This window comes from Panicum hallii, chromosome 1, assembly GCF_002211085.1.
Source record: "Panicum hallii strain FIL2 chromosome 1, PHallii_v3.1, whole genome shotgun sequence".
Taxonomy (NCBI): Eukaryota; Viridiplantae; Streptophyta; class Magnoliopsida; order Poales; family Poaceae; genus Panicum; species Panicum hallii.
Window position 1 is genome coordinate 2,670,054 of NC_038042.1, and position 137,830 is coordinate 2,807,883.

General features: G+C 45.6%; 19 protein-coding genes and 3 pseudogenes across 23 annotated transcripts; 4 read left to right on the forward strand and 18 right to left on the reverse strand.

Moving 5' to 3' along the window:
• The first annotated feature begins 13,022 nt into the window (after positions 1 to 13,022).
• On the forward strand, positions 13,023 to 13,756 carry LOC112879437. Its single transcript, XM_025943719.1, has 2 exons — positions 13,023 to 13,637; positions 13,715 to 13,756. The coding sequence occupies exon 1, from the start codon at positions 13,023 to 13,025 to the stop codon at positions 13,596 to 13,598; it is 576 nt and encodes a 191-aa protein (XP_025799504.1). The 3' UTR covers positions 13,599 to 13,637; positions 13,715 to 13,756.
• Positions 13,757 to 16,943: 3,187 nt separating this feature from the next.
• On the reverse strand, positions 16,944 to 25,197 carry LOC112879521 (annotated as a pseudogene).
• Positions 25,198 to 26,397: 1,200 nt separating this feature from the next.
• Positions 26,398 to 42,069, reverse strand: LOC112884354 (annotated as a pseudogene).
• On the reverse strand, positions 34,190 to 36,078 carry LOC112877991 (cytochrome P450 76M5-like). The gene is made up of 2 exons (XM_025942370.1): positions 35,133 to 36,078; positions 34,190 to 35,049 (listed from the first exon to the last, which is right to left on the reverse strand). Exons 1-2 carry the CDS (start codon positions 36,024 to 36,026, stop codon positions 34,420 to 34,422), a joined length of 1,524 nt encoding a protein of 507 aa, XP_025798155.1. The 5' UTR covers positions 36,027 to 36,078; the 3' UTR covers positions 34,190 to 34,419.
• Positions 42,070 to 45,190: 3,121 nt separating the features above from the next.
• Positions 45,191 to 46,010, reverse strand: LOC112878769. Its single transcript, XM_025942986.1, has one exon. It carries the CDS (start codon positions 46,008 to 46,010, stop codon positions 45,303 to 45,305), a length of 708 nt encoding a protein of 235 aa, XP_025798771.1. The 3' UTR covers positions 45,191 to 45,302.
• Positions 46,011 to 46,787: 777 nt separating this feature from the next.
• Positions 46,788 to 47,636, reverse strand: LOC112878613. The gene has a single exon (XM_025942861.1). The coding sequence runs from the start codon at positions 47,602 to 47,604 to the stop codon at positions 46,879 to 46,881; it is 726 nt and encodes a 241-aa protein (XP_025798646.1). The 5' UTR covers positions 47,605 to 47,636; the 3' UTR covers positions 46,788 to 46,878.
• Positions 47,637 to 49,034: 1,398 nt separating this feature from the next.
• LOC112878770 lies at positions 49,035 to 49,791 on the reverse strand. Its single transcript, XM_025942987.1, has one exon. The coding sequence runs from the start codon at positions 49,789 to 49,791 to the stop codon at positions 49,132 to 49,134; it is 660 nt and encodes a 219-aa protein (XP_025798772.1). The 3' UTR covers positions 49,035 to 49,131.
• A 7,532-nt stretch (positions 49,792 to 57,323) lies between these two features.
• LOC112878820 lies at positions 57,324 to 58,134 on the reverse strand. The gene has a single exon (XM_025943048.1). The coding sequence runs from the start codon at positions 58,132 to 58,134 to the stop codon at positions 57,427 to 57,429; it is 708 nt and encodes a 235-aa protein (XP_025798833.1). The 3' UTR covers positions 57,324 to 57,426.
• Positions 58,135 to 59,026: 892 nt separating this feature from the next.
• Positions 59,027 to 59,752, reverse strand: LOC112879017. The gene has a single exon (XM_025943334.1). It carries the CDS (start codon positions 59,750 to 59,752, stop codon positions 59,027 to 59,029), a length of 726 nt encoding a protein of 241 aa, XP_025799119.1.
• A 1,417-nt stretch (positions 59,753 to 61,169) lies between these two features.
• LOC112880487 lies at positions 61,170 to 61,898 on the reverse strand. Its single transcript, XM_025945126.1, has one exon. The coding sequence runs from the start codon at positions 61,887 to 61,889 to the stop codon at positions 61,170 to 61,172; it is 720 nt and encodes a 239-aa protein (XP_025800911.1). The 5' UTR covers positions 61,890 to 61,898.
• A 947-nt stretch (positions 61,899 to 62,845) lies between these two features.
• On the reverse strand, positions 62,846 to 65,206 carry LOC112880495. Its single transcript, XM_025945139.1, has 3 exons — positions 65,051 to 65,206; positions 64,788 to 64,944; positions 62,846 to 64,099 (listed from the first exon to the last, which is right to left on the reverse strand). Exon 3 carries the CDS (start codon positions 63,592 to 63,594, stop codon positions 62,881 to 62,883), a length of 714 nt encoding a protein of 237 aa, XP_025800924.1. The 5' UTR covers positions 63,595 to 64,099; positions 64,788 to 64,944; positions 65,051 to 65,206; the 3' UTR covers positions 62,846 to 62,880.
• Positions 65,207 to 66,793: 1,587 nt separating this feature from the next.
• LOC112880513 lies at positions 66,794 to 68,055 on the reverse strand. Its single transcript, XM_025945162.1, has one exon. It carries the CDS (start codon positions 67,607 to 67,609, stop codon positions 66,896 to 66,898), a length of 714 nt encoding a protein of 237 aa, XP_025800947.1. The 5' UTR covers positions 67,610 to 68,055; the 3' UTR covers positions 66,794 to 66,895.
• A 1,437-nt stretch (positions 68,056 to 69,492) lies between these two features.
• Positions 69,493 to 70,790, reverse strand: LOC112880504. The gene is made up of 2 exons (XM_025945151.1): positions 70,676 to 70,790; positions 69,493 to 70,562 (listed from the first exon to the last, which is right to left on the reverse strand). Exon 2 carries the CDS (start codon positions 70,290 to 70,292, stop codon positions 69,579 to 69,581), a length of 714 nt encoding a protein of 237 aa, XP_025800936.1. The 5' UTR covers positions 70,293 to 70,562; positions 70,676 to 70,790; the 3' UTR covers positions 69,493 to 69,578.
• Positions 70,791 to 73,724: 2,934 nt separating this feature from the next.
• Positions 73,725 to 74,910, reverse strand: LOC112875863. Its single transcript, XM_025939867.1, has one exon. It carries the CDS (start codon positions 74,524 to 74,526, stop codon positions 73,813 to 73,815), a length of 714 nt encoding a protein of 237 aa, XP_025795652.1. The 5' UTR covers positions 74,527 to 74,910; the 3' UTR covers positions 73,725 to 73,812.
• A 3,199-nt stretch (positions 74,911 to 78,109) lies between these two features.
• Positions 78,110 to 80,218, reverse strand: LOC112874177 (receptor-like protein 2). The gene is made up of 2 exons (XM_025937373.1): positions 79,000 to 80,218; positions 78,110 to 78,732 (listed from the first exon to the last, which is right to left on the reverse strand). The coding sequence occupies exons 1-2, from the start codon at positions 80,216 to 80,218 to the stop codon at positions 78,110 to 78,112; spliced, it is 1,842 nt and encodes a 613-aa protein (XP_025793158.1).
• Positions 80,219 to 92,159: 11,941 nt separating this feature from the next.
• On the forward strand, positions 92,160 to 95,252 carry LOC112873925 (polyubiquitin). Its single transcript, XM_025937070.1, has 2 exons — positions 92,160 to 92,361; positions 93,634 to 95,252. Exon 2 carries the CDS (start codon positions 93,634 to 93,636, stop codon positions 95,005 to 95,007), a length of 1,374 nt encoding a protein of 457 aa, XP_025792855.1. The 5' UTR covers positions 92,160 to 92,361; the 3' UTR covers positions 95,008 to 95,252.
• A 762-nt stretch (positions 95,253 to 96,014) lies between these two features.
• LOC112879823 lies at positions 96,015 to 103,913 on the reverse strand (annotated as a pseudogene).
• A 10,351-nt stretch (positions 103,914 to 114,264) lies between these two features.
• LOC112881995 lies at positions 114,265 to 116,637 on the reverse strand. 2 transcript variants are annotated; one of them, XM_025946940.1, is made up of 5 exons: positions 116,033 to 116,637; positions 115,792 to 115,958; positions 115,117 to 115,239; positions 114,795 to 114,897; positions 114,265 to 114,636 (listed from the first exon to the last, which is right to left on the reverse strand). In XM_025946940.1, the coding sequence occupies exons 1-5, from the start codon at positions 116,492 to 116,494 to the stop codon at positions 114,391 to 114,393; spliced, it is 1,101 nt and encodes a 366-aa protein (XP_025802725.1). In that variant the 5' UTR covers positions 116,495 to 116,637; the 3' UTR covers positions 114,265 to 114,390. The 2 variants fall into 2 exon arrangements, with proteins under 2 accessions (XP_025802725.1, XP_025802734.1); XM_025946949.1 differs by having other exon boundaries at positions 115,792 to 116,298.
• A 974-nt stretch (positions 116,638 to 117,611) lies between these two features.
• Positions 117,612 to 119,265, forward strand: LOC112882008 (thiosulfate sulfurtransferase 16, chloroplastic-like). Its single transcript, XM_025946959.1, has 6 exons — positions 117,612 to 117,790; positions 117,988 to 118,071; positions 118,178 to 118,254; positions 118,508 to 118,578; positions 118,773 to 118,826; positions 118,914 to 119,265. The coding sequence occupies exons 1-6, from the start codon at positions 117,765 to 117,767 to the stop codon at positions 118,995 to 118,997; spliced, it is 396 nt and encodes a 131-aa protein (XP_025802744.1). The 5' UTR covers positions 117,612 to 117,764; the 3' UTR covers positions 118,998 to 119,265.
• Positions 119,266 to 119,289: 24 nt separating this feature from the next.
• Positions 119,290 to 127,783, reverse strand: LOC112881985 (translation factor GUF1 homolog, chloroplastic). The gene is made up of 22 exons (XM_025946928.1): positions 127,512 to 127,783; positions 127,202 to 127,378; positions 126,855 to 126,941; positions 126,649 to 126,705; positions 126,437 to 126,502; positions 125,958 to 126,020; positions 125,783 to 125,827; positions 125,558 to 125,658; positions 125,320 to 125,416; positions 124,945 to 125,016; positions 124,312 to 124,466; positions 124,172 to 124,229; positions 123,526 to 123,606; positions 123,364 to 123,450; positions 122,600 to 122,671; positions 122,368 to 122,502; positions 121,526 to 121,599; positions 121,340 to 121,427; positions 120,741 to 120,818; positions 120,072 to 120,147; positions 119,838 to 119,878; positions 119,290 to 119,642 (listed from the first exon to the last, which is right to left on the reverse strand). Exons 1-22 carry the CDS (start codon positions 127,728 to 127,730, stop codon positions 119,547 to 119,549), a joined length of 2,025 nt encoding a protein of 674 aa, XP_025802713.1. The 5' UTR covers positions 127,731 to 127,783; the 3' UTR covers positions 119,290 to 119,546.
• On the forward strand, positions 127,729 to 130,147 carry LOC112884363. The gene is made up of 5 exons (XM_025949744.1): positions 127,729 to 127,848; positions 127,948 to 128,174; positions 128,301 to 128,556; positions 128,817 to 129,068; positions 129,720 to 130,147. The coding sequence occupies exons 1-5, from the start codon at positions 127,729 to 127,731 to the stop codon at positions 129,753 to 129,755; spliced, it is 891 nt and encodes a 296-aa protein (XP_025805529.1). The 3' UTR covers positions 129,756 to 130,147.
• Positions 130,148 to 133,225: 3,078 nt separating this feature from the next.
• LOC112877318 (vacuolar protein-sorting-associated protein 37 homolog 1-like) lies at positions 133,226 to 137,145 on the reverse strand. Of its 4 annotated transcripts, none has more exons than XM_025941601.1 (8): positions 136,936 to 137,145; positions 136,283 to 136,321; positions 135,622 to 135,840; positions 134,923 to 135,010; positions 134,337 to 134,376; positions 134,155 to 134,201; positions 133,807 to 133,927; positions 133,226 to 133,625 (listed from the first exon to the last, which is right to left on the reverse strand). In XM_025941601.1, the coding sequence occupies exons 2-8, from the start codon at positions 136,306 to 136,308 to the stop codon at positions 133,465 to 133,467; spliced, it is 702 nt and encodes a 233-aa protein (XP_025797386.1). In that variant the 5' UTR covers positions 136,309 to 136,321; positions 136,936 to 137,145; the 3' UTR covers positions 133,226 to 133,464. The 4 variants fall into 4 exon arrangements, with proteins under 4 accessions (XP_025797386.1, XP_025797412.1, XP_025797394.1 ...); XM_025941627.1 differs by having other exon boundaries at positions 135,622 to 135,837; positions 136,283 to 136,326; XM_025941609.1 differs by having other exon boundaries at positions 136,283 to 136,326; positions 136,936 to 137,142.
• Between the last annotated feature and the right edge of the window lie 685 nt (positions 137,146 to 137,830).

Consider the following 137,830-nt stretch of genomic DNA (forward strand, 5'->3'; position numbering starts at 1 on the left):
GGTCCTTAAGTAAGCATAAAATTACTTTTACCCCTTACTTTTTGCACAAAAGACCCTGTAATCCTGCATTTTTACACATAGGCCCTTGCTATTACTTAAGAGCTTATTTCACCTTATGGCCATACCTAAAGCACACACCTTGCACAAAAAGACTTGTAAGGCATGAAAATTTTCAAATACACCCTTAACATCTATGTCTATTATATCCAGGGTTTAATTTGTATGAATCTTATTACCTGGATGTCACAACATCCCTAGTCAATAATCGTATTTAATTACTTGATAAAAGTGTACAAATGATAAAATCATGCTAATGGATCCCGACTCGGGAACCCAATCGACCGAAGTTTGAAGGCTAGTTCACGAAGGACTCAAGGCCGCCTTGCGTCAAAAAAAGCTAGGGGAGAAAACGCATATGAGCCCCAGCGGCTCTCGCCCGACCTGCTCAGACAGCGATTCGGGTCATCTCAACCTTCTCGTCCGATCCGGACCTCGAGCCATGCTCACAGAATCTCCATCGAGGAGAGGCCAGCGGGCCACCTGAGTCGGCCGGACGACTCGTGCATCTGCCGAGAGGCGGGTCGTGGAGTAGTTGAATGCCACCTATGGGCTATGCCGACCATGTCATGAACAATGAACCCGGATTCCACTCAGACGCCCGAAATTTTGCCCGGGCACACCCGTTAGGAGCTCACCGAGCTCGTCACTCGAGCCATCGAGGCAAGTGACGCCGGCTCAACCCCTCCGATCACGGAGACTGCGGATGGGGTCACCTCCACGCATGTACGCACACAACACCGTCGATCCGACCGCCCTTTTTTGTGGCAGGGTCGCGGCAAGTCGGGGAACCGCATTCCCACTCGAGAAGGATGGCAAAATTCCAGCCCCCGACCGGACTCACGGACGGCCGTGGCAAATACAATACACCCCGGGTGTCGATCGGGAATCCGGCAAGTCCACCCGGGGTATGCCCAAGTAGTAGATTTGTAGGTGAGATAGATCACAGAGCCAAGAACTTGATAGTAACACAAAGACGCAAGGGTTTTAGATAGGTTTGGGCTGCCGAGAGCGTAACACCCTACTTCCTGTGTTCTGGTTTGTATTGACTGGTTTAGGGTTTGTGGAATGAGTAGGCTAGTTGCGTTGTGTTTGATGGGTACCCCACGGCTCCCTTATATAGCCGAGTAGTCGTGGGTTACAAGTTAGGTCAAAATCTACTCAGTTTGCTTACAAGGAAATAGATCGGTTAAGATACATGATATCGCAGCTACCGAGTCGGCCCAGATCCTGATCCCAAAGGACCCTGCCCGTCGTTCAACCGAGTGCCTGTACACCGTGTCATTTTCTCGCAGAGTCGTTCCCTAAAGAACAGGACCCCACTCGGCAAGGAGGTATCTGGGTCTACCTCCGTCAAGTCCTCGAGCGCCGAGTTGTTGAATGGATTCCTGCCGAAGCCATGAAGCCGATCGGTGTTCATTATGGCAAAAAGGCACCTCTTCAAACCTTCAAGCTCCGGCAACAGTCTTGATGTCAGTAGACTCCTACCTGTTCCTTTATTTTTCAATGGGATGCACCTCTGGGAGCACCCATTAGGTGTAGCCCCCGAGTCTCGAAAGGGCTCGCAGAGGCGTTTCAAGCATCAATAGAACAAATCTATCTCCCTTCTTTTAGATCGCTTAACATTCTCAAGATCTTGTAGCGCCCAGCCCCCGATCAAGGTTGCTGGCGGAGTCGCGGAGACACGACGAGTCAAATAGGCGGCGCCTAGCTCCCGAGCAGGGTTGCTGGCGGAGTCGTGGAGACACGCCGAGTCGATAAGTGGCGCCCAGCCCCCGAGCAGGGTCGCTGGCGGAGTCGCGGAGACACGTCGAGTCAAATAGGCAGCGCCCAGCCCCCGAGCGGGGCCGCTGGCAGAGTCACGGAGACACGCCGAGTCAATAGGCGGCGCCTAGCCCTGAGCGGGGTCGCTGGCGGAGTCGTAGAGACACGTCGAGTAAAATAGGCAGCGCCCAGCCCCCGAGCGGGGCTGCTGGTGGAGTCGCGGAGACATGCCGAGTCAAATAGGTGGCGCCCAGCCCCCGAGCGGGGTCACTGGCGGAGTCGCGGAGACACCGCGCCCAGCCCCTGAGCAGGGTCGTTGGCGGAGTCGCGGAGACACGCCGAGTCAATAGGCGGCACCCAGCCCCCGAGCAGGGTTGCTGGCAGAGTCCTTTCTCGCGGCCATCCCCCAAGCATGGGAGCTAGACGAGTCACACGAGGTACGCCGAGTTGTTTCATACGCCCAGCCCCGAACGTGGGAGCCAGACAAGTCGCCGAAAGCACGCCGAGTGCCCTGTCACGCTCAGCCCCCGAGTACAGGAGCTAGACGAGCCACCGGAAGCACGCCGAGTAGTTGGTGCTGTAGAGAACAATACAAATATTATGTAGCATAATGGGAAATATTAAACCATTGAAGGTGTCAGAATCGATCTGATGTAATAAGGTTGTTTTTGCATCGTTGCTCCCATTAGGTCATGTAATTTCCCCGAGTAATTAGTCTATTATGTTTAAGCACCTGGCCCTGCACGACCTCAATTCATTGTGGTGAGAGCGGGTCATCGGACACGTGATGAGAGAGTTGCAAGGGAAGTCGAGGTTTCACGAGTTAAGGCGTGTGCTACCCAAGTAGTTTAGTAACCGTTGGGGGAAACATAAAGCAGTCTGCGATGTGCCAGAGAAGAGATCGCGCGTAGAGCGCACTCGTAGGGTGTAGCCCGACTGCCCGTGCAGCGGACGAACCGTGTAGGTCATCAGGAAAATATGTGATATGGTTGGCGATAGTCACAGAGAATAGAAAATATTTAATTGATAAATATTTACTTAAATATGACTTAGCTTGATTCATGGCTGAGCAACGGCAGTCGAAGTAGTCGGCGTGGCCGAGCAGAAGTCGAGATAGTCGGCGTGGCTGAGCGGGCGGCTGTCGATATAGTCGGTGAGCATCGCGCAACAGTGCGGCCTTGCTCTTGGCAGCAGCCGATGAATCCATACGTGCAGTCCAGGTACATAGTTTGAGACGAAGAATTTTATGGAAGAAATCTTAGCATGAGTCAGCAAATTGCAATGAAAACGGCAACTAAAACAGTAAAAGGAAGGGGTAGGCAGTAGGTTCCCTGTTGACGCGGACGTGGAGCACGTGCAATGGCTTGTTTTCTTGTCTTGCCTTGAGTCGATGCATGCACGCATGCGTAGGAAGGCTACCCTAGGGCGATTAAATCACGATGGTTGCCTGCTTGTGCAGTTGTGTGCGTTGCGGCGGCCGGTTGGATAGATGTTCAATTGTTCATAATGCCTGCCATCAAGGTTGCAGCGTCGATTGTGGAGCCGCCGCCTCGTAGGTTTGGAACCGGAAAAACAAACCAATATGTGATTATGAAATTCAAGAAACAGATTGATTTGAGAGCGATGTTAAAAACCACTCACCCGATTGTTGATGAATGCTGCCATCAAACTCGCCATTAGGACCCTGGAGATCCCCTACGTGACGCGCCAACTGTCGGATTGGGATTCCGGCAAGTCCACCGGGGTATGCCCAAATAGTAGATTCGTAGGTGAGGTAGATCAAGAGCTAAGAACTTGATGGTAATACAAAGACGCAAGGGTTTTAGACAGGTTTAGGCTGCCGAGAGCGTAACACCCTATGTCTTGTGTTCTAGTCTGTATTGACTAGTTTAGAATTTGTAGAATGAGTAGGCTAGTTGCGTTGTGTTTGATGGGTACCCCCACGGCTTCCTAAAATAGCCGAGTAGTCGTGGGTTACAAGTTAGGTCAAAATCTACTCGGGTTGTTTACAAGAAAACGGGTTGGTTAAGATACATGATATTGCAGCTATCCGAGTCAGCTCAGATCCTGATCCCGAAGGATCCTGCCCGCCGTTCAGCTGAGTGCCTGTATGCCGGGTCGTTTCCCGCGGAGTCGTTCCCTGAAGAACCGGATCCCACTCGGCAGGGAGGTACCTAGGTTTACCTCCGTCATCGGGATAAACGCGCTTTAATCCTGGCGACTAAATATTGCAATGTATAGTCGGCCCATGACCGTTACAAAGTACGATACCACCACTAAGGTGGTAATGCTGGTAACCTTGGAGGCTGCTCCAAGAGTAGGAAGACCGGAAGGAACAACTTCCTCGCAAGTCTCTTTCTTGCATCCCCTCCCAAGGACACCGACCGAACGAACACTTCGCCTCGGGCAGGCCTCGAGATTCTTCACCAAGAGCAGACAACTGGAGCCACTGCAGCGCCTTCATCATGCAGATGAGAATAGCGCCTTCCTACGACTTGGATAGCACGATGCGACTTCTCACCCTGGGCAAAAGTATGACGCAATGAGAATAGCGCCTTCATGATTAAACAAATAGCAAAACCGATCGGGAGCCTCCGACGGGTCTACCTAGGGTCCTCGGAGGGCTCACTTCTCGTTGACCAGCCCAAGGCCACGCCTGGAATAAACATCCATCTACATGAGGTGACAACTTTATCTGGACCGCCTCGGCCCACAACCCCGACTGACAGCTCGGTCAGGATGACCAAGGCCCATATCCCTGACTGTGGGAACGATCGGAGGCCGGGTTCGGACCAAGGCTCCATCCGAGGACTCCAACTGGGTTCCGCCTTGCACGTGCCCACCTCCCCAACTGGCAAGCTGGTCGGGAGGTCAGGCCCGGCGTACCACCTGACCCCAAAAGTAGGTGCGGAGGATAATGATGAGCATCGGGGTCAACTTATCATACACGGCCAACCACTTCTTCCACAGGGGGTCACGGTCCCCTCTGTTATGGCAGCAGGCCGCCACTATTCTACCTACATGTCCTCGCGAAGGGATGGGGCGTACGTCATAATGATACAGCCGGCACGCTGTCACACCCGATTTATAAGAATATAAATCGAGCAATCATATATGCGCCAGGATCAAGTCACGCATATATACAACAGATTATCAAGATATCACAACACATGTCACGAATAAGAGCGTATAAATTATAAAATAAATATCTTTATTACAACTGAATCAAGAATCAGTTCAAGCAATGCGGAAGCGTAAAATGAATACATGAAGAGCTGGGCGCCACAGGGACGTCGACTGGGAGACAAACGCCTAGAAGTCGTCGAAGCCGCTGACGTAGTCCTCCACGTTGCCGGGCACTGAGCAGCAGTCGAAGATATCCAAAATAGAACAGAAGAGTGGAGAGGCAAGTGTGAGTACAAACTAGTACTCAACAAGTATAACACAGACTATGAGGCTCTAGGCTAGCTTTTAGCTTTTAGTACTGCATTAGCTTTTAGTACTGCATTAGCTTTTAGTCTTGGCAAATTTTATTAAAACTAATTACTACAAGTGGATGAATTACCATAACCCAATTACATAAGAAATTAATCAGTATTAATTAAAAACTACTGAGAATTATCCAAACCACAACCACCCGGGGAATCTCCCTAGTCAAAGGTTGATAACCCCACTAATCAAAAGGAGGATCTGGGCCGCTCATGACTGTGACCACAGCTGATATATCAGTTTTACACTCTCGAGAGGTTGCACAACTTTACCCACAAGTCGTGGGCTACGCTAGTTGTTCATCACACTTCCTTAGGTGAGATGGCTAGCAAGCACACTACGAGACCGTTACAAAGGATCACGTTGGTAAGGTGTAACCGCTAAGGATTCTGGATCAGCGACGATGGGGCCCACCTCTAGGGGTACAAGACACACAACACAGACCAAGCCGGAGGAGCAGGGACCATTGAAGCTTACCACCCCTCTTGTCCACGTAGGTAAGTTACTCCCAAACCAAAATGACCTAATTAGTAAGTCAAGACCGTCCCATTCCAGTCTTGTGGTTGCTCGGTTGTCCCAGGTTGTCGCTCTATGAACCGGTCCTTATGGAGAGTGGCCAACCAAGCACTAAGCACCGTGCTGGCCCCCTAAACCATGTTTCTATTAAAAACATCTTTTATCGAGATGTGAGCCGCTCAAGCACACAGCACAGAGGGCCACTCTCAGAATTAAGTTGCATATACCATTAATCAAATTTAATTAAAAAGGACCAAGTGTGTTATAGCGCAGCAACCTAGCACAACTAACCTAAATGCAACCCAAAGGATATATAAAGGATATAAAGTGGCTAGGAAAGTCCTTATAAGTATACAATATTAAAATGCAATATGAAATTGTAATTAAAGTGATAGGATGTTCATGTTATACTTGCCTTCCTCGTACTCTCCCGGCTGCTGCTCGAACTGCTCGGAAGATGGCTGCTTCTGGTACTGGTCCAAAGGCTCCGCGTCTACTCATGATCATCAAGCATAGTCCACACATACACACATGCACAAACGATAGCAAACTATAAGAAAACAGTACAAAATTCATAGAAACAGCATACAAACTAGTCTAAAGCTATTCTACGTGTTACAACGATCGCGTGGATATAAAGAACACCTAAAACGGAGTTAAAACACGAAAACTACGCTTAAAACAAGGTCCAGGGACCTATTTGCGAGAAAAACAGAACTTCCAGGGGCTTCTGGACAAAAACTAGGGACCTAAACGTGATTAAAGGGTAGACACAGGGGCTAGATGGCTAAAAACCCTAGGGCTGGACTGCGGGCATGAAAACTGGAAAGCTCAGGGGGTCAAACGGAAAGAAAAGGACCTGATCGTAATTATTTTTAAACTACAGGGGACCGCGGGTTGATTTCTCCAAAAGGCAGGGGCTCTTTAGCAAAACTAATGGGCTAAAACGGTATCTTCTGTTCTGGATCGTCAGATCCAATCCCAACGGCCCTGATTAGATCCAACCCGCGAAGGGGTACGCGCGCTCGGTGACCGTCGGATCTGGATCCAACGCTCCTGACCTATACTTAAACGGATCTAATCTCGATCGCCCGTTCTACATCTGACAGTCCTGCATCTCCCTCAACCCGAACCGGTATCTTCTAATTGGGACGGTTGGATCTAGATCCTGCGGTCCTGAACTACTCCCAGCGCGATCTAATCTTGCCCGTTCACCACCGATCGGACGGCTCAGGGAAAAGGGGGAGCCTAGGGGCGGCGATTGCTCGCCGGCGACCACCCCCGCGGCGGCGCTTCACCGGAGGTGACCGATCTCGGCCATCTGGCCCCCATTTTGAACAACATCAAGTCCTGGAGGTAGAGCACGATGCGCTGAACACACCTAGACGCTCAGGAAAACAATTTAGGGCTCGGGTTGGGGCTTCCCACGACGGAGGCGGCACGGGATCACGGTGGCACGGGGGACGGCCATGCGCAGAGGGAAATAGGGAGGGAAGAAGGGCTCGGCGCGTTCCTTACCTCCCCTGGAAACTAAGACGGTGACTAGCGGTCGGGGACTGGTGGCGCCGGGGAGAATTGCGACAGCGCGGGCCCGGTCGACGGCGGCATTGCCCCCGGGTCAAACGGCGGAGCGGCGCTGCGAGACTTGAGGAAAACTGGTGAAGGCAAAAGCGGCTGAGAGGGAACATGAGGAAGATGTCGCGGCTAAGAAGGGGGGGGCGGTCCTCGGCGTGCGGGCCACCGATCCAACGGGTGCCGCGCATCCCGCGGGCGGTTGCCGCTTGAGCCTCATCCGAGCTCGGGTAGCTTCCAGATGCATCTAGACGGGCGCGGTGCGGAGAAGTGGGCCAGGGGGCAGCGGGGCGGGGCCACGCCCAGGGACGGGTGCGCCGGGTCGGCGTGGAGAGAACGGGGGAGAGAACAGGGGAGAGATGCGAGGGAGAAGAGGAGTCTGACCGGTGGGGACCGCTGGTCAGAGGGAGAGAGAAGGAAAGGGAGACGCGTTCTGGCTGGGAAGAAGAGAGGCGCCGACATGTGGGACCGAGCTGGCAGCAAGGGAAAAGGAAGAGGGGTGTGACCAGGAGCTGGGCCGGCTGCTGGGCCGTGCGGGGAGGGGAGAGGGGAAAGCCCGAGGGGAAGAGAGAGGGGAGTGGGAACTGGGCCGGGCTGGGAGAGAGGGTTTGGGCTGGCTTCTTCTATTCCTTCTCTTTTTTTTTCCTTCACTCAATCTATTCAAACAAACCTATTGGAATTCAAATGAATTTGAATCCAACTCTATAAGTTCAACACAAGGAAAATAATGCTGCAGCATGAATGCACAAACAATTTGATCCTATAATAAATTTTAATTACTTGCGTTATAAAATTACTTTAAATGCGAGATAAATTAGGGAAAACCCTGGAAAATTTATTTAAGCCCAAATAAATTCCTTAAAATTAGGGCAAATTACCTTAGGGTGTTACACACGCCCCCATCACAATGGAGTGGCCGGGCGTGGCGCTAGGGACGGGGCGTGACAGCCGTACCGTACCTGTTAACATCCCCATGACCTCCAACCAACGAAGCATGACAGGTAGGGACAAGTCAAGATGCTCGCACCACGACGCATGACTTGGACGGTGGTCACTAGAAGATTCCTACTGACGGGATGGGTAGTCCCGACTGACAAAGCTGACGACGCCCACCGGCAGGGTTAAGAATTCTCTCTTTCTAAAGAAGACACTCTTTGGACTATAAAAAGGAGGGCCCTTCGTCTAGGACACGAGAGACCATGGACTCTCAAATCTCACAACTTTGGCTCGAAAGTTTGTAACTCCCCAACTCATACGAGTACCTGGGCTCAAGCAATACATCCGACTGGATGTAGGGCATGATTGTCTGAACCAGTATAAATCTTAAGTCATTATGTGTTAGGCCACGTCCAATCACGACGCACGATGCACACTTGGAGTAAGTTTAGATCATTTTCGAAATTGATACCCTACCTCCCACCTGCTCCGACAGCGAGTCGCCGCCACGGCCGCCACTAATCTTGCTGCACGCTCGGCTAGCTCGTCGGGGTGTCGCCATCTCGCGAGCTCTCGAGGAAGAGAGGCAAGAAACAGAAACGGCATGGGGAGGAAGACGTGCGGCAGGAGAAAGATAAGGCTGGGCATCGGTGCCGGCCGTTTTTAAATTATTATTTTTTCTTAATTTGGAAGAAACAATTGTTCAGATAAATCTATCATTCTTTTCTCGTACCAGCCTAATATGATATTTATGTTTGTATATGCTGCAAGTGGGAGAACCTGGGATTGGACAAGATCTGAGAAACCCATGCAAGAACGTGGGAGAACCCTTTTAAAAAAAGAAAGAAAGAAAGGCTGTTCTTGCCTTCTTGGTCGTGTGGGCTGTTGCACACGGTCCACACACAACAAGTGAAACCATTCTACGGCCCAGCTAGACATGGAGCCCATGGTGGAGTTGCTGCAGCTCGCCGTCCCCCAGCCAGCTGTTTACATTTCTTTTGTTCCATTACATATGGCCCAACTAGGTTTTTCTGCTTGTCTGCGGCCCAAATTCACCTTGGAAACAACGGGCTGGCCGGCGACGGCGCACGAGGGACGGACGGTTCGGTTACGGCGCCGTTGGCAAGGGAGGCGGCCGGAGGCGGCTGTTTGGTTCGACGCCTAACTTGCCGCAGCCTAACGTTAGGCGTGCCACACCTCGTTAGGCACCCGTTTGTTTCGCAGCTAACCGTAGGCACGCCGCAGAAGTTAGGCAGGCCGGCACCCCTTCGCCTCACAAAAAAAACGCCTAACGTTCGGCGATCGAAACGAGCGCCGCACTCCCCGCTTTTCCACTGTGTCGCGCCGCACTCCCCATCTCCCTGCCGTCGCCGGAGCTCCTCCAGGTACGATCCCGTCGCGCCTCACCTCGTTGGGGAAAAGATGGGGGTAGGGGACGGCGCAGCCGGTCGACGGTCGCGGATCCGTGGCGGCGGCGGCACCACGGCACGAGCTGCAGCGGGGAGATAGCGGGCGCCGCCATGGCGCGAGGCTCCGGCCAGAGGGCCGCCGCCATCGCGCGGGGCTGCGGCCAAAGGGGTGCGGGCAGAGGGTCGCCGTGGGCAGCGGCGAGGGGCGCCGCGGGCGGCGACCAGGGGGGCGCCGCCACCGCATGGGCTGCGGCCAGGGGCGCCGCCACAGGAAGGGCTGCGGCCAGGGGCGCCGTGGGCGGCTGACAGGGGTGCCGCGGGACTCGGCCACGGCGTGGGCTGCGGCCAGAGGCGCCGCGGGGAGAGAGAGAGAGAGCGCGCAAAGTGGATCTGGAGGCGGAGCATGCAGCAGCGGCAGGATTGCAGAGCCCTGGCGCTACGGAGGCCGGTGGTTTGGCCGTTCCCCCCGCCCCCCGGCTCGCCGGCCTCGTTTCTCGCTTGCCTTTACTTGCCCCCGGCCCCGCGCCCCGCCCCCTGATCCCCGTCACTCCTCCTGCCCGGTGGCGCCTGACCCCGGCTGCCGCAGGCTTTGCCGAGCGCGCTGCCGCATGCCCGAGTCGCACGCACTCACGGCAGCCTGCAGCGCGCAGCCATGCACTCGATTGATGCGTGTGCGCTCGCCGCGGGCACGCATCCATGCATCATCCTACCCACGCGATCCAGAGGGAGCACCGGAGCAGGCAGGCGGGTGTGGGCGGCGGCCAGGGGCGCCGCCACGGCATGGGCTGCGGCTAGGGGCGCCGTGGGCGGCTGACAGGGGCGCCGCGGGGCTCGGCCACGGCGTGGGCTGCGGCCAGAGGCGCCGCGGGGCTCGGCCATGGCGTGGGCTGCGGCCAGAGGGGCCGCTGCCAGGGGCGGCGGCGGCAGGCAGGGGCGCCGCGTGCAGGCAGGGGCTCTGCCATGGCCGGGGCCGCCCAGCTCTGTGCGCCGCCGTGCAGTACCTCCATGGATTTGCTCCAAATTGCTTCACTAATTTTGTGGCTTTTACCTTTTTTTAGGGATTACTGAGCAGGGATTATTGAGCAGGACAATCTATTAGAACTTCTCCAAGGTATATTTTCGTTCCTCTACTTGTATAAGCATGAGTTGTATGCATTCTAATTAGTTTATAATTTGTATAGATGGGTGAAAAAATGCTGTATCTTGAGTATTGCCATTATTATGAAATTCGAAGAAGAAGGATTCTTATTTGCATGGCAATCTGCGTTGTTATGTTATGGTACAAGTTGCAAGAAAATAGATTGTCCAGGAGGTACATCAAATATGGTTCTTTGCTAGAAAGAGATTTAGAAAGGGAAAGGCGTCTCAATCGTTTGTATAATGGGACCGAGGCTAATTGTATTAGTGAGTTGCGAATGCTAGAGCCGTTTTTCATAGGATATGTGACCATTTAAGGTCTCGTGGGTTGTTACAAGACAGTATGCACGTCTCTATTGAAGAGCAGCTTGCTATGTTCATGAAGTTTGTTGGCCATAGATGGACAAATAGGTCGGTTGCCTTTGAATTTTTGCGTTCCGGAGAGAAAGTTAGTAGATACTTCAATGCTGTTCTAGATGCTCTATGCATTCTGTCCCGTGACGTCATTACCATGAGAACCACCGAGACACATCCAAAAATATCCAACAGCCCAGGAAGATTTCACCCATAATTTAAGGTAACATATACATATGTAATTAGAATTTAATCTTATATTCGTTAATTTGTAGTACCTACTAATAGAATAACTTTTTTTATTTTTCCTAGAAATGTATAGGGGCTCTGGATGGCACTCATATCCCAGCATCGGTTCCTCTATATATGCAGGATAGGTTTAGAGGTAGAAAACACTATCCAACACAAAATGTGTTAGCTGTCGTGGACTTTGATCTTAGGTTCACATATGTCTTGGCTGGATGCGAAGGATCAGCTCATGATTCCTATGTGCTACAAGATGCATTGTCACGCCCCTCAGGATTAAAAATTCCAGAAGGTATTTAGTAAAGTCATAAGTGATGCCTAGTGTTTTGCCTTAAAAAAATATTACCTAACTTTAGCTAAATCCAATTGTAGGTCACTATTTTCTAGCTGATGCTGGTTACGCTGCTAGACCTGGTATATTACCTCCGTATCGAGGTGTTCAGTACCATCTTAAGGAGTTTCGGGGGACTAGGCGACCAGAGAATCCAAGGGAATTGTTCAATCTTCGTCACTCCTCCCTTAGGACAACTGTTGAGCGGTCATTTGGCACACTCAAAAACAGATTTAAGATACTAACAAGTCAGCCATTTTTTCCTCTTAAAACTCAAGTAAAGATAGTATTAGCTTGCTGCACTTTGCATAACCTTATAATAGACGAGGGTCCTGATATTTATGTCTATGATGATGAGACATGGTTTGCAACTCTTCCAAGGAGCAACCGTTCCTATGGTGATATGAATATAGACAACCAGCTGTGGGCAAATATGCGCGATCAGTTAGCCCAACAAATGTGGGATGAATGGGATCGAAATTGATGTATTTGAGCCCAACAAATGTGCGCTTGTATTCGGATCTATGTACTTGTATTGTGTGTTTGTATTTGGACGTGTGTGGTTGCATGCAGACCTATTTTCTTGTATTGGATGGTGTATTCAGACCCTGTGTACTTGTATTTGATGGTTGCATTTAGTTGCTATTGATTAGCTATATAAAGCGGCTTTATTCAGATCTTGTTTCGTTGCATTGCTATATTTTTATTTGTTGATCTTGAGTACAGATATGGTTAAAGGAAAAGAGAAAGAAAAGGTTGAAGGTGATGGCTCCGCTTGTGAGAGGACCATCACTTGGGATGATGATCAAACCAAGTTTATGTTTGGTTGGTTCATTGAGTTCATAAAGGATCAACATGCTGGTTTCAAGCTTAAAAAACAGCACCACTTCAAGTGTGCAGAAGCATTGAATAGACAATTCAATATGGGGGTAAGTGCTACCCAAGTTGAGAGACATCTGAGACACTACAAGAAAAATTGGAAGTTTGTTGCATCAGCCTTAGCTAAGAGTGGTAACACTTTTGATGCAACAAGGTCTATGGTAATTATCTCTGAATCAGACAAGGCAAAACTACAGGTGCTCTCTATTTTTCAATGTATTTTTGTTAATATTTTACTGTTTTAATGTAATTTAGACAACTAAGTAATATGTTACTTTGTGCAGGTTAGAGTAAGAAGGCTCCTTTCTAAGCCTATCAAATTCTACAATGAAATGCAAGAATTGTTCCGTAACAGCAATGCAGACGGTTCTCTTGCTATGGATGCCGCTAATTGCATGAATGACACACAAGATGATGAAGACAATGACTTGAATGATGACATATGCAATGACTTTTCAAATTATGCTCAACCTCAAGATGATCTAGGTGATGATTCTGACACTTTGCCTTCTCCTACAAATGAGCAAACTAGCTTTTTATCCCAAACTGGCGATGGTAGTTCATCTAGCTCTGGAATGAAGCGTCCTAGAGCTGAGGGTAAACCAGCCAAGAGAGATGTGAGACCGAAAAGTCGGTTGTCAAAAATAGGGGATACAATTGCAACTACTTTGGTGACCCTTCAACAAGAACTCAAGAAGCCGGCACCGGCTCTACCACATATGCCTAATTCTGATGCTATCTTGTGGCAACGGATTGAAAATATGACATTAACTACCGATCAAAAGCTGATGGTGGGAACTTTTCTAGCACATAAGGATCAAAAGGGTATGCGTGGTTTTCTATCCGGTTCAGCTGAGATGACATTTCAATCATGGGTATTCAAATTTCTCAGTGATTCGGGGCTGTAATTCCCTATGTGCTTGACTGCTATTTTGTTTAAGTGCCAGGTGATATATGTTTCAGTTCATACATTATTACTTTCATTGTTTGCACTTTGCTAAAATGAGCTGTTTTGCATTTGTAGACTCATTCAAGAATTAACTGAAGGTGGATGGTGTCAATGACGGCACTTCTTTTGATTTTCTTTTAGGCTGATATATGACAGCTAATGAAGATATATGGTGATGCTCACATATAGTTTCTGTAGCACTAAAATGATGGTAGTATGGTGCTGCTCATGTTTCTGTAGAACTAAGAAGATGATAGTATGGTGGTGCTCACGTACTTTTGCTAATGGTACGATCTTTCGTGGACAGTGCTACATTAGTATTGCTCTAGAAAATTGGCATGATTGTTTATGAAAAAAAGATCACTGCATGATGTAATGGATTGTACGAAGTTCAGATTACTGCATTTTATAAGCTATACGTGTAGTTAAGCATAGCTGCTGTTCTGATCATTGGTTCCTCCATGAGTCAGATAATTGTTAACTGTTTTCTTCTTACAGTTTAAATGTTGTCCATTGTAGCTATGACACAGCCCTTTTTTTTATCATTGATGTCAATTTTCAGAAGATCACGGTTAAGTGGCTTTTAGGTGTGGTAGCAAAACAAACAGTTACCACACATTGGTGGCAGCCATCCAAACTGCTACCACATTTTTTTTCTAAATGCCTAACTTTAGATGTGGTTATGAACCAAACACGTACCTTTAGACGTGCTACAGCTTAGACAATAGGCTAACCTTAGTCTAGTCGAGTGAGGCGTCGAACCAAACAGTGCGAAAAGGTGCTCGTTGGCGCCGACCCCGACCCCGCATTTGAGCTGCCCGCCCGCCAAAGCGGACGACCGTCGTGCCCGCGTGGCTGCGGCGCCACTCCCAGTCCCCGGCACCGGCGAGACGGTTCGCGGTTCGTACCCGCGCGGCGCGGCGGCGGTTCTAGCGCACCCCTAGTACGCGTCCGCGCGAGTGCTCTGTTCCTGGCTTCCCACCGTACAGCGTTAAAATAAGTCAAATCCGTATTCCCCTGGTCAAAAAACGAGTAATTTTATCCCCTCCGTTGGATCACCTTTGGACGCTGGATAAGCCCGCCAGTCACGCCGTGTCACTAAATCCATCTCCGAACGAGAGGGACTTCAGATTTCCTAAGAATCTGAATATGTGCTTATTTGTTGTTTCCTTTTGTTACCCTTTTCTTTTGATTCGTTGGTTTGGAGTTCTTGTTCTTACTGGATGTTGCACAATAAGGAAGAAAGAAGAACTAAGCTTGGTTAGTGTGTCAACACGCGCGCTCTCCTCACGGGAAAGATTTCTCTCGGCTCTGATCTCATTTTTTTCCCTTCCTCCAAAAGTGCATGCGTTGCTGCTTTTCCTATGGAAAGTTTCTCACCATTTCCTCCGTTCCAAACGCTTCCGTAGCTTTCCTTTCCTCCGGAACGAAAAGCTCCCATCTTTCTGTGTTTTTCCTCCTTTCCAAACAGAGCCTTAGAACTTCCAACCAACGATTTGGTGAGCTTTGTTAGATAACTAGGCAATTTTCGGTATATTTTAATTCTAAATATTAATATCAATTTCATGATATAGATGAGTGATAATGTGTGTACAATATATGTGCTAGTGTTCATGTTATTCTCACTAATAAGCATGAACAAAGAATTAAACCAGAGTAGGTTTAGTAAGTACCCCAAGGCGGGACCAGTGCCGAAGGCACCGGTTGCGCCGTTACCAGCTGGAATAGACATGCTATTCGACTGGCCTTACTCGAAGTAGCCGAACTATGTCGATGCAGGAAGATGTTCGCAGTGCAGTCCCACAAACGGTCACGCCGGGAAGTAGTCGTTCGCACGAGCGGTTACGCCGGGAAGTAGACGAAGTAGTCGTTCAGGGAGCGAGCAGTCGCGTCAAGACGCTCCCCAAAAACCTAATTGCCCGCGTCCCGTGCAGGACCTTCAGCGAGCAGAGGTTCCGGAGGCCCTGCTCTCGCTAGACCTGTGCGCGCAGTGCTAGCGGTGGGGAAGGCAGAAAGCAGCTGAGGGAGAAGGGAGAGGTCTCCTGAAGAGGAGTACCTGGATGAGTGCTTGAGATGAGTGAGGATGGGAGGAGAGGGTGCTGGCTTATATAGGCACGAGATGCCTCAGGTTCAACGAACCTGGACGTCATGAATGGTTTTGATGAGCGGCAGTTAATGTGCCTCAGGTTCAACGAACCTGGACGTCATAAAGAGCCTTCAATGTCTGGTCATTAGAATCGACAACGTCACGTCCGGCCGCGCACCGCACCGCCCGGCCGGCCTCGCCTCGCCTCGCCACGGCCACGGCCCGGCGAGGCGAGCGAGCGCGCGCGCGCGTGGTTCACCGTCCTCCTCTTACCGGCTTCTCAAGTGGTGTACACGAAGTCCACCTTTTAAGTCGGTTGAGATCCTCCTCAATTCCCGGTACGGAATTAAGCATTGATTCCCTAGCATTAATAGTGGGCTTTAAATTCTTTTAATGCAATGGAATGAATGGGCCAAGCCCATTACTCCAACAAGCTTTTGAGTTTTGAGCCAGGTATCAGCTTTTAAGAGGGCTTTGAGCCAACAAATTGGGCAGCCCAATTTTTCAACACGATAATAATCAAGAAACCGACCCAAATCTTACTATTCCATTCCTATACGGTCGAACTGGAGCCCAACCCCATCAATGCAAAGGATGACCATTCCTCACAAAAAAAGAAAAGAAAAGAAAGACAGACGGGCTCAGCACAAGGAGGCGATGCGCGGCGATGCGGCGCGGCGGCCGGCTGTGGCAGGCATTTGGAGTACGACGGAGGACGGAGGATGGGGCAGCAGGTCCAGCACTAGGCGCTTCCTAGGTACACCGTAGATTAGGGACGCGGAACCAGCGAGCCTCTAGTTGCTCAAACTTTCGGTGAGATGCTCTCTTGTAAGATCTTTCGAATTATTTTATCTCCTTATGACCCTAAAACATCATATTCCCTACGAATTTTTGTGCGAAAAATGATGATTTTGTTTGTCTAGGATTTTCGCTCCCTGTATTGTATTTCTGTACGCTTAAGTGCGTTATTTGATCCGCAATGCAACATAATGAAAAGATTAGAGTAGCACATGATCATCACAGATTTATACAACTTTAGCATAAAATTTATAAGTTTCACTTGGTAGTGACCATTTAGACTGCTTCATTCTAATCCTCTCACACATTTAGTGCATAATTTTACATCTCCACCGAAGGGAACATTCTTCAGTGTTTATCCATGAATCACTTCAGGTTACATTTTTCTAGACCTGAATCTGATCTAAATATGATGGATTGTGAGTCGCTGCTGAACCTGAATAGCTAAAATCATAATAAACCAATATAAGTAGGACTAGCAAAAAGCTTTTGATAACACTATCTGATCATAGAGCACCCCTACAATAAAGAATGCTCCAAAGGCAGTCACAAAGGTGACTTTCCCGTCGGTTTGCTTTGTCACATCTGTTGAGAACATTGTTTCTTTTGAACCACAGTGGTGAGCAATCATAGGACCACACAACTTTGGGTTTCCATCAAAGCTAGAATTTGGAAACGTGCTGAGCTGGCCGTTGATTGGAATAGGTCTTTCTAGGTCGTTATTGGAAATATTGAATTTAGAAAGGAAATGCAGAGTGTTTAAGCCAATCGGGATTGTACCTGTTAGATGGTTGCCAGACAAGTCCAGCGCCTCAAGGTTTGAGAGGTTACAAATCGATTGTGGGATCTCTCCAGTTAATTTGTTGGAGCGCAAATCCATTGAAACTAGTGCTTTCAGCTGACCAATCTCTTCAGAGATGACACCTGTGAGGTTATTTCTGCCTAGGTGCAGCATTGTGGAGAAAGAAATGGCCATGCGGTATTGACGTGATCGAGTGTAAATAGGCAGCTCAAAGGCCTTTGGGGCAACCTTGCCTTTTTCTAGCATTGGCATGCTCATTAAGGCTGTTGGAAGTTCCCCTGTAAGGCTGTTGTTAATTGTTATACATGTTTATATGGAAGAGGAAATTTAGGCTGTTGATCCAGTCTGGTATTGATCCGGTTAGTTCATTGTTGTACAATAGTAGCATCTCCAAATTTGTGGGCTTCGATAACCAAAGAGGTATTTTCCCAGATAATGAACAATCATTTAAGAAAAGAACCCGAAGATTCCTAAAACCATCAATTGCATCATCCTTTGGCATCGCCTCATTCTTGAAGTTCTTCCCTATTAGCAAGGTGGTCAGGTTCCTGCAGCTGCTAAGGGTCTGAAGTGCACTTGTGATATTTGTAAGGGAATTGTTAACAAGCGATAAGAATGCTAGGGACTTCAAATTGCCTATTCTTTCTGACAACGGGCCTTGGAACTTATTTGAAGATAGCCGCAATGCAGTTAGATTGGTGCATGAGTAGATGCTTTCTGGAATTGTGCCACTGAAGTTGTTTAGCATAAGATCTATGGTTTTAAGATTGGGTAAGTTGGAGAAATTAACCTTTGTGAGTCCACTGAAATTGTTGCTGCTGAAGTCAATGGTTATGAGACTCGTACAGTTGCTCAAAGTTGATGGAAGCTCCCCGTGTTAGTTTGATCTCAAACCCCGGATCGGTCCAACGACCGATCCGGAGTCCGTTACGCGCCCCGATCGGGGGCGCACAGCCAACCCAATGGCGTGTGGGCCCCCGTCGCGCAGCGCCAAAATAAATAGGAGGTGGGGGCCGGGGCACGCGAGACGAGGTTCGCCGCCGTGCCCACAGCCCACCTGAAAACCCTAGCTCGACCCGATCTTAGAGCGGCGCTGAAGCGACGGGAAGCGCCGCCGTCGCCTCTACACCGAGCTCTGCCGCCGCCTCTGCCCCACACGCCCTCGACTCCGGCTCGGCTTCCTCGACACCATGGCAAGCAATGGAGAAGCTGGGTCTTCAACCGGTGGTACGGCCTCTCCAATCCTTCTCTCTTTTCTCTCTGTTACTCTCTAGATCACCCGCAAATGCTATCTTGTTCAGCTAATTACTGAGTTAATTATTGCTTAGTCGATCACTAAGACTTTTCAATGGTATCAGTTAGCCTAACTAAGCGTAGTTAGCCTCGGGTAAGAAATCCACAGCAATTAGAAGGAGGGGATTTGCATTAATCCGAGAGAAATTGCAAGGCAAGACAAAAGAGATCGAATCAACCCTTCAGGGTGAAAGAACACACGCACCCCGAGCCAACCCGTGCACCAACCCGTGCACTAACCCGAACCCTAACCCTAACCCTAACCCTAACCCTAACCCTAACCGGCCAACACAGGAGGACACTTACCTCAACATCGGGAGCTCCTTGCTCCACGGGATAGCGCCGCCGCGACCCAGGTACTCCGGCGCACCATCATCGTCGATGGGCGCGGCGAGCGTGCCATCGCTCGGGGATTCCCACCGCGCCTCGCGCGCGGGCTAGCTCACCACCGCGAGCCCACTCGACGGCGGCGCACTCACGCACAGGCGAGCGCGCTCGCCGGCGAGGAGGCCCGTGGCGGCGCCGTCACCTTTGGTCGCCGTCACGCGGAGAAAGAGGAAAGGCCGGGGAGGAGCGGGCGAGGGAGAAAGACAGAATGGCTAGGGTTTCGGGGGAGAGGCGCCGCGCGGGGGTTTTGTTCGGGCCGCAACGCCCGGACAGCCGCCCGATGCGATCCGACGGCCAGCGGTCGATCGCAGGCGCGCGGGCCGCTTATGGCCCAGGCGGGGAGCGACTTTCCCGGCCCAGGCCCAGGTTGCGGCCTGGTGCGCGGGTCAGCCCTCCCACGCGCGCGATTGCGCGTTGGGCCGGGCCGTTTTGGGCCGTTCTGGGCCGGTTTTTGAGCCAGAAAACAGTGAATCTTGTCAAGTATTTTTCAGAAATTCTCTTTTGGACATTTCATGTATGTTTTCTTCTCTATTTTATTTTGCACCAACATGACAAATTCTATAGAGAGATCATGACTAAGAAAGTTTCTGAAAGTAAGTATAATTTTAAAGTTTCCGCTGCAAATTTAATTAAGTTATATCCTTTAATTATTTTAGATCCAACGAGATATTATAATTAAAGGAGTCAGTTTTCAGTTTTTTTTTCTTCCGTTATAATATTGTTATTTTCTGACCAACGTTGATAATAGCAGTATTATAATTTTTTAATTAAGTTTCCATGCATTTACCCTAATTCTGCCCAACGGTGTTTTAGAATTAATGCAGCTAGTTAATTGTATATCTTAAATATTGACCAACGTTAAATTGAGATATGCAATTATTGTTTTATAAAAGCAGTTCTCACCCTTCTTGATTTAAATTTCAGGATCTAATGTAATGACTTTTATTAATGCTATACCGCCGTTGGATGGTTCCAACTACGGGATATGGGCACAGAAGCTAGAAGTGGCTCTCGCACTGTCAGATATTGATTTCGCCATCACCTCACCGTTTCCCGTTTGTCCCGAGGAACTGGTGAGGGATCCGGAAGAGACCTCTGCCGCTTGGCAAGCTCGTCAGAGAGAACATGCAAATGTTCAAATGAAGTTTGATCTTGAGAAACCAAAATAGATCTCTTCCAACAGGAAGTGCTTGATGGTCATCAAGAGTTCCATTATAGACAGTATCAGGGGAGCAATCCCAGAATGCGCCACTGCAGTTGAGTACTTAAAGAAAGTTGAGAGTCAATTTGTTGGCTCTTCAAAAGCGTATGCACAAACTCTGATTCAGAGGTTAGTAAATGATAAGTACACTGGCGGTGGTGTGAGAGAGCACATACTGAAAATGAGCAATATGGTATCTAAGCTCAAACCTATGGACATGGAGCTTCCTCATGCTTTTGTTGTCCATTTGGTTATGGCTTCTCTGCCGACGTTGAAGCAGTTTGTTAACTCACGTTAGAATTAGAGAATGGCTTTAAACTCCAGTTACATAATGTTCTTTATGTACCCTCTTTGTCTAGAAATTTAATTTCAGTATCATGTTTGGCAGATGATGGTTATAAGTGCCATTTTAGCAAAGAACAATGTGAGATTTTATTTGAAAGTCAGTGTGTTGGTCTTGCCATCCGACAAGACAAACTTTATATGTTGCCTATGCATGAGACTGTAAATTCTGTTAGCAATACTACGAGTATTGAACGTACGTCTAACGACGCAAGTCATAAGCGCAAACGATGCGACAATGAAAATTCAGCGAAATTATGGCACTGTCGTTTAGGCCATATTTCGAGGGGGAGAATTGAGAGATTAATTAAAGAAAATATTCTCCATCCGTTAGATTTTTCAAATGAAGAATATTGCATCGATTGCGTTAAAGGAAAGTACGTTAAGAAAATAAAGAAAGAAGCTAAACGCAGTTCAGGGGTTTTGGAGATAGTGCACACAGATATCTGTGGACCATTTCCCATAAAGTCTGTAGATGGTTATGATTCGTTCATAACGTTTACGGATGATTATTCGCGTTATGGATACATTTATCCAATTAAAGAAAGATCAGAAGCGTTAGATAAATTTAAGATTTTTAAGGCTGAAGTAGAAAATCAGCAAAATCGTAAAATAAAAATAGTAAGATCTGACCGTGGAGGTGAGTACTACGGTCGTCACACCCCGTACGGCCAAATTCCTGGACCTTTTGCAAGGTTTCTACAGGAAAATGGAATAGTAGCTCAGTATTCTACACCGGGTGAGCCTCAGCAAAATGGAGTCGCTGAAAGACGTAACCGTACCCTAATGGATATGGTGAGAAGTATGCTAAGCTACTCCACGTTACCGATTAATTTGTGGATGGAGGCGTTAAAAACCGCTATTCATATTCTTAATCGCGTACCGAGTAAGTCGGTGCCTAAAACACCGTACGAGTTATGGACAGGGAGAAAACCTACACTAAACTATTTACATGTGTGGGGCTGTCCAGCTGAGGCGAAAGTATTTAATCCAAATATCGGAAAGTTAGACCCTAAGACAGTAAGTTGCCATTTTATTGGCTATCCAGAAAAGTCGAAGGGTTATCGTTTCTACTGTCCTAACGGATATACAAAGTTCGTAGAAACAAGACACGCTGTCTTTTTGGAGGATCAGATGATGAGGGGGAGCACGGTAGCTCGAAAGATTGATCTTGAGGAGAAGCGGGTTTTCGTACCTACTCCGATGATCCAAGATCCATTTTTCATGCTGCCTGTTGCTGCTTCACCTACGGTGTCAGCACCTGTTGCTAGTTTTTCACCAGTTGCTGCGTCACCTACGGTGCCAGCACCTGCTGTTAGGTCTCCAGCTGCGGCGATGAGTCAGAACCAGGAACCTGTCCTTCAGGATCCGACAGAACCGATAGCCGCACATCAGGGGGAGCAACAGCAACCCCAAGTGGAAGAAGTGCCGATAGCTGAGGCACCGAGAAGATCTCAAAGAACAAGAAAGCCCGCTATTTCGAGTGATTATCAAATCTATAATAGCGAGGAAATTCAGATGGAGGGTGACCCCACTTCGTTTGAAGAAGCCATGAGAAGCGTTCATTCGTCTGAGTGGTTGGAAGCCATGAAAGACGAAATAAAATCGATGAGCACCAACGATGTTTGGGATCTAGAAGAAATTCCTAAAGGAGGCAAAACAATAGGCTGTAAATGGGTCTACAAGACAAAATGTGACTCCAAAGGGAATATAGAAAGATATAAAGCGTGACTCGTGGCGAAAGGTTTCACGCAAAGAGAAGGGATAGACTATAATGAAACATTTTCTCCTGTTTCATGCAAGGATTCCTTCAGGATTATAATGGCGTTAGTGGCACATTATAATTTAGAATTACATCAGATGGATGTAAAGACGGCGTTCCTCAACGGGGATCTTTATGAGAACGTTTATATGGCACAGCCGAAAGGTTTTGTCGTGGAAGGAAAAGAAAAGATGGGATGTCGTCTAAAGAAATCCATTTATGGATTAAAGCAAGCCTCCAGACAGTGGTATTTGAAATTCGATGAAACCGTAAGAAAGTTTGGTTTCAAAGAAAATGAGGAGGACAACTGCATTTATGCAAAATTTAAGAATGAAAAATTCGTTTTCCTTATTTTATATGTGGATGATATTCTGCTTGCTAGCAGCGATATTGATCTGCTGTTAGAGACAAAGAAATTCTTGTCCTCAAAGTTTGATATGAAAGATTTAGCGGAAGCCTCATTCGTTTTAGGAATTGAGATTCACCGAGACAGAAACAAGGGGATTTTAGGATTATCGCAGAAAGCATATCTAGAAAAGGTACTAAAGAAGTACGGTATGCATTCGAGTAAGCCAACACCTGCTCCTATAGTCAAGGGCGACAGTTATGGGAAATTTCAGTGTCCCAGAAATCAGTACGAAATCGATCAGATGAAAGCGGTACCATATGCTTCAGCTGTCGGAAGCCTACAGTATGCTCAAGTATGTACGCGCCCTGACTTAGCTTTTGTCACCGGGATACTTGGCAGATTCCAGAGTAATCCAGGGATAGAACACTGGAAAATGGTTAAGAAAGCTTTGCGTTATGTGCAAGGAACGAAAGACCTCATGCTAACATACAGGAGAACTGAATCTCTAGTGATAGAGGGTTATTCAGACTCAGACTTTGTGGGAGATAAGGATGACAGAAAATCCACGTCAGGCTATGTGTTTACTCTCGCAGGTGGAGCTATATCGTGGAAAAGCTCCAAACAGACAGGTGTATGCAGAATTTATAGCTTGTTACGAGGCATCGGGGCAGGTTAAATGGCTAAAGAAATTTATACCCGGATTAAGAGTGGTTGACAGCATAGAAAAACCACTAAAGATGTACTGCGACAATGAGCTTGCAGTGTTTTACGCTCACAACAACAAGTCGAGTGGAGCTGCCAAACACATCGACATAAAGTTTTATGTTGTTAAAGAGCAAATCCAGGATCATACAATCAGTCTTCAGTATTTGAGCACAAAGAAAATGTTAGCGGATCCGCTCACAAAAGGCTTACCGCCCAATGTGTTCAGAGAACACTTAGCCGGCATAGGTTTACGGGAAAGCCTATGATTCCTGGACAGTAAGGGCCCAAAATTATGGTTCTGTTTCAAACAGAAAAGTGTGTTGTGGCTGTTAATCCAGCGGTAATAACTGTTGAGACGAGGCATGCTCGATGCACTGACCTGAATGAAATCGGACGTAAGAAGTGAGTAAATAAGTTGAGATCAAAGAGGAGAATGTTAGTTTGATCTCAAACCCCGGATCGGTCCAACGACCGATCCGGAGTCCGTTACGCGCCCCGATCGGGGGCGCACAGCCAACCCAATGGCGTGTGGGCCCCCGTCGCGCAGCGCCAAAATAAATAGGAGGTGGGGGCCGGGGCACGCGAGACGAGGTTCGCCGCCGTGCCCACAGCCCACCTGAAAACCCTAGCTCGACCCGATCTTAGAGCGGCGCTGAAGCGACGGGAAGCGCCGCCGTCGCCTCTACATCGAGCTCTGCCGCCGCCTCTGCCCCACACGCCCTCGACTCCGGCTCGGCTTCCTCGACACCATGGCAAGCAATGGAGAAGCTGGGTCTTCAACCGGTGGTACGGCCTCTCCAATCCTTCTCTCTTTTCTCTCTGTTACTCTCTAGATCACCCGCAAATGCTATCTTGTTCAGCTAATTACCGAGTTAATTATTGCTTAGTCGATCACTAAGACTTTTCACCCCGGACATGCTGTTGTGGTCCAAATGGATCGTCACCAGTTTCTTAAGCTCACCTATTGCAGATGGGATATTGCCACTGAACATATTCCCTCCAAGATTAAGGGTCGCCAGATTCTTTAGCCTGCTAATGCCGCTGAGTGTTCGTTCTAACTGATTATCATGAAGAGAGAGGTGCTCCATCGAGGTAATACTGAAGAGCTCATCTGGAAGAGTCCCACTGATGTTGTGCCCAGCGTTAAGAGATGTCAGCATGGAGCAATTACCGAGCTCTTGAGGGATTCTTCCACTAAATTGGTTGTAACTGAGTTCAAGAACAGCAAAGGATGGTGCACTGACACAAAACACAGTTGGTATCTGCCCGATAAAGCTATTATTGCTGGCGTTGAAAGCGATCAAACTCTTCATCGCCTTCCATGTGGGAGATGGAAAATGTCCTGTAAAAAAGTTGCTCGATATGTTCAGTACCTGCAAAGGCCGAAGGGTTGACTTTCTAGCTCTTGTAAATCTCCATTGAGTAGGTTGAAGCTAACATCAAGGATAACAATGCTCTTGGAAGACAATAATTCCATCGGCAGGTCACCATACAAGGAATTGTGGGACAGATTGAGGCACGCCAGGCCAGTGAGGTTGCCCAGGGACGCTGAGATGTGCCCCTGAAGGCTTTCAGAAGCTAGAAAGACATCAGTGACTGCTCTACTATCTGAACTGCAGGTGATCCCTTCCCATCTGCAGCAATCCGTGCTATTCTCCCATGAATTGGTGAGGCCACCGTCCTGGGAGAGCTCAGCGGCGAACTGAAGCAAGGAGCTCCTCTCCTTCTCAGTGCAAGAGGTGGCAAGAGATGCCAAGGAGAGAAGCATCACAAGGGCAGGATGAACCAGTGACATGGCTAACTTAGCTTGCTGGTGGAACTGTTGCAGGCCCAATGCTGTGTGTATTTGCAGGTGTTTCTTTTTTTTATCGAAACATCATTCTTTTTTTATCCACATCATTGCTTGCGTGTATTCAGGGGCATGCCGCCATGTTGGTGTTGACCCAAAACAAAGTGACGGACTACGTTAATTAGCTGGCCTCATAAAGAGGGAAGCAAACCTGATCTGGATGACCACATGAGCAGTACAGATATACAGACTACAAAGTTGCTTTCAGCTTTACTACACGGCACGGCCGGCAGCCGCCGTTCCAAGCACGGCAGGGTGGAACTCACTATCTAGGGCAAACTCTTTCCCCCTCAACACGCAGGAGCTCACGGATCGCCATCAGCTCTCCGCAGACCGCAGCTGGGCAACACCAAGCTTTGTGTTCGATCTAGTCTACAGGGACAAACCTGGAGCTGGGTGTTAATTGAAACTTTTGTTTCTGATGTAAAAAAAAAAAGTCTCTCCCAGGGCGCCCACCACAAGGCCGGGTCGCAGGAAAACTTGTACAGCACAGACCCCGGCCCAGCCCACCAAATCAAATAATGCCAGCCCAAAACTACCCCTTCGCCCCGGAACATCCCATAGCTCGGCCCAGCTTGCGAAACTGCGGCACCTGTGCCCATGCGGTCCGGCGAGACCCTGTGCGCCGGCGGAGGGCGGGCGGCGGCGGCGGCGGCGCTCGCTCCGGCGTGTGGTGGAGTGGCGGTGGCGGGAGGCAAGGGGATCTTACATTTTTAACCCGGGTGGCACATCGGTGGCCTGCCACAAGGTTTGTGACAACTGACAACTGACAGCCGCGGGGCCCGGGGCTGCATCTTAGGCGTGCTTCTTGCCTAGAAATTACAACTGCACGAGCTCCTTTCTTGAAATTTTGCGTAGATCCCCGAATCGGCTTGACGTCTACGCTGCAATTTTGCGAGCCCTTGTGAAGATTCTGGAGTTAAACGGCGCAATCCAAGCGTTCGTTCCATCTCGTTTGGTTGCGCAGCATGATTTTACGAGCATGTTTTGATCCTGCGGAAGTGAGAACAACTGATGATCACAGCAAGGTTGTCGATGATGATAAAATTACAAAGCTTCCCCAGAAAATAAAAATAACAAAACTATAGCTTGTCTGTTTTCCAGCACAGTTCTGTCAATAGCTTGTCTTCAAGCCAAATAGCCAATGCACGCTACTGTAGCCCATTTCTGTTGACTTAGATTAGCTAAAAGTACCAGGATAATACAACCTGATCATACAGCACTCCTACTCCGAAGAAAACACCAAAGGCGATCGTGAAGATGACCTTGCTACCAGACAGTTTGTCATAGACAATGGACACAGTATCCACCTCTGCTGATTCGCAAGGACGGTTAAGAATTGGACCACACAGCTTGGGGTTCCCATCAAAGCTGGAATTTGTAAACGTACTAAGCTGGCCTGTAGTTGGAACTGGTCCTTCTAGGTAATTGAAAGAAACATTGAGTTCAGAAAGGAAGTGTAGATTGTTCAGTGAGGATGGGATTGTACCGGTTAGATGCTTGCTTGCTAAGTCGAGCACCTGCAAGTTAGTGAGGTTGCAGATAGACTGGGGGATATCTCCATGAAATTTATTGAAGCTCAAGTTTAATGAAAGGATTTCTTTCAAGAGACCGATCTCTGGAGGGATCACTCCAGTGAAGTAATTGTATCCTAGATTGAGAACTTTTGGATAAGCATTGGCCGTCCGGTACTGAAGTGATGTACCTAAAATCATTGGTAGCCCGAAGACTCTAGGATCCCGATGTGCTGCAGTCTTCTCTGATTTTAGCATAGGCATATCTGTTATGGCTCTAGGAATTTCCCCAGTCAGATTGTTATTTGATATATCAACACAGAACAGGAAGGTTAGGCTGCTTATCCAGTCAGGTATTGTTCCAGTTAGTCGATTGTCCTGTAAAAATAACATCTCCAAATTTCTGAGCTTTGATGACCAATGAGGTATTTCCCCCAACATTAAGCATCCACTTATTGAAAGAACCTGAAGATTCTCAAAACCATCAATGGCGTCATCATCCGGCATGGTCTCATGCATGAAACTTCTTCCAGTAAGAAGAACGGTGAGATTCTTGGAGCTCTTTACTATCTGAAGTGTATTTGTGATGTTTGTAAAATTGTTCATAGCAAGTGATAGAAAGGTGAGGGACTTCAGGTTACCCATTTTCGGTGAAAGTTGCCCACTTAAATTGTTGCCAGATAGCCTTAATGCAGTCAAATATCTGCAAGAGTATATGCTTTCCGGAACTGTGCCAACGAAGTTGTTGTACAGAAGGTCTAAAGTTTTTAGATTGTGCAGGGTGGAGAAGTTGACCTTGGCAACCTCTCCAATGAAGTTGTTGTTCCTGAGGTTGATGGTTATCAGATTTGTGCAGCTACCTAGTGATGATGGCAGCTCCCCTGACATGCTATTGTGGTCCAAATGAAGCTCCTCCAATCTCTTTAGCTGCCCTATAGAATCAGGGATGCTGCCAATCAGATTGTTCCGTCCCAGATCAAGGGTTGCCAGATTTCTGAGGTTGATTATACGTGAACCATCAAGTACACCATTCAAATTATTGTCAGGAAAAGACAGGTGCTCCAACGAGGTGGCACTGAACAGTTCATCTGGGAGTGAGCCACTGAGATTGTTATGGCCAGCCTTGAGAACTCTGAGCATGGAGCAATTACGAAGCCCTTGGGAAACTGCGCTACTGAACCGGTTGTAGCTGAGTTCAAGCACAGCGAAGGATGGAGATATGCTACAGAAATGTGTTGGCATCTTCCCAGTAAAGCTGTTGTTGCTGGCATTTAGTGTGGCTAGATTCACCATCCCCCTCCATGTTGTGGATGTAAACTGCCCTGTAAACAAATTGCTTGAGATGTTAAGTACCTGTAGAGGTCGGTGAGGTGCTAGACGTGCCAAATCTTCCATGTCTCCATTGAGTTGGTTGAAGCTGACGTCCAGGACAAGAATGCTGTTGGAGGACAGCAATTCCAGCGGCAGGCCTCCAGACAGCATGTTGTTGGACAGGTTCAGACGCAGCAGGCCGGTGAGGTTGCCAAGGGACGGTGAGATGTGCCCCTGAAGGCTCCTGGAAGCGAGGAAGACATCGGTGATCGTCCCATCTGAATTGCAGGCGATCCCTTCCCACTTGCAGCAATCTGAGGCATTCCCCCACGAAGTGCTTAGGCCACCGTCTTGGGAAAGTTCAGAGACGAACTGGAGCAAGGAGCTCCTCTCCTGCTCGGTGCATGAGGCGTCAAGAGAGACCAAGGAGACAAGAATCACAAGGGTAGTGCCGAGTAGTGGCATGTCTAATCTGTTGGTGGTGGTGTTGGTAGAAGGATGAGGTATGAGCTTCATGATCCTCTCGTAATACTAGGGGCAGTTTTGATTGAGAGGTTAGCCTAAAGTGTGCGTTCAGAGATGTCTCCCTTGAAGTAGTCAAAGTAGTTAAAAGTGAAATCCACGCTAGCTTTTGAGTAATGCCAATCTGTCCATTTCAAAAAAAAAAGCCAATCAGTCCACAGTCTCTGTTGAAATTTTGACTGGCATAGGATGTGTTGACTGACATTACATGGTAGACCTGTGACCTGCCCATTGTCTCTATTCAAGAACAAGAGTAACCAAAGCGTATGTTTGCACTGCATTACGGTATTACAACTACTTGTGCAAAAAGAACTGTATGGATATGCCATTTAATTGAACCACTGTCCATGTATCTGATAAGAAAGTTCACTGTTAGAATGCACTGCTTAAAAAAAGGTTCTCGAATGCATATGGTTTTTGAGAAATATTTGTGTGATTTATATGCAGGGTTGCTCTGCTCAATATAAGCTCACTTCAACAACTTTGGTGGAGGAAGCCAATCTTCTTGAAACGGTGATAACTTTTGTTTTAGGGGAAATGGCAATGACTTAGATTGCTGCTCTTTCACTGGCTATGCAGTCTGGAGGGTACTTGGATTTATAATGTTTTCCTCCCTTCCGCTGGTCACAGCTACGTATTAATGTATTATTCATGTGGCCGTCAAGTTCCAGAGGCTTTTTACTTGGTTTAAAAGGATTAGCTGATACAGGACTGTCGGCAGGCGGGAGGCCACTTGTGAATTGACTACATGAGGACCTGCGGTTGGGGTCTGTAATCCACTAATCCTGGAGTCCTGGACTAAGCATGACTTGCGTGTGCAAGTTTTTTCCTTTTCTTCAGAAAAAACCATAAAAGATGCGTTCTTTTCTTGCAGCGACTGACTATATTGGAAGGGCAAAGACTCGGAAATTTCGAGGTTGTCAAGTAGCAGATTGTAATTTAACTAAAGGCTTAGGAGTAAAAGAGTGTAATTTAGCATGTAACAAGACGGGAATGATAGACATCTATCACCCATCTTGAGGAAATGAGGAGTGTTGGCTGTATATGTAAATTAAAGGCCCATGAGCCATGTATGTATATATGTATGAATTCTTAGCAGATAATGAAGAGCAGGTTCCAGAGTTTTCCCAAAAATTCAACAGAAGGAATCAGCAAAGCGGCACTATTGCCATGGAGATGGAGGTCTCATCAGGTCACCATCTTATTTCTGATGAGCTACGACGGTTAAACTACTGCCTGTTTCTGCTCCCTCTAAATTCAGGACCGTTGAATTTTCCTCGTTTGAACTTTGAGCCAGGACGTGCACCATCACCAGGATGAAATTTGAGCTCTCAGTCTCAGTGGTGATATCCCATGATCTTTAGCATCTGCTGTATTTGCAGTCCCTAAACTCATAACTGACCTGCCCGATCACAAAAGGAGGCATCTGAAACTGGAGAAGAGGCACGAACATTTCACGATTAGAAAAGCCATTTGCCGTCATCAGTAAAGCCAACATTTTTCTGAACTTGACAGATCAATCGTGTAACATTCTCTGACAAATCTGTCAGGCCAAAGCATACACCGCTGGGTGCTGACGGGCTCGTTCAACCAACTGAAAGAACAAGTGAGCTCCTGCCAATTAATCAGCCACCAGGCATGGGAGACAGCAGGTCCCCGTGTCCGGCCGCGCGGCAACCGCCGGCGTACGGTGGCGGCCTGTGGAAGGCAGATGGTGCGGAAATTTTGAGCAAGTGTGCAAGTCTCCAAGCCATCAACATCAGGGAGAACAATCCCAGTCTCCAGTTCACCAGTGCCATCAGCTTTCGATTGTGCAGCCGGGTCGTGGGAGCACCGGGTCTTGGCGGGAAAATGCAACCTCAGTAAAAAGGCCCGCCCAGACCATCTGATCAATAATGTCAGCCCAAAACTATTTCCTCCCGGCGGCCCGAAGCATCCACCAAAAAAGGCCGCCGGGTCGTCACATGGGTCGGCCCCGTTTAGCACAGACCCCGGCCCAGCCTACCAAATCAAATAATGCCAGCCCAAAACTACCTGTGCACATGCGGTCCGGCGAGACCCTGTGCGCCGGCGGGCGGGCGGCGGCGGCGGCGCTCGCTCCGGCGTGTGGTGGTGGTGGGAGGCTAGGGATCTTTACATCTTAAAACCGGATGGCACATCCCGTGGCCTGCGCTTTAGAGGTAACTTCTGCGCTACTGCTGCGAAGGTTTGTGGCAACTAACAACCGCGGGGCCGGGGCTGCATCTCACGCGTGCTCCTTGTCTAGAAACTACAGCTGCACGAGCTCCTTTCTTGAAATTTTGCCTAGATTCCCAAATTGGCTTGACATCTACGCTGCAATTTTAACCTAGGGGATAGAGTTTTTGTGATTACGGGTAAGATGCGAGTGCTCGCGAAACTGCGGCACCTGTATGATCTCTGTGATTGCCTTTGGTGCATCTTTAACCTAGGGGATGAAAACTGCACGGGCACGAGGCACACCACGTTGGGACGCGAGGCGGCGCTGCGGCGGCGGCGGCGGCGGCGGCGAGGGCCGCCGTTGTCAGCTGTGTTCACCCACTTTCCCCTCCGGGCCCGCATGAAGAGGCGGCCGGAGTGGAAACGGGAGCTCCGGGCCGGTGTCACCAAGTTGAGCGCATGGTGGGGTTCAGTGGCCTGCATACCCGGAGGTAAGAAACAACAAAGGGGAGAAAGATACAGCTCGCGAGCAATTCAAAGACAAGCCATAACACTAACCAAAAAGTTGACCACAGATCCTCCTCTCTCGCACGGGAATCTCGTTCTGTTAGCTTAATTGGCACAGCCACACAGTCTATCTTGCTAGAAGATGGGATGCGTCAAGATCACCACACCCCACTTGACGGAGAAGGCTTGCCAAAGGACAGGAGGAGTCGAGGTCGTGACCCCACACTTGACAGAGGAGGTTTGCTAGAGGGCAGTTACTAACGTGACGTGGATCTTTTAGTAGTGGTTAATGCTACCCCCGGTACGCAAAGATTTCATAGGTTTCGATCCATCTTAAAAATATCGGTATGAACTAGATCTGGTAATATAATCTTAAAAGTATTGGATTACTTTTAGGTGAACCAATAGCTTTTTTTTTCTACTAGTGATATATAAGCTGCAAGTGGAAAAGTAGGTGGAGTGTCTTGGAAAATCAGATCATTTGTTAGCGGTATTGGAAGTGCATACTTGCTTGACTATTACTTTTTATAAATATATTTTTATTTTTTTCGCATACATCTCTTGCGGCTCCCATACGCACGTGATACCTTGCAGTTCCGTTCCTGACTGATAGTGGAATTTGTGAAGGAAAGATGATAATCGGCCATTGACTGGAACCAAGCATATGTTTGGACTTGGGGGTGGCGATTGATAGCATCTGCGTGCATTGCCGACGGTCCGGCCTTAGCTGCCGCTACGACCGGCCACATGCTTGGTGAATGAATGTCGGAGACGTACAGAGAGGCCCAACATGAATTAGTTCAAATCTAGATAGTTAAACTTGCACATGCAAAACAACGAGCTGAGAAACCAAAAGTCAGAAAGCATGCATAGAAATTCGCGCAGATCACTAACTGGCTGCAAGATTTTTCTCGTCTGCCCGCCTCACCAATCCACGTGTCCCTGTCACGCGCGCGGGGAGAAAAATGAGTGGCGGAGACAGGCAGAGAGACCCAGGCCAACAAATGAGTTCCAGCTTCGCCCTCGCTCGTAAAAAAGCTAGGCATGCAGCATAATAAAAATACTGGACAACTGACTGCAAGCAGTCCCTCCCTGTCACGATCGAGCGTTCGGTTGGCTCCTGTTCCCAACATCAACCTCGCTGACTTGGCACCATTAAGTCTCAATGCATAATTAATTTATAGGACAGTTATCAAGACGGTGAACTTAGCAACTTATTGATGAAACTCCCTTTACATCCTACGAAACTCACTCTTCTCTCTATGATCCTGCCACGTCACCAAATTTGCTGATATGGCGTGACATTTAATACCTATGAAACTTCTCATGAAACCCCACTGAAACTGACCTAACAGACCGCATGCATTTAATTATATTTGTCATTAAGTAGTGACGATTAATCATGACCCATGTATTTGAAAATAACGCACGATTATATTATTGGAACATATATGTGCAGACAAAATACACCAGGTGTCCGTTAAGGATGGCAACGTTCGTTACAATTAATTATCGATGTCCAGAAAAATAGAGTTGCTTGGGAGTCACACATCCATGTGCAGGACTAAACTAGACATGACAATGACGTGCAGCAATGGATCGGATCTCAATCTGCTGGATGTCATCCTGTCAATAACTTTGAATTGAATCTGATAGATGAAATTCTATGCGGGAAGCAGTTCATAAAGTACAGGATTATTCCATTCTTGGTCGTTTAGGAAGGCTGGCGATACAGCGAGGTACGTTTAAAATAAGATTTCCAGGTTTCCAGGTGCCACACGAGGAGAGGAGAGAGAATTCATTCGCCGCAAGTTCGTCGTTCGTTGTTCTTCTCCCATGCATTTTAATTTCTTGTCTCGTTCACGTTACTTCGATCACGAGAACCACAATATATAATACAGAAAAGTATTCGTCTAGGATCGTTCATAGTTTTGAATGATTCTCTGGGTCCTTGCAATTGTAGTTTTCTTGGGGAGCAAAATATAATGGAACCGATCGAGAACATGGATCTATCCAGAGCTAGTAAAATTTCTATCTATTATAGATGAAACTCTTGATGGAGGTGAGAGACACATCTTATTAGGCTGCTAATCCGATCGAGTTGTGGATCGGAGGCGGCTAGCTGTCCGTGAGCGAACATCAGCTGATCGATGCCCCTATATATATAATAATAATAATAATAATAATAATCTCGTTAACTTTCAGTGTAGTATAGCAGTCAAAAGGTTCTAGACTGTAGTCCAGAACGCACGTCAAAAAACATGCCTGGAAGAATGCACAGCAGGCCGAAGATTCTTCACTACTGTCGCCGTTTTCTTTGAAGGAACACCAATAGACTGGCAATAATGGTACAAAGGAATGCGCTGATCTCTGTCCACTGCCTTGACAGAGATCAGCAGGTGCAGTGGCCAATTCAAGCAATCTCTCCTTCCATTTTCAACATGAACTAACGGCCATACTACATGTTACAGTAACGAAACGTTTCCAGCCACGCTGCAGTGTCGAATAGAGCCGAACAGTGCTTCCCCTCCCCTTCTCTCTCCACTGCACCTGTGCCCGGCTTGCTACAGTGTCAAATACTAGCTTGTGCACAGGCCGGATCCTGCTGGTCCGGTCCACCCCTAGTTCACGTTGCATGATTGATCTACAGAGAAATATCGCTCCGGTCCGACAAATCCGCTCAATATTTGACTGCATGCCTTAAACTAAAAGTTTCACCCCATTTTATATCCGGTGCCATCATCTATGTATCAACAGCCGGATTCAAGCACTCGTGTCTTTTATGTTTGCTATCATGGGCGACTGATTGCGCAACATGCAAGAGGTCATGTATACCTGATTTGTGGATCTATCTCATACCATCATTCATTGTGTAAAATAATGAAACATGTTTATATGTATGTACCCCTTGCTGTCTTCTCTGTTGCGGCAGACTGGCCTGAAGAATCCAAATTACAAGCAAGTCTATTGGCATGGATGGATGAAGTTGTTACAAAGGATTTTATGCAGTATAAGTTGTCCAGCACGCCCAGGTCCGACAACAAGCATCCAACAACTACAGAAGCAAGGCACCTGACACCACGTGGCATGCTCATCGTCTTCACTATCTATGAATGTGTTTTTATTTAGATAGGTCATCATGATGACATTATTACACAACTGAGAATCGATCGATCAATGCCACACAGGGACAGGCGTCGGCACGGCCTTTAGGGGCGTGACCATGTTAAGGGACGTGCCGAACCGGTCCCTGACATCCACATCGCACGGCCGCATCCCGTCGGGCAGGCTCCACTCAAACGCGTGCAGCACAGATGCAAGGATGAGCATCACCGACCTCGTCGCCACCGGCATCCCGGGGCACTGCCTCCTCCCCGCCCCGAACGGCACGAACGCACGCGCGTCCACGCCCCGGAAATCCAGACCCGTCCCCAGGAACCTCTCCGGCATGAACGCCTCCGGCTGCTCCCACGACGCCGGGTCGCGCATGATGGCCCACACGTTGACGATCACCTGGGTGCCCTTAGGCACCGGGAAGCCGCCGACCTCCGCGCCGCCGGCCATGGCCAGATGCGGCATCATGAGAGGAGCCGGCGGGTGCAGCCGCATGATCTCCATCACCACGGCGCGGAGGTAGGGTAGCTTGTCGATGTCGGACTCGTCAGGATGCTGCTCTTCCTTTGAGCCGAGCACCTGCTGCAACTCGCCGCGGACTTTTGACATGACAGCCGGATGCCGGAGTAGCTCGGCCAGCGTCCACTCCACCGTGAGCGAGGTCGTAGATGTCCCGGCCACAAAGAGATCCTGATCGATGAACAGAAGAAATGGTTAGTTCGGCTGATAATAAATTTATTTATGCAGGGAAATTGTTAGTTAGGACTACTTACCAAGAGAAATGACTTGATTGTCTGAAGGCTGAACTGATCCTCTGAGTGAAGCTGGAGCAACACATCTAAGAAATCCACTTTCTTTTCACCTCCTGCTGCGCTCTGACGGCGGCGGCTAATGACCCGGTCGAAGAAATCATAGAGCTTCTTAATGTACAGCGCGAAGTTGCGCCGGTGGCTCTGAAGGTCAAGCTTGGAGAGCACGGGGAAGAGGTCCGACAGGTTTGGCTTGGTGATCTCCTCGATCGCGTCGTTGAGCAGCGTCTCGAGCTCCTGCGCGTCGGCGGAGTTCAGATCGGCCACGTCCTCAGAGAAGAGCACGTTGGACATGAGGTTGAGCATCCCCGAGAGCATGACGACGCCGACGCTCACAACCTGGCCGGCGTGGCGGTCGCGGAGGCAGCCGACGAGCTCCCTCACCTTCCCCTCGCGCATGGCCCTCGTCGCGTCGAGGCCGCGTGCCGAGAACAGGTGGTTGTTGCACACGGCGCGAAGGCGCTTGAAGACCGGGCTGGTGGCCGGTAGCCACAGCATGGAGACCTCGTGGTGGCCGAGCCCGCGCGCGGCGTCGTTGACGGACCGGCCGGCCAGGATTTGGTCGTGCTTCTGCAGCACGTCACGGGCGCCCGCGGCGGAGGACACCACGATGGCGTTGCTCGTGCCGAGCTTCAAGGACATGACGGGGCCGTGGACGCCGGCGAGCCTGGCCAGGGCGTGGTGCAGCTCCGCGCCCCGGAGGTCGAAGATGTTGCCGAGCAGAGGTATCCCTGCCGGGCCGGGAGGCCGCCGCGCATTGCTGCTGCTCGTGGTTTTCCCGGAGGCGGTGAGGAATTTGTAGACAAGGCAAGAGCCGAGGGAAACCCAGAGGAGACATAGTATGGCTGAAGCATCCATTCTCGGAATCGGATGGTAGGCTAGGCTCTCAACCGGCGGAGTGTCAAAGTTGTACAGCCTCTCTTAAATAGAAGTTTGTCGTAAAAAAAAAGGAAAAGAAAAGTTGAAGCCCAAAACAATATAATTCCTGAACAGCGAACCCGTAAAATAGTGGTGGCTCCATCTCCCAACCGTGAAGCATTTACACTGGGACGAGTACCTCCTTCCTACCTCTCCTGAATCCTGTGACGCATCATCAGTTGACCAGTCTCAACAGTTTCGTTTCCCAATTGGTCATTGCATCAATTCGCCGGAACTGAAATCAATCAACGTGGTTGGTGGCTTTGGATTTAGTATGATCAGTCGTGCTTTACGACTAAGATGGCTCTGGTTCTTATGGCAGCAGCCAGGACACCTGCCGTGGGTGGGTTGGCATGGAGCTGCCGGTGGATACCACGGATGTTAGCTCTGTTCGCAGCTGCAAGTCGGAAGTCCAAGTTCACAATCGGCGCAAGGCTTCCTTGTGGGCATCAAGATGCCTTGTGATACAATTCATCCTGTTTGCTAGTACTCCGCACTAAATTTAGCATGGTTTATAAATGCGTAATTTTTCAGCAAGCAAAAGAAATGGTGAGATTAGAGTTACACAGTATCACAACAATACAGAAGAATTGGCACATATAGGCAGCTTGAGTTCAAATAGTCTAACACAGTATCACAACTACAGTCTAACATAGTTCAAATAGATCATAAAGCACCCCTACACAAAAGAATGCACCAAAGGCAATCACAAAGATGGCCTTTTCATCCTTTTCCTCCTTTTCGGCAGTTTGTTTTCACTACAGGAAAACAGCAAACTTCCGACAGCTAAAACAAACTTTCGACGGCCCCTTCGGAAGTTCCGACGGCCGCAGATAGAGCCGTCGGAAGTTAAGTAACTTCCGACGGCCAAAGACAGAGCCGTCGGAAGTTAAGTAACTTCCGACGGCCCGAGCGGGCCGCCGTTACCCCCCGGCCGGGCTCGCGTTTTCTCTATTCCGTTTCTTCTTTTCCCCATCTCCCGCTGCGCCGGCCCCAGCTCGCCCCGCCCACCACCGCCTCCGCCCCCGGGCCGCGCCGCCGCCCGTCCCCGCCGCCGCCCGGCCGCGCCGCCCGGCTGTTGTAGAGTGAAGAGGAGACGGACGAGGAGACAAGTAGCAAGGAGTCAGACGAGGCGGGCCGGGAGAATGACTTAGGTGGTTGGGATAGATGGTCTGAAGGATCTGCAGGTGGAGGGTCGGCAGGTCAAGGGTCTAAGAGTTGGAGGGTCAAGAGCTGGAGAGACTAGTGCTGGTGATGCGGGGACAGTAGCTGGTGATGAAGGGGCAGGAGCTGGAGAGGCTGGGGCTGGGGCTGGAGGGTCAGAAGCTGGAGGATCTGGAGGGCAGGGTCGGACATGTAGGCGGCGATCGAAGATTGGTTGGATTCAGCCGCCTAAACCTCCACGAGAAGAAGAAAAGTGCATGATCACACCGAATGGAGATGGGTTAGTATGTTTTTTCTATATTTTAGTACATAATCTTTATTCCGAATTGATTCTAATTATTTTATATACTTGTAGGTCTTGGTTTGAGCCTAATTTCCAAAGTGTTGGACATTTAAGACAGGTGAACAAAATTTTAGGTAACATATGCCGTATGCTTTGGCCTGGAATGGTAGAACTTCTATCTGGTGAACGGATCCCTGCTACATCTTGGAATCATTATAGATATGGTGTCAATGTAACGTTCGGCAATACCCAAAAGGCAATTTGGGCTGAGTTTTGGGTATGATTGCTCTTATGTGCTGATTTAATTTTCTACATACGATGGCTACTAATTGTGTAAACTTTTTGCAGAAATATTACAAGTTGCCTGAGAAGAGAGCTTATGATGATCATGCCAGACGTGTGTTCCACCATAACGCACACATTGTGGTTAGAGATATGATTTCTTATGCCAGAATTCAGGATGTTGCTTCTTATCTGGAACGGACTCAAGGGACAAGATTTGAGAAGAAACGGGATGCTGGAAAATATTACTTGACCGAGGAGCAATATCGCGAGGTAAACTGTTAATAGTGCAATTGGTATGATTCTGTTTGTTACCTTGAAACGAAATATTGTCGTGCAGGAAATGATTCCGTGGATGGCCACAGGTGAGGAGGCTTATCATGCCTTATGTCACTATTGGACCACAGATGAGTTCAAAAGCATTTCCCAGAGAAATAGAGAAAATCATGGAACTGAGTCCTATCACACCTACGGAGGTGATGGGCACTTTCGATTGGCCAAACGCATTGTAAGTGAACTCTTTGAAATGAATTCTATTAATTTCATTTATCAATGCATGCTTCTTTAATTTTTTGTTGTATATATAGGAAGTTCGCACAGGTGTAGCGCCGAGTGATATTCAGGTCTACCTCGAAGGTCATAGAGGACGTGATCCTACAAATTCGGATCAGTTATGCTCTCAGGCGGGTACAGAGCGTCTGGTATATCTAAATTTACAAAATTAGCACTATCGAGTTGTCATGAAACAATCTTATGTAATTGTGTGATTTTGTTCTTTGAAGGCGGCATATGGTGACCAAATGATTGCTCTGATATGGAGAGGGTTATGACTGGAGAAACGCGCCTATTGATCCTGAGGCCGTTTACAGTAGCGGTGGTGGAAAATCTCATGGCCGGTTAGATTTCTTTAAATTTCAATCTAATTTTATAATTTAAGCAAAAATACATATTTTGAATTTGCTATATTTGGTCAATATTTGTAGGTATCCATTATTCGACAAAGTCATTGACTCGAATCAGATGCCGTCGCGTCAAAGAGCGGGATCGTCGCGGTCAGCAAGTTGTAGCACAAGTAATGGCGACGACAGCGCGGAGGTTGTAAGGCTGCGTGAAAAAGTAAGACAACAGGAGCAACAGCAGTAGTGGTTCCAAGCTCAATTTGCACAATAGAATGCAATACTGCAGGTAAATCTTAATTGTTACAACTTAGGTTAAGTTATATTCTTACTGACAAATTTGATCTTTCAGCAAATAGCGACCCAACAGAATATACAAGTGCCACCACTAGTACCTCCACCTTTTGCACAGGACGGTTGGCCATCAGCTTCTCCTCAGGTATGATAGTCAAGGATTCAAATGTTAGTTTATAGTCATTGCAAAATATGGTCACTCTAAATAAATGTTATCCAATTAGTTATCTTTCAAACTAATCTTGTCCATTTATCTTTTATAGCCTTTTCACACCCCACCACCTAACTTAGCGGCACCGGGAGACTCACACGTTGATCCAACATCGAATTGGGCGGATCAATTCATTGGAAGTGGCGGATTAATTCAACCAGGTGATGGAGGTGGCCAAACTTAAGTGAAACATTATTGTTATATGAATTTGTTCGATACGATACTTGTACGAAGTTTGTGAACTTTGATTATGAACCTGTGAAGTTTATGTATGTGGATATATGAATTGTGTACTTGCGTGCAATTTCTGATTGTGAATTATAATTGTGGATGAAATTTGATTATATATAATGTTTGTTATTGGTTTTGGGGTTTCAATTGGGGCTGCTAGCCTGGGAAGCTTAACTTCCGACGGTTTTTGGGCGGCCGTCGGAAGTTTGCGTGGCTTAACTTTCGACGGCCAGGGAAACCGTCGGAAGTTAAGAGACGGCTGGCAGTCGCGTCTGCGCGGCTAACTTCCGACGGTTTTACCTGGCCGTCGGAAGTTAGTAAACTTCCAACGGTTTTGGTGTCAAGCCGTTGGAAGTTGCAAATTTCCGACGAATTTGGCCCGACGAGAAAACTTCCGATGGCTTAGCGCTAAACCGTCGGAAGTTATCTAACTTCCGGTTTAGCCGTAACTTCTGACGGTTTAGCCGTCGGAAATTCGCTGTTTTCCTGTAGTGTTTTTGGATAGAATTGTCTCTACTGAATCGCAGTGGTGAGCAATCATAGGGCCACACAACTCTGGGTTTCCATCAAAACTAGAAGTTGGAAATGTGCTAAGCTGGCCGACAAATGGAATAGGCCCTTCCAGATCATTGCTAGAGATGTTGAATTGGGAAAGGAAATGCAGATTTCTTACCGAGGTTGGAATTGCACCTTTTAAGTGGTTGCCGGATAGGTCCACCTTCTGTAGGTTTGTGAGGTTGCATATCGACCGTGGGATTGCTCCAGTTAATTTGTTGAAGCTCAAATTGAGTGATAGGAGTGCTTTCAATCGACCAATTTCTTTAGGTATTACACCAGTCAAGTTATTGTTGCCTAGATTCAGCGTTTTAGGGAAAGCGCTGAGGATGCGATATTGAAGTGTGTTGAACTATAAGTGAATTGCCCACCTCTCCCCATCAGCTTAAGCTTTTGGGTTGAATTAGCTGGTGCATGCAACTCAATATGGTATCAGAGCTAGAGGTCTCGAGTTCTAATCCTAGTTGGCGCGATTAAATAAAATAATTGCAGCCGACTCCTAATTTCCACGTTTGAAGCCGGAGGGAGCCTACACGTGAGGGGGAGTGTTGAACTATAAGTGAATTGCCCACCTCTCCCCGTCAGCTTAAACTTTTGGGTTGAATTGGTTGGTGCATGCAACTCAATAAAGTGATTGGGCCAGATAAAAAGGCAGCTCAAAGGCCGTTGGTGCAATCTTGTCTGTTTCTAGCATTGGCATGTTTGTTAAGGCTGCTGACATACCATAGTGGTATTTTACCGGATAATGAGCAGTCATTTATAAAAAGTACTTGAAGATTCTCAAAACCATTAAATGTATCATCCTCTGGCACGGCCTCGTCCATGAAGTTTTTCCCAATTAGTAAGGTGGTTAGGTTCCTGCAACTTCTAAGGATCTGAAGTGCCCTTGTGATATTTGTTACAGAGTTGTTAACAAACGAGAGGGACTTCAGATTGTCAATCCTTTCTGACAACTGCCCATGGAACCTATTGCTGGATAGCCGCAGTGCAGTTAGATTGCTGCACGAGTAGATGCTTTCTTGGACAGTTCCACTGAAGTTGTTCCACACAACATCTAAAATTTTTAGATTGGGAATTTTGGAGAAACTGACCTTGGCTAGTTCTCCGCTGAAATCGTTGCTCTTAAGGTCGATAATTATGAGATTTTTGCAATTGCTCAGAGTTGATGGAAGCTCTCCGGACATGCTGTTGTCGTCCAAATGGAGCTCCTCTAATCTCTTGAGCTCACCTATGGGCTCCGGGATATTTCCGCGTAGTCCATTCCCTCCAAGATCAAGTGTGACCAGATTTGTGAGGTTGCCAATGCCTATGAGTGATCCTTCAAACTGATTATTGTGAAGAAAGAGGTGCTCCAACGAGGTGATATTGAAGAGCTAATCTTGAAGAGTCCCACCGAGTTTGTTGTGGCCAGCATGGAGAGATTTCAGTGTGGAGCAATTGGTGAGCTCTGGTGGGATGCTTCCACTGAATTGGTTGTAACTAAGTTCAAGTACAGCAAAGGATGGTGTGCTGACACAGAATGTAGTTGGTATCCTGCCCGGTAAAGCTGTTGTTGCTAGCATTGAGCACAACCAGACTCTTCATCACCTCCCATGTAGTGGCTGGAAACCTCCCAGTAAACAAGTCGCTTGAGATGTTCAATACCTGCAGAAACGACACAGGGGCTGAAGATTGTAGCTCCTGCAGATCTCCATTGAGTTGGTTGAAGCTGACGGCTAGGACAACAATGCTTTTGGAGGACACCAGCTCCATTGGTAGGCTCCCGGATAAGAAGTTGTGGGATAGATTCAGGTGCAGCAGGCCGGTGAGGTTGCCAAGGGACGCTGAGATGTGCCCCTGAAGGCTCCTAGAAGTTAGGAAGACATCGGTGACAGTCATATCTGAACCGCAAGTGATTCCTTCCCATTTGCAGCAATCTTTGGTATTCTCCCATGAACCGCTGAGGCCACTGTCGTAGGAGAGCTCAGTGATGAACTGGAGCAAGGAGCTCCTCTCCTGCTCGGTGCATGAGGTGGCAAGCGAAGTGAAGTAGAGAAGAATCAAAAGAGCAGGACCAAATGGTGCCATGGCTAACCTACTGATTTTGCTGCTGCACGAAGAGGGAAGTATTTACTTGATTATTTGTTGCAGTACTCTATCTGCATTCAAAGGGTATAATTTGGAGCGGTACTTGTCCAATGTGTGTATTCAGAGATGTTTGTTTCTGAAGTAATCAGAGCAGATATGTTGCTGATGTTTCCTTGTAATAAGTAAAGCAGTACTTGGAGTCTTGGTCATTTGTGAAGTCCTTGACAGAGACTGTACATGCTACCTTCCTTGCCATGACCATCCATGGCCATAGCCAGCAAAGGAACTGCCGGTTGAAGGCGGGTGGTGGTGGTGCGGACATTTTTGCCAAAGGGACCCTGCTTTCCCAGCATATTCGCCGTAGAAGCAGCCTCGCGGGAGCGGGTCGGTAAAATGAAACAACTACCGGGGGTGGTCGCCGACCAGAGTGCGCGTATATGTGACCGTTCGATCGAGTTCGGACGGTTGAGATTCGGAGTTGGGAGGAGAAGTAATTCGTGCAAAGACAACCCTCGTGGTCGTGTCCCGCCCTCCCCTTTCCTCGGTTCCTCCTCCTCGGCAGTCGCGCCCGGCGGCGGCGCGGAGGCCATGGCGGTGGCGGCGGGCGGCATTGCCTCTCATCCGTTGTGTGCAGTCCCAGTACCCTGTGCCTCCCTCGCGCGATCCGGCGGCTCGTCGCGCCCGCTGACATACGCCGCGGCTTCAAGAGGCGGCGGCTGGGAGTCGCAGCGGCAGCTCGGGACCCGTGATTTCGAGTTGCAGGTAAATAGCACAAGATCTAGTCAAATTCTGTATTGGCATTGGATTACAATTGGTAATTGCGAAGTTTGCTAACTAGTTCTTATTTCAGCAGCAAGCGGCCACTCTTTAAGCTCCTCATGCTCCTATAGGATTGCCCGTTTAGCATCTTTGAACGCAGAGAAAACGAGTGGATTGCGAGATCTATACGGTCAGTGCAAGGTTCCTCTCAAATTTGAATATTGCAACTTTTGTGTTGAGTCACATTACTGTTAGAGTAGAACAGGTTGCATTTTTTTTTAATTTTTTACTCTCAGTATAGCAGCAGCATCTGACTCATTAGTGTCACTTGTTCAGTTAGCAGTCCTCGCTGAAGCCCCCTCAGAATGTACCTACTGTTGCTTAAAAGTATGCCTGCAGGTTTTGGACACTCAGTTTCTCCATGTATTTGAAAATTCCTTTTCTGCATTCAAAACAATCAGTTAAACATGATTTGCATGACATCTAAACAAGCATTAAATTAATATGAAAAGATTAGTTTACTCACACTTTTACAGTACAGACTCTTATCTCTATCGCAATGATCTAGAGCTGCTTCAGTATCTAATTCATCTACATAGTTTGGTACATTCTGCAGACTGAACTAGCGTCCTTACTGGTTGAACCTTTAGGTAATGACGAATTCTTGTGAGCTCAGTTTAATTGATGTGGCAGTAGGCTGGTAGCCCATGGTCTCACTGTGTTTAGCCACCTAATTACCTTACTAATAAAAACCGTCAAGGGTAAAAAAAGCGCTAGGCGCTAGGCGGGCGTTGGGCTTGGCAAAAAGAGTAATCGTGCTTAAGCGTGATTAATCGTGCTTAAGCGTTAGTATAATATGCAATAAGATTAGATAGAGTCAGAGAGAAGAGAAGGAACAAATAGATAGGGGGCGGAGGCAGAGGCTAGGTGCACATGGAGGACGCACAGTCGGCGATGACCCTATCCTAGACCAGTGGCGGAGCGCGCGGGGGGAGCAGGGGCGGGGGCGGCGGCGCGGGGGGAAGCAGGGGCAGCACCGGCGAGCGGGAAGGAGCAGGGGGCGGCGGCGCGCGGGGGGAGCAGGGGCGGGGCGGCGGCGCGCGGGGGAGCAGGGGCAGGGGGCGGCGGCGCGCAGGGGGCAGCGGGGCGCGCGGGGAGGAGCAGGGGGCGGCGGCGCGGGGGGGGGGGGGAGGGGGGTGGGGGCGGCGGTGCGCCGGGGGGAGCAGGCTAGCAGGGGGCGGCGGGAGAAAGAGCCAGGAGCCCGTCTAATACCGAGCATGGCGCCAAAAATTTCCCGCCAGCTCCTGCGCGACCCGCTGAAAAACTCCCGCCCGCCGCTTTTTCACCGCCCAGCCGCGCTTCCGCGCCGCCCAGTCGCGCTTCCGCGTGCGTCCACGTCGCCTACGCGCGCCTCACGCGGAACAGACCGCCTATGGCCGAAGCGCAGCGCTACCCTGCTGCGTCGCGCTTAATCGCGCTTAGCGTGCGCGTAAGCGCGCTTTTTTGAACGTTGAAAACCGTACCTCCAAACCAAAGTTGCCTTAGTAATATCTTCTGTCCAGATCTACCTATAAATTCAGCGTGGTATAACTGTATAGTATTATTGTTAAAATGATGAAATTACATTCATACAGAATTTTTACAATGCTGAACTTTTTTAACACATTTATTTCAAACAGTCAGATATCATTAGATCTCCACGACTGGATCAGACAGAAGCAAAGGGAGCTTGTTCAGTGGATGTGTTGCTGAACCTGAATATCAGCAGAATGTGATCAAAGTCTGTGACTAGAAAAATTACTTTGATAAGGCTATCCGATCATATAGATATAGGAATATAATGCCTATAAGAAATAATGCACCAAACTCAATCACAAATGGAACCTCCTCCAAGTCGCTCTTGAGATAATAGAAACCCAAGGAGCTCCCCGGTTCAATTACAGTGTTGGGTAAGCATAGAGCCGCCTAGCTTTGGGTTACCACAATACCACTGTAGCTACAACCATTCAAATGTATCAAACAGGCCTCGAGTTGGAACAGTCCTACGTCATCCATGAAAACATTGAATGAAGAAAGAAAGTGCAGTTTGTTCATTGAGGCTTGTAAGGTTACATATGGATTGTGGATCCGCTCCATGTAATTTTGTTGGAGCTCAAATTATGCACAGTGATAACTCAACGATCTGTTATGGTATTGCATCTGCGAGGTTGTTGCTGCCCAGCATCTGTGCTTTAGGAAAACAGTAGGTGCACTGTATTCGTATGATCGGTCCATGTAGATAAGACAGGCATATGTGTCATGTGTACAAATGGGATGCAGTATATTGACAACATGAAGTGAACTAAAACTTTGATTTGTCATTGAGCTATTTATGTACACTTGTCCTATACAAATGAAGTACATAACGATTGATGTATCCTTTAAAAGATGGATGCCAATCGCAGGTGTCAAAAGCAACATATCTTGAGGAATATCTATGAACTGAGAATGTTCAGGAGTGTAACCCTGCTCTGGATTAATCTCCTGAACAGAAGTCCTGCTCCATCCTCAAGATCCTTGATGTTGCACTCTAACACCTGCAACTGCTCCTCCTTGCAAACAACTGAAGTTCTCTTCTGGAATGCCTTCAAGACAATGGATGATTTGGGCATAGCAATTTGCTTGGTCAGGAGCTGCACTGTTGACTCCAGAAGAGATGTAGTAATCTCTCTAGCCTCGCTCAGCAGCCTCAGGATCCTGCAGTCCTCCTTGTCAGAGGAAGCCTTCTTTGCAGCCTTCTTGAAATGTTTCTTCGCCTTCTTAACCAAGCGGAAGTAAGACTGGATCTTGGCCTGAACTGCTGCGTCATCTCCTTTTCTGAGAGACACTTGCAGATCTTGGACAATGGCCTTCAACTCGGCAAAGTCCTCTTGCATGGCATTGCAGAGATCCAACAGCTGAAGAGAGCATTCCATCTCTCCATCCAGCAATTTCCTTTGCTGGGAAGAGCAAACTTGGTTGCAAGGGAGGCACATAACCTCCTCAATGGAACTGTAGATGTCTCCAAGCTTCTTCAGACCATCACAGGTTGTCTCGATGGTCGTTGTGGACGAAGAGGTGCATGCCTCTAGGATTCGCAGATCCTCCTCAACTTTGGAGGCGGGCCTGGAAGGGAGACTGATTGATCTATGGTGGTAGGCCATGACTTTTGATGGATGCCTTTGCTGTATTGTGGTTTAGGAGATTAGAAGCTGGGGTAGCAGATGTTGGGTTGAAAGCGTCTGGCCTTCAAGGGAGGCCTATTTATACTGAAGAAGCATGTGTGATGGCATCATGTTGATGGTGGACAAATAGAGTTCTGCATTTGAATTGCCCAGCATATGGAATCTGTTTCCTTCATCTATCATGTGCTGTTCATTTTTTTAGTGCATCATCTATCCTACCAATGAGCTATCACATTGTCATGTTCCATCTACTGGCAGCAAGAATAAACAGGTTAGTTCACTTCACTGGTAGATCCTTACATGATTGCATACTCTACAAATTATTAGTCGATTGCTAACCAATTGTTATTGATGACAACCGTGTTATGGAGCTGTTGTGCATTTCTTAATTTGAGTAGAAGCCTATTAAGCGCAATTCATGCTACGTACACGCTCAACCTTGTGTGTTGGAGCTGACTTGTTTTAGATTTGGGAAGCAAGATCCACCGCATGAGGATCCTTTGCTTGTTGCTGGGGCAACACATGGTATCTGCATAACATGCCTATCTGATAGCAAAGCATTTCAAAGATCAACTTGAATAATGAACTGCTCCTTTAAACGTCAATAATGATGAGCATCTTTGGGGTATACTTTGGTAAAAAAGAATTAAGATTACTGAAATGTCAAAACTTCACAACATAACAACATGATGCTCATTTAGTAATTGACCAAAAACTATGACTTTCTTTTAGTAATTTTATGTACAGTTGCTCATTTACAGGTACAGTGCAAAATTGTATGATGATCGGCAGATCCTTTAAAAGGCAGACGCCAATCGCATAGGATCGGGATTGGTGCATGATCTATTTACAAACTGAGAGAGTTAAGGAGAGAAACTCTGCTCTGGATCAATCTCCTGAACAAAGTCTCAACTCCGTTGTCAAGATCAACAATGACCAACTCCATCTCCTGCGATTGCTCCTCCTTGCATGTTACTCGTCTTTTGCGGAACGTCTTGGAGGCAAGGGACCATTTGCTAGATCTTGGCGTTGCAATTTGCTTGGACAGGAGATGCGGCAAGGATTCAAGCATGGAGATTCCAATCTCTCTGGCTTCAGCCAACTGCTTGATCACCATGCAGCTGTCCTGGTCAACTGTAGTAGGCTTCTTGCTGATCTTCTTTAACTGTTTTTGCACCTTCTTAGCCAAGCGGATGCAAGACTGGATCTTGGATTGAAGAGCGGAGTCATCTCCTCTCTTGATGACCAGCTGCATCTCCTGGATGCTTGTCTTGAGTTCAGAAAAGTTCTCTTGCATGGCGTTGCAGAGGTCAAGAAAGATGAGGGACTTCTCAAGCTCTTGCTCCACTGCTTTCCTCTGTTGTGGCCGGCAAAGGCTAACCTGGCCACTTGGTGAGCAGATCATCTCCTCAATGCTGTTGTACAATCCTCCAAGCCTCCTGATACCATCGACCACTTTTGCAGTGGTAGCAGAAGAAATGCTTGCCTTGAGGCTCTGCAGATGTTCTTCGATGTTGATTTCTTTAGAGCGAAGGCTGGAAGGCAAACTTGCAGATCTGAGAATGGAAGCCATGGATGCACTCAAGCTGCAATGCTTATTCTTGTTTTCTCTGGAAATGTTGGTGTCAACCAGGTCTGGTTTGCCAGCATATATATCCAAGGAAGCTGAAGCAGTGGCATTGCAACCCTGCCGACAAGAAGAATATCGCCGCTGACAAAGCACTGTGCTGCCGCGACATTGCCATAGATGTCCACCGGAGGTTGATGCTTTCTGTATGTTCACCCAGGGCAAGAGGAATCTGTGAAGGTGACCTGATGAAGCTGTCATAGTGCGATGTCCCAGTTATCAGCAGCAACTCATCTGCATGAGTGTGTTCTTTATATTGAGATCTAGATTATGAGATCGGTTACCATGGCAAGCTGCGCCGTGTGTGTGTTGTCTGGTTGTTTCTCATGTTGGCAGGAGGAATCAGCAAGGCAGCTTACTCTAGTGCTGGACCTTGCCATGGTCTAATAACACTCGTTAGTGATGTGTTTAGCAATTGGTGCAGCACTGCAGCTGGCATGCTAGTAGCTTTGGAGAGCAAGATCCGCTATGCAAGCATCTTATGCTTGTTGTTCAGCTGACCCCGACTACCATGACTGTCTTAGTTCCACATTGGCAAGAGAGAAACTAAATACTATTATACTTATTGCTGCTGTGCAACAAACACAACAATTTTTTTATTGTATTGGAATTTGGAGGAATTGTATTGCAGACAAAAAAAAAATGTTAGCGTACACACGCAATTGCATGCATAGGCAGTTTTATGGAAAAGAGGAAATGTGCCAGAACCTTTGTTCTTGTTTCACACCTGAGTATTTTTTTGTACATTTCTCTCATACATAAAAAAAGAAGAAGTTTGCAATGTGAGTGAATACTTTCTTCATCTCTGCATGCTCCAAAGCTCCTTCAAAACATCGCTGTCATGCATGTTCCGCCTGCCTGCTGTGCTTACAACATTTGGAATCTGAGTTTTGCAGTTTCAAGATGATTCATGTGCCTTCCAAATTATAATGCATTAGGTCTAACTGAATCACCTTGCCATGCTGCAAATATTGGAAGCAAGAATCAGCATGGCAGCTTACTCTATGCGCCCTACATGTTGTTCCATCTGACTTCTGAACAATTATCAAGTGCAAGCTCAAATCTCATGGCTGGAGCTGGCATGCTATCAGTTTTAAAAAGAGAGCACGATCCACTTCACAAGGATCTTGTGCCTGCTGTTTAGCTACATCTCATGTGCAGGTCATAACTGGTATCGAACCGCTAACATTTTTTTTTCATGACATCAAAAGTGAAGTTTAGCCTTATCTTTTCTGGACAAAAAAAACAACAACAGAAAAAGCATGGAATGGATCAAAACTTCTGCTTTTCTACACGAGTATATTTATGTACATTTTCTCATATACATCAATGCAAAATTTGGTTTTGATGATTAGCCAATCCTCTAAAATGCGGATGCTAATCATGAGGAATCTTCTGTGTTGGTGTATGATCTACAAGCTAAGAGCATTCAGAAGAGACACCCTGCTCTGGATCAGTATCCTGAACAAAATCTCAACTCCGCTCCCAAGTTCCGACAATGTCCAACTCCAACTCCTGCAATTGCTCCTCGTCGCACACAACTCTTATCTTCTGGAATGTCTTGGAGACGAGAGACCACTTGCTAGAACTTGGTATGGCAATTTGCTTTGACAAGAGTTGCGACGCAGATTCTAGCATCGAGGTAACAATCTCCCTAGCTTCAGACATCATCTTCATCAACCTGCAACTGTCCTGCTCAGCTGCAGCGGACTTCTTGCTGATCTTCTTGAATAGTTTTTGTGTCTTCTTCGCCACACGGATGTAGGACTGGATCTTGGTCTGAACAGCTGCATCATCTCCTCTCTTGAGAGCCAGCTGCATGTCTAGGATGCTTTCCTTGAGTTCTCCAAAGCTCCCGTGCATGGCGTTGCAAAGGTCAAGCACGTAAAGGGAGCACTCGAGCTCTTGCTCCACTGCCTTCCTCTGCCGTGTAAGTTGGCTGCTCGGGAGGCTTGCAATCTCACCAATGTGGTTGTACACTTCTCCAAGCTTCCTCAAACCATCACACATGGTTCCAATGGTTGAAGAAGATGAAGAGATAGTTGTTCTCAAGCTCTGGAACTGTTCTTCGATGTCGATTTCATTGGAGCGAGGACTGGAAGGCACACTGGCTGATCTGAGGTGGTAAGCCATGGCTGTGTGCTTTGCTTTTCTCTAGAAGTGGAAAAGAAGAGAAGCTGCTGCAATGGTGTCGGTCCGGCTATGGCTTGCCTCTATATATAACAGAACAAGCTGAAGAAGTGGCATCGCTGACCTTGTAGACAGCAAGAATCTCATCGATGATGAGGTGCTGTGTTGCGGCGACAAAGCCAGCTCTTTGTTCTCTTTGCTTGTTCAGCTTTAGAGCCATCTCTATCTGTAGTTGAGCTAATGATCAGCGTGGCATGTTTCAATAATTGGTGGCAAAGTAATCTGCACGAGTGCCTAGTTTAATGATAGATTCACATCGTGAGAAGAGCTGCCTGCTCTGTTGAAAAACACGTCAGCATTCATGATTCTTCATCTGCGTTGTCCTGCCTGCTGGCGCTTCCAACATTTGGAATCTGAAGTTTGCAACCTCAAGATGATCCACATGCTGTCCATATTTCTTAAGTGTTGGAACTAACCGAACCGCATCATCGTGTTCCAAGGACTGGCAGCAAGAATCAGAATAGCGGCTTACTCTAGAGCTAATCACTTGTCAATTGCGAGCTCAAATCTCATGGCTGGAGCTAGCATGCTATCAGTTAAGCATAAAAAAAAAGAAAAAGAAAAAGGTCCCTGCTCATATGATCTTTCTTTGTCAATTTATAAACAGTAGCACGTTTCAAATAAAAATTTGACAAATTCTATTTGGTCACTACTGAACAATAAAAATATACAGATCCATCCATGTCAGTCACCTAGTCTCAGCAAAATTAGATTGAACATGGCAGAATGGCAGCACAGCGGGAGTCTATCAAAAAACCTGTAAATGTGCAAGTGATATGTCAGTCATCACACCTTAACAGCTTTTTTTTTACTTCAAGTGCAAACTTTATTGGACAAGTGTTGCTCCAGATTATACTCCTCAAAGTCCCTATAGTGTCACGAGAGAAATCATGAAGCCAACATGGCGTTCTTCGACAGTAACAACACCAACAGGTTAGCTACGCTCCTGAATGTTCCTGCCCTTGTAGTGTATGTGATGCTTCTTTTCATGGCCTCTCTTGCCACCTGGGTCTCCTTTGGCTGATGTATGTGCCTGTTTTTCAATCCCGACTAGCGGCAACTGAATTGCCTGGTCACCAGATCGAAAGATGCATCTGAAATTGGAAAGTCTATGCACCATGAACAGACGCATTCTGAGAACCATAAACGACACATAACATGACTAGTTTGGTTTCGGAGCGTTAAAATTTAGCCCTATCATGTCGAAAAGAATCATGCTATTTAGAAATATTAAATAAAATTTATTTATAATTTTTTTATAGATTGGTGCTAGTTCGCGGGATGAATTTAACGAGTCTAATTAATTTATAATTTGCTACAGTAATTATTCGCAAATTATGAATTAATATACCTCATTAGATTCATGTCGCGAATTAGTGTAGGGATTCTGCAATTAGTTTCGTAATTAAATTTTATTTAATATTTTTAAATGATAAAATTCTATGACGGAGCTTAAGTTTAATCGTCCGAAACAAAACACCCCTTAACAGAATTAGCTTTGCTTGCCATATCGATCGGTTGAAGATATAGACAGAAATTGTGCAACATGACATTCTATAACGAATCTTCAGGCCAAATACTAGGAACACTGCTGACACGCTGACAGTTCGTCCAACAACCTGATAAAACAAACAAATGGAGTGGATTCTTCAGATTTCAGTGGCAATCCCAACCCATAATATTTATAGGTAGTGTATGTATTATCATATCATCAAGATATCATATTCAAAAACTACATCCTATAACTCATGATGTTTTAGCATGGATTCCTATTAAACTCACTCTCTTTTTTCTACTTATTATATTTGTTCTTTATTTATCATAAAGATATTACCTCACTCCCAACACACAACTTATAGTCTCTAGCGTATTGATTTAGGTGTTGACAGTGGTCCTGTACGAGACCCAGTTTCTTCCCTCTCTTCACTCTCTTATTTATTGTGGTACTATATGGGCTAAAAATTTTATGTGGTGATATAATTAATCTATACTATATTGGTCGAAAATAATTGAAAATGTTTCTCAATCATATTGGATCCGTGTACCGTTTAATTTGGACCCACCTTCTGGGGTCGAGAAATACGGGAGTAAGGCTGGTGCCAATGGGGGACGGTACCCCCCCCCCAATCGGCGTGGCTCAGGCGGGAGGCGGGCGGGAGGGAGAGAGAGAGGGCGGGATCCATCCCGCCGGGCGGGAGCGGACGCTATCGCCCCGCTCTCGCCCGCGTTGGCAGGCGCGCGGGGGCGGAAGGTGGGAGGGAGCGAGGCGGCGCGCTGGCGTCGGGCGAGAGGGGTTGGGCGGGAGTGACGTGGCGCGTTTCTATTGGTCCACGTGGAGGTTGAAATAATTAAATCTGGAAAAGAAAAACTGATGTGGATGAGAGAGAAGTAAGAGCTGGCACTGTAGCCTATACATTGGAGGGGTGGGGTGAGAGTGGGCCAAGAGTGAGAATAAGAGCTGACGTGACGAGGAGATTTCTCCACCCACCACTGAACTTATGGTAAGAACTAAGGGTAGATTAGAAATCGCGAGTTGGAGGGTGTTTCCGCCAAAATCGGATTATTTTTCTCACCACGGCCATAGCTTAGCTCCCGTGTGTACCCATTACCCACCCACGTATCCCCTTCCACGCTTCCACCGATTAGTTTGTCGGCCACTCGACTGCTGCGGCTATTCCGGAAGTGCTGCTGTCCGCGCCGCCGCGGTCGGAGCCAGCGAGCATGCGGGTGGAGCTGACACACCGAGGTCAGCGCACGGCAACCACCATCGCGGGCGGTGCGGAGGCGCCGGGTTCGGCGACGACAGCGGCCACGAACGGAGCGGAAGAGTGGTGCAGCCGGCGCGGGCCCGTGAGCCGCAGGCGGAGACGAGGAGCTCGCTGCCCCGGGGCGCAGACGACGGATGCAGCGGGACCACAGGCGGTCGGGCGCTCGTAGCCGCCGGGATGCGGAGGTGCGACGGGTGCCGCGCGGCGGCCTGCAGAGCTCGCCGCCGCCACGGGCTGCACGAGGCTACAGCGTGGCGGTCGCGGCCGCAGCCGCCGCAAGCGGGTGGGGCGGAGCAGGCCTCGGCGCCGCTTGCTCACCGGTCGCTACGCCGAGAAAGTCCGGCGTCTGGCGCGCGAGGAAGCAGGGCGGCAGGCAGGCACGGAGCTGCGGGCGCCGAGCGAGCGTGGAGGCCGCGAGCCGCACCCGGAGGCGAGAAGAGGGGCGGGCCGCGCGGACCCGCGAGCTATGGGCGGAGACGAGGAGCTCGCGTGGCCACCGGCGATCTGGCGCTCGTCGCGCAGGGGCGTGGAGGATGAACGCGGCGCGGCCACCGGACGTCTGGCGCGGAGGAGCGACGGGCGCGGCGGCCTGCGGAGCTCGCCGCCGCATGGACGGGCGGGCGCCGGCGCTCGCGGGGGACGGGAGCGGCATGGCCGCTGGGGCGCGCGGCCTCTGGAGCGCACCGCCGTGGCCAGCGCTCGCCGCCGACCGCTACTCTATGGAGCCGCTGCTCTGGCTGTCTCCAACGTTGCTCTCTAAAATCGTTATGTAAGAGAAGATTCCGTTCTCCATTGCTCTAGCAGCGTTCTCTAAATATTTCTCTTTAAAGAACGGTATATAGAGATTCTCTCTCCTCTTCTCTATTTTTTCTTTATGTTTTAAACACTGAATTAAATAAAAATAAAATATGTCCATAGCATTTGAGGTATAATAAATACGTACGTACAAAAATTTGGAACAAAATACGTTTCTAATATAGGGTTTAATGTATAGAGAACGAGATTTAGAGAACGTTGTTGGAGAGAAATGAGATACAGAGGAGAGAATCTTATAGAGAATTCTGTAAATGAAAGATATAGAGAACGACGGTTGGAGGTATCCTAACGGGGCGTAATACATCGTGGCCTGCCAACGGCCAGCATGGTGAATAGCCAGCTAAGGTCACCATGAATTAGGGCCTGTTCGGATGAATGGGAAAGAGAAAGAGAAAATGCAAAACTTTTGCTCTTTTGCACTTTTTTTGCACTTTTGGATCCAAACACCCCAAAGTGCAAAAGGGCAAATGCTACCGTAATTTTGCTAATTATGGATTAATTAGGCCTAATAAATTCATCTCGTCATTTAGTCCTCATCTATGTAATTAGTTTTTTAATTAAACTATATTTAATACTTCTAATTAGCGTCCAAACATCTGATGTGACAGGAGCAAAAATTTTGCCATTTGCCCTTTTGCCATTTGGGGGTGGATCCAAACAGGCCCTTACCTAGACTAGAAAGGCCCGCGGCAAAGCCCGTATTCCGCGTCATTTTACTTGATGCGGATTTTAGTTCATGCACGTAGTAGTTGTTGATATATAGGTAAATATATAAAAAATTTTAAGCAACATAGTTAAAATAAATTTATCATTTCGTTATTTTTCATAGGTGTCATGGTCTGCCCGCTGTTGCATTTGGTATATATTTTGAGCATTCTATTACCGTGATGCTATTATTTAAGTAGTATATTATTTTGGGTATCAAAATGGAGGCATTTATTGTGGTGAAAGAAGCGGTAAAATAATTTATTAGTAAAATAATTTATTAGGGAGGGTGGAGCATAATTCGTCGGACATTTAATGTATTTGCGAAATTATGAGGCAAATAATAGATATGATGTTTTTCAAGAAAGTAGTGGTTACATTAAAATATGCCGCGTTATGGTGGAGGTCGTATGAGAAGCTATAGAAGAACGATAGTACAATATTTTATTTTAAGCAAAATAAGATGTTATGTTGAACGAATTACGAAAATATTTTGAATTTACAATTTTGTTATGTAGCAAAACTTTAGGTTTTGAAATTTTGAGCAATTTTTGTATTTGAAATTTTTAGAAGCATTTCAAATTTGAAATTTTACTATATAGTAAAGATGTAGATTTTGAAATTCTAAGAAACTTTTGTATTGATTATTTTTTAATTTGAAGATGTTTTGGTGTCCAAATTTTAGATACAACGATTCGTATATAAGTATTTGTGCAAACGAATTGTGAAAGTATTTTGAATTTTAAAATTTACTCTATAATAAAGTTGTAGTTTTTGAATTTTAGATCAAATTTTATATTGAATAATTTTTTATTCCAACGCGTTTTGGTGTTCAAATTGTACGTATAATGTTGCTCGTGTAGAAATAACGAATGTAACGGATTGTATTTTGATTTAATTGAAAAGCGAGGGTTTTTCTAAAAACTTTGCTGAAAGAGGACCAAGACGGCGGGTTGATTCAACAAAAACTTAAAAATTTTATTTGCAAATTTTTCTAAACCTGGAAGGTTGAACTACGGGTTGATTTTACGAAAAGTGGAGGGTTTTTTTGAAAAATTACCTGAGAGAGGAGCCGGACTACAGGTTGATTTTTATAAAGATTGAGGGTCTTTTTGCAAAGTGACCGGGAATTGTAAGATCCGGACCGTCCGCCCAGCCGATCAGATGGCCGGGAATTGGCCGCGATGTGACCACGCTGGTTGGCTCTCTTTGGGTGCATGGATCATATGTAGAGATGGGAGATAGATTTATCATAGTGAATTTGTGATAACGTATCAGGCTGGTGGGCAATGGCGTCGACCATAATGTGTCTTCCCTGCGGCAACACGTGGGGCGAAGACCATGGGCGCACCTTGGATGAAGCAATCTGAAATAATGCAAGATCACATATGCTGATGCTTCCTGAAACATTATACTCCAGAGTTGCACGGCGTGACGGCTAGAGTTTCCATCGAGTTTAAACTTTGATTCAGCAACGTGTTCAGACTAATTACTAATTATGTAGCTTTTCCGTTTACGTCGATTGAATAAAAGTTTCGGTACTGCTATACGTGTTACATGGATAAAAAATTTAAGTTTCGTAACTTCACGCACGTACGCATTATTAGTGCTATGAAAACAATTCTACTTGAAGGGTTGGGATGCTCTTAGAGTAAGTATTATGGCAGACTAAATTCTGAGGTGGTAGAGAGAAAAGAGGAGGGAGAGGAGAAACTGATAATCTTGCAGCTAGCTTTGACACAAGAAAAAAAAAAGACTTTGCAACAGAGATAAACGAGGCACTAGTATGAAAAAAGTAACTATCCTACGGGTGGATTGAGAGACTGACGTCAAATATCCTTCCGGTTAGCAGCCGGTTGTATTATTAACGTTGCTCTTTCCGGTTTGATAGCCGGTTTGTTTTTATCAGTTCACTTGTTTGCGCGCCACGACGCGATCCAGGCCCCGATGTGGGCGCTCGTCGAGGGCGAGGCGATGGCGGCGGCTGCGGGCGCCACTGCATGCAATCCGTTGTGTTCACCCGCTGTCCCGCTGCGCCTCCCAGCGGCTCGCGAACCCTAGTGGATGTTGCACCCGCCGGCGGCGCCGCCATCCACCGCGGGAAGGGGCGCCTGGATTCGCAAGTTGCACGCGTGGTCCGATGCTTTGCGGCCCCCAGGAGGTAAGAATCTAGTCAAATTTTTGTAGTGGGTGCTGGATTATATTCAGTCAATGGGGAGTATGCTACTAATCGTAGTTCTTATTTCTGCAGCACGCGGCCACTCTCAAGCGCCTTGTGCTCCGATAGATGCCCATTTTACTTTTTTGCACGCAGCGAAATGAGAAAAATTCGAGATTTAATCGGTCAGTGCAAGGTACCTCTCAAAATTTCAAGAAGTCTCACGTTACTGTTAGAGTACCTTAGGCTGCATACTTTTTTTTTCTTTAACTCTGTGTGGGTATCTGACAACTTGTTCAGTTAGTTGCTTCAAAGGTGATTAAAAAAAAAAAGTTGTTCCAAAGGTGGCAACTTGTTTACTCAGTTAGTTGTCCTCGATGAAGCTGTCAGAATGTAGCTATTGTTGCTTAAAACTTAAAAAGATGCCTGTATTTGGACTACTCTGCTTCTCCATTTATTTGATTATTCCTTTTCGAGTTCAAAAACAATTAGTTAAGTATGGCATCTAAACAAGCTCTAAATTCAATATGAAAGATTAGTTTACTCATACTTTTACAGTTCAGAGTCGTATGTCTATTGCAATGACCTAGAGCTTCAGTATCTAATTCATCCTAGATAGTTGTTAGATACTGCAAAGCCAACTATCATCCTTATTGGTTGAGCCTTTAGCTACGAAGAACCCAAACCCAACACATTTTATTTCAGACAGTCAGACATGGCTAGATCTCCACTAAATGGATCAGACACAAGCAGAGCGAGCTTGTTCAGTGGATATGTTGCATATGGATTTTGGAACCACTCAATTGCAATTTGCTGGAGCTCAGGCTGAGCACAGTGATCGCTATCAACTCACTAATCTGTGGGGGTATTTGGCGCCCAGTATCAGTGCTTTAGGGAAAGCAGTAACTGCACAGTATTCGTTTGATCGGGCCCTATAGATAGACAGGCATATGTGTCGTGTACAAATGGGCTGCAATAGATTCACAACATGAAGTGAACCAAAACTTTGATTTTTCATTGAGCTATTTATGTACACTTGTCCTATACAAATGAAGTACATAACGATTGATGTATCCTTTAAAAGATGGATGCCAATCGCAGGTGTCAAAAGCGACATATCTTGAGGAATATCTATGAGCTGAGAATGTTCAGGAGTGTAACCCTGCTCTGGATTAATCTCCTGAACAGAAGTCCTGCTCCATCCTCAAGATCCTTGATGTTGCGCTCTAGCACCTGCAACTTCTCCTCCTTGCAAACAACTGAAGTTCTCTTCTGGAATGCCTTCAAGACAATTGATGATTTGGGCATAGCAATTTGCTTGGTCAGGAGCTGCACTGTTGACTCCAGAAGAGAGGTAGTAATCTCTCTAGCCTCGCTCAACAGTCTCAGGATCCTGCAGTCCTCCTTGTCGGAGGAAACCTTCTTTGCAGCCTTCTTCAAATGTTTCTTCGCTTTCTTAACCAAGCGAAAGTAAGACAGGATCTTGGCCTGAACCGCTGCGTCATCTCCTTTTCTGAGAGACACTTGCAGATCTTGGACAATGGCCTTCAACTCGGCGAAGTGCTCTTGCATGGCATTGCAGAGATCCAGAAGCTGAAGAGAGCATTCCATCTCTCCATCCAGCAATTTCCTTTGCTGGGAGGAGCAAACTTGGTTGCAAGGGAGGCACACAAGCTCCTCAATGGAACTGTAGATGTCTCCAAGCTTCCTCAGACCATCACAAGTTGTCTCGATGGTTGTCGAGGACGAAGAGGTGCATGCCTCTAGGATTTGCAGCTCCTCCTCAACTTTGGAGGCGGGCCTTGAAGGAAGACTGATTGATCTCTGGTGGTACGCCATAACTTTTGATGGAGGCCTTAGCTGTGCTGTAGTTTAGGAGATTAGAAGCTAGGGTAGTAGATGTTGGATTGAAAATGTCTGGCCTTCAGGGGAGGCCTATTTATACCCAAAAAGCGTGTGTGACGGCATCATGTTGATGGTGGACAAATAGAGTTCTGCTATTTGAATTGCCCAGCACATGGAATCTGTTTCCTTCATATATCATGTGTTATCCAATTTTTTAGTGCAGAATTTATCCTAGAAATGAGCTATCACATTGTCATGTTCCAGCTACTGGCGGCAAGAATCAACAGGTTAGTTCACTCCACTGGTAGATCCTGACTTGATTGCATACTCTAGAGATTATTTTAGTGGATTGCCAACCAATTATTATCGGTGACAAGCGTGTCATCGAGCTGCTCTGCAATTCTTAATTTGAGTAGATGCCTTATTAAGCGCAATTCATGCTACTTACATGCTCAACCTCGTGTTTTGGAGCTGACTTGTTCTAGATTTGGGCAGCAAGATCCACTGCATGAGGATACTTTGCTTGTTGCTGGGGCAACACATGGCATCTGCATAACATGCCCATCTGATAGTAAAGCATTTCAAACATCAACTTGAACAATGAACTGCTCCTTCAAGCATCAATAATGATGAACATGTTCTGGGTATTCTTTGGTTAAAAAAAAAAGATACGGAACTTCCGAAACTTCGCAACATAACAACACGATGCAAATTCATAAATAGTGAACTTGACAGTAGGAAATAGACCAAAAACTGTGACTTTCTTTTCAGTAATTTTCTGTAGAGTTGCTCATTTACTGGTACACTACAAAATTGTATGATGATCAGCAAATCCTTTAAAAGGCGGATGCCAATCACATTGGATCGGGGTTCGTGCATAATCTATCTACAAACTGAGAGTGTTGAGGACTAAAACTCTGCTCTGGATCAATTTCCTGAACAAAGTCTCAATTCCAATCTCAAGATCAACAATGACCAACTCCATCGCCTGCAATTGCTCCTCCTCGCATGTTAGTCTTCTTTTGTGGGTAGTCCTGGAGAGAAGGGACCATTTGCTAGAGCTTGGCATTGCAATTTGGTTCAACAAGAGATGCGGCAAGGATTCAAGCATGGAGATTCCAATCTCTCTAGCTTCAGCCAACTGCTTGGTCACCCTGCAGCTTTCCTGGTCAACTGTTATAGGCTTCTTGCTGATCTTCTTTAACTGTTTTTGCACCTTCTTAGCCAAGCGGATGTAGGACTGGATCTTGGATTTAAGAGCGGAGTAAGGTCCTCTCTTGATGACCAACTGCATCTCCTGGATGCTTGTCTTGAGCTCAGAAAAGTTCTCTTGCATGGCGTTGCAGAGGTCAAGAAAGATGAGGGATTTCTCAAGCTCTTGCTCCACTGCTTTCCTCTGTTGTGGCCGGCAAAGGCTAACCTGGCCACTTGGTGAGCACATCATCTCCTCGATGCTGTTGTACAATTCTCCAAGTCTCCTGATACCATCGACCACTTTTTCAGTGGCAGCAGAAGAAATGGTTGCCTTGAGGCTCTGCAACTGTTCTTCGATGTTGATTTCTTCAGAACGAAGGCTAGAAGGCAAACTTGTAGATCTGAGAATAGAAGCCATGGCTTCAAGTAGAGGTGCAATATTTTTTCTTGTTTCTTTGGAAATTGTTGTGAGAAGCTGAGCTGCAATGGTATCAACTAGGCTACGATTTGCCAGTATATATAACCAAGGAAGCTGAAGCAGTAGCACTGCAACCCTGCTGACAAGAAGAATATTACCACTGATGAAATGCTGTGCTGTTGTGACATAGCCACAGATCTCCACGGCAGGTTGATGCTTTCTGTATGTTCACCCAGAGCAAGAGGAATCTCTGAAGCTGTCATAGTTCCATGTCCCAATTATCAGCAGCAACTTGTCTGGACGAGTCTGTTCTTCATGTGAGATCTCGATCAAGAGATCGGTGAGCGTGGCAAGCTGTGGCGTTTTGTGTTGTCTGGTTGTTTCTCATGTTGGCAACAGGAATCAGCTAGGCAGTTTGGCACGTTGGTAACTAGTGTTAGTGATGTGTTTAGCAATTGCCTGCAGCTTGGCATGCTAGTAGCTTTTGGAGAGCAGGATCCACTCTGCAAGCACTTTTGCTTGTTGTTCAGCAGACATATATAGTGTGATTATGAAAAGAGAGAAACTTGATACTATTATACTTAATATATTGTTGCCTGTAACAAATACAATTTTTTTCTGATAATATATGTACGAATTTGGAACTGTATTGCAGACATAAATGTGGTGTCTATTGTGCTCACGCAATTGCATGAAAAAGAAATGATGTATACAGTAGGAAATGTGCCAAAACCTTTGTTTTTGTTTCTCGTTTGACTAACTTTTTGTACATTGCTCTCATAAAAATAGTTTCCATTATCAGCGAACACTTGCTTCATCTCTGCAGGCTCCAAAGCTCCATTGCATCTCTGTCATGTTCCCCCTGCCTGCTGTTCTTGCAACATTTGGAATCTGAGTTTTGCAATCTCAAGATGACTCATGTGCCGTCCAATTAATGCTGTGTTAGGTTTAACTGAATCACATTACCATGCTACACGTATTGGCAGCAAGAATCGGCATGACAGCTTACTCTATGTGCCCTACGTGTTATTCCATCTGACTTCTGAACAATTATCAATTGCAAGCTCAAATTTCATGGCTAGAGCTGGCATGCTATCAGTTAAAGAGAGCATGATCCACTTTACAAGGATCTTGCGCCTGCTGTTGAGCTACATATAATGCAGTTCTTAACTGTGATCGAACCACTAACATTTTTTTTTAACATTACACCAAAAAAAGAAGTTAAGCTTTTTTTCCCACAAGAAAAAGAAAACAGATGAAAATTTAACAGCATCAAATGGATCAAAACTTATGCTTTCTCATCGAGTATATTCATGTACATTTGCTCATAGATACATCAAAATTTTGTTTTAATGATTAGCCAATCCTCTAAAAGGTGGATGCTAATCACAAGGAATCTTCTGAGTTGCTGTATGACCTACAGGCTAAGAGCATTCAGAAGAGAAACCCTGCTCTGGATCATTATCCTGAACAAAATCTCAACTCCGCTCTCAAGATCGACAATGTCCAACTCCAACTCCTGCAATTGCTCCTCGTCGCACACAACTCTTCTCTTCTGGAATGTCTTGGAGACGAGAGACCACTTGCTAGAACTTGGTATGGCAATTTGCTTTGACAAGAGTTGCGACGCAGATTCTAGCATCGAGGTAACAATCTCCCTGGCTTCAGATATCATCTTCATCAACTTCCAGCCTTCCTGCTCAGCTGCAGCAGACTTCTTGCTGATCTTCTTGAATAGTTTTTGTGTTTTCTTCACGACACGCATGTAAGACTGGATCTTGGTCTGAACAGCTGCATCATCTCCTCTCTTGAGAGCCAGCTGCATGTCCAGGATGCTTTCCTTGAGTTCTCCAAAGCTCACTTGCATGGCGTTGCAAAGATCAAGCACGACAACCGAGTGCTCGAGCTCTTGTTCCACTGCCTTCCTCTGCCGTGTAAGTTGGCTGCTCGGTAGGCTTGCAAGTTCACCAATGTGGTTGTACACTTCTCCAACCTTCCTCAAACCATCACACATGGTTCCAATGGTTGAAGAAGATGAAGAGATAGTTGTTCTCAAGCTCTGGAGCTGTTCTTCGACGTCGATGCCATTGGAGCGAGGACTGGAAGGCACACTGGCTGATCTGAGGTGGCAAGCCATGGCTGTAGTGGATGCAGTGCTTTGCTTTTCTCTAGAAGTGGAAAAGAAGAGAAGCTGCTACAATGGTGTCCATCCAGCTATGGCTTGCCTCTATATATAACAGAACAAGCTGAAGAAGTGGCATCGCTGACCTTGTAGACAGCAAGAATCTCATCGATGATGAGGTCATGTGCTGCGGCGACAAAGAGCCAGCTATCAACGTGTTTCTTGTTGCTTGTCCAGCTTTAGAGGCATCTCTAAATATAGTTGAGCTAATGATCAGCGTGGGATGTTTCAATAGTCGGTTGCGCATTCATCTGCACGAATGCAAAAATTTAATGATAGATTGAGATCATGAGAAGAGCTGCCTGCTAGTGAACATTTGACTTTAGCATTCATGATTCTTCAAGCCACATTGTCCTGCATTCTGGTGCTTCCAGCATTTAGAATCTGAAGTTTGCAATTTCAAGATGAACCACATGCTGCCCAAGTGTCTTAACCGTTGGAACCAACCAAACCACATCACCATGTCCCAAGTATTGGCAGCAAGAATCAGAATATCAGCTTACTCCAGAGCCAACAAATTATAAATTCAGCTGGCATGCTATCAGTTAACCGGTGCAAGATCCACATCACAAGGATCTTGTACCTGTTGTTGAGCCACATCACATGTGACTATTAACCGTGTCCATCTCATCAAACAACTAGTACTACTTTCTTTTATGATACAAAAATAAAGAGTTAAAGTGACTTTTTTCGCTACAAATTTATCTAAAGCTCCAAATTTCAGGTTGTAGTTTGGCAATTTAGCTGTCTTCCAAATCAAATTTGGACAGGAAAATTCAAAGATCAGATAATCTTGACAACATGAAATGGATCAAAACTTTTGCTCTTTCATGGAGTATTTTTCTGTACACTGTCTCATATATACATCAAAATTGTTTTGATGATCAGCCAATCCTCTAAAAGGCGGATGCTAATCGCAGGGAACCTGAGTTGGTGTAGGATCTTTCTACATACTAAGAGTGTTGAGAAGCGAGACCCTGCATTGGATCAGTCTCCTGAACACAATCTGGAGTTCGCTCTCAAGATCAACAATCTCCAACTCTAAGACCTGCAATTGCTCCTCCTTGCACGCGACTCTCTTCTTCTGGAATGCCTTGGACACAAGAGACCACTTGCTAGCACTCGGCATCAGGATCTCCTTTGATAGGAGGTATAATGTCGATTCCAGCATCGATAGAGCAATCTCTCTTGCTTCAGACAATAGCTTGACCACTCTACAGCTATCAGTGTCAAGAACAACCTTGATATTGATCTTCTTGAGCTGCTTCTGCGCCTTCTTGACCAAACGGGCATAAGACTGAGCCTTGGCCTGAACAGCCACATCGTCTCCTCTCTTGAGACCCAATTGCATCTCTTGGAGGCTTGTCCTGAGCTCTGCGAAGCTCTCTTGGATGGCCTTGCAGAGGTCAAGCAAGACGAGAGAGCGCTCAAGCTCCTCCTCCACTGCCTTCCTCTGTTGACGCTGGCTGCTGGGAAAGCATATGAGCTCATCAATGCAGCTGTAGATGTTCCCGAGCTTGGACAGACCATCAACTATGGTCTCGATGGTGGCAGAGGGAGAAGAGACAGCTGCCTTAAGGCTCTGGATGTGTTCCTCGACATTGGTTCCATTGGAGCGAGGGCTTGAGGGCACACTCGCGGATCTCAGGTGGCAGGCCATGCTTGGAATGGAAGAGGAAGTTATGAAGCCTGTTTTCACTGGAGATGGAAGAGAAGTCAAGTTTCTACGATGGTGTCTTCCCAGCTTTGGCTTCCCTCTTTATATAGGGAAAGAGGTTGGAGCAACCTCACAGCCGAACAAGCAGACAGCAAGAATAATTCTCATGTGTGACTGTGGTGAGCTGCAACAGAAGCCACTGAACCCAAGAGGCATCGCTGGTTGAGCTTGATTACGAGGCTGTCATGTCTGCATTATGGGTGGCAAACTGACCTGCACGGGTGAATGGCCATCGAGTTTAGTTCCAGATTCATATCATGATCAATTAATTAGCATGCTAGATGCCGGTGGAAGCACGGACAGCTAGTTGATCTCCAGGCTGCCAAGACACGTTTAGCCAGCTGATCAAAGCATTACACAACGGATCAGTTGTAGTCCTTGTCAAGTTGTCCGCATGTTTCTGTTCTTCATTGACTGCTTGTTCGGTCATCCTCATCCACACGTGTTTCTGCAATTTCCTAGCACATTAGGTGCAACTCCTAAAGAAAAGATTATAATCATTCTGTAACGTTGCGAGTACCAATATCAAATAATCCATTCAAAGTGTACAATATGTGCACGCGTTGCCACAGATATCCATCTGGCTTAAGCATCGTGAGAAAACACATGATTTTTTCGAGGAAAACAACATACATGTGTTGTATGATTGTATCAGTGCAATTTCACTATTTTGTTCACATTAGTTTCCTGGGGTAAATAGACAGTAGACACAAGTAAATATTTCCCTAAAGCTACATTTGATTTTCTAAGGAATCTTCTATGCTGAATATTTCGCTGCTAAGAAAATGTATCTTCAGTCCAGACATTTGTTTAAAAAAACCATAAAAAAATCTAAAGTTTCAAGCACTCTCCAAATAATTTTGCAGTAAGAAAACTTATTATGGTAGTATCATAGGCAATATGTAAAATGGCAAGCGCCACCGTCTACAAAATGTGGAACTAAATGCTCGCAAGCCCACAAGGCCATGAGCCAGTGCAATTCTAAGAAGCGATCTGCAGCTAGATTAAAAGGCAAATGGGATATATGGTTTGCTGACAACAGCTGATAATAACCTTTCAGGAGTTGGCATTGAAGGTATTTGGTAAATAATCAGTACATTCACACTGCAATTTTCACGAGCAGCTAAGCGCCTCACCTCAGTTCAGCTGGCTCCCCTCTTTCACCGGATCCTGATTTGTTCCTGGCGTTGTGAAATGTGAAGCAGGTCCCCCGCAAGGGAATTCGCACCGCACATTTCATCGAGATGTCGACGCTTTCGCTTCCGGAGACATGGATGGCATGAATGTTTCGCTCTGAATTGAATAATAAGTGAGAGAGTGATTACGCAAGTGAGAGGATTCAACACTGATGCAAAACGACCGCATCCATGGAAGTGGGGAGGCGGAGGGGGAGGCTCACCAGTTCGTCTGCTCGCCTCCGGTTGAGGCGACCAAGGACCGCCGAATCACACGAAGGCGACCCAGATGCGGATGCGGAAAGGGCTGCGGCGGCGACCTTGGGGGGCGTGCGGCCATCCCGCGGAGCCCACGCCGCCGTTGTCCTCTGCTTCCCGTCGCGGCGTCGCCGCCGCCCAAGTTCCGGATAATTTTACACGTGACCCCCTAAAATTTATATACAACCCTCCAAATTGGATCGCAATTAATAATCGCGATCCAACATTTTACATAAAACCTCCTAAATCGGATCGCGATTACGATCCGATTTGAGGGCTTTTCTGTAAATAGTTGCGATACATTTTCAGAAACTCCCCTAAATCGGATCGCGCCTAACAGTCGCGATCCTAATGTTTGCATAAAACCCCCTAATATTTGCAGATTCGTCCTCATCTGCTTCTTCTCTACCCGCCGGCGGCTGCCTTCGCCGCCGCACGAGGCCGGAGTTCTGGTGGTGGGATTACCGTCAGATAGCACCTCGCCCTCCTCCTGGGCTTGCTGATCCTTTCCTCCGCCCAATCGTCCATGTCTATCCGCCCCCTTCTCGCCTCAGTGCGGATGCTCGACGGAGACCAAGTGCGAGATGTTCCTGCCCCCGTGCGGCGGCACCAACCACCGGAACAGCGACCTGCTGCCGCGCAGTGGCCACCGTGCTGCAGAACCGCACCCAACCCTGCGCCCTTGCTCGGGAGTGGCTCCGTCACCGCTGCGCCCTCCCCATCCGGCCGCCTGCGACCTACTCCGAGAATTGAGGTAAAGGCAATGTTTTGATTGATTGATGCAGCTAAAAATCGCTTGGATAGGGGGTGCGTTCTGCACGTTTTCCTTGCCGCTTCTTAGTAAACTTCACAATCAATAACACTGCACAAATAGGCTTGGCAATGAATATAACAAATATTATTGACTAAAGGAATTTCGAAGTGGAAAATGCAATGGTGCTCTGCAATGGCTTGGCTCTATATACAACAGAATTAGCCAAAGAAGTGGCATCGCTGACCTTGTAGACAGCAAGAATCTATTCGACGATAAGGTGCTCTGCTGCGGTGACAAAGAGCCATTTTAGTTCTATAGTTGAGCATCAGCGTGGGATGTTTCGGTAATCAGTGGCAAAGTCATCTGCACGGGTGCCTAGTTAAATGATAGGTTCAGATCGTGAGAAGAGCTGCCTGCTGTTGAACATTTGACTTTAGCATTCATGATTCTTCAAGCCACATTGTCCTGCCTGCTGGTGCTTCCAGCATCTAGAATCTGAAGTTTGCAATTTCAAGATGAACCACATGCTGCCCAAGTTTCCTAACCGTTGGAACCATCCGAACCGCATCATCATGTTCCAAGTATTGGCTGCAAGAATCAGAACATCAGCTTACTCTAGAGCCAACAAATTATAAATTGAGATGGCATGCTATCAGTTAACCGGGGCAAGATCCACAACACAAGGATCCTGTACCTGTTGTTAAGCCACATCACATGTGACTATTAACCGTGTCCATCTCAGCAAACAACTAGTCATTTCTTTTATAATCCGAAAATGAAAAGTTAAATGGATTTTTTTCCAACACCAAATTTTATTTGAACTCCCAATTTCAGATTATTGTATAGCAATTTAGCTGTCTAGCGTGTCATGTTTGGACAAGAAAATTCAAAGATCAGACAACTATGGCAACATGAAATGGATCAAATTTTTTCTCTTTCATTGAGTATTTTTCTGTACATTTTGTCTCATATATACATCAAAATTGTTTGGATGATCAGCCAATCCTCTAAAAGGCGGATGCTAATCGCAGGGAACCTGAGTTGGTGTATGATCTTTCTACAGGCTAAGAGTGTTGAGAAGCGAGACCCTGCATTGGATCAGTCTCCTGAACACAATCTGGAGTTCGCTCTCAAGATCAACAATCCCCAACTCCAAAACCTGCAATTGCTCCTCCTTGCACGCGATTCTCTTCTTCTGGAATGCCTTGGACACAAGAGACCATTTGCTAGCACTCGGCATCAGGATCTCCTTTGATAGGAGGTACAACGTCGATTCCAGCATTGATAGAGCAATCTCTCTTGCTTCAGACAATAGCTTGACCACTCTGCAGCTATCAGTGTCAAGAACAACCTTGCTGTTGATCTTCTTGAGCTGCTTCTGCGCCTTCTTGACCAGACGGGCATAACACTGAGCCTTGGCCTGAACAGCCACATCGTCTCCTCTCTTGAGACCCAATTGCATCTCTTGGACGCTTGTCCTGAGCTCTGCGAAGCTTTCTTGCATGGCACTGCAGAGGTCAAGCAAGACGAGAGATCGCTCAAGCTCCTCCTCCACTGCCTTCCTCTGTTGACACTTGCTGCTGGGAAAGCAAATGAGCTCATCGATGCAGCTGTAGATGCTCCCAAGCTTGGACAGACCATCAACTATGGTTTCGATGTTCGCAGAGGGAGAAGAGACAGCCGTCGTCAGGCTCTGGATCTGTTCCTCGACATTGGTTCCGTTGGAGCGAGGGCTTGAGGGCACACTCGCGGATCTCAGGTGGAAGGCCATGCTTGGAAGGGAAGGGAAAGTTATGAAGCCTGTTTTCGCTGGAGGATGGAATAGAAGTCAAGTTTCTGCAATTGTGTCTTCCCAGCTCTGGCTTTCCTCTTTATATAGGGAAAGAGGTTGAAGCAACTGCACAGCCCAACCAGCAGACAGCAAGAATCATTCTCATGTGTGATCGTGATGACTTGCAACAGAATCCACTCAACCCAAGAGGCATCGCTGGATGAGCTTGATTAGGAGGCTGTCATGTCTGCATTGTGGGTGGCAAACTGAACTGCACGGGTGAAGGGCCATCGAGTTTAGTATCAGATTCAGATCATCGTCATTGAATTCACATACAAGTTGCCTGTGGAAGAACAAACAGCATGTTGACTTTGCCTCACCTCCAGGCTCCCAAGACATGTCAAGTGATAGACCGTGTCGTTCGATCAACCCCACGGGTTTCTACAATTTCCTGAGCACATTAGGTGTGACTCTTAAATAAATAGATTATTATAACCATGCTGTAAAGTTGAAATTACCAATAGCAAATAATCCGTTCAAAATGTACAATATGTGCACGCTTTGCCACAGATATCCATATCACCTAAGCATCATGAGAAAACATATGATTTTTTAGAGGGAAGCAACAGCCATGTGTTCTATGATTGTACCAGTGCAATTCACTATTTTGTTCACAGGTGGTTTCCTGGGGTAAATAGGCACAAGTAAATATTTTCCTAATGTTATATTTTATCTTCTAAGGAATCTTCTATGCAGAATATTTCGCTCCTAAAAAATTTATCTTCGGTCCAGACTTTTTTTTTTAAAAAAAAGCATAGAACAAATCCCAAATTTCAAGCACTCTCCAAATAATTTTGCACAAGAAAATTATTAAGGTAGCATCATAGGCAATCTGTAAAATGGCAAGCGCACTGTCGACAGAATGTGGAACTAAATGATGGTGTGCCCAAAAGTTTATGAGCCAATGCACTTTATAACCAAGGTTTCTTAAGGATCTGCAGCTAGATTAACAGAACTAGCCAAAGAAGTGACATGGTGTCCATCCAGCAGTGGCTTGCCTCTCTATTTAACAGAACTAGCCAAAGAAGTGGCATCGCTGACCTTGTAGACAGCAAGAATCTATTCAACGACGAGGTGCTGTGCTGCGGTGACAAAGAGACAGATTGCTTGTCCAGCTTTAGAAGCATCTCGGACTATAGTTGAGCATCACCGTAGGATGTTTCGATAATCAGTGGCAAAGCCATCTGCACGGGTGCCTAGTTAAATGTTAGGTTCAGATCTTGAGAAGAGCTGCCTGCTATTTTACATTTGACTTTAGCATTCATGATTCTTCATGCCACAGTGTCCTGTCTGCAGTCTTCTGGTACTTCCAGCATTTAGAATCTGAAGTTTGCAAGTTCAAGATGATCCACATGCTGCCCAAGTTTCTTAAGCGTTGGGTCTAACCGAACCACATTATCATGTTCCAAGTATTGGCAGCAAGAATCAGAATATATAGTGGCTTACTCTGGAGCAAATCAATTATCAATTGCGAGCTCAAATCTCGTGGCTAGAGCTGGCATGCCATCAGTTAAGCAGAGCAAGATCCATTTCACAAGGATCTTGTGCCTGTTGTTGAGCCACATTGCATGTGAATGTTACCAGTGTCCATTTCATCAAACAACTAGTACTAATTTCTTTTATAATACAAATAAAGAGTTAAAGCGACTTTTTTTATACAAATTTATCTGAACTCCCAATTTCAGGTTATAGTTTAGCAATTTAGCTGTCTTCCCTTGTCAAGTTTGGACAAGAAAATTCAAAGATCAGACAACTATGACAGCATGAAATGGATCAAAACTTTGCTCTTTCGTTGAGTATTTTTCTGTACACTTTGTCTCATATATACATCAAAATTGTTGTGATGATCAGCCAATCCTCTAAAAGGCGGATGCTAATCGCAGGGAATCTGAGTTGGTGTATGATCTTTCTACATGCTAAGAGTGTTGAGAAGCGAGACCCTGCTTTGGATCAGTCTCCTGAACACAATCTGGAGTTCGCTCTCAAGATCAACAATCTCCAACTCCAAGACCTGCAATTGCTCCTCCTCGCACGCAACTCTCTTCTTCTGGAATGCCTTGGACACAAGAGACCACTTGCTAGCACTCGACATCAGGATCTCCTTTGACAGGAGGTATAATGTCGATTCCAGCATCAATAGAGCAATCGCTCTTGTTTCAGACAATAGCTTGATCACTCTGCAGCTATCAGTGTCAAGAACAACCTTGCTGTTGATCTTCTTGAGCTGCTTGTGCGCCTTCTTGACCAAACGGGCATAAGACTGAGCCTTGGCCTGAACAGCCATATCGTCTCCTCTCTTGAGACCCAGTTGCATCTCTTGGAGGCTTGTCCTGAGCTCTGCGAAGCTCTCTTGCATGGCATTGCAGAGGTCAAGCAAGACGAGAGAGCGCTCAAGCTCTTCGTCCACTGCCTTCCTCTGTTGACGCTGGCTGCTGGGAAAGCATATGAGCTCATCGATGCAGCTGTAGATGTTCCCGAGCTTGGACAGACCATCAATTATGGTTTCGATGGTGGCTGAGGGAGAAGAAACAGCTGCCTTCAGGGTCTGGATCTGTTCCTCGACATTGGTTCCGTTGGAGTGAGGGCTTGAGGGCACACTGGCGGACCTCAGGTGGCAGGCCATGTTTGGAATGGAAGAGGAAGTTATGAAGCCTGTTTTCGCTGGGGATGGAAGAGAAATCAAGTTTCTGCAATGGTGTCTTCCCAGCTCTGGCTTTCCTCTTTATATAGGGAAAGAGGTTGAAGCAACCGCACAGCCAAACCAACAGACAACAAGAATCATTCTCATGTGTGATTGTGGTGTGCCGCAACAGAAGCCACTCAACCCATGAGGCATAGCTGGTTGAGCTTGATTAGGACGCTGTCATGTCTGCATTTTGGGTGGCAAACTGAACTGCACGGGTAAAGGGCCATCGAGTTTAGTATCAGATTCAGATCATGGTCAATTAATAACATGCAAGTTGCCGGTGGAAGAAGGAACAGCATGTTTTCTTCGCTTGGCCTCACCTCCAGGCTCCTATGACACGTTTAACCAGCTGATGACAGCATTACACAACAGATCAGTGATAGTCCTTGTTCAGCTTTGCTCATGCTTCTATTCTTCATTTCCTGCTCGTTCGATCATCCCCACGTGTCTCTACAATTTCCTAAGCACATTAGGTGCAACTCTCAAATAAATAGATTATAATCACGCTGTCAAGTTGCAAGTACCAATAGCAAATAGCAAATAATACATTCAAAGTGTACAGTATGTGCATGCTTTGCCACAGATATCGATGTCTCCTAAGCATAGTGATAAAACATATGATTTTTTAGAGGGAAGCAACAGACATGTGGTCTATGTGTACCAGTGCAATTCACTATTTTGTTCACAGGTGGTTTCCTGGGGTAAATAGACACAAGTAAATATTTTCCTAATGTTATACTTTATCTTCTAAGGAATCTTTAATGCAGAATATTTCGCTCCTATGAAAATTTATCTTCAGTCCAGATATTTTTATAGACAAGCATAAAACAAACCCCAAGTTCATAGCAATCTCCAAACAATTTTGCACAAGAAAATTAGTATGGTAGCATCATAGGCAATCTGTAAAATGGCAAGCGCACTGTCTACAGAATTTGGTACTAAATGATGGCGTGCCCACAAGGTCACGAGCCAATGCACATTTAACCAAGGTTTCTTAAGGATCTGCAGCTAGATTAAAAGGCGAAGAGGATAATTCACTCACAAATAGGGATGCAAGTTATATTTATTTGGTCCATTGAGTCGATCCAAAAATTTAATAAAATAAACTAAGATAGCATTGTGCGTAATTAATTTAGGAGGAGAAATAAACTAGAATGGCATGCCATCGTAATTATTTAGTTGATCCATAAAATACCATCGGCTACCCACTTGCATCCCTACTCAGAACAGAGATATCCTCGCACGAGTTAGCTTTGCAGATTTGTTGAAACGTATCGGGAAAATAATCAGTACATTCAGAGTGCTATTTACACGAGCAGCTAGGTGCCTAACCTTATTTCAGCTTACTTGGATCTTCCTCCGAATTATGATATGTTTTTTGTGTTGTGAAATCTGAAGCAGGTCCCCCGCAAGGGAATTCGGACCACAGATTTCGTCGCTCGATGCTTGCGCTTCCGGAAACATGGATGCCACAGAAGTTTATCTCTGAAACAAAGATTCAGACAGATTACGCAAGTGACATGATTTAACGCTGAAGCTAATCGACCGCGTTGTCCATGGAAATGGAGAGGCGGCGGCGAAAGGCTCACTAGTTCATCCGCTCGCCTCCGGTTATGGCGACCTAGGGCCGCGAATCACACGAAGATGAGTAGGCGCCCCAGCTGCGGATGCGAAAAGGGCTGCGGTGGCGACCTTGGAGGGCGGCCGGCTGGCCTGCCATGCTGCGGATCTTCCGCCGCTGTTGTCCTCCATCTCCCTCACCGATTCGCAGGTTTCAGCCAAATTTACACGTGATCCCTAGAGGATTTTATATAAACATATGAATCGTGACTATCAATCCCGATCCGCAGGTTATTATAAAATATCGGTCCAACTTTTATCCAACGTTTTACATAAAGTCCTCCGAATTTTTACAGATTAGTCCCTATTGCTTCTGCTCTCTCCAAGAGTATGCGTTCCCGTCCACCGCCGGCCGCTGGCCGCCGGCGCCGCTACAAGGGGCCGGAGCTCTGGTGGTGGGAGTATCACCAGATAGCACCTGGACCTCCTCGTGGTCTTCCTGATCCTTTCCTCCGCCCACTCGTCCATCCGCCCCTTCTCGCCTCGGTACGAACGCTCGACGGAGACCATGGGCGAGATGTTCCTGCGCTACGCGCCGTGCGGCGGCATCAACCGCCGGAAGGGCGATCTGCTGCCGCTCCGTGGCCACCGCGCTGCTGCACCGCTCGTCCGCACCCAGCCCTCGATCGGGAGTGGCCCCAAGTCACTGCGCCCTCCCCTTCCGGCAGCCTGCTACCTGCTCCTTGAGTTGAGGTGAAGGCTAAACGTTTTGATTGATTTGATGCATCTGAAGTCGCTTGATTAGGGTGCGTTCTGCATATTTTGCTCGCAGCTGCTTGCATCTTGTGAGATGATGCAGTTGCAGTCTATGGTTGTTTGGGCGATCGCAAAGCATTCAGTAAACTGCAAAATCAGTAGCACTGCATAATATGCTTGGCAATGCATACAACAAATGTTATTGATTAAAGGAATTTCGAAGTGGAAAATGCGATGATGTCCATCCAGCAGTGGCTTGCCTCTCTATTTAACAGAACTAGCCAAAGAAATGGCATCGCTGACCTTGTAGACAGCAAGAATCTATTCGACGATGCGGTGCTGTGCTGCAGTGACAAAGAGACAGAACTGCTTGTCCAGCTTTAGAAGCACCTCGGACTATAGTTGAGCATCAGCGTGGGATGTTTCAATAGTTGGTGGCAAATTCATCTGCACGAGTGCCTAGTTTTATGATAGATTGATATCGTGACAAGAGCTGCCCGCTGTAGAACATTTTGACTTTAGCATTCATGATTCTTCATGCCACATTGTCCTGCCTGCTTGTGCTTCCAGCATTTAGAATCTGAATTTTGCAATTTCAAGATGAATCACATGCTGCCCAAGTTTCTTAACCGGTGGCACCATCCAAACCACATCATCATGTTCCAAGTATTGGCAGCAAGAATCAGAATATATAGTGGCTTACTCTGGAACAAAACAATTATCAATTGTGAGCTCATATCTCGTGGCTAGAGCTGGCATGCTATCAGTTAAGCAGAGCAAGATCCACTCCACAAGGATCCTGTGCCTGTTGTTAAGCCACATCGCATGTGAATGTTAGCAGTGTCCATCTCATCAAACAACTAGTACTAATTTATTTTATAATACAAAAATAAAGAGTTAAAGGGACTTTTTTTTCAGGTTATAGTTTGGCAATTTAGGTGTCTTCGAAGTCAAATTTGGACAAGAAAATTCAAAGATCAGATAATTTTGACAACATGAAATGGATCAAAACTTTGCTCTTTCATTGAGTATTTTTCTGTACACTTTGTCTCCTATATACATCAAAATTGTTTGGATGATCAGCCAATCCTCTAAAACACGGATGCTAATCGCAGGGAACCTGAGTTGGTATATGATCTTTCTACAGGCTAAGAGTGTTGAGAAGCGAGACCCTGCTTTGGATCAGTCTCCTGAAGACAATCTGGAGTTCGCTCTCAAGATCAACAATCCCCAACTCCAAAACCTGCAATTGCTCCTCCTTGCACGCGATTCTCTTCTTCTGGAATGCCTTGGACACAAGAGACCACTTGCTAGCACTCGGCATCAGGATCTCCTTTGATAGGAGGTACAACGTCGATTCCAGCATTGATAGAGCAATCTCTCTTGCTTCAGACAATAGCTTGACCACTCTGCAGCTATCAGTGTCAAGAACAACCTTGCTGTTGATCTTCTTGAGCTGCTTCTGCGCCTTCTTGACCAGACGGGCATAAGACTGAGCCTTGGCCTGAACAGCCACATCATCTCCTCTCTTGAGACCCAATTGCATCTCTTGGAGGCTTGTCCTGAGCTCTGCGAAGCTCTCTTGCATGGCATTGCAGAGGTCAAGCAAGATGAGAGAGCGCTCAAGCTCTTCCTCCACAGCCTTCCTCTGTTGACGCTGGCTGCTGGGAAAGCATGTGAGCTCATCGATGCAGCTGTAGATGTTCCCGAGCTTGGACAGACCATCAACTATGGTTTTGATGGTGGCAGAGGGAGAAGAGACAGCTGCCTTCAGGGTCTGGATCTGTTCCTCGACATTGGTTACGTTGGAGCAAGGGCTTGAGGGCACACTGGCGGTTCTCAGGTGGCAGGCCATTGTTGGAATGGAAGAGGAAGTTATGAAGCCTGTTTTCACTGGAGATGGAAGAGAAGTCGAGTTTCTTCAGTGGTGTCTTCCCAGCTTTGGCTTCGCTCTTTATATAGAGAAAGAGGTTGAAGCAACCGCACAGCCAAACCAGCAGACAAAAAGAATCATTCTCATGTGTGATTGTGGTGAGCTGCAACAGAAGCCACTCAACCCAAGAGGCATCTCTGGTTGAGCTTGATTAGGACGCTGTCATGTCTGCATTATGGGTGGCAAACTGAACTGCACGGGTGAAGGGCCATCGAGTTTAGTATCAGATTCAGATCATGGTGAATTAATTAACATGCAAGTTGCCAGTGGAAGAACGAACAGCATGCTGACTTCGCTTGTCCTCACCTCCAGGCTAACAAGGCACGTTCAACCAGATGGTCAGAGCATTACACAATGGGTGGATTGTACCTTCTCCTCATGTTCCGGTTTTTCTTTGCAGTCCTAGTGCATTAGGTGCTCCTAATTATTAAATTTATTGTCACGCTGTCACATTGCAATCTCCAATAGCGAAGAATCCATTCGTGCGTATAATATGTGCACACTTTGCAACAGATATCCATTATCTCCTAAGCATCATGAGAATATATATATATATATATATTTCTTTAAAGAGAAATAGCAGAAAAGGAGAAGAAAAGAGAATTAGTTACTTGTGTTGCATCTGCACCATTTACTATTTTGTTCACAGTTGTTTTCTAGGTTAAAGAGATACAGGTAAATATTTCCTAATGTTATGTTTTTTTTCTAAGGAATCATCTTCAAAGAATATTTCGCTACCATGAACATTTATCTTCAGCCCGGACACTCGTTTAAACAAGCTTAAAAAATCCAAAAGTTTCTAGCACTCTCCAAATAATCTTGCACAAGAAAAATACTATATATGGCTGTATAATAGGTAATCTGTAAAATGACAAGGCCGCTGTCTACAAAATGTGGAACTAAATGCTCGCATGCCCACAGGGCTTTGAGCCTGTGCACTTTTAACCAAGATTTATAAGGGATCTGCAGCGAGATTAAAAGGCAAATGGGATTATTGACTCACAACAAACATAACCTGACATGGCTGTATGGAGAGGTGAAACTTCTTTCCTATGGAACTGCTGAGTGCTGAGCTAGCTTACCAATTTATTTACTCTCCATCATCAAGTTCCCTAAATGGGCTATTGACCTTATAATTTCTCAAATGGCTCACTTCTTCTGGGATAACTCCGAGGATAGGCATAGATATCATTTAGCTAACTGGCAAATGATTGCCCAGAAAAAAAGAGTTTTGAGGGCCTAGGGATTCCTGACTTGAGAACCCTGAATATCTGCCTCTTGGCCTCCTGGATCTATAGATATCACCTGTAAGGAAGTGTCCTTTGAATGCAGATTGTGAAGTAGATTGCGCAGAAAAAAATTTGAGGGCCTAGGGAGTCCTGACTTGAGAACCCTGAATATCTCTGCCTCTTGGCCACCTGGATCTATAGATATCACCTGTAGATTGTGAAGTACAAGTACAGAGTTGAGCACCCCCAACATTTTTTTTTCTGCCCTGAGAGTGGTCCTTCTCCTTTTTGGAAAGGAGTCATGTAGGCAGCTCAAGCAGCTCGTATGGGCTATCAGTGGAAAGTGGGGGATGCGAGTAGGATCATTTTTTTTTTTGAAAATAGTAGGATCATATTTTGGGAGGACCATTGGTTTGTAGTCTTGCTTTCCAATATTTGCACCTTTATGTCATTCTGTGTGAAAAGGGGCGACTATAGACAAGGTATAGGATGGTGTGGACTTGTTGACCTTTAGAAGGTTAATGCTCCAAATGGGGGGAGCTGGTTCAGATTGCCAACAACATTACCCTCATTGATGAGGATGTTGCAATTATTTTGAAATACAACTCTTTGAATGGTAGGTATTCAGTGCACTCCCTGTATTCGGTTCTGAATTTTAGAGGTATTACATCTATTTTCAGCCCTGCAGTTTGGCATTTGAATGTGCCTCCTAGGATCCATGTATTTTTGTGGCTGATGTACAATAATAGGCTGTTAACTCGAGATAATAACCATAGTAAAAGAAGGGAATTGGAGGACAAGACTTACTGTTCTGTAATGATGATGAAAGTGTAAACCATCTGTTTTTTGTTGTTGTGTGTGAGGCAATTTCTGATTCTTTTTTGGTAATTAAACAGATGGGCACTGACTTTGAGTCAGTAACAATAAAAATGCAGTTTTGAATTGTGCTTGTGCAGGGACTTTGTGGTTCAGGTGCTACTGTGTTATCAAACATGGTACCACTTTAATCTGGTGCACGGAAAATTCCAACAAAAATATGGATAGATAGAGAATGCAAACACATATGTTCATGCAAAATTTGATGTGGAACAACATTTTGTACAAAAAGAGATCAACACTTGAATAGTAGTGGATTGCAGATCAGACATAGATATAAGCATTTGCACTCAGTCTATTCGAGTGTTGATTTTTTTTTGGTTCCTTCTTTTACAAATTTTATTCAATCTCAAATTTCACATGAACGTAGATGTTTGCATCCTCTTTCTCTCCATATTTTGGCTAGAATTTTCATGTAGCAGTTTAGGTGCTATTGTGTCAGTAGATATATTCTCGACTGACTATGCGCTACCCGATTGAGATTTTATGCAAATTTGAAATTACATAACTAAAAAGGATGTGAAAATTGCAATTCTAGTCAAGAAATAATTACCAGGTTAGCTAAATTCTTTTAATTTCTAAATAAATTTTGGTGTATTTCTAAGTTGATTTAGTGTAACTTAAAATCCGGCTGTAGTGGAACCCTCTCAAAATACATAAATTTTGCAACATGTTTTATTTGGGTGCTAAATACCTACCTAGTTTTTTTTTCTAAAAGGAAGCTGTATGCATGTTATAAAAATCGGATATAGCTAGTAGAAGCAAATACTTGGTTATGATGGTGGGGATATGTTCCTTGAATTTGGACGGCTTCTTGGCTTGAATTTTGGTTATTCAAATACCTCGAAATGAGACAAAAATTGCATCCCGCGAGGTCGCGGCCCAAGATGATTTATCAGGTCGGACTTACTTTCTAGACCTTTGCATAGATGGCCCAGCTCGCATGCAAGGCCCAACTACCACGAGTAAGCACAGGGCCCACTATGAGGCGGCCGCACCTCCTCCGGCTCCGGCGCGGCGGCGGGACAGCGATACGCGGCGGCAGCGACCCGACTGGCGCAGTGCCTCCTGCCAGCTTGGCAGCCGTAGGCCGTAGCACACCGCACGCGCCGGCGGGGTCTCGCCGGTGCAGATTGCTCGGGGGTGCGGAATCGGAGGCTCGTAACCGCGTCTTGTTGCTCGAAATTTTGGAATACCCTAGCGTCTGTTTGATTGACACCCCCTTGTCTGGGTTGCTTGTTATTTAATTGCATAGTGTTATTATCTTCAAAAAAATTGCATAGTGTTATTGTTCAGCAACAAAAATATAACAGGGGAGGTCTCTTATTTTCTTGACACATTTAGACTGCTTCGATTCAGATCAGCTTACATGGTTACATTCGTTTGCATTTAAACTGAGACTAACCAAAATACCTTGACAAGACTATTTGATCATATATCACCCCTACACCAAAGAAAGCCCCAAAAGAAATAACAAAGGCAACCCTTTCGACCGTCTGTCCTGTGGATGGAACAGAGACTGGAGGTGCTTCAGCCGACCCACAGAGTTTAGCAGCCATAATCCCACACAACTTCGAGTTCCCATCAAAGCTAGAACTTGGAAATGTACTAAGCTGGCCTCCATTCGGAATAGGCCCTTCCAGGTCATTATGAGAAACATTGAATACAGAGAGGAAGTGCAGGTTGTTCAGAGCTGATGGGATTGCACCTGTGAGATGGTTGCTAGACAAGTCTAAAATTTGCAGATTTGTCACCTTGCTGAGTTGCTGTGGAATCTCTCCTGACAAGCCGTTGAAGCTCAAATTGAGCTTCTCAAGTGATTTCAACTGAACAATCTCCTGGGGAATCACACCTGTTAACTCATTACGACTAAGATCCAGTGTTTTCCCGAAAGTAGTGGCTATCCGGTATTGAAATGAGTGAGCGAAATAAAGAGGTAGCTCAAACACCCTTAGATCCAAATGGGTTGCAGTCTTTTCTGTTCTTAGCATTGTCATTTCCATTAAGGCTGTTGGTAACTCCCCTGTAAGGTTATTAGATGCTAGGTCTAGAAGGAAAAGTGAAGTTAAGTTTTTGATCCAGGCTGGTATTGGTCCGCTGAGCTGATTCCTGTCCAAAAATAACATCTCCAGATTTTTGAGCTTTGACAGCCAAAGAGGTATTTTACCGGACAATGAGCAATCATTTATGGAAAGAACTCGAAGATTCTGAAAACCATCAATCGTTTCATCTTCTGGCATTGCCTCACCCTTGTAGCTGGATCCAATAAGTAGGGATGTGAGATTTCTACAGTTCTTTAAGATCTGAAGTGTATTTGTGATATTTGTAAAATTGTTGGCACCAAGTGACAGGAAAACAAGATATTTCAAATTTCTTATTCTTGGTGACAGCTGCCCATGCAAGTTGTTGCTAGATAGCCGCAATGCCATCAGGTTGCTGCATGAGTAGATGCTTTCTGGAATTGTGCCAGTGAAGTTGTTGTACAGAAGATCTAATGCTTTTAGATTGAGCAGGTTGAAGAAGTTGACTTTGTGAAGCTCTCCGCAGAAATTGTTATCCTTGAGGTCAATCGTTATGATATTTGTGCAATTGCTCAGAGCTGATGGCAGCTCCCCAAACATGTTGTTGTTGTTCAAATGGAGTCCCTCCAGTCTCTTGAGCTGGCCTATAGATTCCGGAATCTTGCCATTTAGCCTATTACCTCCAAGGTCAAGATTAACCAGATTTCTGAGCTTCATTATTTGTGCACCATCAAGCAATCCCTGCAACCTGTTGTTTGGGAAAGAGAGGTACTCTAACGATGTAGCGTTGAATAGCTCATCTGGGAGAAGCCCACTGAGGTGGCTGTGGCCAGCCTTGAGCACTCTAAGTGCAGAGCATTTACCCATACCAGCAGGGATGCTGCCACTGAATTGGTTGAAGGAAAGGTCAAGCAATGCAACAGATGTTGAGTTGATGCAGAAAGAAGATGGTATCCATCCTTGGAAACTATTGTTGCTTGCATTGATGGCAATCAAATTTCTTGTTTTCTCCCACATTGTAGATGGAAATTCTCCTGTAAACAAGTTGCTTGAGATGTTGAGTGTTTGCAATGGCTGCTCAGTGATTGATGGATGAGGTTCTTGCAGGGCCCCACTGAGGCGGTTGAAGCTCAAATCAAGTACCGTGATGCTGCCAGATGACAATAGTTCTGATGGCAGGTTACCAGAGAGTGAGTTGTATGAGAGGTTGAGGCGCAACAAGCTGGTGAGCTTGCCAAGGGACGGTGAGATGCTTCCTTCTAGGCTTCTATAGGCTAGAGACACCTCCATAACTGCTCCACGTCCATTGCAAGTGATGCCTTCCCACTTGCAGCAGTCTGTGCCATTCCGCCAGGACATGGTAACACCACCATCATGAGATAGCCCAGCAATGAACTGTATCAGGGAGCTCTTCTCCTCCTCATTGCATGAAGTGGCAGGAGAAGCCATGATGAGTAGCAGCACAAGGGGAAGACCGAAGAAAGGCATGGCCAGCCTACTAACCTTGCTTTTGCATGAAAAAATGTGGTGCTCTCCGCATGGTTTTCCTTTTCATGAGTTTTGATCTAAGTAGCAATTGTATTTGTAAAGACCCTGCTCCGGAAGGTGGCTAACTCTTGGAGCCACGCTTGCTGAATATATGTAGGGAAAGAATGGTAAGGTGCAAGTAGGGAAACATGAAGCATGAGAAGTCAATTGACCAATCTCAGCACTTAAAGTATACTACAAGTCATATATACTAATTTGTGAGCGTGGAAAACTGGTGCTTAAATTGGCCACATGATAAAGACCACTGTCAGATTAGCAGTAATCGATCTAGGACGGCACAGGGTGCTCATTGCTTAACTGTCACATCACTGCTTTTTTTTAGCTGTTCACATCACTGATTGTGAGATGTAATGAGCCGGCTGTGGAGATGCATGCTCTGTTGTTGACACCAAACAATGTGGCTTGCTTACCACAGCACTGTTGAGCTAATAGAAATACTGCTAACTACTATCGTGGAGTTTCAAACTGACAATTCGCTTGAGCTGCCTCTTTGCGTTTTATTCATTAATCTAATCTTGACCTCCAATCGACCGCTACCGCCAATTGACCGCTGGACCGAATTTCGTCACCAACATTGCTTACCTTCTGGCTCACTTAACCAGGTGATGTTTGCACTTTGCACTTGGGGGTGATCAAAGCAGTTGAGTTGAGAGAACTATGACAAGTCCAATTTGACATTCGCGTATCCCTTGACAGGCGCCCTCTGTTCTGTACATCTTTCTACCAGGCTCAATCTACCAGCTCACTGCCATGATCCAGGAGTGACGAAACAAGATCTATGACTCCAGAGACACGCGAAGATTTTCCACGGCGTCGATGAGAATTTACACAGAAGGGTGACCTGCGTTCCTCGCTATCTGGGTTCGCCACTTTTTGTGAGCGTGCAAATGTGATCGCTGTTGCAACTCATTGACAAATGCGCAGCGGAGACGATGCTGTGGAAGGCGAAGAATGTTGAGCAACAATTGTGCTATGCAGATACGCATTGCTGGTCAGTTGTGACGACGTCGTCTTCGGCCTGATGCGTTTGCTTGTTTCTCCTTTTCATCTTGACTCTTTGACTTCTAGAGCGTGGAGGATGTTTTGCTGGTCAATCTTTTTCTCCCTACTGGCTACTGCTGGTGCTGGCTTTGTATTGACGTCATCATGACATCATTCGTCGACATGTACACACTTTTTTTTTTGAAACGAGATCAACATGTATATACTTGGCCCAGATTTTTATGCAGGTGACGCTGTGCACGTTTACTAGTGGAGGTTTTCCTTTTGCCAAATGTTCTCGTATGTTTTTAATACTACATGTTCGCCAAATATACTAGAATCAAACAAATTGTTGCCAAACTCCTAGTAGACGAACATTCTCCAATGTAAAAAATGTAAATATGAATCTGCATACTAGAATCAAACATGCATTTGCCGGCTATTTCTTCTAGTCCCTGTGTTCCAGCAAAAGCGACACATTTGAATCTTCAAACTTTGCATGGTTGTGCTCCCTGTGTCCTGCAAATGCCACATGTTTGAATATGGAAACTCTGCATGTTTTTTTAAAAAAGGATTCCCTAAATATCTAATCGTGCCACACAACTGAGGTCAAAATGGATAAATGATTTCCACGGGGTTTGTATCTTTCAAAGGGATACTTTCAAAGGGATACTTTCAAATGGATAAATGTTCTTAAAAAAGGCTGTTTTTCTTATGGGCCACATCCGCAGCCCAGGTCACAACACGGCCCAATACGTCGGAAGCAAGAAGCGCGCGACACGGACGCCGGGAGAGTTTTTAAAAAAAGGGATAAAAAAATAAAATTCAAAAAAGGGGACCTGGATGGGAGAAATTAGGAAAATGGGTACCTCCCGCCCTTTGACCGGGCGGAAAGAAACCTCCCGCCCACCCATCGGGCGGGAGGTTACCCGAGGGGCTCTTCGCAAAATTTCTTATTTGCGAAGAGATCCCTGCCGGGGCCTGCGGGGGCATCCCGCCCACCCAAAGGGCGGGATGCTGTCCTGAGGGGCATCCTGCCATTTGGTCGGCGGGAGGTCCCCCCGGCTATATAACCCCGAACCTGCTCCAAAAATTTCATTTTATCCAGCAAAAATTAGAAAAAAAGAAAGAGAGGAGAGGAAGAGAGAAGAGAAAGCGGCGAAGCCCTGTTCACACGTCGATTTGGAGGTATATTCTCATTCTAGCCGTATAATTACTTGAAAATAACTATAATCTAGGAAATATTTCATAGAGTAGTTATGTTTTGAATAGTTTTTAGTATTTTCATTTGTTTTTAGTATAATTTATATTCTGAATAGTTTAGAATTTGTAAAATATAATCTGAGAATCGCTGAAACTTAGGGTCGTCGTTGTGTATTAATATGTAGTATAACTAGTTTATTCAACTGTGCGGTATTTTCAGATATGTCTTCTGAGAAGGGTATTTTCAGTATATATTACGAAGAAGGAAATGTGATTTATGGGCCAAATGGGGTAGATTTAAGTGAATTCAACTGTGCGGTCAGAGGAATTATCAGACCGCACGAGAGGATATTTGAATCCCTATGCAACTGGTTAATGAGGGGATTAAGCATTAATCAGGAGACACACACTATGAGTGTTCAATGCGTCATAAATCGTACCACTCACGCTTTGATCTGGGAGCTGATGCCACTTGCAAGCAACGAGGACTGGTTAACTTATCTGCAAAATGCAAGTCATTGGCAATGGCCACTGGTACTCCTTGTCAGTGTGCACCAGAACCCTTTGATAAACATTGAAGCTGCTCCGGGGGATGAAAATATTGATGAAGAAGTTGAGGAGGCAAACATTGAGGCAGGTGGGACCGCAGCACCTCAATGCGTGGCTGATGAGGGGGAGAACATACCCTTCATTGTTGAACAGCTGCAAGACGAAGAACGTGAATTGGACGAAGCAATGAATGCCGTTCGTCTGATGATGACGATGATGTGCCTCAAGATTGGGTAAGCAGCGACTTCAGTCATCTTGTCGTAGATGACGGTTCTAGCTGGCCTTCGGATTGCAGGGAGAATGAAATTATCCAGGGTGCAAGGTACCACTCAATTGAAGAGGTGAAGGAAGCTGTTAAGTGCTGGTCTCTCTCTCTTATGCGAGAGTTTAAAACAGTCGAGTGCAAATCTCGTAAGTACGATGTGGTATGTGTGAAGGATGGCTGTCCGTGGCGGGTGCATGCCTATAAGGGTTGGAGATGAGGTTTGGTACGTTCGAGGCTGCATATGATAATGTTTCTCGATTGCTGGCCGTCCTATGTCAGAGAAATCCTGAAAGCTATTATGACCTGAAACCCTAGACAGAGGAGAAGGTCCACCCTACACATTGCAGCGGGTCTTTTTCAGCTTGGGTCCATGCATTAACGCATTCCATCACTGCCGGCCTCTCCTGTGCATCGACAGGACCTTTCTCACAGGAAAGTATAGATTGCAAATGCTGACAGCTATTGAAGTGGATGAAAACAATCAATTGCTGCCTGTTGCTTTTGCTTTTGTTGAGAGTGAGAACACAGACAGTTGGTACTGGTTCCTGGAACGGGTTAAACTTGCAGTCGTTCGGGATAGGGAAGATGTCTGCCTGATTCATGATCGTCACGCCGGCATACTGAGGGCAATACTAGATTTGCAGCAGGGGTGTGTGGAGACCGGAGAGCCGCCCAAGTGGCGTGATGTTCGCAGTAGGTGGTGCATGAGACATATCGGTGCAAACTTTTTCAGGCAGTTCAAGAACAAGCACCTTATGGATACGTTCAAGAGGCTATGCAAGGAAACGAATCAGCAAAAATTTAACAAGCAGTGGTAGAAACTTGATGAACTGACTGGGAAGAAAAGAGCCGAGGACGCATCAAAAAACATAATTGCACAGGATGAAGCAGAGGCTTTGTGCCCTTTGCCAACAGATACTGCACGTACTCACAGAAGGTCTGGGTCAGCGGTGAAAATCTTTTCTGAATGGATTGAGAATGAACCCAAGGAGAAGTTGGCGTTACTTTATGATACCGATGGTGCAAGGTACGGCATAATGACCACCAACTTCGCCGAGGTTTACAATTGGGTGCTGCGAGGTGTTCGTGGGCTTCCATTGGTTGCAATTGTGGAATTCATCGTCCGCGGATGTACCGATTACTTTAGGGAGCGGTTCACTAAAAATCAGGTATTCATGCGAGATCCTGACAGAAATTTTAGATTCATGGTAACACAATATATGACTAAGAAGGCAGAAAGCGCCCGGCTACACCACGTACGGCAATGTGGTACACAGGAGCTCAAGTTTGAGGTATCTCCTAAAGACAGGGCGCGACGTGGCATGAGACGTCAAACTCCTGTAAAGGAGTGCATTCTCAAGTTTGATGGAACTTGTTGTTGCTCATGCATGAGGCCCAAGTTGCTGCACTTATCTTGTTCTTATGTAATGGCTGCTTGTGCGGATATTCGACATCCTGTCGATATATATGTTTCCCATTACTTCAGAAAGGAGACAATTGCCAGCACCTGGCAGTATGAGATCTATAGGTTCCGTTTGGTTGGATCGTTCACTGAGACAGCGAATCCTGTTATATATATTCCAGACCCAAAATCATCACGAGTTCAGAGATGGCGCCGTCAGACACGGCGTATTCGTAATGATATGGATGAGTCAGAGCTCCGTCCGAGGATACAGCGCTGCAGTGCATGTAATCAGATTGGACACACGTATAAACATTGTCCAAACAATGATGCTGGCCCCAGTTCTGCTGAAGCTGGCCCTACAGGTGATGCTACAGATGGAAGACCTCCGGTTGCATCAAGGAGTGGGAGACGTCGCCGATCGAGTGCTAGTACGTCATCAGGTAGGGCTGGAAAAAAAAGCTCGCGGCTCGAAGCTCGGCTCGGGCTCGGAGCGGCTCGGCTCGGCTCGGAGCGGCTCGCGAGCTTAGAACGAGCCGAGCCGAGCCTCTTTTCTCGGCTCGCTAAAACGCCGAGCCGAGCCGAGCCGGCTCGCTCCGGCTCGCGAGCCGGCTCGCGAGCTGAGGCCAAACCAATGAAAGCCTGCGTGTAGCTGTTTATGATGCTCTTTATGCATTTTTTTCTTGCTGTTAAACATTTAAGAGTTAGAAGTAAGTTAAACTAAGAGAATCTTGCTGTGGTCCTGTTAAAACCTTGCTGAGTTGCTGTTATGAATGCTTCTTATTGAAACCTTGCTGTTTTCTCCAAAACTTATCTGTAATGCAATAACTAGTTGTGGCTCGCGAGCCGGCTCGAGCCGGCTCGCGAGCCGATAACGAGCCGAGCCGAGCCTCTTCCACCAGCTCGTGAAATTACCGAGCCGAGCCAGGCTCGGCTCGCTAGATGACCGAGCCAAGGCGAGCCGAGCCGAGCCTGGCTCGGCTCGGCTCGTTTCCAGCCCTATCATCAGGCATCATTTAGTTGCAATTTTATTTGAACGTTGTTTGCTCATGTGTAATATTTATCACGTTGAGATTGTATCACACCTGGATGTGTATTTGTAATATTTGCCGCATTGACTGAAGACAGAATATTTGGATTCTACTTGCAAAACGTTATCATTTAACTATCTTCGTACGACTTTTAGATACCGTAATCTTCTTCATAAAATTGAATTAAAATTTTATATGCATACATAAGAGTATGGCGAATAAATCTTATATTTGAAAAAAGTCTGAATTTCAAATAGTTTGCGAAACATAAATTCTAAGAGAATATAACAAAAATCACAACCGGGGGACCTCCCACCCGCTGGCCGGGCGGGAGGCCTGCTTCAGGGACCTCTTCGCGAATAAGAAACTTTTCTTATTCGCGAAGAGGCCTCTGGAAATTTTTTCCGAACCTCCCGCCCGATGGGTGGGCGGGAGGTTCCTTTCCGCCCGTTCAAAGGGCGGGAGGTACCCATTTTCCTAATTTCTCCCATCCGAATCCCTTTTTCGAATTTTTTATCCCCTTTTTAAAAAAACTCGACGCCGGGATGCGCAAAGCCCACGCCGCGAGTCTGCGACGCGGCGGCGGCGGCGGCGGTGACCCCCGCACTGCCGCTGCGTCGTCGACTCGACGGCTCGGACTCCGGAGTGCGCCGCACGCGCGGGAGGACGATCCCCGCAGTCTAGGGTGGTGGGTCCTCTGAGACGTGCTCCCAAGGTACATCCTGCAGAAACCCTGTTGGGAAAAGCTCGAGTTTGAGATGCCCTGACATTTACGATTGTGACAATACTACTATTTTAGAGAAAAGTGACAATACTACTATTGTAGGATATTTACGATGATTCAACTGAGTAGTGTTTTTTCCAGAAAGAAAATTGAATGATGAATGCATTATTTCTGTACGGAAATCTACAAGTTTGAGGGAATGTTTTGGGTGGCAAATTTAGAGTGCTTCAATTTAAATCAGCTTACATAGTTGCATGTTTTATTTTCATTTCCCCCAATGGGTTTTTTCTTTGAACGGGTATTCCTGTTGCCATTATTTTTAATATTTGAAAATAAGTTCGTACATTGATATGACACGTGGGTAATGGCAACGCAACTTAAAAGGAAGATACATCAGTGCTTGAAATCCACAATCACAAAGTCCATAAGGGGGAGAGACCAACTAGATAACCTAGAGTTCTGGTACATAACCTGAACAAAAAGGACAGCCATGAATATAACCAAGACTCCAGAAATTAGCTAATCACTCTGTCTTGCATGTGGTCAGCCCCAGGATTGCTTCCATCTTCACCATGGGACTGCTGGTCATCAGCACCAGGCAGGAAGAGATGAGTGTTTAGTAATCAGGAGGGTTGTTTTCCTCACAATCACCAACTTTACATAGTCTTTGTGATGTGAACCCGCCTTTAGGATTTATTCCTGATATTTCGATAAGAGGCTTGGGATAACTTGATTGATGGAGGAGACGGCGTTCACGGCCCGACTACAGTCTTCCAAGGATGCTGCGCCTTAGCAACCGATACACCACCTCCTATGGTTGCTGCGATCTCGTGGAGCGCGACACCCCGGCCACCAGGGCACTCGTCCTGCGAGCAATCGAAGAACTAGCAAGAATAAGTAGAATAAGTATTGAAAATATGAGATGTAATTAAAGATCTCAAACTGAATCTCAAATATGGTGGGGTTCTGAAAAAATAAGTGGACTGGCGGCTGGATCAGCATGCGCGACTATAAGAAAATAGCAAAAACTAAACTTGTATCTAACAAAACCCCGAGTGTTCTTGGCAGCGGCTAAGAGTTATAAGGAAGTGAAAGAATGACCACAAGAATGCCGGGGTCGTATCCCAACCCTAGGACGCGTCCGAATTGCACTCAACTTGATACACGGCCCATTGGGCCAAAATAGGATGACGCAGCACTATGAGCTGAAAAGCACGACTCTGTAGATATGGAGGTGATTCCATATTCTTGAAAAGTAGATTTGATAAACTTTTCAGAAAATACTTGAACGCTCAAAACGGAGTTCGGGTGAAGTCGTGGCGGCCGTCACAAGTCGTGTCTATCGTGCAGTCCGAATTCAGCCTGCGCGATGCCTCTTCTCTTTTGATCCAATCCATTGTTGCTGAGTAAAATAAGAGTCTACGTATCTCTGTTGTCTAAATATGATGAATCCGAGCTTAAGAGTGAACTTAGTAAGCCAACAAGTACGAGAATCAAGTAATATTGGCGAAATAGATACTGGTGCAGGTGTAGATGTATCGTTGAGGTGATATCCTGGTTACTTCATCAGTCTCAACGTAATCATAATCTCTAAATATGGTTCGCAACTATTAGATGTATATAGCCCTATATACGTCTAATGGAAACTACGCAAAAGCTGAACAACTGTAGATGTTTCCGAACTTGAAGGCTATGTTTCTGCCCGTATATATATTGTTTAGTCGCGTATTTATATTGGAAAGTATCCCTCTATTTTTAAATTTAATATATGACGTGTGTGTTTACTTGTTGGAGGTTCCATTTTTTGCCAACCATTCTCGTGTGTTTTCAAAAATATATTTGCCGATTAGTATACTGGAACCAAATATTCTCCATCTCTTTCTTCAAACTAATAGAGACGCATGTGCTGCAAACATGTATATTGAAAATCTATTAAATAGAAATTTTGTATTTATAGAAAATCTAGTAAATAGTAATTTTATATTTTATAGTAAAGATGTTCATGTGGTGAGGATATATTTTTAAGAGAAACTTGTAAATAAGAATATAGTAATTGACAATTTAGTATCATACAGACTAAAAATATCCGGTAATAAAAAACTTAACTTATACTATAATTATTTATATTCAACAATTTCGCACATGTTTCTAAAAGATCTAGTAAAAAACTTTATATTCATATATGAAAATACTTATACAATGAACAGTAATAAAAAACTTTGTAGCATCGAATTGAAATAAACAAAAATATTCATGGTCCATGTATGTCTCCCATATAGTGTTAATTAAGTTCCTATAGTTGTTGATGTATTTATAGACATCGATCATCCCCACTGTAAGAGTAATCAACAATCAAAGAACAAATATTTCAAATATGGCTAGAGCAAGCAAATCCAATGGAAAGCATCATTAATTTTGTATCCCTACCATTACAAGGGTTCTTCTCTTTATAGTAAGGAGAAAAATCCAATTTAGTGCATACATGCTATTGTAACCCTCTCTGGAAAAGAAACATTTAAAGAAAAGCTAAATGCTCGTACGTTGGTACAGGAAAAACAAATTTGTTGCATAATGCTATTGCAATTCAGATTTATTTTACATGGCTACATGAATTTAATTAACTTGTTACAATCTATCTCATAAAAAATATTTATCATCTATTCTCGCGCTATAATTTCATTCACGATCTTGCCCCTAATCTGATCATCAACATTTACATCCTTTATTAGCTTGGAATGTTGCCTTATCATTGAGCTAATCAAGCATTAAAATGTCAAAAAAAGAGAGTTAATATTATCAATCAATACAGCAAATTTGCACATGAAAAGCTAACTGTCAACAAAACTGTTTCAATATAAGAGGTGATTCTTGTTATCATGAAAAATCATGATCATAAAGCAAGAGTAGGCTATCAATTCTCTTAATTGAATTCTATTATGCACGTATAATGGAATATGGACCATGGAAGCGGACATTTTGCCTTCTCTGACCAGCCCAATCGGATCCTGCAAGATTGCTAGTAAAAATATCTCCGGTGTAAAACCAAATGTCCATATGGAAAAAGCAATGCTAATTCTCTCAGACGGGATAAAAGACCAATCATATCTTATATATTTATAATTTAATTGCATCAAACTATAATAAACAAGAAATCTTAAGATAAACAAGACAAATGCACGAACCAAGAAGTAATGCTAGAACTAAGCTTCCAAGCAAAGATAAAATATCTAGAATCTGCTTGAAAATCTGTAAAATCATCTTATACTTATAAAGACTTAGGACATCAACGGAAATGCACTTTTTGAAAAGAATGAGTCGGTTTGCCATAAACACTAAGTAATCCACTGATGCAGAATGACGACGGCATCAAACCTCGAAAATTGTTGTTGCTTGCATTGAGCACAACCAGATTACTTGTTTTCTCCCATGCTGCATATGGTAACTCTCCTGTAAACAGGTTGCTTGAGATGTTCAATACCTGCAGTCGACTGTAATTTGATACTGAAGAGTAGCTCTCTTGTAGTTGCAGGCCCCCTCTGAGATGGTTGAAAGAGCACGGCGATGCTACTGGAGGCCAGCAGCTCCGACGGAAGGCCGCCAGTGAAGGAGTTGTGAGACAGCTTGAGGCTCTGAAGGTTGGTGAGGTCACCAAGGGATGGTGAGATGCAGCCTTCAAGGCCTCTGGAAGCAAGGAGACCTCAACGACCGCCCCATCGCGGCAGCAGGTTATGCCTTCCCACTCACAGCAATCAGTGTCATTCTGCCACGATGCTGTGAGGCCATTGTCCTGCGAGAGCCCCGGGAGGAACTGGAGGAGGGAGGCCTTCTCCTGCTCGTTGCACAAGGAGGCAGGAGAGGCCATGGAAAGCAGCAGCAGCAGACCGAGAACGAGGCCACTGAACGGCATGGCCATTAAGCTGCTGTTTCCGGGGAATGTGGTGGTGGTATTTGCTTCATGGTGTTTTCTCGTGGAACTGAGACAAATTTATATGCTTTAGTTAGCAGTTGAGTTAAGTTTCCAGAAGCACCTACCTTAAACAATAACAATCACATCCATTTTGCTGCGCACATGACAGAGAAATGATGAGCTGATGGACCATGGAGAGAGACATGCTCTTCTTGACTGAACCCGTTTACCTGCTGCTGCTTCATCGCGCTGGCAAGATGATGTAGAGGTAGGTTCATAGCTTTGTTTCGAATATGTTCCAATTTTCGGAGCCATTGGTATTTACTTGCGGCCATTTTGGTCTGTACTAGATTGGTCTCGCCTTTCTGATTCCACGAGGTTGAAATAGGTTGGTGCTCTTTCAATGTCAGGACCATATGGCAAACATGAGCAGGACCCAAAGGACACGGCAGTTTTGACGCGCCCGTTGCCTTCGTACCAGTTGGATTGTCGGAACACCCACTGCCACTCGATGACACGTCATCTTGTCGGATCCGCCTCACCGGGCCATCTGAATCACCGACCACGCTGCTTCGTCCATGGTGTGTAACTGGGTGTTGGACCAGCAGTGACTTTTCTTTTAGGAACAACACTCGACGAGTGCATTTGTATTGATATAATAGAAAAATATAAGGTTATATCTCTAAAAATTTGAAAGAGAAAAGAGTCTGCAGATTCTAAACTTGTTGGGCTCTTGGGTGTATGTCATGATCTGACACGTTTATTCTCGCTGCTATTTGTGAATTGTGACTTCTTTGTCTCCCATGAACTGAGCTCAAGTGAACAGACGTGATTCTCTGTGGGCGTCAATTTGCCGAGGAGATGTTTTGGCCTTTTACGACGGTGGCAATTTGCCACGAGTTTGCACTGAGTAGAGTGACCTGTCTGGAGTACTAGTTCTGTAATTCATCTTCAGATCTTGAAAAAGTGGTACTTCCATTTCCATATGTACTGGAGAGCACCGTGCCGCTGATAGTGCAGCTGCAGTCTGAATGTAAATTCTTCGACACCAAAAGAGACGCATGAATTTGTTCAGACACAGGGAGAAGAAACAAGACGTGAACTATTAGCAGGTCAAATGCTTGTTTTCATATTATGCCTAGCAAATGTGATAGATTTGAATCTTGACAATTTGCATGGTTGGGGGGGGGGGGGAGAGGGAGATGACCCTACATCTACCAACATTTATGATCTCAAAATAATTTGCACGTCTTTTAGCATCTTTTGATGGATTTTCACGTCTTACGTTTATTTTCCCCCCTTTTTTTTGCAACGGGGAATGCCGAGTTTCTCCTTCTTTTTTCCCTTTTCGATGGAATGTCGAGTTGTCGAGCGATCCGGTGGGCCCACTGCTCAATGCAGCAGCACCCCTTCTGGCCCACTTATTAACGGCCCGATTCGTCGTCAAAGCAAAACAAACGGGCCGTCGGGAGCCTAGGATGGCTAAGCTCACGCCGTGAGACAGGCTGGTCCAGGCCCAGTCCAGTCAACTTTTCCGAAACGGACCCTGTTCTTGCTTTCAAATTACACACGCATCCCCTCGCATCCCGTTCCTCTTGCTGCCCGGAGACGAGGCGGGCTCCTCTCACACGTCGGCACGTCGGCACGGGACTCCGACTCCCTTCTCCACCACTCCTCCTTCCCGTCGCTGTGGTGTATTTTAACTGAAATACCATGGTAAACTCACCAGGAATAATTATACTCATCGCTCTTCAACGAATGAAACAGTTCTATTCTAACCCACTCTCCAACTAAATAAAATCCATTCTTCTTGCCGAGCGTAAAACGGAGCAGCCTTATTCTGGCATATTGGAATGGAACTATTCCTTTCGAGTGGGCTCCCCCGACCAAACGCACCTAAATAGCCGCCCCTCCTCGCCTCGTTCCCCAATCTCATCTCGTCTCGCTGCTCGGAGCGCACATCCCCCGATCCAAATCGTTCTTCTTCCCGCGACCCTCGGCGATCCTCCCCACGCATCAAGGTACGGCGACCCTCCTCCCCCTTCTCCTTCTCTAGATCGGCGTGGTCTGAAAGTAGTTGCTTGGTCGATGCTAAGGACCTGGGCGTTGGAGAAATCGTGGTAGATCCGCGTTGTTTCTGTAATTCAGTTCGTAGATGGATGGGAGGTGGAACTTTTTTTGTGTGGATCCGGTAGGTTCTACTGCTTGAATTCGTCATGCCCATGCGATTTGTGGGGATTTTAGGTTGTTGATCTGGGAATTGTGGGGATGCGTGCTTCTAGTCTGTTCGTAGATGCGGTCGTTCTGACGATTTGCTGGGTCGTTGCCTAGGATTAGCTAGAATCTCTGCCGTGTTTTTGGAGAGATCTCGTTTTTGGATTCGCCTTCGTATCTTATCTGTACGTGGTGCTAGTTGGTTTACGCTCCTGATTCGTACGATCGATTTTGTTAGCTCGTCCAAGGTTTGGTCGTTGTCTGATTGAATTGTTGCTCTAGATCAGATTAGAATAAGATCTTCTCAACTAGCTCTTGGGCTAATGGGCTTAATTTGAATCTGCACGGGTCACATGATTAAGATGATTATTGTTTCTATATGCTGCTGTTTCTGTATGATGCCTTTGTTTTTAACTGAGCAACACGCATCCTCCTATTGTTTAGCTAGATTGCATGGTAGATGAAGATGTATACTGCTACAGTTTAATATTCTTTAGTATACCTGATTATCAGGGTAGAATAAGATCTTCCCAACTAGCTCTTGCGCCACATGATTAAGATGATTATGCTTAGATTGGTAAAGATATATGCTGCTGTTTCTATATGATGATGTAGCTTTTACATCCTCCTGTTGGTTAGTTAGATATACTTGACAGATGAAGAATATATACTGCTACAATTTGATGATTCTTGTATACCTGGTGCTCATGCATGCTCTTAAAACTTACTCCCTCCGTTTCAAAATATTAGTTGTTTTGGCTTTTCATGATTTGTAGGCTTTGCTATGTATCTAGACATAATATATATGTAAATGCATAGCAAAATCTATGAATCTAGAAAAGCCAAAGCGACTAATAATTTGGGACGGAGGGAATATTTGATATGCTGCTGCTCATTGATTCTATAGCACTATTGATGTGATGAACAAGCATGTCCTTTTGGCATCTGTTTGAACATGTTGCTGTTTGCTTGAGACTGTTCTGTTGGTCTACTGTTATATACTTACCCTGTTGTCTGGTTATTTGTTCTATTGGTCTACTGCTAGACGCTTACCCTGTTGTCTGTTTACTTGTTTGCAGATGCAGATCTTTGTTAAGACCCTCACCGGCAAGACCATCACCCTTGAGGTGGAGTCTTCTGACACCATTGACAACGTCAAGGCCAAGATCCAGGACAAGGAGGGCATTCCCCCGGACCAGCAGCGGCTCATCTTTGCCGGCAAGCAGCTCGAGGATGGGCGCACGCTTGCTGATTACAACATCCAGAAGGAGAGCACTCTCCACCTGGTGCTCCGTCTTAGGGGAGGCATGCAGATCTTCGTGAAGACCTTGACTGGCAAGACCATCACCCTTGAGGTTGAGTCTTCCGACACCATCGACAATGTCAAGGCCAAGATCCAGGATAAGGAGGGCATTCCCCCGGACCAGCAGAGGCTCATCTTCGCTGGCAAGCAGCTCGAGGATGGCCGCACCCTTGCAGACTACAACATCCAGAAGGAGAGCACTCTCCACCTGGTGCTCCGCCTGAGGGGTGGAATGCAGATCTTCGTGAAGACCTTGACTGGCAAGACCATCACCTTGGAGGTTGAGAGCTCCGACACCATCGACAATGTGAAGGCCAAGATCCAGGACAAGGAGGGCATTCCCCCAGACCAGCAGCGCCTGATCTTTGCTGGCAAGCAGCTTGAGGATGGCCGCACCCTTGCGGACTACAACATCCAGAAGGAGAGCACACTCCACCTGGTGCTCCGCCTGAGGGGTGGAATGCAGATCTTCGTGAAGACCTTGACTGGCAAGACCATCACCTTGGAGGTTGAGAGCTCCGACACCATCGACAATGTGAAGGCCAAGATCCAGGACAAGGAGGGCATCCCCCCGGACCAGCAGCGCCTGATCTTTGCTGGCAAGCAGCTTGAGGATGGCCGCACCCTTGCGGACTACAACATCCAGAAGGAGAGCACACTCCACCTGGTGCTCCGCCTGAGGGGTGGAATGCAGATCTTCGTGAAGACCTTGACTGGCAAGACCATCACCTTGGAGGTTGAGAGCTCCGACACCATCGACAATGTGAAGGCCAAGATCCAGGACAAGGAGGGCATCCCCCCGGACCAGCAGCGCCTGATCTTTGCTGGCAAGCAGCTCGAGGATGGCCGCACCCTTGCGGACTACAACATCCAGAAGGAGAGCACACTCCACCTGGTGCTCCGCCTGAGGGGTGGAATGCAGATCTTCGTGAAGACCTTGACTGGCAAGACCATCACCTTGGAGGTTGAGAGCTCCGACACCATCGACAATGTGAAGGCCAAGATCCAGGACAAGGAGGGCATCCCCCCGGACCAGCAGCGTCTGATTTTTGCTGGCAAGCAGCTTGAGGATGGCCGCACCCTTGCCGACTACAACATCCAGAAGGAGTCCACCCTCCACCTGGTGCTCCGCCTCCGCGGTGGTCAGTAAGCCATCGGTCACTGAAGCTGCTGCTGTGCCTGGGTTATCTGGTCTCAGCATGAAGGGCGTCGTCTTTGAAGCATCTGTGTCATCTGTGTCAAGATTGTGTCTGGTTTTATGAATTTGTTTGTGTCGGTGTGTTTGCCTGAAACAGTTGTTGCTGTGCAGCAGTATGACATAAGCATGATTAAGTGATGTTTGAACTTGAATGTGTGCTCGGTTGGGAACTGGGATACATGTCTTCTGTTTTTTCAGTTACGCTCGCTACCTTTTTTAATCATAAGCTTCTGAGGTGTTTGCTGCACTTCCATGTTCTGGCTGACTCCCGTTTCCTATTGATTGTTGACTAATCTTTATGTTCTGCCAATCTCAAACTTCTGTCTTAATGTTTGCAAATGGTGTTGGAGGGTCACAACATTATGGTGTAGCTTACCATGTTCGGTTTGTTCCTTGATTACTACTAGAATCAGATTGCTAATTGTGTAGTCCAGCAGTCCAGGTGATTAAGTAGGTCTGTGCTGTGCAGAACCTTATTTTGGATTTAAGCATACTTATTAGATTCACGTCATTACTCTGAACTGGTAACTATTGGAAATCACATATATACTCTGTTTTGTAGAGACAAAGTGACTCGCTTTTCTGTGTGTGTATAGTTTTGTGCTTGACCATTGCAACAACTGAAGTGGATAAAGTATTTGACACAAAAAAAATGGAAAATGATTTTGGAATTTGTGACATCGATACACCATTGTAAGAATTCCATTGGCTCGTCAGATTGCACAAAACAGCTACAAATCGACATGCACGCCAATCTTAGAAAAAGGTTTGCTTCGAGAAACCTAAGCCCATGATCAGCTCACATTGCATGGAATCCCCAGCAGAACATACGATCTTCTCCAGTTGCAAAGATACATATGGTTTACAACTGTACAAGGCAAAGCTTGCCCACTGCAGATGTTGCTGCACCTGAGAAAGAGCCGAGTATGACAAAAAAAAAGGTACTGAACTGGACTCAACTAACCAAAATATTTTGACAATACCATCTGATCATACAACACCCCTACGCCAAAGAAAGCTCCAAAAGCAATCGCAAAGGCGATCCTTCTGTGTGTTTGTTCTCTGGAGAGCGTAGAGACATGATGTGCTTCTGCCAAACCACAAGGCCGACCCACAACACCACCACACAACTTTGGGTTCCCTCCAAAGCTTGAACTCGTAAAAGTACTGAACTGCACTCCAGCTGGAATCGGCCCTTCTAAATCGTTATTAGAGACATTGAATGCAGCGAGGAAGTGCAGGTTGTTCAGCTCCATTGGGATCGCACCTGTGAGATGGTTGTTAGACAGGTCTAGCACTTGAAGGTTCTTCAGGCTGTGGAGCTGTGGTGGCATCTCTCCTGATAGCCTGTTGGAGCTGAAGTTCAGTATAGCGAGCGATTTCAACTGACCAATCTCTTTAGGGATCACTCCGGTGAGGTCATTACGACCAAAATTCAGCATTTTGGGGAAAGCAGTGGCTACCCGGTACTCGAATGATGTACCTCTGTAAACAAGCAGCAAAAATACTCTTTGATCCAATTCGACCGCAGTATTTTCTGTTGTTAGCATTGGCATCTCCATTAGGTCTTTTGGTATTTCTCCTGTCAGGTTGTTTTCTGACATGTCAACATGGAAAAGTAGCTTGAGGCTTTTGATCCAGACGGGTACCGGTCCGGTGAGATGGTTATTGTGCAAGAGCAGCATCTCCAGATTTTTGAGCTTTGACAGCCAAAGTGGTATCTTCCCAGACAATGAGCACCTAGACAGGGACAGAAACTGAAGATTCTGAAACCCATCAATTGTTTCATCTTCCGGCATGGCTTCACCCTTGAAGTTACTCCCAATAATTAGGACGGCGAGTTCCTTGCAATCCTTGAGGACATGGAGCGCATTCGTGATATTTGTGAAATTGTTGAAGGAAGCTGATAGGAAAACAAGGGACTTCAAATTGACTATTCTCGGCGAAAGCTGCCCGTGTAACTTGTTGTCAGCTAGCCGCAGCGCATTCAGATTGCTGCAAGAGTAGATGCTTTCTGGAATTGTGCCTATGAAGTTGTTGAACAGAAGATCCAACGTCTTTAGATTGATCAGGGTGGAGAAATCGACCTTGGCAAGCTCTCCGCTGAAATAGTTGTTCCTGAGGTCAATTGTTATGAGATTTGTGCAGTTGCTCAAAGCTGATGGCAGTTCTCCAGACATGTTGTTGTGGTCCAGATGAAGCACCTCTAGACTCCTGAGCTCACCTATCGAGTCTGGGATCTTTCCATTTAGCAGGTTGCCTCCAAGATCAAGATGAGCCAGATTTCTGAGGTTGGCTATGCCTATGCGTGAACCATCAAGATTTCCATACAAACCATTGTTGGGAAAAGAGATGTACTCTAACGAGGAAGCATTGAAGAGTTCATCAGGGAACGCCCCACTGAGATTGTTGTGCCCAGCCTTGAGTACCTTAAGCTCAGAGCAATTGCCTAGACCAGCTGGGATGCGTCCACTGAATCGGTTGCTGCTAAGGTCGAGCACGGCGAAGGATGCCGAGCTGATGCAGAAGGAAGACGGCATGCATCCATGGAAACTGTTGTTGCTCGCATTGAGCGCAACCAGACTGTTCATGGCCTTCCACGTGCCTGATGGAAACTCTCCGGTGAAAAGGTTGCTGGAGATGTTCAGTACCTGCAACTGCAATGGCAAGCCACCGGTGCCCGAAGATGGCATCAGCTCACGCAGCTCTCCCTCGAGGCGATTGAAGCTGACGTCGACGGCGACCAAGCCCCTGGAAGAGGACAGGAGCTGCTCCAATGGCAGTTCACCGGACAGCGAGTTGTGGGAGAGGTTGAGGCGCTGCAGTCCGGCCAGGTCACCGAGGGCCGGCGAGACGGGGCCCTGGAGTCCTCTGCCGGGCAGGGAGACCTCGACGACCACCCCGCCTCCGTCGCAGGCGATGCCTTCCCACGAGCAGCACCCCGCCGTGCCATTACTCCGCCACGACATGGCAAGGCCGCCGTCCCGTGATAGCCCTGCCACGAACCGGAGCAGGGCGCTCCTCTCCTGGTCAGCGCACGGCCTGCCACGGGAGGCCATGGAGAGCAGCAGCAGCACGGCGAGCGCGAAGCCGGAGAACGCCATGGCTGGCTACTCGTCGCTGCTTGTTATTGTTCTTGTTGCTGATGTGATGAGCTGCTGCATGTTTCTCTCTTGAAGCTTACTGGCATGAAGGGCACTGACAAGGCTCTGGCTCTGCTGTAACGTAAGTTCTCCAGTTCTCAAAATGCAAAGACCAGAGAGGAAGTCCTGGTTTCCCAAGGCTTGATCATGAGAATCTGCTCTCACGTCAGTACGTCATTGTTAACACATTTCCTGAAAGCAGGCTAGTGCAGGTGCAACTAGAGCTTTGCCATTTCCAAGGTTTCACACATACAAAAAAAAAAATCAAGATCCACCACAGGCAGCGCCACACACGGCGAGACTGAGCACTTTTGCTTGCCCCATGTACCTGTGCACAATACCTTATTTTGCTTGCCCATGTTGTGCTCGGCAGCACTAACTTAGTGGCATGCAGTGGCGATACCTAAAATGCAATGCACTTACTGTTCTACAAGCATTGCCCTGACAGTTCTACACGGATGACAGCGCACGCATCTCCAAGCAGCACGGTCTGCAATGGGTGGCTGGATTAGCGTTAAGGATGAGCATAAGCAAGGGCTGACAAATCTGCTGACGCTTGACTGATGACTCACCGCTCCAGAAGATTTGCCCGGGGTAGCAGAAGTAAACTCTCATGTCGTCTCCACATGGGGCCTTCCCTCGTTGATCCTGCGGCGCGCCGCCTGGCTGTTGGCGCGCCACCTGACCAACCGGCCGCGACGGATTCGATGGGGATCGCAAGCAATCCACACGGGACGAGCAAGCGTGCAGTGACTGGCAAGCCAGCCTGCGTCGCCGGTCAAGGCAGCAACGGCTCTCCTATTGACAACGGGGTAAAGGGTGCCGTTGACATGATGCCGGTCGCTGTAGCTGTGCTCGTAGGGCGTTTTTTTCCCGGTGTGCAAGAACCACGGCGTGATGAGTGATGATGTTACGGGTCTGAATTTCTCTGAAACATTGATGGAACACGGCGTGGTGTCTCCTTGTCTGCATCTCTATCGCTATCCCGTCCGCCACTTGTTGTTACTAATCAGGCTGGTGAATGACAGAGCCGGATGATTCATCAGGAATAATCAGGCTGTTTCTGATCTCGTGTCTCCTCTCCTTGAGACGGTTCAGTCCGAAACTCTGAATCTGAACTCATACAGAGTGAGCTGCGAGTGTGAAAGCGGTAAACATAAACGAGAAGACACGTCTAGCCGGGAACACAGGAAGGCAACGATGATTGGCGCGCTTTCATTCCTCTGATCTCAGTGATCTGTATAGAAATTTCGCGTTTGTTCAGGAACAAGAACAGCCTGGCGGCGACGGCGGACTGGCGAAGCATGCAAATGGACGGAGCGGAAGGAGTCGGAGGTCGGATCGAGGAGGCGGCTTCCGATCTATCAACTCTGAACTCTGAACAGCTTCCCGTTTCGCAAAAAAAAAAAAAAAAGGAGTCTGAACAGCTTCCATTTTCATGCACGATTGTTCATCTTCCTTGTTCACTCCATGAGAATTTGGTGCTCAATCATCTCGCAGGTCGAATTACTACCAGTAATGCTCATGGAAAGTTCTGGTTGACATTCTGCATTGTGCAACTCGCCTCCAGGTTCCAACTGACGGTATTGGTTACCCTACTTAGCTTTCTTTTTGCACTCGATGTCACTTGTTCAGCATCTTGGTTCTTGAGGATATTGCTACAAGCACCTAAGGCTGTTCCCAGCAGCTCCCCTAAACTGGCCCCCATGCGGTATTTGAGGCAGGATGGCCACTGTAGCTTCCCCCAGCAGCGACGGCATCCCGCGTCCGAAACACAGAATCCTCTCTCTCCTGCTCCCTTTTCCACACCTTCTCTTTCCTATATCCCATCTGTTCTGACCTGTAATCAAACGACACGTGGAAGTGGGCATATCATCTGGTACAATAGGAAGCTGCATGCGGGAGACCCTCCGCGAGCTGCTAGGAGCAGCTCTCCGATAGCAGTGCGGACCACGCGGGCCCCAGGCCTGTTGCTGCGCTCTTTCCCTATCGGAATGGGACAACTGCTGGGAACAGCCAATTGATTGCTAGAGGCATGTCCAGGCTCCCGGTTAGCCAGTCAGCTAGACCTCAACTTGTAGGATGCCATATCTTAATGACAATGAATGTTGCGAAGTAAATGAAATTAGCAACTGCGGACCGCGGCTAATAAAGAAGTTCAGATTCATATAGATTGTGTTTTAGTTGAGGTAGAACCTTAATGGACCAAAGCATGTAACCTCTCATCTTCTGCGCATATAATTCCTGTAACTTTATGTGCCTATAATTGGTATACTCTATATATCATCAATAAATATGTCTCATCTATCGTGGAATAACATCTCCACGTCAAGTTCGCATAGTCAAAACGGACCTAAGAATCATGCTATGAAAGCTCAAAATTGAATTGGAAGTAAAATGAAATGGAGTTAAAAGCTGTAAAAACTTGAACTTCCAGTTCAAGAACTCCCCAGGACCCACGGATTTCATCCGGTTAGGTCCACTGTCTCTCGGGTCTAAAACTGTTTCTGGTTTCTGGACAAACCATGACTTCCTTGATCCGGTCTAGCGTCCTTTGCCATGGGAACCTGGAACCTTCGATTCCTAAGAAAAACAACCCTAAAATATTTGAGTAAAATTCAAATCCAGTTGAATGACTTTTGTTTCGATTTAAAGAAAGTTCATCCATAACTTCTTCCATACACGACGAGTATTTTCCCAAAATGTCTCTTCAAAGACTTTGGGATTTCATGGATTTAGAAATATCCTCAGGAACTCAAAAAAATATTCGAATTGGAGATGGCGTGAGGTGGATTTGGCAAGGGACCATGCTATTGATGTTCTCACCTATCCTAGCATCAAGATCCACCAAATAATTGCACAAAAAATTGCAGCCAAATATGATGAGTAAAATATCCCAAAAAATGGCTTAGAAAATCACAAAGGATGAAGGAGAAGCTGCAATAAACAATTTATGTTTTCACACATTATCATGAAATTGTTCGAACTTTGAACTGCGAATTTTGAAAGAGAACAAAGGTATCATGCTTTGTTGCACGTGCACTAGCTATGTGGTGCGTAGGCGACTGGTTGATATTCGGAAGAATCTATTGGTAAATTAGTAAGACATAGAAGGTGGATTAAGCAGAACTTTTTTTTGAGAGAGATGGATTAAGCAGAACTTGAAAGTAAGTGGTTCTAAGATCTGGTTGTGAAAGTGTATTTACTTGTTATATATTACAAATATAAAATACATACAATGCAAATTGCTATCAAATACTTATTTGAAGGATATTTGGATTCTTAGTTATCAGAACTGCAAATTAAGACGAGTACAAAACAAAGACGAGTTTACAATTAATTTTGATAATATTTAATCAACAAAATATTTGAGTGTGTTGCTCCAGTTTGTCCAACATCTTCACCAATTGCTCACTGTTCAATTCAATCCAATTTCAGGTTCTGTAAACAATGATCAATATGTCTTCACCAATTGCTCACTGTTCAATTCAATCCAATCTCCTAAATCATGCTAGTCCTTCGAGATTCTGATACGCCTGTCCAATAATTCTTGCTAAATATAACTGGTCTAAAAGTGTCCCTATTATGAAGAACACACCAAATGCAATTGCAAATATGACCTTGTAGGAGCCTTGGCGTGCTGAAATTGAAACTCGATGTGCTTCCGTTGAACCACAGTTGTGACCAAGCATCTGCCCACATAATTTTGGGTTCCCAACGAAGCTTGAACTTGTAAATGTATTAAACTGACCTCCAGTTGGAACAGGCCCTTCAATATCATTGTTGGAAATGTTGAATTCAGAGAGGAAGTGAAGATTGTTGAGCGCATATGGGATTGTACCACTAAGATGGTTGTTGGAAAGGTCCAGCCATTCTAGGTTCCTAAGGTTGCCGATTGTTTTTGGGATCTCTCCAGATAAACAGTTGAAGCTCAAAATGAGGGTAACAAGCGCTTTTAACCGACCGATCTCCTGTGGGATCTCACCGGCGAAGTAGTTCTTGCCTAGATCCATTAACCCAGCGAAAGCACTAAGAGTCCAGTAATGAGGTGACGGACCATTATAAACTGGAAGGTCAAGGTCCCTTGCGTTTAAAGATGAAGCAACTTCGTTATATTGTAGCATTGGCATGTCCATTAAGGCAGCTGGAATTTCCCCAGTGAGGGTGTTGTTAGATAAGTCAAGATAGAATAGAAAGTTTAAGGTGCTAATCCAAACTGGTATTGGTCCACTTAGTCGATTGTTAAACAAGAATAACATCTCCAGATTTTGGAGCTTTGATATCCAAAGAGGTATTCTTCCATACAACGGGCAAGCTTCTACGGCAAGGACTTTAAGATTCTCAAAACCATCAATTATTTGGTCATCTGGTATTTCCTCACTCCTGAAGTTCCCCCAATGACCAAGGTGTTGAGATTCCTTGAGCTCTGGAGTATGTGAAGTGCATTTGTAATATTTGTAAAGGAGTTCTCAGCAAGTGATAGGGAGGCTAGGGACTTCAGTTCGCCTATCCGCGGCGATATCTGGCCATGCAAGTTGTTAAATGATAGCCATAGCCGAGTGAGGTTGCGGCACCAGTAGACGCTATCTGGAATTGTGCCTGTGAGGTTATTCCATGAAACATCCAAAGTTCTTAGATTGGACAGGATGGAGAAGTTGACCTTGTGAAGATCTCCACTGAAGTAGTTGCTCTTGAGGTTGATGGTTATGAGTTGTATGCAGCTCCCCATAGTTGATGGAAGCTCCCCAGTCATGCTGTTGCGGTCCAAATGGAGCTCCTTCAATCTCTTCAGCAGACATATCGAATCCGGAATGTCGCCGCTGAAGTTGTTCCCTCCAAGGTCAAGAATAGCTAGATTTCTGAGCTTGATGAGGCGTGCACCATCAAGCACTCCCTGTAAATAATTGCCATGAAAAGAGAGGTACTCCAACGCTGTTGCAGTGAAGAGCTCATCTGGGAGATTCCCTGTGAGGTAGTTGTGGCCAGCCTTCAAAACTCGCAGCACAGAGCAGCAGCCTAGTTCCGGTGGGATGCCGCCACTGAACTGGTTGTAAGAGAGGTCGAGCACGGCGAAGGAGGGCGCGCTGACGCAGAAGAACGATGGCAACAGGCCTGTGAAACTATTTCTGCTGGCATTGAGTACAGCTAGGCTCTGCATTGTCCTCCATAACGGGAACTGCCCTGTGAAGGAGTTACTTGAGATGTTGATCACCCTCATCATGCGCCGCCTACTGCTCGAAGATGGCGGCAGCTCTTGCAGGTCTCCGTTGAGGCTGTTGAAGCTCACGTCGAGAACGACGATGCTGCCGGACGACATGATCTCCCAAGGCAAGGCGCCGGATAGCGAGTTGCAGGACAGGTTGAGGCGGGACAAGCTGGCGAGGCCACCGAGTGAAGGCGACACGCTGCCTTCAAGCCGTTTGGACGGCAGCGAGACGGCCGCGACGGCGCCATCCATGCCGCAGGTGACGCCTTCCCACGCGCAGCAGTCCGTGCCATCGCGCCATGACGCACTGTGGCCACCGTCGCACGAGAGGCCGGCGAGGAAGCGGAGGAGGGAGCTCTTCTCGTGCTCGGAGCAGCTGGTGGTGGGAGTGGGAGAGGCCGAAGAGAGAAGTAGCACGAGGGCCAGGCCAAGGATTGGCATGGATGGTTTGTTGCTGGTGCTGGTGGTGGATGTAGAATGAAGAATGGTGTGGCTGCAATCACAGGGAGAAGACGTGCTGGGTGAAAGCAAACTGAAGAATTTCTTCTTCATCTTCTTCTTTTTATTGGTTGATTTCACTATAAATTTATTTATTATCCGATCGGAGCACGGCAGGGGTGGACGCCGACCAGGTCAGACATCAGAGTCCATTCCAAGAGCATCTCCAAAAGTACCTAAAAAACATTCCTAAAAATCTGTTTGACTAAAAAATTGAAAAGCAGGTCTCCAACAATAGCCCAATCACCAGCCCAATTTTTCCTCGCGCCCAAAATCAGGGTTTTCATCCTAGCCAGATTTTCGACCGCGCTTGCGCTCCTAATCCCGAAATTTGTCACCGATGCCCGCGCATTCTCGGTTCCCGCGTGCCTCCTCGCCTGTTTTCCCTCACTCCTGACGCCATTTTAAGTAAAAGCGCGCCGCCTCCCATCCGTCCTGGTGGCTGGTTGCTGCGACCCTCCTTCCCTTCGTACAGGTCACGTTGGCCTGCTGGCGCCGCCTCCGATCCGTCCACGGCGACAGCTCCCTTCTGTCCACAGCACAGCTCCCGTCTGTCCAACGGCACCAGATTCCCTCCGTCCATGGTGGCACCTCCCCTCCATCGACGGAGACACCTCTTCTCCGCCCAGCGCATGCTACCCTTTTGAATCGGAGTTATTCCCGTCGGATCCCCTCCCCCGACTGTCTGCCCAGGTGAAAATAAACCGGTTCTTGTACAACATATGAATATCTGCTTCTATTTTCATCTCCATGGTTATTTCTTGAAGTTCCATTGTTTTAATATTTGATTGACTCCATCGTCACTTGTTAGTGTTGAGTAGGGGACATTATTGACAGAACTAATCTATCAAGTATCCCTTGTTAGTGTGAATATCAAATTTACACTGACTAGATATTTTGATTTTTCCTGTAATAGATATTTCACCGACTGCAAAAGGAGAGGGTTATACTGATTAGCTTGCCGTAGCCGCTAGTAACTGAAGTTAACACTAATGCATGATTGATCTGATATGATGGGTCCGTGATGCAGTGATACTATATTTGCCTTGTTTATTTCTGAAAGTTGAGTTCGAACTACGAAAGAGAGTATGATTTGCATGCATGCTGTCTGTTTGAATAGAAAGCAATTTGATTAGTTGTGCTGCATCAGAAGTCCAAATATTGATTCAAAAAATGATCAAATTAGAGTAGAGTCTGTCTGTTGGTTCACAACTTTGTGTTTAAGATGCATCACTTTACCATAAAAACACTTCACTACATTGTAGTAATTCAGCTGCACTGTTTCCTTTTCTTCATGGCTTATTTGTTATGGATTTTAGGCTTTTACATTCAGTGAGATTGACAATGGAAGCACAGCGATACTTTACTAACATGTTGGAGGGAAACGGTGACCTGAATTTGGATAATTTGGGTAGCCCACGAGAGGAGTAGGAAACGCCCGTTGTTGGAAGAACTCCTTCAGCAAGGCCAAACCAGAAAAGGGCGAAAAATTTTAATGAGGATGAGGATAAATGCTTGTGTCGGCCTGGTTGAACATTAGTACAGATCCTATGCAAGGCGCTGATCAAACTAAAGGTTCATTTTGGACTAGGGTTTATGAGTACTACCACTCAAACAAAGAATTCACATCAAATCACACTCAGAGTTCACTTTTACATCGATGGAAAGGTATTCTAGTGAGTGTCAACAAGTTTTGTGGATGTTTAACCTAGACTGAGGGTAGAAATCAGAGTGGGGTTACTTTTTAAGACACGGTAACTTTAATTATTTAGTTTCCCATCATGTTTCTTCATACATTCGGATGTGTGCTAACTGCTAACTACATTAACACAACTTGTGCAACTTATGCAGGCAATGGTTTTCTACGAGGCTGAAGACCGTGAGAACAAGTCGTTTCAATTATTGCATTGCTGGAATATACTGAAAAATCAACCAAACTGGCACGACAAGCAGAAGGAATTGGCAGCTGAAAAGCAACTTGGTAATAAAAAATAAAAGATAAACACAGATTCAAGTCTAAGAACATCCACCCCGATCGATGTTGATAGTACCAACTTGGATATCACTGAGAATGGACCTCCAGAGTCCGATGTATGGAAGAAATCAATGGGTAAGAAGAAGGCAAAAGAAGCATTGCGGCGAGGTGGAGCTAATGTTTGTGTGGAGGCTTTAGACCATTTGTGGGTAAAAAAAAAGAGAGTCTGATGCAGAGAAAGAACAGAAGAAAGAGGGGAGATACAACCAATCATATACAGTAGAAAAAGAGAGGCTTGAACTAGAAAAGAGAAGGGCTGAAGCTGAAGAAGCAAGGGCTGCAAATGAGGCAAAAGGTCTGAAGATGAAGGAAATTGAATTGGAGCGAAATAAAATTGAATTGGAGCATAAGAGAATGTTAGACGAAGAGAGAATTATGACAATGGACATTGCTTCCATGCCTTTCCTGCAGCAACAATACTACAAGAGCCTACAAGATGGGATCTCTCGTAGTGTTTCAAACTAGCTCAAGTGGACAGGTTTCTTTCTCACAACATTTTCTTTTCAGATACCTCACCTATGAATATGCTTGCACTGCTACGATCTTATTACATTTGTATGTTGCATTATTTCAGTTTGGTACAACTCCAAATAAAATTACTGCTCTTTAGGCACAAGTGAAGACGTCGAGATGTCCTCATCACCATGTGTCATATCTATTTTTCAGTTTGTTAGATCTCCAATTTACCTTGAATACTATTTGAGTACTCAAACTATTTCCTTTGGTTTCCTATGTGTCATCGGTGTCAGCTGGATGTGGATGGAACACTTGTTTTGCTTCGCTTTACTGTTTCAATTGAACTATTGTGAAATAATTGTTATATGACAAGTCACCACATAAGCGCTTTGTTGTTTCCCTTGTTTATATCAAGATCCGGACATATTATGCATCGTATTGGCAACATAAGATTTAGGAAAAAAAAGTTCTATTTATTTCTTCTAGAGACCACACGTTGCTAAAATACAAATTGTTGTTCATAAAGAATAATAATGATAGGAGGTGAGTATCAATAAATAAAATTTAATATTCATCTGGATGATGTTGCCATAGGTGCTCCACTAGGTCTTCTTGTAGCTGCTGGTGAATTTCATGGTCTCTAATTTTTTGTGTGTCGCAATAAATTCGTCAAGATCAGGATTGTGCTCATGGGAAGGTACCACATTTTCTCCACCGTATTCAAAACGTTCATTAGGTCCACTTCCCCCTCGTCTTCAATAATCATGTTATGCATAATAATGCAAGCTTTCATGATGTCTCCTAGTGTCGCTTCATCCTAAAATTGAGCTGCTCCACGAACAATGGCGAAACAAGATTGTAGAACTCCAAAAGCTCGTTCCACATCCTTCCTTATTGCTTTCTGTGCTTTAGCAAAATACTTCCTTTATTACCCTGTGGTTGTGGTATGGTCTTCACAAACGTGGTCCAAGATGGATATATACCATCAGAAAAATAGTAACCCATTGTATAATCGTGGCCATTTATGCTATAATTCATTTGAGGAGCTTTATCTTCAGCTAGCTTCGCAAATAGTGGAGAGCGATGAAGAACGTTGATATCATTATGAAACCCAGGTAAAAAAAAGCGTGCTAAATCCAGAGATCTTTAGAAGCAATGGCTTCTAAAATTATTGTAGGCTCGTGCACATGTCCTGAGTACATACGTTGCCATGCTGAAGAACAATTTTTCCACTCCCAATACATGCAATCTATGGAACCTAGCGTACTAGAAAACCCTCTTTTCTTTCCAAGTCCAAGCAGTCGATAGTGCTCATCTCAAGTACTCATCTCCAAAAATTTCAATAACCGCAATGACCAATCTTTTTAGACTCTCTATAGTAGTACTCTCTGCAATACGGACATACTCATCTGCAGCATACGGAATGCAGCTGTGATTTTCTGGAAGCAACTTAATCCAGGTGTATTGGCTGCATTTCTCTTCTTCACAAAGTACTCATCATGAGATTCTACAGCATACATTATATGTAAAAATAGATCATGAGTCATTCTATACCTATACAAACAAAGAAAAAAAGATATCCATTTTATAATTTACAATAGCGATTAACTAAACCAATCTAATACATAGGAACCTCCATCGGAACATAGTTGAGGTATAAGTTGGATCACCCGCTAAGTAATCTTGATGCATTCTCAAGTGCCCTCCTTCTCTATCCCGATACATAACAATATGTCCAGGGATAGAACCACCATGTTTCCGTGTAGGCTGCGAATGACTTCCCACGATTTCCGCAGCAGAGAGAATGAGTCTGTCATCGTCATCCGACAAGGATTCGTCCAACGTACTTTGAAAGATGGATGGATGACGACTCATGGCAAAGCTGCTCTTGCCGACGCACTTGCGCCCCTACCCACTCTTGGCTGATGTGCGCAGCTGGCCGCAAAGATTGATTATGGTGATTATTCTACCGGAGCCAGGTTCTACGAGATCACGAGATCAAGAGCTAGGGAGATGTAGAGTATGGAGTTGGCGGCGGTGGGCTGGGTCAAGGCATGGGAGGTGAGCGTCCAGTAAAAAATCCGTGACCAGAAAAGAGGCTGATAGGAGCCAAAGTTTGTTAGGATCCGGTGAAAAAAATTAAGATCTGGGCCCACTCTAGGTGAGGTGGCACCATTTAAATTTTTTGGGCATCTATTTTTAGGAACTGTTGGAGAAGGTGCTGTTTTTTACTCTTAATATTTTTTGGCAAGGTCCCAAAATATGATTTTTTTAGACTTATTTTTTTAGCACTCTTGGATATGCTCTAATAGGTGACTCGGATTTGCGACTGACGTGGATCGGAGGAGAGGGACAGTGAGAAAAATCTTTCGTGCGGGCCCACAACAGTTTCGAGCAGTGTGAACTCATGTTCCGTTGTTGCCGGTGAATTGGTCTACTATAGTGTACTAGCTATATCCGATATTTGTATCCACAAAGATTAGCCTGAAGTCTGAACCAGAGTGATGTGCGAGTTTGAGATGGTTCAGCCTGAAGTTTGAACCTGAGTGATGTGCGAGTTTGAAGGCGATCTTACAAACGAGGAGACAAATTCTTCGTGTTGCCGGAGATGACTAGATGATCCATGACCTACAGGTGCTGAACTGCTGATACATCATACACCTTTTTTTGGGGTTTCGTCTTCATCTTCTGCCGTGTAGCGATGCAGTAATGATACTGGCTTCATGTCATCTCTTTGGGCTATGGATAGGTACATGCTATTGCTCTTAAGATCCTGGCCCAAGATCGAATTATACATGTCTGTATATAGACTGGACATCGGTGGTCTCTTAAGAAACAAAATGACATTAGAAACAAAAAAAAAATGTGCCGTTGACATGATGCCGGTCGATGAAGCTGCGCTTGTAGTTGTAGGGCGTTTTCCCCCGCTGTGCAAGAAAGCATGGTCTGACGTTACAGGTCTGAATTCTCTGAAACGCTGATGGAACACGGCGTGCGGTCTGTATCTGTATCGCTATCCCGTTCGTCACTCGCTGGGCGGCCTGGCAATTTCCTCCGTTGGAACCACGAGCTGTTACACGGAGGATGATGTTGAAGGACAGAGCCGGATGGTTCATCAGGAATAATTGAGATGGTTCAGTCCTGTCTCCTGTCTCCTCTCCTTGAGATGGTTCAGTCCGAAACTCTTAAAGTCTGGATCTGAACTCAGGCAGAGTGATCTGTGAGTGTGAAGGCGGTAATCAACTAATCATAAACGAGAAGACACATCTAGCGGTGAAAAGGAAGGCAAGGATGATTGGCGCGCGTTCATTCCTCTGATCTCGGTGATTTGTATAGAAATTTCGCGTTTGTTCAGGAACAAGAACAGACTGGCGGCGACGGCGAACTGGAGAAGTATGCAAATGGACGGAGCGGGAGGGTTCGAGGTCAGAGGAGGCGAAGAGGACGTGGCGAATGGATGATTTGCAGTCATCCCGACATAGCCCGCACGGTGTCTGAACCGAAGATGCCGCCGGCCGGAGCTCGCGCGGAGCGTCGAGCGTGTTCGGCATTCCATGCCATGGACTATGGAGAAGGCATGGCGCCCGCGCGCGGCTTCAGTGCGTCGAAAAGCTCATGTTCCTCTGGATCCTCTGCGAAGGATCTCGGTAAGATCTTGGGTGCATGCCGCCGTACAGACCCTCGGAGGCCGCCGTGAGGTAATTCCCAATTTGGTCTAAAAAAATGATGTTGCCCTTATTTGACATCAACTTTTAATATTTATGCTAATATGGAATTGCACTGGACGTGGGATCGTATAGCACTACCGCCGTTCTGCTCCATGACCCGTCACGTTGCCCCTCCCAGTGCAGCTCGCCGGCAGACGCCAGCACCGAGACGCCGGCGCCGACCACGCACACCACCTTGGACGGCATCATCGCACCGCCGATGGACCGATCTGCAGATGCAGCTCGTCAGAGGTTGTCTGTTCCCCGAGTCTTGGACATTTGTGTAGTCGTCCAACTGCTCTCTAGCGTTTGCCTGACTGATCTCTGAACAAAACCTTCCAGGTCCTCGTCAATACCTAATGCTGTTGCAAAGCAGTATGATGGTTGCATATACATGTATGTATCATAAAGAAACATTTTCTTTTAGGAAAAAACCGTGTCATGAAGAGACATAAAGGGACAAGATGAACAACAATATATATGCGTGAGATGATGCTGCAGAGATGTTTTTGTCATTTTCACTAACTGAATGCTTGTGTATCTGCAATACATTATAGCACAGAAAAGGAGAAACTTGATCATAAGGACAATTACGTCTTTTGACAAACTACTTAACGTGGAACCTAACAGCAGGGTCACATTAGGCATAAGAATTGAAAGTTGATTTCAAATAAGGGCAAATTCATCTTTTGGGGCCAAATAGAGAATTACCTCACCTTCTAGTGTCAAGTAAGGAATTACCTCATCGGGATTAGGCAGGCCAGATACGCTGGAGGAGAAGTATAGTCGGAAAAAATTTCTTAGAAAACCCCCCTGCCGAGCCATTTTTCCATGTTTCTTTTCTTTTTGCGAGGAAACTAGTACATGTTAACTGCCTGGTTAAGCATAAACCTCATGTAGAAGCTGGAATAAAAAATTTATCCATCTAGAAAAAAAAAACACCCGTCGTTTTGCAATGCCAAATGGTATCTTGATTAAATTGCGTTTATTCTTCAATGGCATAAACCAAATAAGTTGTGAACGAGAACAAGTGGCACGACCTTAAATAGGTGATAGGTGCATTTAAATATTTGTGGCGGATGTAGAAAGCTAGAAACGATTACTGCATTACTGCAATGCAAATCTAAAAAGGTGATGACAAGTTTTTGCTTTGCGTGCTGGGCCTGCTGTGTCAAGCTCATTCTTTCGGCCATATTCGAGCGCGCCCAACCGGCCCAGCAGGCGAGCATACAAAGTCGGCCAGTGGCCTCTGAAGTCTGAGCTATATATGGGGCCAAATTACTCGGAGTACGCGGCCCAAATTTGTACCCGGCCAAATTGCCAATCTACCAGTTTGGGCATTTAGTTTTTTTTCCCTCTTAAACGAAAAACCGCACGTTCCCTGGCATTTTATTCAGCTTCTGTCCTGTACTCTTGTCATACTTCGGGCCTTTTTGGTAAGGCTTCGAGAGCGGCTCTGAAGCCGGACTCCGGTCAAACGGGTGCAGCGCGAAGCGCTTCTGCGGGGTACGAAAGAGAGCTGGAATGCTCAGACGAAGCTAGAAAACGTGACTCCGTCCGCTCCAGCTCCAGCTTCGCCGGCGCAAGAAGCCCTCCCAAAGGCATCCTTAATCCTCGTCTCTTCGACATGCGTCCATAGTAAATCCATCTAGTGGGAGGCAAATCCGACCAGTTTATGAAGGATGGTCGAACTGTGATGCGCGCGAGTGCGGTGGATTCCATTGCAAAAGCGTTTTCGCCCTGGCAGACCGCTCACTTATTTTATGTTATTTGACGGTCCAAAGTTTTAGTCTAGAGCGTCGTCGCAGGAGGCTCAGCGTCACGAGGTGTGATGTCTTTCCTGACCCATTGACTCTGCTTCTGGCCCACGTGATGACGTGAGCGCTACAGTAATGCTAGTTCTTGGTAGGTTCTAATCATGTTCTACACTTCTCTCATTTTCTAATATTTTCCAAGTATGCCTAAGACGGAGATGTTTTATTGTTGCCAAATGCATGCTTACCATCATCTTCCAAATGTGCATATGGTTTGCGAGCCATCGTAGTTGATGCTATTTATAGAGGAAAATGTTATCCACAAACATAGTATACTACTTGTCCGAGCTTCTAATCTTTTTATTTTCTTTAAATACCAAAATATTTTTCCCGTAAAGTTAGAACAATTTAATCATAAAGCTAGGACAATTTCACTATGAAGCTAGAACAATCATCATATAAACATAGAAAATTTCTAGCTCGAACAGTTTGATTGTAAAGTTAAAACAAATTGATTGCCAAAGTGGAACAATTGTTCAAACTTAACAAATAAATTGTTCCATATTAAAAAAATGTTCCCTGTAAAATACCATTCAAACATAGCTAATTGTGGTCTAGTTTTAAAGGTTTCAACCTAGAAGAAACAAATAAGCAATTATAATTTAATTTGTACGGTCGGTTTGGAATAATAACTTGCATATTGGATCACCAATTATTTCTTCTGTTCTCCTTTTGTTATATTGTTGCTTTCTTCACGTTTAAAGCAACTCGCATAGGCCCGTGAGCAAAACCCAGGAGGGGGACAAATTTTGCAACGTGCACTCGCATACCATACCGGTAGGCGGTAGCAGTCTGCCTGAGTGAAAAAACAGATGAACGTGCGCGGAATGGACAAACACTCCCGCGGCTTGCGAATGAGCAGGAACAGAGATACGTAGATTTCTTCAACGAAATGTATTTGCGGTCCAAATAAAAGGAAAAGTTCAATTTACACCTTAAAACTATCACAAAAGTCTGATTTTAAATGTGGTATTACATTTTGTGAAACCAGAACAATTTAGCCCATTGGGTGGTTTTAAATGTGGTATTACATTTTGTAAAAATTAAAATATTCAAGTTTAAACTGAAAAATTCATAAGTAATTTATTTTATATTAAAATATATAAAACGGGTACCAATATTTTTCTAAAAAAATATAACCTATCTATTGCCACTCTACTTGTCAGTTATTCATGTAATCTAAGAAGAACCTGTGGTCACATGTAAACAAGCAAAGGAATCAATAGCTGGGTCACCGGTCACCACCAACAGCATTCAAGAAAGAACTTCCATATGGGAGGTCCTAATATCTGACCTCGACAAATACGCACCATTTAGAATAAACTAAATAGATTGTCGAATGCCAATGCAGCGCATTCGTACATCGCAATTAACAGAGAGCCGGGCATACACAATAAAAGGCCATTGACAACAAGTATGCAGAGCAACAGCAAGATAGAAGGCTCAGAATTCGTTAGCATGCGTGGCAGCAGCAAAGGCGCCAAACAAGCTCAAGGACCGGGACTGCAGTGAGCTGTGTAGCTTTGCTGATAATTATTTCTTTGTGGCACTCACATAACACACACATCTCCGAGAATGAAGACACCCTTCACGAGCCAAAGTTAAAGACAAGGCGTATTCAAAAGACAGCATGAAGTTTTTTGCAACAATCAGCACCAAACAAGGCTAACATAATTAAGCTACTTCAAGAAGGCAAAAAAAAATGTATCGGATATTGAGTAAGACCAATCAACAATTCAACCATATCCCTCAGAACGCCAGATCTCAACAGTGCATATCAAAATGCTGGTTCCTTCAACCTCCCAGCAGAGTGATGAGAAGGGAGCACCAACTGAATGAGTGCTTAGATTACTAAAATGTTCATCATGGGGATACACGGAAAATGCATTGACAACATACAAGGGAAAAAAGGGAAGAGACATTCTGCCAACGTCACAATGCAATTACTGATTTCATCTAGTTTTATCAGCTGTGCAGAACATTCTGAATAACGCAGAATGCATCTCGATTTATTTGCAGATAAGCTTTTCCCTTTTGAATTATAGAAGTTCCAATGGGGTAGGCCAGGAACATATGATCCAGCATGACTAGTTGTGTTAGCAGAAAAACATATGACATTTGATAGATTTTGACATTTTAACTAAACAGTACGAGAAAATTCAGGCGCCACGACATCAACAGCTTTTCTCCTGCAATCATGTTTGTGCATAATGGTCCACAACCATCATATAGCATTGTAGCAGAATGGAAGAAGAAACTCAAAGAAGATAGCAAAAAATCAGGCCATAAAGGAAGATGGAAATATGGACAAATATTGAATTTCCGAGCAAACCTACCATCTCAAGAGATATGTATAAAAACAAAGTTCCTTATTTGCCATATTAATTTCAATTACGCATCCATTATTTTTGATGATGAAAGTTGGCCGATTTCATAAACATAATACCTAGTCGGCCAGTCCAACTAATGCCTGTTACTACCACTGACCTGATGCTGCTCTATCTCGAAGCAACATATCTCTCTCCTCTTTCATCTTATTCGCAATCTCAATTACCTTAGGGTTATAGAAACGATCCATAACATACTTCTTTTCCTCTGCTTGTATTTCCTTGATCGCACTTGGGTATGGGTTTGGCGGCGGTTCCTTCCCTTCACTACAGGCGATTTCTTTAAGTTCCTTGTACGCTTTCTTCTTGGCTTTCTTTTCTTTGCGATACTCAAACTGGAAAAGGGATGATATTCATCAAATAGAACTGTCAGTGTTTAAATTTGGACAATTCTATAACTTCAAATTTAAATAGAGTGGGCTCAGAATAGGATTTTGTGTTAAGGGTATTTGATAAAATTAACAAAAGGATATCTTCAGAAGAGGATTATTACATCTGCTACAGCTATCGCATAATCTTCACTGACTCCTTGCTCTTTCAACTCCAAGACACGCCAAGCAAAAACTCGTGCTGGTGGCGGATCAAATCCACTTATCCTGAAACGATGGGACATGTATCAAAATTCATGTTCAATACAAAACAAATTTAGATAAGAGTACAACTTGTATGTGCAAAGGAAATAGATAAACAACAAAACATTCGTCCTTTCCTTAAAAAAATTGGAGTCTTAAATACATGTATACTATTTCAATGGTACAGTGCTGAAGTTGTAAATTTTTATAAGGAAATCACAAAGCACACGATAAGGAACTTACTTGATTGCATCGTGGTAGAGCGATTCTGGATGATTTTTGAAGAACTTCTTAATGTACACATCCTCTGGCAACTCAATCTTCTTGATCTTTCCATCCACACGAGGAAATGTCACTGGAGGTGCCCTGATCAACAAGTCTCATGTTTCAATTGACCAGCAAGCAATATGACAAGCAAAAGAAAGGCAAGACTGTAACAGAAAAGTAAAATAACAGTTTGAGAAAATAACTGCAAAGCATGCATAGATTCACTGCATCTTCAGTTTACAAACTCCTAGGGTCACAATGTAGCACAACTGAACCGCATAAAAAAATGATGCAAACAATTTGACAACAGAAACGATAATAAAGCAGCAGGAACTACACAAATCACAGCTATACGCAGCACCGCTTTCAGTGTGATTGATGAGAAAGTAATTACAAATCACCCGTATTTTAGCACAGAATCATATCATTTTACAACATTTCAGTTCATAGATCCATGGATGAGCATGAACCGTATATAATGGCCCGTAGAGTTTTGCTGACATAATCAGCGGTGCACCACAGTTTACGCGTGGATCTGGCAACCAATCGCCGCTAGAAGGGTAGATGAATAGAGAAATGCTGGCGTAGATGCACAGACACAGCTAGGGCCTAGGGACATGGAGATGCGGGGGCGGGTAGGAGAGCACTGACTCTTGCATGGCCTTGAGCCATGTGGGGGCAGGCTTGGCGAGGCCCTTCACCAGTTTCCGAGTCTTGGTCAGCAGGTCACCGCGCATGTACGACATCTCCCTCCTCCCTCCTCCCGTGTCCAAGGACCTCCCGTCGGAGAGACTGCGGCCGCGCCTGCTCCGCCGCAACTAAAGATGGCAACAGGTAAAATACCCGCGGATACTGAGTTCTCACGCCCGCACCCGCGAGCAAAATCCTTTACCCGTGTGCCCGGCGAGCTGACGGTTGGGGGTGGCCGGGGCTCCACGCGCTCGCTCGTTGTGCAGGGGGCGGCGGAGCGGCGTCGCGAGGGAGGAACGCCGGGGGCGGCCGGACGGCGGCGCGGCGCCCGCGGGAGTAGGGCCGGGGGGCAGCTGGGGCTCCGCGCCGCTCGCGTCCTCGCCGGCTCGCCGCGCGTCCACGCCTCTGTGTTGCTGTGCAGGGGGCGGTGGCGCGAGGGGGAGAGGGGGCGGCGTCGCGAGGGAGGAAGGCCGGGCGACGGCGCGAGGGAGGAAGGCCGGGGGGCGGCGCGGCGGGAGGAGGGTAGGGGCAACACAGCGGCACGAGGGAGGGGGCAGGCGCCGCGGCGTGTGCGAGCCTGCGAGGGAGAGGGAGGAGGCAGGGGCGGCTGGGTGGGGGGATGAGAGAGTGATGAAACCCTAAAATGTCTGTTTATATCCTGCATGAAGACCCCTCTCCGGTCTCCACTCCCCGACCCCTTCCTCTTCCCCGCGGCGCCTCCATCTCCCCGCCAGATCGAGAAGCGAGGAGGCGGGGCGGCGGCAACGGCGATCCCCGGAGGGTGAGGCACTTCTGCTTAAAACTTTTGGCGCTTCTCCCAGGCTAGCAGCGGTACAGTGCGCCGTGCGGCAGCATTCCATTATTCCATGCCTCGATTGATCCCGTTCTAAGATCTCTCCGATTACTGGATTAGTTGCTGGAACATCTGCAAGAGAAAGGATCGATCCTTCCCTTGGCATGTCGACACACCGAAGCAGGCTATCGAGCATTTCGAGCTATGAACTTTTGAACAGCTCCCATTTTCAAGCGCGACTTGTTCATCTCCATGAGAATCCGGTGCTCACTTTCTTTCAAAAAAAAAAGAATTTGGTGCTCACTCATCTCCGGTGAGTTTGACGCCTACTGAATTATGCGCATGGAAAAGTACAATAACTTGTGGGCATCCGTTTCTCTCTGGATGGCATTTTGCATTGTGTTACTCGCCTCCAGTTTCCAACCAACCATCTCCATTATCCTGATTGTTTTATTTTTCCTCTCGATGCTAGCTGCTAATCTTCTTATTAATTTTCCAGCACATTGCTGCAGGCACCTCCAGGTTGCAGACTGGATTTAAATTGTGAAATACCATATCACAAAGTTCATTGTTCTGCGTTAGGTGACACATGCTGAGTTTCCTGCGCATTGTCTCAGTTGAGCACTTGTCATTTGTCAACTGTCATCGCAAGTGGGACTTCTCAAATTAAAGTTTTGTTCTTCCTTTCCTGAATGGAAAAAATACAAAGGAACAAATTATTATCACCAACTAGGTTGTTAAGAAAGCATAATATCGGCTCGGGCTCAGGTCAACCCAATCCAAGCTGTTGCTTGGTAAGATGTTCTCCTTAATTGGTTGTTTTGTCTCTGCAACTAAATTATCTTGAGTTGTACGCAATAGACTACACATATAGTTCTTTGTTCGTTTGTTGCTAGGTCAGCAATGACGACGCAACATCAAAGGTCAGAGAAGACTTCGGCGAAAATGATGGGATCGATATGTTAGCCAGCAGTCATGCATCCTTGTGATCCTGCCGTGGCAATATAAATGAAGGGATGGAACACCACTAGAAGAGAATCCAGATAGGCTACACAGCAACATTTCATCCCTGTGGGTCTTTCAAAAAAAAAATAACATTTCATCCCTGTGTCTTTTCTGAAAGAAAATTTCATCCGTGTCAATGGCGTCTGCAGCAACCAGCAGCAGGTAACTAGACAAGAAAGGCAAATGCAGCTGCCATCTTTACCCATGTCTCCTATAACTTTGACTGCATCTATTGTTGCTTTGACGTTAACTTTGTGCGTAGATTTTGTAGTGTATCAAGTACAAACAGTTCTGTTCGTGACGAAAGGGGTGATACATTTGGAATTTTGGATTAACCACAAGTTTATCTTGATTTTCAGTGACAAGGAGCAGGTCCTCCCTACCATCGACGCTGACCAAGCGCACGCCCTCTTGATCTCTGGCCATGGCTATATTGATGTCAGGTGGGTACTCAACGGGTCAACGAGGGCTGTACTGTTCATGTTCTTATTGGAGAAGCTTCCATGACAGAAAATTAACTGGTGGGTATGAAATGAAATGAACCTTCAGGATGCAGGAGGACTTTGACAAGGGCCATGCACCCGGTGCTCGCAATGTTCCCTACTACCTGTCAGTCACGCCACAAGGTCAGTTTCTTCATCCTGCTTGCTCCGTGTGAGGGCCTCTGTTTGGATTTGGGGGTGATTTTGATCTACTCCATATTTGATCTTCCATTTGGGGAACATGTAGGATCTAGCTGACTAGTTCAAATTTGTGCTCAACCCTAAGAATTTGGATCCTAATTCACTCTAATCAAACATGCCCCATATATGACAAGATTGGTGGTGTCGCGTTCTTTTATCCCTTATTATTCGATCTGTTGTCTTTGCTGATCCCTAGGGAAGGAGAAGAATCCACGCTTCATAGAGGAAGTGGCTGCACTCTTTGGAAAGGACGATGGCTTCATTGTGGTAGGTTACTACCTTCATCGATCATATACGCTCAAAATTTACGGAAGCTATAGTGATATAACAGTGTCTTGCTGCAAAAAATTAAATAGTCCTTGTTTCACAAAAAAAAAAAGAAGAAGAAGTGCTAGCTTGCATACTAGCATCGATCATGATTTATCAGGAGTAAGAAAAAATTAACTTCAAAATTTACGTAGGGTTGCAACACGGGAAACAGATCCAGGTTTGCAACTGCAGATCTTCTACACGCGGTAAATCCTTGCCATCTGAGCTATCAATCTAGTAGGACTAAGCTCTGATAACTGTGCGTCACACTATCTGCTCACTTGGATGTCCAGGGGTTCAAGAACGCGAGGAACCTGCAAGGTGGCTACCGCTCCTTTCTCCAGAGTGCAAATCAGCAGCCAGCTCAACAGCAGTAGCCATCACCAGTTATTATGCCAGTTCGTGCGTGCTCGTAGTGTTCATTATTTGGATGGCCATTTCGAAAAGTTTCAGTCTGAGATCCTGGCGAAATTCCTGCGTCCGCAGGCTGTTGAACTTTGTGACGTAATAAACATTCATGAAATAGTACTCCAACAAGAAATGTCGAGGCCAGAGGTGATGCTTGCTATATCAATTTGCGAATATATATTCTACTGTGGAACTTGTATTACAAGTAATTGAAGTACCTAATGACCTTTACAACAAGAGTTCCGTGCATGTGTCTGCCAAAATTGTGTCCTGCGTGATTTTTCTTTGCTTTTTTTTTTTTTGTGCTTCATAACCTGACATTCGAAGCAGTATCGGTGAATATCAGGTCAGCTGCTTTGGCTCTGGCACTGATCTATATCAATTGGTTTCTTTGGTCCGGGGAATGGCAAGTTGAAAGCAACCTCTCGCACTCTGACTCTTGAGTATAATCGTGTGTCGCTTCCAAGCTGAGATCTTTACAGCAGAAAGGAGGCTTCAGAAAGATTACACGAGCTACTTCATAGCACCTCCTTTTCCAGCTTCAACACAGCCATGAATGCTTCTTGGGGAACATCAACCCTTCCGATTGCTTTCATTCTCTTCTTTCCTTCAGCCTGTTAGCAAATATTACATTTCCATATTATCTGACGCTAAAAAATGCTGGTGAAAAGAACTTCCAGTGTCCGCTCTACCCTTTAGGTATTATGCAAAGATTAAGGTAATTAGCTTTGACCTTTGAACAAGCAAAATCAATAAATTTTCCCATGATTTTTTATAGTCAAACAACAATAGTTTCTAGGAAAGGTTACCTGTTTCTTCAGCAATTTCTTTTTTCTTGTTATATCACCACCTGCAAGTCAAAGACAATAGTGCTCTGAATAAAGGCTGCATGGATCGTTCTTTTCATTCTCCTTTTTTTTATCCAAAAGAACACTATTTTACTAACTGCTGTTTTGAGAAAAAAAAAATGACAGACAAGAATAAGATAGCACATTCCATTAGCTTAAGATGCTTTCAAAGTGCATGTTTAGTGCTCTGTTTACCATAGCATTTTGACAGGACATCCTTCCTGATGGCCGACAGGGCTTCACTTGCAATGACCTTTGTGCCAATACATGCCTGTCAAGGTTCATATAAGTGTCTGATTACCATGGAAAAACAGGACTGTAAACAGGAATTTTTGTTGCCCCAGAAATAGGATTGGTTGCTATATTTTCCAACAGGCAGCTTATGTGAATTTGCCAATTACTTCTTTATTAAATTTTGTTACTAATGCAAGATGAAAATTATTGTTCTCTCTTGAATTTTGATATTGCTTACAAAAAGTAGGATGAAAAAGTTTAGGGTGCCTTGACCAAAAACTAAGGCATCTCCAACCCATAGCAGATAGAACAATAAGAAGTGCAGGTGTGCCACATCATATTCTCTCTCATTAAATATATTTTTTCCTATATTTTATCCAAGCGTTATCATCTAATATGTTCACTCGTACTTTGAAATTTAAAAAAAAGAGTTATGGTTAACATATATTAGTATGTCTCAAGCACGGGCAAGACTAATGCGAGCAACCCATGCATCTGCTTCAGTCCATATTTGCACCTCCTTCATGCTGGTACGGAGGTGCTCTCAACTCTCCCATGGCCCCATGCTCGATAGTGCTATGTACATAATTGCTAAAAGAAATCTGTGAGAACAAGACAGATAAATCTCACTTGAATAGGAACTCTAAACATTTGTCGAGGTATAAGTTCTTTGAGTTTTTGCGTCAGTGCCCTGCCAACAGAGTATGCCTAGAAAAAGACATTCCACAAGTCAGATTGCCTCGAGAAGCTTTTCCATGACAAACTGGTAAATAAAAGCTATTTTTTTCTGGAAGCAAGTTGGCAGGATAAAACACTCAATAAATACATTTCATTGCAAAAGAATAGTCGTACAATAAATGGCGCATTACTGTTCTAGGCTGCATGAATATATAGTTGGGTACACGAGAGTACAAAGGAAAGATAATACGTGACTAGACTTAACATAATGTATCCTTGACAATATGTATTTCTACATACTCAAATGCAAGTAGATTTCCAAGATCTATCTACTGTTTGCATCTTGCATAAGTACAGAATCAATGGAAATATCTGCGTTCCATGCTCAGGGGTAGATGTTTATCACATCATAAACTGAATTGTGCCATAATATGTTTCTTGATCATTCCAAAAATTATGTCACGAATCAGAAACAACATATGTTCACATCGGTGTTTTTTCTTTCTGAACTGCTTAAGTTATATGCATAGATAACATCTCAAGTATAGCACCTTATCTCTGTGTACAATTGTCGACAACGCCTCCACAGGATCACCATTGATTTGTATATCCAACTTTACTAGCTGACTTTCCCTGTACCTGCAGAGAAAAGATATCTCAGCTGATTGTTTCACAGGTCTACATGAGCACTACCAAAAGGCTGCAACTACAGAGAAGAGAATAGCAGCAATGAGTACCCGACAAGTGAATATTCCATACTAGCATATCCTTTGCTTCGAGATTTCAGTTGGTCAAAGAAATCACCAACCATCTGCATAATGAATACACATCAATAACTACAGAATATTCACAAAGCAATAGGAAAATTTTTCTTCAACTCATTGGTACTCTGGCATCAATTAAATGCAACAAGACAGAATATGCTTTGCAAGATACATCCTTCTTTGATGTTAAGTCAAACATACTATAGCACAAAAAAGAGAAGCATCTTTTGCATAGTCAAGCGCAAGAGAAACAGCATTACAGAATGTTAGATAGGCATACGCGGCTAGCCCTTGGGCCCATGGGAGAAGTGCTGCATCAGGCCTTGAGCCTCACGCACACCGCGCACGGTTGTTAGGATTGATAGCCAAGGATCTCCATTAGATGGTTCTGTTTCTATAAACCAATCACCAGGACATCCTTGCCTATATATGTGTGTAATATGTACCCTCATCAATTAATCCAACAATTCCCGTGAGATAATAAAGCTTACATAGAAGAAGCAATAGATACAGCATAATTACTTGAAATGTTGAGATGCATGTAATGCACTATCAGGTTGCTGCAGAATGAAGGCTGCCAATGATGCATTTTGTATAGTCATATTTATGAAGTAGCAATGTCAGACAACCTATATCTGTATCTTGAATTCCTCATATCTTTTGTATATTTTGCAGATGCATTAAGAAATTTTACTTCTACAAGTTTTCTCTTTTATTCACGGAAAAAAGAATAGTTCCACTTCACAAGATACAAAGGGGGTTGAAAATCATGTGATTTTTTTTTTGTTTCGTGTGTGAAAAGTATGATATCACACCTCTGCTAGCGGTAGCTCATAAATAATTTTGGCCCTGCTTTCTGTGATGAAGTTCATTTCCTTGAACTCGCCTCTTCTGTCTTGAGCCAGCTCCATTATTGGGCCAATATAATCCTTAGGTGTAAGCATCTCAATCTATAGAGGAAAAAGGGTATTCAGACAGGTGCAGAACAAGTTCAGCAGAAACAATATTATTGCAAAAGGATGGTGAATATCATGTTATGGATACAACCTTTACATATGGTTCTTCAATAGACCTCCGTTTCCCAGGTTCCGGAAGCAAAGACGGATTTGAACATTCGACCTATGTGACAACTGTAAGAAATCATGTTCGTACATGCAAATAAAGTTGATTGGTTTGTGCTTTTAAAAAAACTGTCAGCTATTTTGGTCTGAGTGCAAATTTATACACAATGAGATGGTTTAGCTAGCTGCTCACAACATGCACCATAACCATAGAACCTTTTAGCACTAAGCAATAAAAGGGTAAACTCACTAGGTGACTGCAAATGGTTAATGGTTTACAATTACATAGCATCATAAATGATGCCATTTGGTCTCTTGAACTGTACGTTTCCCCCAGATTGTACCAGTGATGTACTTCTGTGTTTTGGTAGATAAAAGTAACAGGTTTTTTTTTTAAGTAGTTGTTTTCTGCAAATACAATATTAGGCACTTCTGTACAGCACCACTATTTCATTAGTTGCGCAAGTAACAATTACAGATCGCTTCCATAAACTCATGCTCCATAAAGAGTTCTTAAACCATATTCATACTTACTTAGCGTGACGAGATATGTGATATGTTGAAGGGTGCAACGCTATCCTAACAGGCTTAACACAAATTATTTTAATATTTTTTATTGTGGATACAGCTTAGTTCCTGCACCTCCAAGAGACGCTGATTTAAACAACAGGAGTTATTAAAAATTCCTTATAACTCTTAAGCAAAATGGATTCCGGAAAAGTGAAGGGTTCAGCAATATAAAAAACTTACAGTTTCACCATCTGCACAGATCACATGGTAAACCACACTCGGTGCAGTAATTATTAAGTTCAAATTGTACTCCCTCTCAAGCCTTTCCTGGAAAATAGAGAAATATCTTTTGAGTCATTGTGGTTTTACTACACTGCCATAAACTGAGTTGACTGTAAGAACCTGAACAATTTCCATATGAAGAAGACCAAGGAACCCACATCTGAAGCCAAACCCCATGGCACTAGAAGATTCAGGTTCGAACTGCATCAACAATATGGACTTAGAGAAAATGAGTCGTACAAAATACTAATGTGTACTCAATTATCAATATTACAGAATCCAAATGTGCAACGTGTTTCCCCTCCACCAAATTTCGTTACCAAGCATTGTTACCCATGCCTTTTAATGGCAGCCCTTTCTTCCATGCATTTTTTTAAGTGAGATGAAATTCTAATGCACTTCTTAGCAATTACAATGGAAATTGGTCCGATATTCATAACTGAAGGTACTGACTTTATTGATCAGCATTGTGTATTTCAGCTACGTGTAAACTGAAGATTCTTGGTTACAGGAGCTGTTAGTACAGCCACTTTTGGGTTTGCTATGACGCATCATATTTGAGCTTCTGCCAATGCCATTATATATAAGAATCTTGGCACGCTTGCATCAACATTTCACTTTATGAACTATAGTAAGTCAATTTCACAATATCCAAAATTTGAGCCACGGAAAAAATGTGTTCCAAACTCCAGATACTAGAAAGGCAATAAATTAATGCCAATCTGATAAATGGTGGCAATATGGATAAATAGGTCAAGGAGTCCACCTTTAGGGCAGCATCATTTAGCTGAAGTTTTTCCAGTGCTTCACGCAACTCCTCAAACCTATTGACAAAGTCAATCTTAAATATAAAAAAAATGTGTTGAAGAAAGAATGAAAACTCAATATAAGAGGAAGATACAGTACTGATCTGCATCTATCGGAAACAAGCCACAGAAAACCATTGGAGTGGCTTCTGAATATCCTGGTAAAGCAGAAGCTGCTTTTTTTGAATAGTGAGTAATTGTATCACCAACCCTGGCATCTGCTACTGATCTTATAGAAGCAGAGAGATAACCGACCTGTTACAGAGGAATCAACTGGTCAAGATATTTTAATTGAATGCACGATGAAGATTCAAGAAAAACATCTAAACCAGACCCTATGCAGAGCATTGCAAAGACTAATGAAAATTATAAAGAATTTTTAAGACTTGGTACCGCTTGCTGTGTAGATTGAAGAAAAGCATCTGAACCAGACCCTGTGCGGAGAATTGCAAAGACTGCTCATAATTCTATATAGTTATAAGTTTAAAGGTTTGGTTAAATTGTTATGGCTGAACAGTAAATTTGTTTTCTAACCTAGCATGGTTAATACATGGTAGATGTACTTTTCTTTAATGGGAATGAACAGATTCATTTCATAGTTAATAGTTGAAATAGTTCAGTTTCAGTAGACAGTTGAACAATATCCTTAAAGAAAATGAAATTAGACACCTGAAAATAAATATCATCTTTGAAGAGTTATAATAGATGTGAGACATTAGAACACCAAAGTTACCTCGCCAGCATATAGTTCGTCCACTTGCATCTGATTTGGGGATAACACACCAATTTCATCAGCAACATATTCCTGTTAATTTTGATAAAAAAAACTCAGCATGGAATTCTACCCACTGCATTGGCAAGGATGATGAAGATTGAAGAAGATGGCACAAAATTGGTTTCTGAAAATTAATTTTGATGATGAGAAATACTTTAAGTGGTAAAATACAAATGCTGCACTTTGGTGTGCTATAATAGTTACTAGTAGGGGAACTTTGGACAGTATATTTACCAGTGGTACTTTTACAGCGCAACGGGACTAATTTTTCCAATAAAATCTATTGCACTAATAGCAAACACATTGGTGAGATTTAAGTTTTGTTTTGATTACCTTTCCATTGGCCATAAAACATATCTTGTCCCCTTTCTTTATACTGCCATCAATAACACGGAAGTACACAATTACACCTCTGTATGGATCATAATAGCTGCAACCACAAAGATAACATATAACAATAGTTGAGAAAATGCAGAAAATGGTCGAGATATACTAGTGATGTTGTCTGTGTACACATTCTACATTCTTAATTAGCCAATTCTAAGAAGCTCAAGTACTTAAAAAAGGGAACCTGTCAAATATAAGAGCCCTGAGAGGATCTTTTGATGTATCTTTTGGTGGGGGAATTTTGGTCACGAGGGCATCTAGTATTTCAATGATGCCTATACCTTCCTACAGAACACACAAAAAAAAGAAGTTAATATGATGGTTATTTCTATTCATAAAGGGGACATGATGTTTTCTATGTGTGGCCAATATATAACTAAGTAACTCTGTGGTGAAAAGAAAAACTAACCTTTGCTGAACACCGAATTGCATCACTGCAGTCCAAACCAATTATCTGGGAACAATAAAGACAAGGACGGATTTGTAGTTCAAGGAACAAATGACATAACTTCGAGTAGGAATGTTAAGAGCTGTCTCCACAGGATGTAGAGAACGTCTAAGATAGGGTGCAGCTTTCAGAATACCTCTTCAATTTCCTGTGCGACGCGGTCAGGTTCAGCACCAGGAAGATCTATTTTGTTTAGAACCTAAATTAGAACACAAATTCATTGTCAAAACGAAAAATAAAATGAGAATATTTAGCTGGATATCACAGTCATAGTTTTTTTACCATTTCAGTTTGATAGGGAAATCAGACAATTCAAGCTTGAATGTATTTTTTTTTATGAAGCAACATGGAGCAAAATTAAGCAAGTCCTTATCCACATTACATTATAATTTCTTATGCCTGTCTGATTGGAAGGGGAAATTCAAACAGTACATTAGCTGTCATTCTTAGTCAGTTTATATCCAGCTTTACTAAGGCAAAAGGGCATTACAAAAAGGACTGCTAGCATCTCAAAAGCTCGGGCAAAAATCAAATGTAAATGTATTTCGCAATAAAAGGTACACGTTTGTAAAACTTGAAATTGGAAGCTCAGTTTGTGCACTGGGAAGAACTAACCGGTATGATTTCAAGGTTGTTTTCCAATGCAAGATACACATTTGCTAACGTCTGAGCTTCAACACCCTGCATCATGCCATCAGACATCTTTCACTTAGCAGCAAATTGGAAGCCAGCAAAATCATAGGCTGGCTTCTGTGCATTGGTAAGCAGAAGGCAAATATGTTCAAATAGATATCTATTGAAACTTACAGGAAGAAAATATATTGCACCTGAGAAGCATCAACGACCAGAAGTGCACCCTCACAAGCAGCTAGAGAACGGGACACCTAGCATCCAGTCAGATAGTTCAAAGGTATTTCAATCAGCTGCCAATCTCGAAAATGGTAAGATCAAATTTATCGTATGGCAGCAAGATAATTTCTCCTTAACAAAGTTTCATATGTATGGGAGTAGTATGAGCAAAGTGATTATATACCTCGTATGAGAAATCGACATGGCCTGGTGTATCAATTAAATTCAGGCAGTAAGGCTCTTTATTCATGATGTAACGCATCCGAGCTGCCTAAAACGATAATTAGAAGAAGAGGAAACGTATCAAACACCTAATATGGAAAATGTAGCAGGAAACCTCATCCAGTATGGACCATGAAAGAGCAAATGACAGCCCAAACTTAACAAAAACGCAAGAACATCATCCGCATTAAGCAGCTAACTTAAAGAGTCTACACCCCCCTGCTGGTTTTCAGAACATTTACACAGAGCAATATAGGTAGCTAAATGCTAATGATCGACAATTACAGCTCATAGTTTTGTTTACGGTACCTGCAACTTGATGGTGATCCCTCTCTCCCTCTCCAGGTCCATGTTATCCAGGAACTGCTCTTTCATCTCCCTCTTCTGCACCGTTCCGGTGAGCTCGAGCAACTTATCAGCCAGCGTCGACTTGCCATGGTCGATGTGCGCGATGATGCAGAAGTTCCTGATATTCGAAATGGGCACCTGGCAGACCAAAACGCCAACTAAATTAACACACCAATGAGCACAGGCATGCACAAGGGAATCGCACTGACCGTGCTCGACTTAAGCCTCTTAGGTGAGCAACGTGTACATGATTAAGCTACTAAGCCGCTACCTTCTGGAGGCGGTCCTGGCCGGCGTCGATGGTGGAGGCCGCGGCGGGCGCGGGGGCCGCGAGGCAGAGGACGCGGCCGCGCGGGGCGGCAGAGAGCGCGCGCGGGCGGGAAGGGGCGCAGCCGGGAGCGGGGGCGTGCCGCCGGCGCCCCGGCGCGGGCGGCAACGTCCGCGGCGCGAGGACGGCGAGGCGGGAGGCGGTGGCGGTGGCGGTGGCCATGAGAGGTGGAGGAGCGACGGAGCCTGCGGGCCGCAAGAGGCGTTTGCTCGCCTCGCCGCGCTCCTCTATCCATCATCCACGAGAGCCAGCAGCAGGGGGGTTTGGGCCCACTCCACCAGTAACCGTTGCAACCGACCCGACCCGAGTCGGTCGGAGCGGCCGAGCCCGAGTCGGAGCCCAAGCCAGGCTCGAGACAGCCCACCGGGCCTTCGAGTAGTTCCCGCCGCCGATTCCCAAACGCGCCTGCTCCAACCTTCTCGCCCATCGAAGATGTTGCTCCGATCCGGGGCTTGCGACGGCGTTCGTCCCCGGGCCACGCCGTCGCAGCGGTGGATCCAGCCGCGTCTTCGATGAGGCGGCGGCTCGTCCTCACCTCCTCAAGCGCAAGTCCTCCGGCGAGGTCGACGCTGCCCCCGTTCGCCGAGTCAGGAGGTCGCCGCCGGCGTACGTATACCCTCGATTTTCTCCCCATCGTCCACCCCGCTCTCCCTCTACTAGTTATACATCGATCCTTTCCTGCTCTCACATACTTAATCTAACCCCACATCCTCATCATCGGATGATCTGCAGGTCATCGCGCAAGGAGCTGCCGGTTGCGCTCCACCTACCCAAGGTCGAAGCAGAGGTCCTGCTACCCCAACCTAAGGCCGGGTCCTCTGCAGGGGACGATGGCAACAACGTCGACGAGAGCTCTGACGAAGCTTCACTTGCAGAGTTGGGTGTAAAAGTGTTCCCCAATATGCCACCACAATCTGCGGCTAATACTTGGGTCCGTTTTGTCAACAATGCAAAGGCTTGCATCAACCACTACAACAAGAAGTATCAGGCAAGCGGCAAGCCAATTCATCTGTCTCGTTTAGAGCAGAGCATTCACTTCTATCTGTGGGTAGTTTAGATACAGTATTGCAGCTAACTAATGCTACTTTATGTTGAGTCAGGGTATACAACAATACACTTTTGGTGCTCTTACACTAGTACACTTTGCCTATAGCTTTAGGTGAATCTGGACTACTTGGAAATCGATCAAATACTAGTGATTTCATAGCACCATTTGACTTGTATGTAACAAGTAGCTGGATTGGTTAGGTGGCCTCGTGGGTTCGACTCCTGGTGGAAGCGGGGTTAAAAAAATCTCCTCATCTGCCTACACGCCAAAGCACAAGGAAAAAGATCCCCTCCTCCTTGGGGAGCAGGACGGCAGCTACTACTACCATATCAATTTCCATGCCCAAGACAAGAAAGGTCACGCCCAGCTCTTCTTTGGTGAGATCAGGGTGTGCGTTGTGCCTAAGGAGGAGGATGCCACTTGCTGTAGCCCTGTTTCACCTTCTGATGCTGGTATGTCATTTGTGACTCAGTTGGCTCACGCTTTTATGTGATGGATAGATCCTTATGGTCTTATGGATAGCTTAATAAACTTTGTTTGCTTCATGTGAGTTAGTTTATCCTTGCAGATTCTTTATTCTGATTTTGGGCGAGTAGCTAGCTCATTAATACTATGTGTTTGGTGTTGTAAATAGCTGCATCGTGAACTAACACCTTACAGATTACCTCTCTCTCTTCGTGTGTGTGTTTTGCATATGCTTTGTTATGAGCTTAACCACATTAGACATTTGAGTTTACAAATTACAGTACATCCACCACAACTCTAGTATCTCATGATTTTCTACCCATAATTGTTCTTAAGGATTTTTTTTATCAAACGCCTTATCTAAGAACCATTTATAAATTACCTATTGTATGACTTTAAAAGAACAATTCAAATCTTATTCCATCATTTTAATGGAGGAAAAAGTAGCATCCACCGTTGTATTTTCTATTTCAAGCTTAATTCTACCCCAAGTGATTAATCTAGAGATCCCAATTAATTTTGAAGGGGGTAGTAACTTTACGCTGTGTGGGGCAATGATTAAGAAAATGTATTCAGATGCATTACTGTCATGAAAAAGTATCTTAATCCTCATGGGTTGTGGACTATGTTGATTGTAGGCGGGAAACGTCTCCAAACCGTCGAGGAGGCGATGAAGTACAAATTTCCAACTTGGGGAACAGCAGGCATGGATGAAGAGTGTTGCTACGGGTGTTATCCAGCGATGAAGCACCCTAAAGGGACATGCTATGTCGCCGGCCACGTTGCTGATCCCCGACAGTACTTCGTGCCTGACAAATGATGTCTTGATCATACCATTGCTCCAATATAGAAGAGGCCGAATACTAACGTATCACAAATTCTTTCTGCAAGCTGCTTACATATATAGAGAGACAAATGATCAGCATGTGTTGCCGGTGAGTGAGACGGCTTGCCTGTATCTGAATCACTAGGATGAACGGCGCGCTACGCCGCGCCCGTACAGACTATATATGTTTTTTAAATGAAGTACAGGCAATATATGCTGTGACAGTAGTAGTTATGTGCCTTTACGTCGTTTCATTCTGTTTGGGCTGGTCTGCACTTACCAAATCACCAAGTGAGTTGGCCCGTTTCACTATTACACATGTTGGCTCAGCTTGACCCATTGAAGAAATTGAGAATGGAAGGAGGAATGCGCTATTTTTACATTGCTATACAATTTTAAAGTTAAAGTTGTACAAGTAGTACTGATATGAAATACATCCAAACTGGGATGATTCTAGCAACACCCTTGAATTTGGAACTCTGCCGGTCATTGCAATCATGTGGACACTTCACCATGCATCTGCCTACAACGCGAGCTGCAGGGTGTGGGCGCTGCTTGCCTTCTTCGAGAGGTGTCATGGTCAAGGACGACATGAGACGAAGGAGGATGCCCGCGAAGTTGTGGGACGGCAGGCTTGGAGGCTGGTGATCGCGCAGGAGGAAGAAGAGTCAGACTCAATGTTTGCCTAAACGGCATTAAACGGCATCAAAATGATCTAAACAGTAAATATGCTAAACGATGGGTCACTTATTGACGATGGGTCACTTATTGTTTACTCCCTCCGTTTAAAATTACAATTTGTTTTGGCTTTTGTTAGATATGTAGTTTTTCTATTATCTCTGCACAGTGTACATCTAAATGCATAGTAAGATATAAGTTAAAATAAATTGTAACTTGGAATGAAGGTAGTAGCTATTTGTTCGAACTAAACAACCATTTAAACAAGTTACACGATTATTAAATAGGATAAACGGTTGATTAAACTGATGCAGCTAGCCATTGTGCAATGTTTACACGTGTAAGCAGGCTAAACTGTCGTGCAAGTGAATGGTGCTAAACGATAAATAGAGGTAAACTGTATTATTTAGGCTATAAATGGTGTATTAATTATTAAATAATTGACTGCAAACGGCCTAAACAGGGTAGCAGAACAGAATTAAATGTTATTAGGTGGACTACGCGACCGTTTGACACACTGTTTAGTTAAATATATACAAATCCACTTGCATTCTTATATGTGTACATATTTATACATAATTATTTACATGAATAAATATTTATACTTGATTTCGTACATGCATAAATATATATACTTAATTTTGTATATACATAAATACATATATGTCGGAGGAAATCTCCAGCCGGGTGGCGGAATGCACCCGCCTAATCCTAGTTAAGGATGGGTTTGGAGGGGACTTAGAAGCGCTTGATCGGTGGGCGGATGAATGTAGGAAGGACACAAGGATTTTAGAGTGGTTCGGACCGCCGGAGCGTAATACCCTACGTCCACTTTGGTGTTGTATTGACTGTGTCAACCTAGATGGAACTTAGCCTGGACTTGTGTTCGTGTGTATGAACCTTGTCCGTGTCTCCAAAACCCGTCTTTTAACGAGTGCACTCTTCCTTTTATAGTTCAAGGGGTGTGCTTACACTGTGCGGCGCCCCGACAGATGGCCCCGGCCAACAGGAGCCTGTTCTATGAGAGATACGGAGATCTTCATCTCCATCTCCTCTCCGTAGTCTTCTCAATCTGGAAGTTGATGTGCGTATCTACAGCCAGGATATGGCCGTGTGCGACCTTGTCCGCACAGTGACCGCTGTCAGTGTTATCCAACAGTGGAGCTGTGTTTCCACTGTTGGGTGGGAACCTGTCAGGCGAAGGAGTAGAGCTGTCCCGCCGCGCCGTTACCTCCGCGCGCACTGTAGCAGCGCACGCCTCGGCTCACCTGCTACAGGCCATCATCGCGCCGCGCACAGCGCTGTGACGGGATTGTACGCCGCCTGCGCACTGTATTCGGTGACACGACGCGCCGCCTTGGAAACAGGTGGGCTTACCGTGGTGTCAGCCTACCTGCCCCGTGTGTCAGTGGCAGGCCACACTTTTTGACTTGGGCGCGCCCGGCCCAGCTACCGCATTAAATGCTGGTAGGTGGGTTGGAGACCCGCGGAGGGCCTCCTGCCACAGGCACGTGGCAGGGCCAGCCCCGCTCCCTCTGCAGGGGTGGCACGTGGCGGCACCGGACCCCTTCCCGGGGGGAGAGGGGTCCGGGCCCCCGAGGCCGGTCGGAGCGGTCTGGCCTGTGATGGTCCGGCCATCACACGTGGCGGCCCGGGACCTCCCTGGGGAGTCCGGGGCTGCGGGGGCTAACCGAGAGCTCCCCTGCCTTCCCGGGCACATGGAAACCTCGGACCTTTAAGAGCACGGGGAAGATCCGGAGACCATGGTTCCAGCTGTCAGGCCCGAGCCGTACGCCACATCACCTAAAAGACGAAGGGAAGATCACGGATAGTGAGACGCTAAGGGTCTAAACACCCTAGCAGGAGGTACCGACAATATATTTGTTAAAATACTTATTTTTGCAATCATGAACATGCATATTTGATGATATGATATAAAACAATTGAACCTATTTAATTTCGTTTAAATACCGTTTAACCATCTAAACGCTAAATAAAAAGTTACCAACCGTTGAGCACCAGCGTTTAAGATAAATATTGACGGGAATAAATTTGTTTGCGAGGCAAGGATTACCGTGGCCACGCGTCGAGGAAGCAGAACCGGGATCTGAATTCCTAATCCCACCGAGTGATGCTCACACGGTGGCAGACGTGGTCAATTTCTTTACGGGACACCGAGGTCACTCACGCGCACGAAAATTGGGGCCAGGCTGGCAGCAGGCAGGGCACGGTAACAGTAGATCGATGCCCCGGTTGGCCTCCTTTTTCTTCGGGGATAAGAAGGTACTTATGTATCTGCAGGGTGCCTTATTTCTTCTTCATAATGAAGCCGAATTGCCCGTCAGCTGATAGCCTTCTTATCATTAGTTTAGGACCGGAAATGGGTAGTCTTACTCTTATCACCTATTCACCTGTCCTGACCTCATGCATAACAGAGCCAACCTCAACCCCACGTGGGACCCATCGACAAGGCCGAGTCGGCCTGATCCACCCCTGATGCCCTTCGACACGCTAACAGTCAACACGACAGAAAGGCGGCAGAGCATCGCTCAAGAATCCTCCATCGATCCACGGGGTAAAAGCATAGCTCCATGGCTTAGTGGCTACGAGCATGCCCACGGACACTTTATAGAAAAAAAATAAGGCAAATGGGTTTTGATTACCGCGCGTAAATCCAACCTGGTCACTCGGCAGGTAAAACGCTTCAGATATAACTATACATGCAGTCTCCATTTGATGTTTGGCAAGCCCTACAACACGCACGCTGCACTCAAAAACAGGGCCAAGCAGAGTGTAGGAAAAGAATGGGCGAGCAGGTATACAACAAAGTTGCCGCCATCGTCTGTCCGGCAAGACAGCCTACGTACAGATGTCGGGTGTCAGCGGAGTGATGTCTGGCCGGCGAGATGAAGCAGCGCCTGCTTGTGGTAGGCGGTGCGGAGCTTCTTGTACTTCTGCACAAAGGTAGGCAGGTCGATGTCCTTCTCCAGGAACTTCTGGTGCAGCTCCTCGGACTCCTCGTCCAGCTTTGCCATTGATGCTGAGTAAACAACAATGTGATGAGTATACGACATAACATCTTATAAAGATCTTGGAAGTAGCATGATCCTAGCATGACTAGCAAACATGTGCAAGCGATGCACCGTCTAATGTACATTACAATCAGTTACGAATCAGAAAGTAACAAAACTCAGATACAGCCTATTGTTCAAAGTGCTTACTTTGGAGCTTGTCGAGCAGCGCAGCAGGGGAATAGGACCTCATAATATCATCCTTCTGCCTCTCCAAATCAGTTAACCTATCTTGAGCAGCAGCCAGTTCTGTGGTTCTTATTATTGTGCACTGTACAAATCATAAACACAACTGAAATGTCAGCAAAGAAATGCTGAAGTGCTGAGAAAAAAAAAAAGAACAAAACTAGTAGCAGGCTTCAAATTAACAGTTTGAAATGGTTGTCGCATCATGGTATAAATAAAGTTCAAACTATCAATGATGATTTGTTTTAATAGTGAATAGCATGGCTACAGTGTTAACCATCTTTCTCCACGACACATGCTACAGTGCTTCACCTGATTACGGAGCTCCAAAATCCGCTGCTCCTTTTCTAAATTTTCCCCTGTAGTTTACAATACCAAAGAGCAAGTAATAATAAGTTACATATATCTTATTTGAAGCTCAGCAAATCAAAGAGCACCAAGTCAGGAAATACACCGAAATACCATTCTTTCTATAAACAGAATGTATAACTCACTTGCAAGTTGCGCTGTCTCCTTTCTAAGCTCGTCACGTACCTGAACATTAAGAAAGAGCACCAAGTCAGCATACACAAGACTCTTCAGGAATTTTCTATGTGGGTATGCCAGAGATAAGGCCTTGAGATAAAACAATCTAATATAGATAAACAGCAGTCAACACCACAATATAAATAGTTGCAGAAAAATCACCAACACATGGATGAGGGGGGCAGAGGAAAAATATAAGGTGTTAGAACACTAGGAGGACCTACGAATACGTAAAGCTTTCAATCATATTGTATACTAGGAGATACAGATTGTAAAGAAAAAATGATGTGGAAAAAGAGAGTAGCATGCAAGAGTTTGCAACTCCGACATCGTTAACTGATCATGAAGATTTGAAAATTATTTTCTATAATCAGTGGTGTGTGGATAACCAACACCAATGAGGATAAGCACTCTTAGGAATCCACTAGTTGTTGGAACCACTGAACGAAACAGAATTAAAAAAAAAATAGTGTTATATCCAGAAAGGATCTCAACGTCCTCTGGTGATGTCAGCATCACAAGTATAAAAAAAGTGGCACGTGCAACAGAGCTTACATTGTTCTGGGTTTTAACTTGATCGAGTGAATTAAAGAATGCATTATATGCCTCTTTGTCTTTCAATAGCCTCTGTAACTCCTCAATACTGCACAAAAGGATTTGATTAAGAAGATGCAAGATAAACAGGGTTGTTGACTCCAGTCAAATAATGCATCATCAGTAAATTGCATATTGTGCAAATTAAACAAGTTTCCATCATATATAATTCAGGACCACAGCACAGAAAATCAACCATGCATAAATGGGTCTCCAAATTCTACAGCACTTATCAACTAGTTCTCCAACTTAAACCAATTGTCATAATTTAGAAGAACAGTTTATATCCCTACAGGCTGACTGACACTAGTTATTCAACCTTGCCTTAACATATATACAACATACTAAAGGATTTTCCAGTCTTGCACATGTCCATCCAAATGTGCGGTGCCAATCTGTGATATAATAGCGTAAGTTGAAGGGTCATGCCCTATAATTATGTTAAGGTATCAAAATTAGAGAAGTCACATGGCATAGATCTAGACACAGTTTTGCTAAATCTCCCAGTTTGGGGATAACCGTAAAAACATATATTCTACCAAAGGTAACAAAGTATGTCAATTGCAATCCATATTCGATAATAAATATAAGAAATGAGGCAGTGCTGTATGCAAGAAAGATAGAAGTAGATTATGAAAGAAAATAAGGATATATATGAACCTCTTATCTTTCAAACGAGCAATTATCCCTGCAGCCTCAGCAGGAGATGGTTGCCCACGGGATGAAGACTGAGGATGATCTGAAGCTCTTTGATGTGGGCTAGCACTAGAAGAGGTAGGTGTCGATGGACGTGAAGATGAGCCTACCACCGACGGAGGGTACCAAGATTGCGTAGGTATGTCCTGGAAATTTGGGTCTGTTTGCTGCTGCTGAGAGCTGTTACAAGCACATTCAGCAGAGCCAATGGCAATAAGCAAGAGAAGCAAAATTTTCAGGCAGTGAGCAAGACTGCAAGAGAGCAAAGTTTTCAGAACTGCTTAATACATATTTCATTCATGCTATCCTTAATCATTCAGTACAACTGTATAAGATGCATCCATAGGAAATGACGCAAATAGCAATTAGGTAAATTTTCTTTGGTTAAAAATGAACTTTTTGGAGTAAAACAGCGCAATTAAATAACTTCTTAAATGTCTGTAGGGTTGTACAGAAAGAACTAGGTACTAAAGTATTGTAATCAGACAACTTATTTGAAACTAAGAGGTTCTAACAGGTAACCAGATGTATACAGGAACATGTTAAACCTAGCTAATTTAGGCACATAAACAAGAAGCCAGGGCTCATAAAACATAGAGCGGCAATTTCAATGAGACCAGCGTACCCGAAGAGAGGAATTCTCCAGCTCATCGTATAGAGAAATCTGCACTGATAGAGAGAAGGTTACATGTCAATCAATAAACTGATCAGTGGTGCAATCTGAAATGTTTGAACCCTTATGATTCATGAAAATCGAAGTGAATGCCTAAATGGATATTCCGATGCAAATAACACACCAGTTGAAATTAATGTTTGTTAGATAATAATCAGTTGCATCATCAAAAACAATCATTTCATTAAATATCAACCACGCTGAATTTTGTCCATTATAAAAAAAAAATGCCATGATCAGTTGATCACTAGCAGATACAGAAACGGACATCTGCTCTTCAGGCGGTCACTTCTACCATCAAATTGCCTAGGTGCGCTATACTGGACACGTGAGCCCATCATTCCAGATGTCATGTGCAGCGGTGGTGTGTTACAGGGTTAACATGGGCCAGTTGCTAATCCAGTCAAATCTCAGCCGGAGAGAAAAGCCCACGCCACCTCGCCTAGCCACCATCGATCCGCCGCTGCCGCCCTGCCTACCGCCGCTGCCAGACGCTCCTCTAATCCCGCCGGCCATGGAGCCCTACCCCAACAACCCCGAACCCGAAACCCTAACCCAGCCACCATCATACGCCTCAATCCGAGAGAGGGATGAGGAGGACCCACCTATTCGCCGGCCGTCTACCACTACAGCCGTACGAGCACGAATCGGAGGAGGAGCGGACGAGGGCGCGGCTGAGCTCGGGGACGGAGAAGAAGCAGCCGCGGCTGCGGTTGCTTCGCGACGGAGGTAGTGCCGTGCGGAGGTGATTTCGGGGCAGGCGGACCAGACGAGACGACGGGGAGAAGAGTCGAAGCGACGCGGTTGCAAGCTCACGCCGCCGCACGCTTGGGCCGGCTGAGCAGAAAGGACTCGCACTTATTTGGGCCGGCGGCACACGAGTTAGGATGTTGTTGGGCCGTAACTCTCGGTGCGACGGCGGACACAAGGCCCGCCGAAAGGGAACACTGCAACGCGGCCAGGCTTAGCTCGGTTGGGTAGCGGCCCTTTGCGGAGTTTTTGTTCGATCCGCTAATTGCAACCTACTGGCCCAACCGGCCCGCAATCGAAGGCCTCGGGAGATTCCGCCCGTTGCTCTGTTTGGTTTGCGGCCTGCGGCGCCGCACCGCGCGCGCATGTGGGGCGGCCGAATCGGCCGCCGCACCTTAGGCAGCGTCCTAGGCCACAAAGCAAACAGCTCTTTAGTCCCACGCAGACAAGCTAGCCCAAGGATATCCAGCTGAAAGGATAACCCGTGTTGCACACCACCGGCGACCACGCGTGCGCATGCACGTTCCATAATCCAACTTATGAATCTAACGTTTGAATCATATGACATATATGCGTGGTTAATTTTTTTTATTCATGGAGTTAGATTTTACTCTCTGTTGACCCTTCCTATTTGCCACAGAGGCATCTGAATTATATGTCCGTAAATAAAGATGCAAAAATATGTAACTCGTGATGCCATATTGTTTCATGCAGTTGTAACAAGGTTCCAGACATATTGTTGAAGAAAAT

What these genes read in the sequence shown, in the direction of transcription:
- LOC112879437 (XM_025943719.1), top strand. Translation starts at nt 13,023, where the DNA reads ATGCAAGAATTGTTCCGTAACAGCAATGCAGACGGTTCTCTTGCTATG.
- LOC112877991 (XM_025942370.1), bottom strand. Translation starts at nt 36,026, where the DNA reads ATGGATGCTTCAGCCATACTATGTCTCCTCTGGGTTTCCCTCGGCTCT. An exon ending in CAATCAAGTCATTTCTCTTG is followed by an intron (nt 35,050 to 35,132) that starts GTAAGTAGTCCT and finishes TTCATCGATCAG; the next exon opens with GATCTCTTTGTGGCCGGGAC.
- LOC112878769 (XM_025942986.1), bottom strand. Translation starts at nt 46,010, where the DNA reads ATGGCCTACCACCATAGATCAATCAGTCTCCCTTCCAGGCCCGCCTCC.
- LOC112878613 (XM_025942861.1), bottom strand. Translation starts at nt 47,604, where the DNA reads ATGGCTTCCATTCTCAGATCTGCAAGTTTGCCTTCCAGCCTTCGCTCT.
- LOC112878770 (XM_025942987.1), bottom strand. Translation starts at nt 49,791, where the DNA reads ATGGCTTACCACCTCAGATCAGCCAGTGTGCCTTCCAGTCCTCGCTCC.
- LOC112878820 (XM_025943048.1), bottom strand. Translation starts at nt 58,134, where the DNA reads ATGGCGTACCACCAGAGATCAATCAGTCTTCCTTCAAGGCCCGCCTCC.
- LOC112879017 (XM_025943334.1), bottom strand. Translation starts at nt 59,752, where the DNA reads ATGGCTTCTATTCTCAGATCTACAAGTTTGCCTTCTAGCCTTCGTTCT.
- LOC112880487 (XM_025945126.1), bottom strand. Translation starts at nt 61,889, where the DNA reads ATGGCTTGCCACCTCAGATCAGCCAGTGTGCCTTCCAGTCCTCGCTCC.
- LOC112880495 (XM_025945139.1), bottom strand. Translation starts at nt 63,594, where the DNA reads ATGGCCTGCCACCTGAGATCCGCGAGTGTGCCCTCAAGCCCTCGCTCC.
- LOC112880513 (XM_025945162.1), bottom strand. Translation starts at nt 67,609, where the DNA reads ATGGCCTTCCACCTGAGATCCGCGAGTGTGCCCTCAAGCCCTCGCTCC.
- LOC112880504 (XM_025945151.1), bottom strand. Translation starts at nt 70,292, where the DNA reads ATGGCCTGCCACCTGAGGTCCGCCAGTGTGCCCTCAAGCCCTCACTCC.
- LOC112875863 (XM_025939867.1), bottom strand. Translation starts at nt 74,526, where the DNA reads ATGGCCTGCCACCTGAGAACCGCCAGTGTGCCCTCAAGCCCTTGCTCC.
- LOC112874177 (XM_025937373.1), bottom strand. Translation starts at nt 80,218, where the DNA reads ATGCCTTTCTTCGGTCTTCCCCTTGTGCTGCTACTCATCATGGCTTCT. An exon ending in ACTTCAGATCTTAAAGAACT is followed by an intron (nt 78,733 to 78,999) that starts GTAGAAATCTCA and finishes ATAACCTTACAG; the next exon opens with GGGAGTTACCAACAGCCTTA.
- LOC112873925 (XM_025937070.1), top strand. Translation starts at nt 93,634, where the DNA reads ATGCAGATCTTTGTTAAGACCCTCACCGGCAAGACCATCACCCTTGAG.
- LOC112881995 (XM_025946940.1), bottom strand. Translation starts at nt 116,494, where the DNA reads ATGCAGGATATAAACAGACATTTTAGGGTTTCATCACTCTCTCATCCC. An exon ending in TGGCTCAAGGCCATGCAAGA is followed by an intron (nt 115,240 to 115,791) that starts GTCAGTGCTCTC and finishes CTTGTTGATCAG; the next exon opens with GGCACCTCCAGTGACATTTC. An exon ending in CTCTACCACGATGCAATCAA is followed by an intron (nt 114,898 to 115,116) that starts GTAAGTTCCTTA and finishes CCATCGTTTCAG; the next exon opens with GATAAGTGGATTTGATCCGC.
- LOC112882008 (XM_025946959.1), top strand. Translation starts at nt 117,765, where the DNA reads ATGGCGTCTGCAGCAACCAGCAGCAG. An exon ending in TCTGCAGCAACCAGCAGCAG is followed by an intron (nt 117,791 to 117,987) that starts GTAACTAGACAA and finishes CTTGATTTTCAG; the next exon opens with TGACAAGGAGCAGGTCCTCC. An exon ending in CTGCAGATCTTCTACACGCG is followed by an intron (nt 118,827 to 118,913) that starts GTAAATCCTTGC and finishes TTGGATGTCCAG; the next exon opens with GGGTTCAAGAACGCGAGGAA.
- LOC112884363 (XM_025949744.1), top strand. Translation starts at nt 127,729, where the DNA reads ATGAGAGGTGGAGGAGCGACGGAGCCTGCGGGCCGCAAGAGGCGTTTG. An exon ending in ACTACAACAAGAAGTATCAG is followed by an intron (nt 128,557 to 128,816) that starts GCAAGCGGCAAG and finishes TGGATTGGTTAG; the next exon opens with GTGGCCTCGTGGGTTCGACT. An exon ending in TGTTTCACCTTCTGATGCTG is followed by an intron (nt 129,069 to 129,719) that starts GTATGTCATTTG and finishes TGTTGATTGTAG; the next exon opens with GCGGGAAACGTCTCCAAACC.
- LOC112881985 (XM_025946928.1), bottom strand. Translation starts at nt 127,730, where the DNA reads ATGGCCACCGCCACCGCCACCGCCTCCCGCCTCGCCGTCCTCGCGCCG. An exon ending in ATGAGCTACCGCTAGCAGAG is followed by an intron (nt 121,600 to 122,367) that starts GTGTGATATCAT and finishes TTCATTATGCAG; the next exon opens with ATGGTTGGTGATTTCTTTGA. An exon ending in CAATTGTACACAGAGATAAG is followed by an intron (nt 120,819 to 121,339) that starts GTGCTATACTTG and finishes GTCTTTTTCTAG; the next exon opens with GCATACTCTGTTGGCAGGGC.
- LOC112877318 (XM_025941601.1), bottom strand. Translation starts at nt 136,308, where the DNA reads ATGAGCTGGAGAATTCCTCTCTTCGG. An exon ending in GCTCGTTTGAAAGATAAGAG is followed by an intron (nt 135,011 to 135,621) that starts GTTCATATATAT and finishes CCTTTTGTGCAG; the next exon opens with TATTGAGGAGTTACAGAGGC. An exon ending in GCTGCTCGACAAGCTCCAAA is followed by an intron (nt 133,626 to 133,806) that starts GTAAGCACTTTG and finishes TTGTTTACTCAG; the next exon opens with CATCAATGGCAAAGCTGGAC.